The sequence below is a fragment of the Muscardinus avellanarius genome (genome assembly GCF_963383645.1).
Source record: "Muscardinus avellanarius genome assembly, chromosome: 12".
Taxonomy (NCBI): Eukaryota; Metazoa; Chordata; class Mammalia; order Rodentia; family Gliridae; genus Muscardinus; species Muscardinus avellanarius.
Window position 1 is genome coordinate 58,155,059 of NC_137798.1, and position 144,179 is coordinate 58,299,237.

Here is a 144,179-nt window from a genome sequence, read left to right on the forward strand (position 1 = left end):
TAGACCTATTTTATATTTTATTTGGAAACAGGGTCTCACTAAGTTTTTTTCTTTTCTTTTTTTCTTTTTTTTTTGGTGGTACTGGGTTCCTGGAAGCCCTTCTATCTCCGGGCTACACTCCCAGACCTAATTTTTATATTTTTACTTGGAAACAGGGTCTCTTAAGCCAGAGCAGCTGGCTTCGAACCTGCGTGATCCTCCTGTCTCTGCCTCCCAAGTGTGGGGATTACAAGCGTGTGCCACCATGCCCGGCTTCACTAAGTTGCTGAGAGCCTCACTAAGTAGCTGAGGCTGGCTTCGAACCTTTGTGATCCTCTTGTCTCAGACTCCCAAGTGCGGGGATTACAAGCGTGCACCACCATGCCCGGCTAGAATATTTTAGTATTAAATGTTCCATTTATACAGTTAAGGAGTTAGGATATCTCTTAAGTTAGCAAAAGATGAGTTTTTCTTTTATAAGCTCCTGTTTGGGGCCATAATCATTTGTACTAATCATAGAAAAAGTAGTTTTAAAATTTGTTTTGGTTATCTCTAGAGCCCTTCTATTCACAAAGGGAAAAATGCACTTGTATAACACTCAAAATTTATCTCATTAATGCCTCATTAATCATTAATTTGGCCAGGTGGGACTTAGCCATGGGTGGATGTTAGTCTCATAAAAAGTGCCACTGAAGCCAAATGCTCCTGGCGAAGTGTTCTCTTTTCTATTACAGAATGAAACGTGTCTCTTTCCTCGTTCTTTGCAGTGTTGTAAGAGCTGACTTGTGACACAGAGAACGAAATCAGAAGTCACCATGTGCATGTATGCCTCTACCATCTGTGCTCATAATGAGGCATGGTTACAACGCACCAATAAATTAAAAATAAATAAAAGGCAATGGATCTTTATTTTTCAGGACTGGGAATGGAGCCCAGGGGCAGTCTACCGCCAAGCTATACCCCCAGCCCTATTTTTTTTTTTATCCTTTATTTTGAAACAGGGTCTCACTGAGTTGCAAAGGGCCTCACTAAGTAGCTGAGGCTGGCCGTGAACTGCGATCCTCCCTCCCAAATGCTGGGATTACAAGCGTGCGCCACGCTTGGTTTGCAAAGGATCTTAAAAAAAAAAAAAAAAAAAAAAGAACTCACTGTGGCTGCTGAAGCTTTTTTTCTTTAACAAATCATGTGACTACTTTTGAGGAGTTAATGAGAGAGGCTATCTTATGGTATCACAAGGAAGCTGGGGTTTCTACTTTCAATTATCTTTCATTCAGTATCTACTTGACTTTTTTTTTTTACATGTTCAGTGTCAGATATATGATTTTCACATATTTTCATCATTTTGTAGGCTGCCTTTCACTCTGTTGATAGTATCTGTGTGTGTGTGTGTGTGTGTGTGTGTGTGTGTGTGTGTGTGGTACCAGCGATGGGGTCCAGGGGCATTCTACCTTTGAGCTATACCCTCAGCCCTGTTTTTATTCTTTATTTTGAAACAGGGTCTCACTGAGTTGCAGAGAGCCTCACTAAGTAGCTGAGGCTGTCTGCAAACCATGTTCCTCCTGTCTCAACCTCCCAAATGCTGGGATTACAAGCATGGGCCACCTGGCATGATAGTACCTTTTTTTTTTTTATGGCCAAAGACATGCTATATTCTTTACAAGCCTTCTTATGTTTTCTTTTTAACCACAATTTAATATGGTTTGATAAAGATATAAAACAAAATTTAAAAACCAGTGGTGTAATTAAGATGAAAATATAGCAGATACTCAAATTGGTTTAGAACTCACAATTCTCATATTGGGGTAGAAAAATCCCTACCATTGTCTATAGAGAAATTAATAATTTTGTGAGCTTTTACTAAAAACTCTCTGTAAACGAAGAACATGACTAAATGCTATGAGAGATACTAATATAAACACTCTTATCTTCTTATTCTCTCCAGAAAGAAGACATTAACAAACATATCTAACAAAGGACTTGTATCTAGAATGTAGAAAAATTTCCTATAGCCAGGCATAGCGATGCAAGCTTGTAATCTCAGGACACAGGACGCTGAGGCAGAAGGATTGCAGGTTGGAGACCAGCCTCAGCATCTTAGCAAGACACTATTTCAAAATAAAAAGTAAAATCAGAGCCAGCCATGGTGGCACACACCTGTAATCCCAATACTTGGAAGGCTGAGATAGGAAGATCACAGGTTTGAGACCAGCCTCATCAGGAAATGAGACTTTCATCAATCTAGTGATAACACGTTTCAAAATAAAAATAAAATTGGACTGGGGTTGTAACCCGGAAGTAGAATGCTCCTGGGTTCAATCTGCAGTACTGCACATACCAAATCTACAACCCAATAATAAAAACAATCCACTTTCTTAAAAATGGGCCAATGTCTTAAGCAGACATTTCGAGGATATGTAACCAGCAAGCACATGAAAGATGCCTGACACCATTAGTCATCAAAGAGGTGCAGACCAAGACCACAGTGAAGCAGCGACGCCCACGAGAGGGGCTGAAAGTAGACTGACAGCATCAAGTGTTGGTAAGGCTGTAAGCAACTGAACCCGCACACATTGCTAATAAACTATGAAAAACAGCCGGGCGTGGTGGCGCACGCTTGTAATCCCAGCATTCGGGAGGCTGAGACCAGAGGATCACGGTTCGTGGACAGCCTCAGCTACTTAGTGAGGCCCTCTGCAACTCAGTGAGACCCTGTTTCAAAATAAAGAATAATAAAAAAAATAGGGCTGGGGGTGTACTTGGAGGTAGAATGCCCCTGGGCTCCATCCCCAGGCCTGCAAAAAAAAAAAAAAAAAAAAAAAAAAAAAGAAAGGAAGAAAGAAAGAAAGAAAAAGAAAAACAGTACATCTACTTTGAAAAAACATTTGGCAATTTTACATAAAATTCAAACATATACCTGCCTTTCAACTTGAAGTTTTCACTCCTAAGGTAAATGAAAACAAATGTTTACAAAGAAGGCTTGAACACGAATGTTCACAGTGAATTCATCAATATGAGCCCCAGACAGGAAACGTCCCACGTGGGTCTCAGTAGGAGAATGGATAAGTAAACGGTCAAGGAACGAGCTACTGATACTCAGCAACAATTGGTAAATCTCAAAAACGTGCTAAAGCCGGGCGTGGTGGCGCACGCTTGTAATCCCCGCGCTTGGGAGGTGGAGACAGGAGGATCGCGCAGGTTCGAAGCCAGCCGCGCTGGCGTAAGAGACCCTGTTTCAGAAATATAAAATAGGTCTGGGAGTGTAGCCCGGAGGAAGAAGGGCTTCCAGGAACCCCAGTACCACCAAAAAAAAAAAAAAAAAAAAAAAAAAAAACCGTGCTAAAAACAGAATAAAAGGAAAAAAGCATGCTGAGCAGGAAAAAAGAAAAAGAAAAAGCCAGACAAAAGAGCATATACTATGTGGTTCTATTTATATAAATTCCTAAAGAGACAAAACAAGCCAGGTGTGGTGGCGCATTCTTGTAATCTCAATACTTGGGAGGATGAGACAGGAGGACTGTAGGTTCAAGGCCAATCTCAGCAATTTAGCAAGATTCTGTTTTCATTGGTCCCAGAGGCATTCTACCTCTGAGCAACAACCCAGCCCTTTTTTATTTTTATTTTGAAACAGGGTCTCACTAACATGCGATTCTCCTGTCTCGGCCTCTCAAATACTGAAATTACAGCTGTGTGCTACCACGCCCAGCTTTGATCCTGTTTTAAAATTTAAAAATACAGCAGGGCCAAGGATATAGCTCAGAGCTAGACAATGAACTCCTGCTATTCATGAAAATGAAGCATAAAAATAAATAAAAGGAGCTGGGTGCAATGATACAAACTTGCAAGCCCAGTGGTTGGAGCCTGGGATAGGAGGCTCACAGGTTTGAGGTCAGCCTCAGCAACTTACTGAGACTCTGTTTTGAAATAAGTAGTAGAGGAGGCTGGGGGTATAGCTCTGAGGTAGAATCCCTCTGGGTTCAATTCCCGGTACTCAATGAATGAGTGAATGAATAAATAAATTAATGGAAAAAAGCCCAGCATGGCTTCTTTTTATTGTTGATTTGTGTGACAAAGGTGAGATACATGAACAGTAGAAATATCAAAATAAATAGCATGATTTTTTTTCATATTGTGGATTGACCCAAGAAGCATTTTACACTCCCAGTCCTTTTTTGTTTATTTATTTTGAAAAAGGGTCTCACTAAGTTCCTGGGAGTCTGTCTAAATTGCCAAGGCTGGTCTCAAACCTGTGATCCTCCTGTCTTGGCCTCCCAAGTACTGGGATTGTAGGTGTGCACCGCTTGCATTTTCTAGTAGCTAATGACAATAGCATTTTTCATGTATTTATTGTTCAATTGCATTTCTTCTGTTGAGAAGTGTCTATTCAGGTCATTTGTTTTTAAATTTGATTCTTTCTTTCTTCTTTTCTTTTCTTTCTTTTTTCTTTCTTTCTTTTTTTTTTTTTTGGTGGTACTGGGGTTCCTGAAAACCTTCTACTTCCGGGCTACACTCCCAGACCTATTTTTGTACTTTTTAAATTTGGAAACAGGGTCTCTTAAGCCAGCGTAGCTGGCTCTGAACCTGCGCGATCCTCCTGTCTCTGCCTCCCAAGCGCGGGGATTACAAGCGTGCGCCACCACGCCCGGCACTTCCTTCTTTTTTTTTTTTTTAGTTTCTTATATAGTCTGGATATTAATCCTCTGTCCACCTCCTCACTGCCATAATCCAAAGAGTCTGACCATACAACTTAGAGTAAGGAAGATTTTTTGCTTGCAGTGTTTGGAGATTTTCAGGTTCAGTCCATGTGAGGCTGGGGTCTGTGGTGCTAGGGAATGGCGGCAGGAAACACAGAGAGGAGAGGACAAGGCTCTGTTCTCACATCATGGAGGTGCGAAGCAGAGCGGGCAGGGGAGTCAAAGACACAAGCACAGTCCCTACAGCCACAGCCCAGGGCCCCGCCTTCTGCAGCACACCCCCTGCCTAGGTTACCACCCAGTAAATACGTCACAGTGGATGATCTGCTGAAGAGACTACAACCTCACGACCTAATCACACCACCTCTGAACATGAAATGCCTGAGCCCTGCAGGGGACATTCTCCTTCTAACCGTAACACTGTCAAATGCTTTTCCCATTCTGTAGGCGGTCTCTTCACCCTGGTGATTATTTCCTTTGCTTTGCAGAAGGTTTTTATTTTGATAGAATCCTATATGATAGAATCCTTTTACTTTCTCTACTTTGGGGATTCTACCAGAAACCATTGCCTGTGCCAACATCTTGAACTGTTTCCCCTGTGTTTTCTTATAGTATTTTCATAGTCTCAGGTCTTATATTTAGATCTTTGGTCCACTTTAAGTGGTCTTATGCAGGATGAGAGATAGGGGTCTATTTTCAGTTTTTACTTGTGCACATCTGGTTTCCCCAGCAACATTAGGAGGCCGCGCTTTCCTCAGTGTATGTTTCTGGCACCTTTGTTGACAATCTCCTGGCTATAGACGTGTAGGTTAATTTCTAGGATCTCTATTCTGTTTTACTTGTCTGTGTGTCTGTTTTTATACCAACACCATGTTGTTTTGGTTACTCTGGTTCTGTGGTGTGTTTTGAAATCAGAAACTGTGATGTCTCCAGCTTTTTTTTTTTTTGCCGGTCTGGGAATGGAACCCAGGGACATTTGACCTCCGAGCTATACCCCTGCCCTATTTTTATTTTTTTTGAAACCGGGTCTCACTGAGTTGCAGAGGGCCTCACTACGTAGCTGAGGCTGTCCGTGAACCGCGATCCTCTGGTCTCAGCCTCCCGAGTGCTGGGATGACAAGCGTGCACCACCACGCCCGGCTTAGCTTTGTTCTTTTGGCTCAAGGATGCTTTGGCTATTCGAAGACCCTTGTGCTTCCATGTAAATTTTAGGATTGTTTTTCTAGTTCTGTAAAGAATGTCGTCAGTATTTTTTTTTTTTTTTTTTTTTTTTTTTTGTGGTACTGGGGTTCCTGGAAGCCCTTCTCCGGGCTACACTCCCAGACCTATTTTATATTTTTGAAACAGGGTCTCTTATGCCAGCGTGGCTGGCTTCGAACCTGCACGATCCTCCTGTCTCCACCTCCCAAGCGCGGGGATTACAAGCGTGCGCCACCACGCCCGGCTGTGTCGTCAGTATTTTGATGGAAAGTATATGAAATCTGTATACGGCTTTGGGAAGGACGGACATTTTAACAATATTGCTCAAATCCATAAATATGGGAGTTTTTTTTCCATTTTTTTGTGTCTTTGATTTCTTTCATCAGGATTTTGTAATTTTCATTGTAGGGGTCTTTAACTTCCTTGCTTAAGTTTGTTACTAGGAGTTTTATATTTTGTAGCTATTGTGAGTGAGGCTGCTTTTATAAGTGTGTGTGTGTGTGTGTGTGTGTGTGTGTGCACGTGCACGCGCGTGTGTAGGGGTACTGAGAATCAAACCCAGAAGCTTACTCTTTCCATCTCTATCCCCAATTCTACTTTTTTTTTTGTTTCGAAACAGGGTCTTACTAGGTTGCTGAGAGTCTCAGTATTTTGCTGAGGCCATCCTCAAACCTTCAATCCTCCTGTCTCAGCCTCCCAGGTACTGGTATTACAGGCATGTTCCACCACACCCAACCTCTGAACCGCTTTTACAGGTGGCTTTCTTAGCCAGGGGCTTTCTCCTGAATAAGTATCTTGCGTGTTAGTTTTTCTAGCCAGGCACTGTAGTGTGGTCTCTGCACTTCCTGGCTGTGATTATTGACTTTGGCCGCAGTGTATAATGTGGTAGAGTCAGAGGGACCTGCTACCTCTGTGGCTGCGTGGGCCTGAGACCACTCTCGCAGCTCAGGAGCTGCAGCGGGAAGCCCACCCTCTCGGTGGTGGGGTTTCCTCAGGCATTGTGGGTGCTGGCTCTGCTCTTGATAAGGGCTCCCAGCACTGGCAGCTCCCCGCAGTGGTGAAGACTCAGACCAGCCACCGGCGGGGAGGGGGGGGCAGGCACTGCAGCATCCTGACAGTGTTAGGCCAGGTGCAGGGTTGCGGGGGTCCACACAGGTGGGGTGTTAGCAGGACCCTGGTGTTCCTCTCTACTGCACTGGTGGCAATGCCTGCCCAGGAACAAGACCATGGCTGGAGCCAGGCCAAGTTCCTCTCAGGCTCTTCTTTGGTCTGTGTGCCTAGGAGTGGGGTAACAGCCAGGGCTCCCCTCTCTGTCAGCTATAGTGGCTGCCTGGGAGCCAGTGGGGGCAGGAGGCAGGCAGGCACCTGGGCAAGTGGCAGGGGTATTTCCTCTCTGCCTGCGCAGCACAGCTGGGTGGCTGACTCACTGGCTCCAGCCTCGAGTCCAGCACCAGTCTGCGTCTCCTGCTTCTCAGGGGGTTGCTCTCTGTTTCCTTCCGAGTTGCAACCACATCCCTGCAGTTCAGGGTGCCGCGCGGGCCTGGGCCATGGTCCCTCTGCTGGACCAAGTTGGGTCACAAGGCCCCTGCCCCTCAAGTGCCGAGGAATGTCTGCGGAGTCAGAGGTGGGAGTGTGCAGGGGTTCCTGACGCTCAGAGCAGTACAAGCTCAGACAGCTGCTTGCTCCTCGACACGGCTCCTGACCACTCAGGGCGCCTGGGTGTTTGACGGAAATGATGGGCAGTCTTTTGCAAAGTGCTCTTCTGTGCAGATTTAGCTAGGCGGCCCACAGCCTGTGAGGACTGCAGCAGGGAGCTCCCAGGGACTCTCTTTCCCCCTTCACTGTAAAGGGGAGACTCCAGGCAGATGCCTGGGGGTTAGGGTTGGTCTGGCTTCTCTTCCCAGGCCAATACCCAGCGATCTCTGAATCTTACACGGTCCACCAGGTCTCTTGCTGATTTCCAGTGTCCTCCCACAGCCACCTGCCTCTAAATGCAACTCCACACCTGTCACCTGGGCCTCCCTGGAGGAGGAGGTGAGCACCGGGCACCTCCATTCCAACATCAAGGATCTCTCTGAAAGATATTTTTTTCTTTTTTTTGTGTGTGTGTGGGTCTGGGGATGGAACCCAGGGACATTCTACCTTCGAGCGACATTTCCCAGCCCTATTGTATATTCTTTATTTTGAAACAGGGTCTCACTGAGTTGCAAAGGGCCTCACTAAGTAGCTGAGGTTGGCTATGAACCACGATCCTCCTTGTCTCAGCCTCCCAAATGCTGGGATTACAAGCGTGAGCCACTGCGCCTGGCTTCCGAAAAGATATTCTTAATTGGCTTTGGGAAAATCTTTTTGTTCAATCTGAACATGACTGACTGTCTCTGATAATTTGGAGAATCAGCATGATAGGGTCACATGGAGTCTGGGTGAGAAGTGATTGAAAAGGGTTTATGGTGCATTCTTCCACTTGGAGTTTAACTTGGAATAAACAGCTTTACCTCCAGGAGGCTGTCTTCACAGTCCTAACACAAAACACACAAAGGGGTACTGCCCACAATCCTGGACATTCTCCTTTTCTTGTTTGTTTGTTTTGTGAAAGTGAACTTGTTTGTTTTTCTTTTGGGAACACCTGTCTCTGGGGCTGTTTTGCTTGGGACAATATTTAAATTGGCTCCATTTCCTAACTTCAAAACAGCTATTAGTAGGGAGAGAAGGCTAAGATTTTTGGGCCTAAAAATAGCAAGAAAAAAGAAAAACAAAAAATAATCCCCAGCTGGCTAACAAGAAACCAAGTATATAGCCTTATTCAATCTTAGGCTTGCTTGCAATGCACTTTTCTCTGAGTTTCTTTCATAAGCAATGTTCACCATCAGTGCTTCCATGTTGCTAAGGCTAGTTATTTCCTTTTTGGAGGAATTCATTCCATCCTTCATTTAAGGAGTTGGTATTGAGCTGGGCATGGTGACACATGCCTATAATCCCAGTATTTGGAAGTCTGAAACAGGAGGATTGCATGTCAGCCTCAGCAACCTAGCAAGACCCTATTTCAAAATAAAAAAATAAATAAAATAGGGATAAAGGCATAGCTCAGAAGAAGAATGCCTCTGTGTTATATCCCCATTCTCTCTCTCTCTTACACACACACACACACACACACACACACACACACACACACACACACGATTCAATACTGACCCTGAGTAGCTTCTCAGCCAGGCACTGGGCATGTCAAGATGAGAGTGGTACCTCCCAGCTGGGGAGACAGTATCCTGAGGGACAGCGAGGACCTTGCAAGGACATTTTAGAGAGGGTGGTCAAGGAGGCCTGACCAGGACAATGTGCCTGCTGACCCTATTGGATGAGAAGGATTTCGCAGGTCCTATTTATTTAGTTAGTTTCACATAGTGTTAATCATTGATTTTTCTTTAGAGGACCAACATAGAATTTACCAGAAAGAGCTGGCTTTGCAGGTGTATTTGTGGCAGCAGTTTCTCACAGAGTTCCTCGGAGATCCGCTGGGGTCTCGCTCTAGAGGAGGGGTCAGCGCATCTGCTGGGGGCTGAGGTCTCCACACTCCTTGCTGGCTCCCAGCGCTTCTCCGCAGCGGCGCTCTTGCTAGAGGGCTGTGATGGCTCTCCTCACCCTGCCTTCCCCAGGATGGCCGCACGTCCTCGTGTCTGTTTCTGGTCCTTCAATCCTCATTCTAAATGTAGGGAGCATTTTTTTAAAAAATGGAAGTCAGCCTTCCCATGGCTTTTCTCCACAACTTGTTTGTTTTTGGAAGCCTCACTGTGCCATACATTTCTATCTTGTATCTTTTTTTTTTTTTTTTTTGGCACTGGGCACTGAGCCCAGGGCCATTCTCCCTCTGAGCTACACCCCAGCCCTTATGTTTTTGTTTTGTTTTCTTTTCTTTTTTTTTTTGGATTTTTTTTTATTGGTGCACTGTATTCATACATCATAGTGGGATACAAACTTTTGTAGACATACATGCACACATCACCCAGTCAGTCCCCACCCGACCCGATCCCCACCCCATTCTCTCCCCATCCCTCCTTCCCATGATTGGCTTAGTGGTTGACATCTAGTGTTATAGCAATTTATCCAAAATTAAAAATGATAATCTCACATAACAGTTTCATTTGTCTGATACCAAGCTTTTGATGACTTAAAGATAACATTTCAATATTTCTTTTTGCTTTCTTTCTTATCAGAGAATATTTTTTTCTATTTTCTTAGGTGAAACTATCATATATTTACATATTTATTTTTCAGAAAAAAATCTATCCTAATATGGAATATGGATTCTAGATACCCAAAACGATCTTGAAAAAGAACAAAGGTAGAAGATATATATTTTCTGATTTCAAACCATATAAAGCTACAATAATTGAAACTGTGTAGAACTGTTCTAAAGGCAGATATATAAACCATTGGAGTTAAATACAAGCCTAGAGCTAAATTCATCCCTATATTGTCAAGTTATTTTTGACAAGGTTTCCACAAACATTTGGTGTTGGAAATAATAATCTTTTAACTAAATATTGTTGAAAAATAATAATTACATGGAAAAGAATAAAATTGGACCCTTACCTAATCCCATATACAAGTATTAACTCAAAATAGATAAAAGACATAAATATAAATCTTAAGACTATACACTTTTAGGAGAAAATCTGGGTCATAAAACCTCACAACATTGAAATTGGCAGTGATTTCTTGGATATGATTTCAATGGCACAGGCAACAGAAGAGTATACAAACTCCCTAAAAAATAAAAAAAATATTGTATATCCAAAGACAATGTAAACAGAGTTAAAAGTTACTAATAGAATTGGATAAAATGTTTCCAAATGCTATATCTGAAGGTATATTAATATTCCAACTAGAAATCCTAAAAATTAACAACAATAAAGGCAAACAATACAATTTAGAAATAGGTAAAAGACTAACATAAGTAATGAATCTCCACAGATAACCAATCTTAGTTGTATGTTGGATGGAAAATCTTGTTTCTCTGGTTCTGGTGTGTGTTACGTATTTCTTCTTTGTAGTTAATCTCTTTGAGTATTTTCTCTAGCGCTGGTTTTGAAGACATAAATTCCTTCAGTTTCTGTTTGTCATGGAAGCTTCTTATTTCTCCATCTAATTTGATAGAAAGTTTTGCTAGGTAGGAAATTTTTGGCTGGAAGTTGTTTTCTTTCAGAGTTTGGAATATGTTACTCCAAGCCCTTCTGGCTCTCATGACTTGGTTTGGGAAGTCTGGAGTGATTCTAATTGGTTTGCCTCTGAATGTCACTTGGCCCTTTGTTTTTGTTGCCTTTAAGATTCTCTGCTTGGAGACTTCCGGGAAGATGGTGACCGAGAAAAGCGGGGCTTAAGAGCCCCGCTAACAACAAATCTCCATTACCACAAAATCAGCGCCTTTCATAGCCAGAAAACACCATCACCAGTGAAACAAAAAATCACCAGGCTCCAGAGAGAAAGCGGACTGAGAACAGAGCCACAGAGGAGATAACCGGCCTTGCGCCCGAGGACGCGGCAGACGCGGCAGCAGCGCCATACTGCCGACGGCACCGGCGAATTCACGGGACAGCTACAGCAAGCCGAGGTGAACCACTGCGGAACAGCCAGACGGGATTTCTCCGCCCAGAGAGCATCTAAAGCTCCCAGTGGCCGAGCTCAGCACACGCTGCAGGGATTCAGAGTAGAAATCAAAATCAAGAAGAAAAACGCCAGCCCCATAGCCGAGGGCGTAGCAGCGGCGCCATATTGCCACCGGCGGCAGCAGCAGCGAATTCAGCGAGGCCAGTACAGCTACATCTGCATACTCAAGAACAGTGAGTCAAATTGCGGGCCACAGAGCAGAAATCCCAGTACTGTACTCCCTGGGACTTGACCCAGTGGGGGAGGGGCGGTGGCAGAGATATCACACCATAGGAGAACTTGCAACCTGGCACCCCCCACAGTCTAAAGCAGCCTCTATCGACTCTCTGGGTCGGAGACTCTGTGATAAAACCCAGTAAAGGAGTAGTGGGGTCTGAGATACTACTGACTCGAGATCCAGAACACCTTAAGGGAAGTCATAGTGACCCAAGGGAAGAACCCAGAGAAGGCACAAACTTCCGAAATCATGGCAAAGAGGAATAATACTGGAGCAATGAATGCCCACAACCCCACAACATCAGAACCCAATAAAACAGAAAATCAGAGATTTCTAGAAGATCAAATCAGGAAAATAACTGTAGAAATAATAGAGGTGCTTCGAAAAGAACTCAGAGAGAGCCAAAAAGAGATAAAGGATGCAATTAATTAAGTAAAGGCCTCAATTCAAAGCACAAACAACCGATTAGAACACATGGAGAACAGAATCTTGCTCTTAGAAGATGAGCAATCCAAAAATGAACTCATAGTTTCTAATCTAGAAAAAAATATCCGACAACAGGAATCTGATATTGAAGAAATATGGGCCCATTTTAAGAGAGCTAACCTAAGAATAATTGGAATAGAGGAGGGAAAAGAAAGTGAAACCAAAGGGATCAACAATCTCTTCAAAGAAGTAATAGCAGAATATTTTCCAAACATAGAGCAAGAGGTTGATACAAAGGTCCAGGAAACTTATAGAACTCCCTTTAGACAGGATCGGAGAAGAGGATCCCCACGCCACATAATTGTCAAAATGACCAATGTGGAAGCCAAGCAGAGAATCTTAAAGGCAACAAAAACAAAGAGCCAAGTGACATTCAGAGGCAAACCAATTAGAATCACTCCAGACTTCCCAAACCAAGTCATGAGAGCCAGAAGGGCTTGGAGTAATATATTCCAAACTCTGAAAGAAAACAACTTCCAGCCAAAAATTTCCTACCCAGCAAAACTTTCTATCAAATTAGATGGAAAAATAAGAAGCTTCCATGACAAACAGAAACTGAAGGAATTTATGTCTTCAAAACCAGCACTAGAGAAAATACTCAAAGAGATTAACTACAAAGAAGAAATACGTAACACACACCAGAACCAGAGAAACAAGAGTTTCCATCCAACAGACAATTAAGATTGGTTATCTGTGGAGATTCATTATTTATGTTAGTCTTTTACCTATCTCTAAATGGTATTGTTTGCCTTTATTGTTGTTAATTTTTAGGATTTCTAGTTGGAATATTAATATACCTTCAGATATAGCAACTGGAAATATTTTATCCCATTCTATTAGTAACTGTTAACTCTGTCTACATTGTCTTTGGATATACAATTTTTTTTTTTTTAGGGAGTCTGTATACTCCTCTGTTGCCTGTGCCATTGAAATCATAACCAAGAAATCACTGCCAATTTCAATGTTGTGAGGTTTTATGACCCAGATTTTCTCCTAAAAGTGTATAGTCTTAAGATTTATATTTAGGTCTATTATCTATTTTGAGTTAATACTTGTATATGGGATTAGGTAAGGGTCCAATTTTATTCTTTTCCATGTAATTATTATTTTTTAACAATATTTAGTTAAAAGATTATCATTTCTACCACCAAATGTTCGTGGAAACCTTGTCAAAAATAACTTGACAATATAGGGATGAATTTAGCTCTAGGCTTGTATTTAACTCCAATGGTTTATATATCTGCCTTTAGAACAGTTCTACACAGTTTCAATTATTGTAGCTTTATATGGTTTGAAATCAGAAAATATATATCTTCTAGCTTTGTTCTTTTTCAAGATCGTTTTGGGTATCTAGACTCCATATTCCATATTAGGATAGATTTTTTTCTGAAAAATAAATATATAAATATATGATAGTTTCACCTAAAAATAGAAAAAAAATATTCTCTGGTAAGAAAGAAAGCAAAAAGAAATATTGAAATGTTATCTTTAAGTCATCAAAAGCTTGGTATCAGACAAATGAAACTGTTATGTGAGATTATCATTTTTAATTTTAGATAAATTGCCATAATACTAGATGTCAACTACTAAGCCAAGCATGGGAGGGAGGGATAGGGAGAGAATGGGGTGGGGATTGGGTGGGGGTTGACTGGGAAAAGTGTGCATGTATGTCTACAAAAGTATGTATCCTACTATGATGTATGAATACAGTGCCCCAATTAAAAAAAAAAGAAGAAAGAAAATAAATAAATAAAAATAAAGATTAAAAAAAAAAAGATTCTCTGCTTGGCTTCCACATTGGTCATTTTGGCAATTATGTGGTGTGGGGATACTTTTCTCTGATCCTGTCTAATGGGAGTTCTATAAGGTTCCTGGATCTGTGTATCAACCTCTTGCTCTATGTTTGGAATATTTTCTGCTATTACTTCCTTGAAGAGATTGTTGATCCCTTTAGTTTCACTTTCTTTTCCCTCCTCTATTTCAATTATTCTTAGGTTAGCTCTCTTAAAATGGGCCCATATATCTTCAATGTCAGATTCCTGCTGTCGGATATTTTTTTTTGGATTAGAAACTATGCATTCATTTTTTTGAATGATCATCTTCTAAGAGCGAGATTCTGTTCTCCATGTGGTCTAATTGATTGTTCGTGCTTTGAATTGAGGCCTTTACTTCATTAATTGCATCCTTTATCTCTTTTTGGCTCTCTCTGAGTTCTTTTCGAAGCACCTCTATTATTTCTACAGTTGTTTTCCTGATTTGATCTTCTAGAAATCTCTGATTTTCTGTTTTATCGGGTTCTGATGTTGTGGGGTTGTGGGCATTCATTGCTCCAGTATTATTCCTCTTTCCCATGATTTCGGAAGTTTGTGCCTTCTCTGGGTTCTTCCCTTGGGTCACTATGACTTCACTTAAGGTGTTCTGGATCTCGAGTCAGTAGTATCTCAGACCCCACTACTCCTTTACTGGGTTGTATCACAGAGTCTCCGACCCAGGGAGTCGATAGAGGCTGCTTTAGACTGTGGGGGGTGCCAGGTTGCACGTTCTCCTATGGTGTGATATCTCTGCCACCGCCCCTCCCCCACTGGGTCAAGTCCCAGGGAGTACAGTACTGGGATTTCTCCTCTGTGGCCCGCAATTTGACTCACTGTTCTTGAGTATGCAGATGTAGCTGTACTGGATTCGGTGAATTCGCTGCTGCTGCCGCTGGTGGCAATATGGCGCCGCTGCTACGCCCTCGGCTGTGGGCTGGCGTATTTCTTCTTGGTTTTGATTTCCACTCTGAGTTCTTGCAGCGTGTGCTGAGCTCAGCCACTGGGAGCTTTAGATGCTCCCTGCACTGAGAAATCCCGCCTGGCTGTTCCTCAGCGGCTCCCCGAAATCCCGCCTGGCTGTTCCTCAGCGGCTCCCCTCAGCTTGCTGTAGCCTTCTGGTGAATTTGCCGCTGCTGCCGGCAGTATGGCGCTGCTGCCGCGTCCTCGGGCGTGAGGCCGGTGTATCTCCTCTGTGGCTCTGAGCTCTGTTCTCAGTCCGCTTTCTCTCTGGAGCCTGGTGATTTTTTTGTTTCTCTGGTGGTGGTGTTTTCTGGCTATGAAAGGCGCTGATTTTGTGGTAATGGAGATTGGTTGTTAGCGGGGCTCTTAAGCCCCGCTTTTCTCGGTCGCCATCTTCCCGGAAGTCCTTGTTTTCTTTTTAAACAGGCTCTTTCTCTGTTGCTGAGAGTCTCGCTAAATTGCTGAGGCTGGCCTCAAGCCAGCAATCCTCCTGTCTCAGCCTCCCAAGTACTGGGATTACAGGCGTGCACTACTGTGCCTGGTTTATCTTAGACTTTTGTACAACCTATTTTGTTATTTTCTCATCTCAGTTCTTCTGCTGCCTTTTAAAAATGTGAGCACTTGAACTAATTCGGGTCACAGCTGATGCTTCCCAGGCACACATTGTGTTCTGTGTTTCTTCAGGGTGGTTTGTACTGGCTCATGTCCCTCACGGTCTGGTTTTCCCATCTGCAATCGGAAATAGCTGGCTAAATTTAGCTTCATTTGACTATCTGTGACATGTACCATGTTACTCCACACGAGTTCTTGGAGTATTTTAACTAGCCTTCCCGCGCCCCTCCCGAGGTTTTCACAAATACTTGAGGTTCGACCCTTTCCTGTGTCCGAGTTTTGGTTTCCTACTTAGCTGAGCTGTGCCATTCCCTCTGCCCGCCGGCTGCCCTGGGGCTCTGCCTGCTCCTTCCCAGCCCTGCTGCTGCCCGGCCAGCAAGCTCTCTGGCCCCAGGGTCCTCTTCTGCCTGGTGAATACTTATCACCGCCATCTCCCTCCGCATCAGTCATCCACGCCCAGGGACACACAGACACCGTCCCGACTGCTCTCCCAAGAAGGGGCCGCTCTTCTTTGGACCTACACGCTTGTAGAGCTTTCTCCTCCTCCTGAGCACTCACAGATTTATTTATTTATTATTATTATTTTTTAATTTTTTTTGAGGTACTGGGGATGGAACCCAGGGGCATTGTACCTCCAAATTACACCACCAGCCCTATTTTTAAAGTCTTTTTATTTTTTGAAACAAGGTCTGAATTGCAAAGGGCCTTTCTAAGTAGCTTTGAGGCTGTCCACGAACCGTGATCCTCTGGTCTCTGCCTCCCAAATGCTGGGATCACAGGCGTGCACCACCATGCCTGGCCAGGGCGTCTTCACCTTCAGCTTTAGTAACCTACTTGAGTCTTCAAGAAAAGTGTCTTCCCTTTTTTTTTTTTTTTTTTTTAAAAAAAGGGGGTCCAAGCTGGATGTGTTATGCACACATATAATCCTAGGAGTTGGGAGGCTGAGACAGCAGGATTGCAGGTTTGAGGTCAGCGTCAGTAGTTTAACAAGGCTCTTAGAAATTTAGTGAGACCCTATTTCAAAAGTAAAAAAAATAAAAGCCGGGCGTGGTGGCGCACACTTGTAATCCCCGCGCTTGGGAGGCTGAGACAGGAGGATCATGCAGTTTCGAAGCCAGCCTCAGCTGGCCTAAGAGACCCTGTTTCCAAATAAAATATAAAATAGGTCTGGGAGTGTAGCCCGGAGGTAGAAGGCCCCTGGGTTCCATCCCCAGTACCCCCCTCTCAAAAAACGTCTCCTGTGTAGCTTTTCTTGCTGTGTCTGACCAGGAGGCTGAAGGCTCTTGGAACAAAATGAACAAGACTGACCTTCAGGGTCTTGTGACCTCTTTCTCAGAGATAGCACCCAATTAACTAGGTGCCAAGCAATTACTTTTTATCCCCCCCCCCTTTAAAAACATAGTTGCCTGACAACAGACTGCAGAAGGACGTGCCCAGGCTTTGATAGAATACAGCTTAGCTCCATTTCTCAGAGAGAAAGCAAACTAGTGAGCACTTTATAACCACGTCTTTAAGGCTTAGAAATAATTTTTGTTTAGAAATCAATCTAATTTTCCTTAAACAGTTTCTTGGGGCCAGGGGAAACAACCCTTGAATTCACATTGTTGACCTAAAAAAAAAAAAAAAAAAACAACAGAAAAGAAAACTTCTTGAAGTTGTACATTCCACACGTTTGTCTTAACCAGTGAAGATGAAAGAAAACAGCTGCTCAGTCCTCCTGAAGATCTTCAGAGGAGGAATGTGGAGCATGAGAAGGGGGCAGGGCCACCACAGAGCCGCCTCCATCCACAGTCCAGCCAGGGCGGGCGGGCGGGGCGAGCTTGGTTCTGACTCCCAGCTCAGGTAAGTGGAAGGCAGCGTGGCTTCAACGGATCCACACCAGAGCAAGTGTCTTCCCAGGATGCTCTGCTGCTGAGCCCCTCCCCAGTCCTTCCCTCCTCCTCCTCCTGCTCCTCTCCCTTTTCCTCCTCATTCTCTTCCCCTCCTCCTCCTCCCCATCCTCCTCCTCCTCCTGCTCCTCCTCCTGCTCCTCCTCCTGCTCCTCCTCCTGCTCCTCCTCCTCCTGCTCCTGCTCCTCCTCCTCCCCATCCTCCTCCTCCTCCCCATCCTCCTCCTCCTCCTGCTCCTCCTCCTCCTGCTCCTGCTCCTCCTCCTGCTCCTCCTGCTCCTGCTCCTCCTCCTGCTCCTGCTCCTCCTCCTCCCCCTCCTCCTCCTGCTCCTGCTCCTCCTCCTCCCCCTCCTCCTCCTCCTCCCCCTCCTCCTCCTCCTCCTGCTCCTCCTCCTCCTCCTGCTCCTCCTCCTCCTCCTGCTCCTGCTCCTCCTCCTGCTCCTTCTTCTGCTCCTCCTCCTCCTCCTGCTCCTGCTCCTCCTCCTGCTCCTCCTCCTGCTCCTCCTCCTCCTGCTCCTCCTGCTCCTGCTCCTCCTCCTGCTCCTGCTCCTCCTCCTCCCCATCCTCCTCCTCCTCCCCATCCTCCTCCTCCTCCTGCTCCTCCTCCTCCTGCTCCTGCTCCTCCTCCTGCTCCTCCTGCTCCTGCTCCTCCTCCTGCTCCTGCTCCTCCTCCTCCCCATCCTCCTCCTCCTCCTGCTCCTCCTCCTCCTCCTGCTCCTGCTCCTCCTCCTGCTCCTGCTCCTCCTCCTGCTCCTTCTTCTGCTCCTCCTCCTCCTCCTGCTCCTTCTCCTCCCCATCCTCCTTCTCCTGCTCCTCCTCCTCCTGCTCCTCCTCCTGCTTCTCTTCCTCTTCCTCCTCTTCTTCCTTCTGCTCCTCTTCCTTCTCCCTTCCTCCTGTCCCTCCTCCCCTCCTCCTCCTCCTTCTCCTCCTCCTTCTGCTCCTCTTCCTCCTCCCCTCCTCCTGTTCCTCCTCCTGTTCCTCCTCTTCCTCCTCCTCCTGCTCTTGCTCCTCCTGCTCCTCCTCCTCCTCCCCATCCTCCTCCTCCTGCTCCTCCTCCTCCTCCTGCCCCTCCTCCTCTGTTCATACTGGGGATTGAACCCAGGAGCGTTCTCCCTCTGAGCTACACCCCCAGCCTATCTGATTTTGTTGTTTGAAACAGGTTCTCATTAGGTTGCTGAGAGTCTCACTACGTTTCTGAGGCTGGTTTTGAACCTGCCATCTTTTTTTGAGCCTCCCAAGTACTGGGATTATAGATGCACACCACCACACCCAGCTCAAAGCTCTTTTTGTTTATATTTTGAGACATAAGTTGCCCAGGCTGGCCTGGAACTTGCCATCCTCCTGCCTTGCCCTTCCGACTTGCTGGGATTGCAAGCGTGGACCACCATACTGGGCTTATAAAAGGAAGTTTCAAACTGGGCACAGTGGCTCGTGCCTATAGTCCCACTAATTGTTAGGCCGAGACAAGAGGGTCACAGGTTGAAGGCCAGCCTCAGCAACTTAGACTTTTTAGCAACTTGGACCCTATTTCCTCTCCTTCCCTCCTTCTTTTCCTCCCTCTTTTCCCTCCCTCCTTTTTTCCTTGGTACTAGAGTGAACTCAGAGGTGTTCTACCACTGAACTTCTCCCCAGACCTATTTTTGGAGCCCAGATCTTGCTAAATTACCACATGCCGGCCTCAAACCTGTGATCCTCCTTTCTCAGCCTCCCAAGTATTGTGTTTACAGGTGTGCGCCATCATGTCCTGCTCTAGAAATAGTTTTTTTTTTCTATCTTTATCCTTAGCCTGTTTAATCAAAGTCCGTACATTTATAAAGCATTTTCAAATCATGAGAGTGTAAGATAATTTCTTGAGAATGAACATCAGTTTCCGAGACTCCATTTCAGAGTTAGCGTTTATGAAAGGCTGGGTCTCAGGTTCAGGGACCCTGGGTGTCGAGCCCGGCCTTCTCAGCAGCTTCCTCAGGCCAGCGTTCGCGTTTTCACAAATGCTTATGAGTAACAAGGCTGTGATCTGTCTACTGCGCAGAGCTTTGAGCTGGAGCTGATTTTCTAATAGAGCTGATAGATCTGTTCCTCTCTTGGCCAGTTCCTGGTGTGACTGTTGTACAGCAGTACGGCCTGTGAGCATGACGCAGGGCAAAGGTCCCCGGACCACTAGGGGATGGAGCAGGGCCGTGACCCCGGGCTCATTAGCTTCCTTCTCAAGCCAGGCCAGACAACAGCCGGCCAATTAGTGGTCGCTTGGCAGCAGAGGAGACTCGGGTGCTGACAGAGTCCAGGCCCAGAAAAGGGCATCTGAGAGCCGAGCGGCGCTGTCAGTAGCCAGACTCTCCCACCAGGCTGCGGGGACTCGGTGATGCTCTGCTCTGGCACTTAGAATCACCTGCAGCCTATCTTTTAAAAATACAACTTTTGGAGCTGAGCGTGGTGGCACATGCTGCTTGTGATCCCAGCCTTTGGGAGGCTGAGACCAGAGGATCGTGGTTCTTCAGCCTCAGCTACTTAGTGAGGCCCTCTGCAAGTCAGTGAGACCTGGTTTCAAAATAAAGAATAAAAAATAGGGCATGAGGTGTAGCTCGGAGGTCGAATGCCCCTGGGTTCCATCCCCAGTACCAGAAAAAAAAAACAAAAAACAAAAAACAACTTTTTTTTTTTTTTTTGGTGGTACTGGGGTTCCTGGAAACCATCCTACTTCCGGGCTACACTACCAGACCGATTTTTATATATATTTTTAAATTTGGAAACGGGATCTCCTAAGCCTGCGTGATCCTCCTGTCTCCGCCTCCCAAGTGCAGGGATTACAAGCGTGCGCCACCATGCCCGGCTAAAAAAAATACAACTTTTGCTGGGTGTGGTGGCATTGCTTGTAATCCTAGAGCCTGTGAGGTTGAGACAGAAGGATTTCAGGTTCAAGAACAACCTTATCAACCTAGTGATAAGGTTGATAACCCTGTTTCAAAATAAAATAAAAAATAGGGCATGAGGTGTAGCTCGGAGGTCGAATGCTCCTGGGTTCCATCCCCAGTACCAGAAAAAAAAAAAAGAAAAACAAACTTTTTTTTTTTTGGTGGTACTGGGGTTCCTGGAAACCCTCCTACTTCTGGGCTACACTCCCAGACCTATTTATATATATATTTTTAAATTTGGAAACGGGATCTCCTAAGCCTGCATGATCCTCCTGTCTCCGCCTCCCAAGCGCAGGGATTACAAGCGTGTGCCATCATGCCCGGCTAAAAAAATACAACTTTTGCTGGGTGTGGTGGCATTGCTTGTAATCCTAGTGCCTGGGAGGTTGAGACAGAAGGATTGCAGGTTCGAGAACAACCTTATCAATCTAGTTGTTATCACTAGGTTGATAAGGTTGATAACCCTGCTTCAAAATAAAATATAAAATAGGGCTGGGGATGTAGCTTGGAAATAGAATTCCCCGGGTTCATTACTGAAGAAAGAAAAAAAAAGATAAAACTTTTGGCAGGAGCAGCCGTGCACACTTTTAATCCTAGTACTTGGGAGGCTGAGAGAGGAGGATTACAGGTTCATGGCCAGCCTCAGCTACTTAGTGAGGCCCTTCACAATTTAGTGAGACCCTGTTTCAAAATTTAAAAAATAAATTAGGGCTGCATGTGTAGCTCAGAAGTAGAATACTGGGTTTAATACCCAGGGACACACACACACACACACACTCACACACACACACTTTTATTCTACAATGAAACACAGTCCTTTTTAAAGCCTAAAAATCTTGCATATTTTATATTTTTATTTTTGTGGTGCTGGGAATGGAACCCAGAGACATTCTACCTCCAAACTATACTTCCAACCATATTTTATTTGGAAACGAGTTAAGCTGCTGAGGCTGGCATTGAACCTATGATCCTCCTGTCTCAGCCTCCCAAGTACTGGGATTACAGGTATGCACCACATATACCTGGCTGCATTTACTTTTTTATTTCTATTTTTTATGGCACTTGGGATAAACCCAGGAGCGCTCTATCTCTGAACTATATGTTCAGTTCTTTTTATTTTGAGACAGGGTCTCTGGAGTTACCCAGGCTGCTCCTGAACTTTGCATCTACCTGTCTTAACCTCCTGAGTAACTTGGGTCACAGGTGTGTACCACTGCACCCAGTTTATTTTGACTCCATCTTAGGACTGGAATATAACTTATTATTCTGCTGTTACGGACATTTGTTTCAAAGTTCTTACTAGTGTGAATCATGTGCTCCGCATACTCCCGGTGTGCTGAGCAGGACTTCCCCCGATGTGTATGTACGGAGCAGTGGCGTTGCAGGGTTATAGGTGACAGCTGCAATTTTACCAAATGATGACAACATGTTTTTAAGTGCTCTGTTCCAATTTATGCTCCCACCAACAATAAATGTCCCAGTGATTCCACTAGTACTCGATACTGTCAGACTTTCTATATTTTACCAATATAGTAAGTGTGAAACTATATTTAAATTATATTTACAATTTGTAGGGCTGGGGATATAGTTCAGTGGTAGAGTGTGCGTTACATAAATGAGCCCCATGGTTCAATCTCCAGCACCGATCAAAAAAGAAAAAGAAAAAAGAATCCCTTTTTCCATAATACTAATAAAGATGAACTTTTCTTTCATAGGTTCATTGGCTGTTTCAAGTTTCCTCTTTTGTGAAATCTGTAGTGTTTTGGCCAGTTTTGTTTAGATTGATCTGGATATGTTTGTGCTTATATTCTGGGTAACTAAACCTCTGACAGATGTTGCACATATATTCTCACAGTTTTGATTTGCCTTTTACTCTTTATAATATTGTTATAGTTTTCATTTTAATGTAATTGGTTTGTACTTTTTGCATCTTAATAAAAACCTTCCCCAATATTATATAACCGCACTGTCATGTTTTAAAAGTTTTGTGGAGCTGGGCATAATGGAACAGCCTTGTAATTCCAGTACTTAGGAGGCTGAGACAGGAGGATCACAGTTTACAGTCAGCCTCAGTTAGTGAGATCCTGCTTCAAAATAAAGAATAAAAAATAGATTTGGGGTGTAGCTCGGAGCTAGGATGCCCCTGGGTTCCATCCCCAGTACCACAAAAACAAAAAAAGTTATGTAGTTTTGCTGTTCATATTTAAGTTTTTAATTCATTTGGAATTTATTTGAACAGCTACATACCTATATGAGGTAGTGGCCCAAATTCTTTTGTTTCATAAACATAACACACAGCATTATTCATTGGGAAACTTTTTTTTTTTTCAGGTCTGGGGATAGAACCCAGGGCCATTCTACCTTTGAGCTACACCCCCTGCCCTATTTTTTATCCTTTATTTGGAAACAGGGTCTCACTAAGTTTCAAAGGGCCTCACTAAGTAGCTGAGGCTGGCCGCGAACTGTGATCCTCTGGTCTCAGCCTCCCGAATGCTGGGATTACAAGTGTGCACCACCACACCCGGCAAGGGAAGCCCTTTTTTGTGTGCCAATATGCAGCATATGTGTGCATATGTCTCTGCAGTCTCTCTGTGAAGTCTTGGGTTATTTCTGTGCCCATAGTAAGTCCATCCTCCCTTCCTCCCTCTTTTTCTTTGGCACTGGGGATTGAACACCCAGGGGTGTTCTACCTCTGAGCTACATCCCCAGCCCTATTTTATTTTGAAACAGGGTTTTACTAAGTAGCTGAGGCTGGCCATGAACCGTGATCCTCCTGTCTCTGCCTCCAAGCACTGGGATTACAGGTGTGCACCACCACGCCCGGCTTAGCCGTCTGCTTCCCACAAGCTTTCCTATGGCTTGCTGTCTGTCAGGCTGGCCCCTCACCTGGTTCTTCAGGTGTCTCTTGGCTGTTCCTGTCCCTACACTCTTCTGTTTTCCAAACATTCTAAGAGCTTACTGAAGCTGCGCGTGGTGGTGTACTCCCGATACTTGGGAGGCTGAGAGAGGAGGATTGAAGGTTCACAGCTGCAGCCTCAGCAACTTAAGTGAGGCTCTCAGTGACTAGAGACCCTGTCTCCAAATAAAAAATAAAACAGGGCTGGGGGGTGTAGCTCAAAGGTAGAATGGCTGAGGGTTCAGTCCCCTCCGCACACACACAAAAGGGCTATCTAAATTTATAATTAGTCCATTAAGATAGAAACAAGATTTTTAGGTATTTTGGTTAATAAATTTGAAAGTTGATATATTCTTTTGAATCTTATTTGGTTTTAGAGTTCACAAAATTTAGAGATGAGAATTTTATGCTCAAAGCTTTTTTTTTTTTCCTTTTACTTTATGGTACAGTATCTACAAGCCATTTAATACAAACATGATTTCAAACCTGTTTGGTTGGTTGTACTGTTTTAAAGCACAAATGTAATTACCATTGAACTTGGACCCCTTCCCTGAGCACGAATATGGGTAATGCCCGGCTGGCGAAGCCACATGGGACTGTAATTAGATCTCATGAAATAATGGTCTCAAACCATTTTAAGTGCTTATAATTTTTTACGCAGGGCCATGCATAGATAGCAGAAGGAAAATTTGACTGGAGTGTCTATGCTGCAAACTATTTACTAAGGGATCAGAGAATTTTAATGTACACATCCAGCCTGGGAAACTTTGTACTGTTTATTAAATAAAGCAGAGAAAACAAGAGGAATCAGCACAGTGGGAAATAAGGTCACCAGATAAGACCTTCCGCTGCGTGGCCTCCTGTTCTGGGTAGCCTGGTGATCCAGTGAGCACGCCTTTGCCTTCCCCTTCCCAAAGGCAATTTCCCATTTCCTGTCACTTGTCTCTACCTCGGCTCCCTTCTTGAGCTGTCAAACCAAAGCATTCAAACAGATAAAGACGGTTTTGCTGAAGGGCACAGAGCTCTCCAGTAAACAACTTCTTCCTGTTTGCTACTGTGTAGAGAAGCCTGGAACGCTGTCACTGCGCCCTGTGCACACTGTCTACACCTGTCCGGCAGGTCGACTCCTCACAGAGACACAGGGAAGCACAGCCCAGACGGCAGATGTGCGTTCAGGGTCATTGGTGACAGTGTGTCATAAAGGGACGATTTCAGAAGCTCTCTTCTCATGTTTTTCAAATTATCCAAGTGGTGGCAAGCGTGGTGGCGCACGCTTGTAATCCCCCGTGCTTGGGAGGTGGAGACAGGAGGATCATGCAGGTTCGAAGCCAGCCTTGCTGGCTTAAGAGACCCTGTTTCCAAGCCGGGTGTAGTGGCGCACGCTTGTAATCCCCGCGCTTGGGAGGCTGAGACAGGAGGAGCACACAGGTTTGAAGCCAGCCTCAGCTACTTAGTGAGGTTCTCAGCAACTTAGTGAGACCCTGTTTCCAAATAAAATATAAAATAGGTCTGGGAGTGTAGCCCGGAGGTAGAAGGGTTCCATCCCTAGTAACACACACACACACACACACACACACACACACACACACACACACCCCCAAGTGGTGAAGATGTTACCATGTTTTTAATTTAATTTAATTTTTTTTTTTAGTGGCTGGGGATGGAACCCAGAGTATTTCTACCTCCGGACTATACTCCCAGACCTATTTTATATTTATTTGGAAACAGGGTCTCACTAAGTTGCTGAGAGCCTCACTCAATAGCTGAGGCTGGCTTGGAGCCTGTGTGATCCTCCTGTCTCAGACTCCCAAGCGCGGGGATTACAAGCGTGCACCACCACGCCCGGCCTGATGAGACCAATCTAAAAACAGCTGTGTCCCTGGCCAAACTTTTTTTTTTTTGCGGATCTGGGGATGGAACTCAGGGGCATTTGACCTCTGAGCTACACCCCCTGCCTTATTTTTTATTTTTATTTTTTGGTGGTACTGGGGTTCCTGGAAGCCCTTCTACCTCTGGGCTACACTCCCAGACCTATTTTTACATTTTTATTTGGAAACAGGGTCTCCTAAGCCAGCGCGCGCGGCTGGCTTCGAACCTGTGCGATCCTCCTGTCTCTGCCTCCCAAGCGCGGGGATTACAAGCGTGCGCCACCACGCCCGGCCTATTTTTTATTCTTTATTTTGAAACCGGGTCTCACTGAGTTGCAGAGGGCCTCACTAAGTAGCTGAGGCTGTCCATGAACCGTGATCCTCCAGGTCTCAGCCTCCCGAATGCTGGGATTACAAGCATGCGCCACCACGTCCGGCTCCTGGCCAAACTTTTGAAAGACATAGGAGAAAGATGGATTCCAGAGGATAAGAAAAAAGTTCAATTAAAATAACATTTTACTGCAAAACCACTATATTCTATGTAGCTACATACAGTGTTGAAGATTTTAAACATTTTAACCCGTGTGGTAATCTTCCAGAGTAATTAAAGGTCCAGAACCCAGACTGGACTAATCCTACTACATCACTAATTGTAAGTAAAACTTTTAAAATTACATTTAAGAGAGCAAAAACTACAGTATACAGAATGAGAAGAGTAGTCTTTCACAAAGTTCATGTCTCTAGCTCTTTTTTTTCCTCCTCTGTGGTTGTAGGGATTGAACCCAGTGGCATTCTGCCAAGCTCTCTCTTCAGCCCTAGTTTTTAAAGCTTTTATTTGGAAACAGGGTCTTGCTAAGTAGCTCAGGCTGGCCTCAAACCTGCTCTCCTGTCTCAGCCTCCCAAGTACTGGGATTACAGGCATGCACCATGGCACTCAACTCTCCCGACTTTAGAGATTCAAGGTTATGCAGAAAACACTTTGTATTAAGTTGAAGTTACTGATTAACCACACCAGGGGTTTCCAGAAGGTCTCTAACCTGCTGATTTAAGAGACGGGAAGGGAGCTTGGCTGCTGTCCTGTCCCTGTGCCTTCATGTCCGTACGAGCTTGATTCGTGAACAACAGAAATGTAAAGCTAGGTCTCTGGAGGCCCCGGCCAGTGTCCTTCCCAGACCTGCCGTTTCCGCAGAGGCCAGAGCCAATGGGGTTCCTCAGGATTCAGGAAGGTTTGCTCATAACATTCCTGGATAGGGAGGTGGTAGATCTGCCTTGGCAGGTTAGAGGAGGGAGAGAGAATTTTTGGCCCCAAGGAAACTTTAAAGTATTTAAGGAAGAACATTTGGGCTCTAAATTTTTCTAGATGCTAGAGATTTAAACAGAGGGTTTAGAGGGCCGGGCGATAAAGGCATCCTAGGATGGGGAACAGCGACCGGTGGGCAACAACATCTGCACGGTGCTGACGAAGGCGCTGGAGGCCAGGCCTCTGAGCTCCGGCCCCGGGCGGGTAGGGCACGCTGTGTTTCCCGTCCTACTGACAAGGTCACCAGAGGCAAAATGCAGCCACAAAGCCACTGGGAGGGGAGCAGTGGGCCAAACAGGAGGCCAGCGCGGGGCTCTTCTCTCGAGTGGAGGCAGTGGGACTTGGAAGGACTCCTGTGCCACCATGAAGCTTTTATGTTCTGGAGCAAAGGCCTGTTGTGACATGGCTTTAGAGTACAAAGAAGCCAAGGAGAATGTGGCCAGAGCTCGCTCCCAGGGCTATGCAGCCCAGCTGGCACCGCACGACGAACACACCTGGGTGGTGGGGACGGCAGTGGCAGGAGAGAGGCAAGGCCGCACTGCGGGAAGCCCACGGGAGCCGGCCTGCTTCACAGCGAGGGAAGAGCAAGCCTGGGACTGATATGGACTCTAGAGACGCAGCAGTGACGACGGCAGGCAGTGCACTCACCAACACAATGGTTATTTGTAGACCAATAATTATTTTGCTGTTTAAAGCAGATTCTGCCCAAGTCAACTTCTGTTTGTAACTACATTTCTAATGAACATCCATATTTTACATATTCATTTTTCTTAGCATTAGGAAAAACCAGGGTTCTTTGTGTAAGTGAATCTATCTGGCGACTCTGGGAGGAGCCCGTTGCTCTCACAACACGAGCTGAAGGCAGTCTTCCCAAAAGGCAAAGGTCTACTTCTTCAAAGTTAGTGCTGTGTAAACATTAAAGACAAGAAGTACAAAAAGAAACATTAAATAAAAGGTTTTGCTTTTATTTAAAATAAAATGCATTTATACAGTCTTTAAACCATGGATTATTGGACAATACTGGTAATCCACCCCTCCCTGGCACCCTTTTGGGCTATGTGAGCTAGAAATTTTCTGACTAGCACCAATGCAGATTGTAACAGCGCAAAAGACTAGAACACTGCCAGTCTAGGCATCAGAGTTAAGGACATTGTGGCAAATCACAGACATTGATGTCATTCTTAATTTAGCAGATATTAAAATTGCATCTTAATTATATCATTTAAAAGCATTTAATTAATGCATGGACGCTACATTTAAGCCATTTTCTAGTTGTGAATAATTTTTAAAAAACTGTACAATTTTATAAAATTTGTGTTTGTACATTAGTTACACAAAATTCATACTTCATAGACCTTTACTTCATATTGTAATGCAAAAGTTGCATACTTTAGGCAGACAGTGAATATGCTGGTGCATACTAAAAGTGTTGTAATACAATATGGTGTAAAAATAAAAACACAAGACAATGTACATACATGCTTATTCAAGGACAAAAACAAACCAAGCATAACAGACGGACAGCATTTTCCTTCAAGGTCAAACAATGACATTATTAAATATCAGGCATCTTTTGTTGGCTTGATTTTATGGAAGGGGGTAATTAAATGGCTACCAGAAGTATCGGATATCTTAAAACAGGACATCAAATTAAACATACATTAAAACACATGCATTAAACATGATAAATAGACTTCATATAGGGTAAGCCCTGGATAACTTTAGAGTAAATGGCTTGTGTCTTACAGTCTGGCTAGCTTAGCTCAGTGGTGGTCCATTCTTGACTTGCCCACTCTTTCTCTTCATTCATGGCCCTAAGGAATGCGTGCCATACTCAACAGTCCACACACTGTATCATGAGAGCAGATTAATAGTCGTGCTTGTTAGTGCACACATTAACCAGTCTGGTAAGGCAAAAAGGTTTTCATGATAAATTTCAAGCTTACTTTTATTAAGCAGCATATAACGAACAACAGCTTTTAAAGTTAAATATTGTTATGGCCGTGGAGTTTCATTACACAGTATTTCTATTCACACCCAACCACTGGTAAGTTTGTAGAACATCTCTTCATCTAAACTCTCGTTTTGGTCTTTTGCTCGTGTAGAGAGAAATATGTAGCCACCAATGAATTCATGAACCACTTTGCAATCTACTTCAGTACAGATGAAGGACAACCGGACTTCATCTGCAAACTCTACAGTGACCTAGAACAGAGACAAAGGACTGTCAGTTCTCAGCAAAACCAAGACGGCAGAGCGCCAATGAGGCCACTGAGCTATTTACTCTTCCCTATTCACAAAATACTGCCAACCCCCAAATAAGTATACACTTTTAAATACTACGGCACTATGTCTTTAAGTCTGAAAGAATAAGGAAAGTTTACTATTCCTTCTTCCTTTAATTTCCAAGTTCTGAAAAAAAAAAAAAAAAAAAAAAGACTGAATGCAAGGGTTTTAGGTCACTGAGTTCCCAAGTGGTCTCTGGTGATTCAGTTAATGAGAATGTCTCTTCCATGTCCTGGGAGAAAACCTACTTCCTGTGTTTTATTTAATATTTGCTTCAGTATTTAACCTTTAGGTATTATGTTTAAGTATTTCAGAAATATGAGTTTTATTAAGTGATAGGAAGATACAATATGTCCAATGAACCCAAACCAAGTGACTTATTAATAAAAGATGTTGTTTATTTTAAATGACATTCATGCACTCTAATGCCAGGGGCAGTGTGATATGTAGTGTAATGTGGCAGATTTCAGAGCCCCAAAACATTTCAGTTTAAAAACTAACTTTGTTCCTTACTAACCAATGTATAGTCACAAAGCGTGGACACGCTTAGGCCTCTAAATGTTAGTGTCCTAATTTGTGTAGTAAAGGTGTCTACCGTAAGGCTGTGATGATGTTTAGAGACAGGGTACAAAGGTAAACATATAGTGTCCTATCTGGCACAAAGCAAGCATTTAAGATATAATGACTGCTATTATGAGGAGAATGAATTTATTGTAGAAGGACAATTTGAAAAAAGACCAGATAATATATTCAGTAAACTTTTATGTCCTTAGAAAAAAATTTTTTTTTGGTACTAGGGATTGAACCCAGAGGCATTCTACCACCAAGCTACATCCCCAGCCTGATTTTATTTCTAATTTGGAAACGGGGTCTCACTATGTTGCTAACAACCTTGCTAAAATGAAGTCTGGCTTTGAACCTTCAATCCTCCCATCTCATCCTCTCAAGTACTGGGATTACAAGTGTGCACCACCACACCTGGCTTCTTTTTACATTCATTCATTCATTCATTCATTCAATCATTCATTTATTTATTTTTCGGTACTGGGGATGGAACCCAGGGGCATTCTACCTCCGAGCTATACCCCCAGCCCTATTTTTTATTCTTTATTTTGAAACAGGGTCTCACTGAGTTGCAAAGAGCCGCACTAAGTAGCTTTCTTTTCACTTTTTAAACAGGTTTTGCTTTGCTGAGGCTGGCTTCAAGCCTGCGATCCTTTCCTCTCAGCCTCCCAAGAACTGGAATTACAGGCATGCACCACTATGCCCAGCAGTCTTTTGATTTTTAACTTGCTACTTTTTGTCAAAAGGGCCATATTCAGTGGCACTGTGGCCTATTTACCATTTTGATCTCCCAGTTTACATTCCACTGCTTCATGTTGCTGAAGCGCCATGTTTTCATGGCATCTCCTGTGCTGGCGTCCATCCTAATCAATCTGTTGTATGCGATTCCAATAAGTTCTTCTTTTTTGCCCCCTTGGAATCTGTAACATTGAAAAAATACACAAGAAACACATAAGGGGGCATATTGATGTCTTTCTTCTGGATATATTCTCTTTGACCCTAAGCATAAGTCTTATTCTTTTGAGTAAAAGTAGAAATGTAGTCACTTTTGGTTTTTAATATAAAAATGAAAAGTATAGAAAATACATTCCAACATTCTTTAGATTTTACTGTGGAATAGGGTAATATAGCTATGTAGGTAGTTGTTAAATGTTTAACTCCTGATTATATGAAAGAGATGAAGTGAAAATGTAGGCCGAGGCTTATAAAGAGGTGCTTCGCAGTTCCACTGACCTTGCGATGAAGTGTGTGATACCAAACTCAGGGAGTGACTGCCAGGCTTGAACGAATCTCATCTTGGCTTCAATCAGGCTCATCTGAGCCACGTTCTGATGGGCCTCTAAGATTCTTGCTGTTATCTAAATGTGAGTAAACATCATTTTTACCACTGGACAGTGTTTTTTCATAGTAGAATAATATAAAAAAGATAAAAATTCTTAATTATGCACCCTATCACAAGATCTTACATTCTAATTAGACAGTATCTAAAGCTACATTTGGGAATTTTAATAAAGTAATATATATTTTATTTTTTAAAGTAAAATATATTAATTTTAGTTTTCATATATCAAAACCCCAAAAGTACCCTGAATACACAATTGCCAAACTTGAAACACATTCCAAGTGCATACATTAGATATGCTATTTTAAAACAATCTCTTTCTCTCTCTCCCTCTCTCTCTCTCTCCCTCTCTCTCTCTCTCTCTCTCTCTCTATATATATATATATATATATATATATATATATATATGTATATATATATATATATATGAGTTTAAATTTATTTCTTGGGTTTTTTTTTTTTGTAAACATGGAGAACTTACCAAATCTCTTATATAGCCTGGCTGTAGATGGCAATGCGAAGAAAGAAAAGGAAGCGGAAAGAAAAAAAAAGAGGCAATCAGAAAAAATGGCAATGAAGCAAAGAAATAGTTGCGGTAACCTGCAAACCAAAATTCGAGCCAAAAACCATGCAGAAAAATACTTTAGGTGGAGACCAAGCAAAGTAAATGAAATGCAAGAATGAAAATGAAAATGAAGAAACAGCAATTGCTTTCCATCTAAAATACTGAGAAACACTCCACATTTCAGAATGTTAAATGTTATTAAAAATCAAGGGTAGAAGTTTTATAGGAAGAAAAAAGAGCAAATAACTCTTCTCCCCCTCTCAGGTACCAGTTCTCACTGGTTAAGGTAAAGCTAATTATTTTAGTAGCAAAATAAAAGTAATATCAAAAGCCTTTAAAGTCTTCTTTAGTCAAACAGTATTATACATGCACTGCTTTTCTGAAGAGAAGTTGAAGACGTAAGTGCAGTGCCCCTACTATTTCTTTATTTAACACAGGAAAGGCAAACCCCTCCATTACCATCTGTTTTTTGCATCCTTTTTCCTGGAAGGGAAGATAAAGAGATACTGTACACTATACTAGAAATCGTGGTCAGAAATGTATTTCAACCTGGATTAAAATGCATGGGAAACTCAATTTAAAATTACACAATCCAGACTGAATCTTATTCATTTAAAAACATCCACAGCAAGTTTATTTAATATATATATATATAATTTGGGAGAACTAAGGTAGCTTTAAAAAGGTCATATTCATGGACCCCAAATGAAAATCACGTGCTTATACAGCAGCAGTGAATGCTCCCACAGCTTCGAGAATCCAGAATGCCGCTGGACTCAGTTTATCAACTACTGAGCACTGCATCTGATGAGCAGCACACTGACAGACAGTGGCAACTAAACTTTGGCCACTGAGCAGTGACTAGTTGCCAGTGCACTCATCACGGTCCCTACCTTCTGGGAACGATCCGTAGTGTAGTCTAGTTAGAGGGAGAAGGGTTAAAAAACAATGTGCACTTGGTAAGATGCCAACATGTAGGAGAGTTCAAGAAGGTTTCTTAACCATGGGCCACACACATACTGCCCCAATGTTAAGACAGCAGAACACTGTCATTGTCCTCAAGAGAATTTCCCGTTGACAATCTAGTCAAGAGTTCAGGGATAGAAAGCTATCATTTCCTCATACCTGATATCAAAATGATAACATTACTAAGATTTAAAATCATTCATAGCCTTTGAAAGCCTTTCACTCAATATTTTAAAATTTCTTATAGGTACACTTTATTGTATATGATTGAATTCACTTTAGAAACAGCTTCCTTACAAATAATTCTTAAATAAAATAACCAAGAATAAAAAATGAAATTGCTACTTGCTTCACTTTCCCTTTTTAACTTAACAATCTACATTCCACAGCGTTCCCCAGGGCAGCGTTTCCTCCATTCCTCAGTACTCCCACATCCTATGACTACAAGATAAACAATTTCCACGTAGCTTACACAACTTCTGAAACTTAAAAGGCTAATACTTTGTGATTAAACTCCTGAACATTTCTAGCTAAATTATTTTATACTCACGTAACAAACACTGTATTTAAAGTTAAGGAATTAAGTGTTCTGGGTATTTAGTTGGGACTTCTCATGATGTTTTAAAATTATTCCTTAACAAGGATAAAAACACAACTAGATAAAAATGAAATATTTATTTTAAAGGTCTTCTCTGCTCCCCTGCCCAAAGTGAAGCCTTTTCCTTTTATGGCATGATGTTTGGTGCAGAGAACACCAGGGGCTATCCCAAGTGAAATTCCCTTATGAAGGACGACCTTCCATGTTGTACTGAAGAGCCATTTTCCTAAATAGCAAGCCTTTTATGGTATTAACTTCTAGGAAAGGAATTCTAAACAGAGTGGGCAAAAGCAGCGAATTTAAATTAAAAATACTAAACTCTGTAACCTTATGCAAAATTTTGGTTAGGTTCTGACTGTTAAGTCAATGTTGTTGTGTAGACTATTTCTATCCTTATAAAATTAATTCCAAAAATGGAAAAAATCCACTTCAACAGTAAGAATAGGTATTAAAGATTTCATTGGGAAATGATGGCTGTGCTTTGTATCACATTACTTAATTATATAAGGAGGAAAACTAAATAAATTAAGGACCACAATGCATTACAGCCATGTTTAATTCCCTGAGGTATCTGAAAATAAGCAGTGCACAGAATAACTTCCTCAGGCTGCTTAGAATAAATATGTTCTTTAATTCTTCTGCTTCAAAACTATCCTATTAAAATAAAAAATAATTTTTTTTGGTGGTACCAGGGTTCCTGGAAGCCCTTCTACCTCCAGGCTACACTCCCAGACCTAGTTTATATCTTTTATTTATTTGGAAACAAGGTCTCTTAAGCCAGCGAGGCTGACTACGAACCTGCGCGATCCTCCCGTCTCCACCTCCCAAGCACGGGGATTACAAGCGTGCGCCATCACGAAATATATTTTTTAAATGACCAATTTAAACTGACTTAAGTCTACGTACTTCCCAGTTTATATTCTAACCAGTTATGAAATTAAGACTAAAAATTTTTGATGGGGAAACAAAACACAAAGGATATGTACAAAATTCTTTAATAAAAAAACAACAGAAAGCAATAGATTAAGTCAAATAAAATACCTGCTTGTTCTTGTATTTTTTTAGATAGCGAGGGGACACCAAGCATTCGGGATTTATATCAGCCGTGATCTGCTCCGGTATTAGCTGAGGGTCTGGGTTTAAATGCTGCATCTTCAGAAAGGACAGGATGTTCTGAACTTCCAAGTTGTAGGAGCTGTCCGCCATGGTCTTTCCTTTGGAGGCCAACCTGCAGGCTGCCATCCAATGTGCATACTGTTTTTCCTATTGAAAAGAAATACCGAGTGTGGACACGCAGGCTGATGTGGGCGTTGCATGATGACTCGTCTGAGTATAAAATAAGGACGACTGGTCAACCCACTTGGGAAAGGTTTACTTTTAACTGGAAAACTTACGTTGTCACAACGCAGCCAGATTTCATTCATTCCCTCTGCAACTGGAATCAGGAGTTTAATGTTAAATTTTTGGCCTGAAATGTTTACATCTGGGGTAACCTCGCAACCTATGATAAAAAATTAATTATAAAAGGGATTAAATTTACTTTCAAGAAACCTCAAGCCAATATAATAGCCTCATTTTATGGCTCTTAACATGTTGAGTTTTGTTTGACAACATTTAAGAATTCATCTGCTACGCAAAGTCACATACACCCATAGATGGGAAAGCTGACATAAAAACAACTCTGTGGTATTCAGAAAAAAACTTCATAGGCAAGTCTTCAGAAATGCATTCATTTATGGGTTACATGAACTTAGGTAACCAACACTGTTAAACATTAATGAGCCTTTACATAAAAGAATGGTGCACACATGAAGACCCCTAAGGGGTATTTTAATTTGTGCTTAGTGCAGGTCACCCACAATAGTCTATGATCATCCACGAGGCTCGTTGATTTGTTCTGGAGCAATTCCTCTTGGAACAGAGAGCAAAAAGAATACGATAAAAACACCAGTATACCCAGAAAGACCAAGTGTTGAAACCATTATTCTTCCCCTAAACACATAAATATTTAAAGTATTAAAAGGTAAAACATTAAACATTTTAGGGAAAGGGGAGGTTTCTGTTTTCTCCAGAAGCAATTCCTAACATAAACTTGGTAAATCTCTCTTTCTCTCTCTTTTTTTAAATATTTACTACATATAAATAGCTCCTTTTGTAGAAGCAATAGAAATGAAGAGAAAGTTGTGTGTAAATCTGCATAACCAGCAAAGTTAACACAAAGATGTGAGACAGGTGTGGTGACCCATGCTTGTAATCCTAGTACTTGGGAGGCTGATACAGGACTGCAGGTCTGAGGTCAGCCTCAGCTACTTAGTGAGGCCTTCCACAACTTTCTGAGACCCTGTTTCAAAAATAAATAATAATAATAATAATAATAATAATAATAATAAAAATAGGGCTGGATGTGTAGCTCAAAGGTAGAATGCCCCTGGATTCAATCCCCAGTATTTCTTTCTCTTTCTCCATTACCCCTCCCCCACATACACCAAAATACAGCCAAAGTGTGGCTGAGAGTGGTGGCGCTCGCCTGTAATCCTTGTACTTGGGAGGCTGTGACAGGAGGATCGAAGGTTTGAGGTCAGCCTCAGCAACTTAGTGAGACCCTGTTTCCAAATAAAAAACAAAAATAGGGTGAGGGGCATGGCTCAGAGGTAGAATGCCTCTCTGGGTTCAATCCCTACCACCACAAAAACAAAAAGCCAAAGATGTGTGAAGACACTCAATATTTTATACAACTATCGCTGATCGTTCAAGAGGATTTAGAGTACAGAATCCTATGATAATCAGGCCTCTTGAAAAGAAAATTAAAAGGGGAGAGAAGTGGAAACTCAAATCTAGTGCAGGCACAGAGGCAGTCACCGGGCTTCCTCTCAGATGGCTTTGTGCTGTGCCCCCGTGGCTGCCTACTGCACCCAACACGAAGAACATCGTGAGACACGCAACGCTGACAAGCCAGATGGAGCCGTCTCCCATGTGACTCCCTTCACATTCTGCAAGACACTCTACTCTGTGACCCCTCACTTTCTCCCTCCTAGTAACTCCTTTTCACTTCTCTGCCTTCTCCTCAGTCCAGCCTGGATTCTATTCACCAGAAATATCACCTCCAACCCCTACACTATCTTCACATTGTACACATTGAGCAATATCTTAACCCTGGCTCAGTGCAAGCATCTCTCCCCACGAGGAAAGCCGAATTGTCCTTAAATGCTGAGGAGCAGAGAACGTGACACCATAAATTTATATTTATGTAGATTCATACCATTCAAGTCAGGCCTTCTCAAAGAGATCATGACAAAAATACTCATGTGGAAATGAAAACTCACAAGAGGAATGAACTAAATTAAAAAAAAATTTAGCTGGGCATGGGGGCATATGCTTGTAATCCCAGTGCTTGGGAGGCTGAGACAGGACAGGAAGATTGTAGGTTCGAGGCCAGTCTCAGCTATTTAGTGAAGCCCTCTGCAACTTAGACCCTGTTTCAAAATAAAGAATAAAAATAGGGCTGTGGGTGTAGCTCAGAGGTAGAATGCCCCAGGTAAATCCCTAGGTACCACCAAAAAACAAAATAATACGCCCCCCCAAACTGTATCTAAACATTAAAAAAATACCCAAACATATAAAGAAATACATCAGACCAAAACAGAAACGCCAGCGGCCATTCCAGCTCCCCTACCTCGCAGGTTCATCTGCTGCGCAGGTGTGCCACTGGATTCTTCTTTGCTCTTATAGCAAGAAATAGATGTGTCTTTGAAGGTGCACCAGTATTGCTTGTAACCTTTTAAAGTCAGCTTTTTTGGCCTATGTATCAAACAGAATTAAGAGATAAATCATTTTGAAGTAACTATTCAATACTATGTTTTAGTAGTTTCATAATGTTTTAAAAAGCCTGGAGTCGAGTTTTATACATGCTAAAATCAGTTCCTTTTGGTCACTGTCTTATATTCATGTTGCTGGTATTGATGTGGCCTCCTTTCTCAACCTACTCAGAAGAAGATCCTACGAATAGTGAGTGGGTGGAGGGCCCACGTTCTGGTATTTCTCAGCTAATACCATCGCATCACTAGCAGTTCGATGGAAAGTAGGAAAAGAAAGGTTGAGTAAATGCCCATCATTGGAAGACTTCTAGGTCCCCTAACAACCTGCAGGCTCACAGGAGTTGGTAGGGTTGCGTTGGGAACATCTACGAAGCAGCAAGTTTACCCAGCATGACTGGAAGAAAGAAAGGGCTTAATTCGAGTTATGCATGGTGGTGTATGCTTGTAATCCCAGTACTTGGGAGGCTGAGACAGCAGGATCGCAGGTTCACAGCCTGCCTCAGCCACTTAAGTGTGAGGTCTGAAACTTAGTGTGATCCTATTTCAAAGTAAAGAATAGAACACAGGGCTGGGGGTGTAGCTTGGAGGTAAATGCCCCTGAGTCCTACCCCCAGTAACCCCCCCAAACACCAAAAAAGTGCTTAACTCTCTCAGATATACACTCCAATGGTGACATTACTTTGCCATGTAAAACAGAAAATGGCAGAGTCAGGAAGGTCAAGGGCATTTGAAAGAAGTGTGTAAAGGGAGAAAAAGGGTAAGATAGTAACATCTGAAGTCTTGCCCGTATCTCATTACGTATTTAGAGCTAGTCTATGTTCAGTTACAGCAAATGGCTTATTCTATAATTGTTTTATCTTACATAGCACAAAAGTTATTCTCTATCACCTTTCTTTGTCTACCTTAATGCTAGGCTCACTTGATACTGTGAAATATAACTGATTTTATTTTGTGGCACTGAAGATTGATGAACCAGGGGCACTCTTCCGCTGAGCTACACCCCTACCCTACTTTATTTTATTTTATTTTTAAATTTGAAACAGGGTCTTGCCAAGTCGCTGAGACTGGCCTCGAACCTGCAATCCTCCTGTCTCAGCCCCTCCAGTACTGGGATTACAGGCAACTGGCACCACACCAGGCTTCTGTAACTGGATTTTGATTGTTTGAAGATCTGGATATACTGTGGAACCTTATATGAAATGTCCCAGGAACAAGTGAATATAATCCAACAGAACCTGGAGCTCTGAACAAGGAATAACACTGCAGTGTTAGAACCACTCTGTGCTGCTTTCAGCTGAGCCCAGAAGCCCGGGGCTAAGCTACTGCACTAACTGTTTTAGGATCTATATGATACAATCTAGGTTTCACAACTTTTTTAAAAGTAAAATGTTTATTAAATAAAATAGTTATTATTATAATCTTAGTTTGGTAGACATAATTATTATCTCTCATTATAATTTAATGTTCATCCAAATGGTAAATAATTTTACAGATACCTTTGCAAACTTACTGTACATTTAAATAATGTGAACGTGATTATAAAACTAATATTTTAAAACTTACTCCTTTTTGCACTTACTTGAAAACTTTAATATAGTCAGCAAGTTCAGGAATGGAAGTAATGTCACCCTAGGAGGAGAATAAAATCATCTTTAAAATATTTTTTTTGAAAGCTGAAATTTTTTCTAAGGTTTGGTATCTGAAATGAAGAACCAGTGTGTTTAATAAGCAGAATTAAAGAAAATACAACTAATAAGAATTTAAAAAATACAATCATATTACATGGACATCTAGGCCATATAAGTTTTTTGGTTATAAAAGTATTTTCCAATAGTAGAGAAAGCTAACAGAAATTTGAACAAAATGATGACTATATAAACCACAAAATATACTGTTAATTTCTAAATATAGCCCAAACTATTTGTAGCTGCATATAGAAATTTTATAAATCCTAACAGCCCTGAGAAAAGTGTTCTTTCAGCAATAACTAATTCTTCAGTTTTGAAAACAAACAGCATGTAAAAGCTACCATGAGATCTAGTTCTCTCCTCTTTGTAATGTTTTCTTTTTGTGTGTGTGGTACTGGGGTGGAACCCAGGGGCTTTCTACCTCCGGGCTACACTCCCAGACCTATTTTCTATTTTATTTGGAAACAGGGTCTCACTAAGTTGCCGAGAGCCTCACTAAGTAGATGAGGCTGGCTTCAAACCTGTGAGATCCTCCTGTCTCAGCCTCCCAAGCGCTTGGGATTACAAGCGTGCGCCACCACGCCCGGCTCTTTGTCATGTTTTCAAACAAGCAGATCACTAAATGGATTTTACCAGAATTTGGAAACAAATTTTCCTCTGTAGAAATGTTTTCCTACCACTTGTAAGAGAATGTGTAGAATACCAGAAGATAGGTCTAAGAGTGTTGCAAGCATTAGAGACTAAGTACAATACACTTTAAAAAAGTTCCCTGGGTTGAGCATTAGCTCAGTGGTAGGACACCTGCACGAGGCCCTGGGTTTGATCCCAGCAACTCCAAAACAAAGTTTCCTTAACATTCCTGAAAAATCTACATCTGACTTCTCTAAAAGCATTAAGCATTTCTCTTCACCACCCCAAATGCTTTCTTAGAACTGAAATACACAGAAAGGTAAGCACAAATCTAACTCAGACAGTAGGTAAAAAGATCCACCCTACCAAAATTGTTGATGTTTTACCCCCTTCCAAAGTAATCTCCAGGTCTGAAAGGGCAGCGTCAACTTCATCAACGTCTTTGTCACTGTTGTTTAAATGATTCTCTGATGTCATGATTGACAGCTTATTGATATGATACTGAAACAGAAATAGCATTTTATTAAAAGGACTGTTATAAGACCTTAAAATAAAATTACAGCTGGGAATGGTAGCGCATGCTTGTAATCCCAGTACGTGAGAGGCTGAGACAGGAGGATTGCAAATTCGTGGCCAGCCTCAGGTACTTAGCGAGGCCCTCTGTAACTTAGTGAGACCCTGTTTCAAAATAAAAAATAAAAGAGGATTGGGGGTGTAGCTCAGAGGTAGAAATGCCCCTGTGTTCAATCTGTAGTACTGTAAAAAATAAAATAAAATAATTATCTGAATCTATATTGAATGCTCTTCATCACCTACTTTGAAATGACAAAAGTGTTCAGAACTAGAATGGTAGAAAAATAAAGTGCAAAGTGCCTGAAATCAATATTATAAGTCTGCTAATAAATAATTCTTCAAAGTACATAGTGTCTTTTTTTGGTGGTACTAGGGATGGAACCAGGTACCAGGGGCTTCCTATCTCTGGGATACAACCCCAGACCTATTTTATAGTTTATTTGGAAGCAGGGTCTCACTAAGTAGCTGAGGCTGGCTTCGAACCTACTCGATCCTCCTGTCTCAGCCTCCCAAGTGCTGGGATTACAAATTGCAAGCTTGCGCCACCACACCCAGCTAGGGTCTTTCAAAGTAAGCAGGATATATACAAATTATTCAAAGTAGGAAATATACACATGAATTCACAGTCTGGGCGTCAATTTAGAGAGTTAAGAAAGAGATATAGAGAATAAGACCCTCATGAAGAGAGGTTTTTGTCTTTTCACTGCCTTCTTCTAAGTCTAGAACAGGATGTGGTGGAAATGCGTATTTAATGAACACACAGAACATGCATAAAATCTTTTGTAGAGATGGTTTAACACTGGTTATCTTACATTATTACTATTACCCAGATGCAGAAAACTGGTACTGACTGCCTTACGCTGCTCAGAAGGAGAATGTTATCACCATTACAGCTTTAGGAGAAAGCTAACACTTCGCATGCTCTCCATTCTCAATTCAATACTCTATTTTCAGTTACGTAGAGTGAAATAAGATTACGTCTGCACGTGTGTGTGTGTGTATATAGAGACGAGAGTATGTTCGAGCAAAAGCAGTAAGCAGACATCAACACCCCTGTGTGTAGACAGAAAGATTTACAATTTTCTGGTGTACAATTTTCTAGAATGTAAAATCACTGATTTCAAATACATTTAAGTGTCTCAGAACAAATATTAAAAATCTACTAAATGCTGATATTAAGCCTTAGGTTTTTCTATAGAGGTCAATAGATCCTTAACTTAATTATGTTTCTAAGCAGTAAGCTGAGCTCTGAATTTCTAAGGCATTCATTTACTTAATAAAATCTCTATGTGAACATTTAAATGAGTGAACCTGAAACCAATTATCAATGACTCCTGTGTTTTAAAATTTAGTAATAAGCAGTTCCTAAATATACCTTCAGTTATATTGAAATGAGATTCGTAAAGTGACAGAAACTTTCATGGTCATATATAAGGGAGAATGAGGTAGGTTGAGACCCTTAGGCATGGTCTCAAATGTCAAAGTATATTAAGAACCATTTGGAGAGTTGGTTAAGAATACAGATCCTAAGATTCACTTCAGAATAATGATTCAGCACACTGGGGTTGGAGCCAGGTGTGGTGGTGCATGCATGTAATCCCAGTACTTGGGAGGCTGAGACAGGAGGATCACAGGTTCAAAGCCAGCCTCAGCAACTTAGTGAGCTCTCAGAAATCTAGAGAGACCCTGTTTCCAAATAAAAAATAAAATAGGGTTGGAGGTTTAGCTCAGAGGTAGACTATCCCTGAGTTCACTTCACAGCACCACAAAAATAAATAAATAAATAAATAAATAAATAAATACACACATACATACAATGTTACTAACTTAATGTACTTTTTTATCTACAACTTTTGAATTATCCCATTTCCTTTTACTATAGTGAATTTATTTCACACATAAATTCAGATGTCCCAGCAACAGAGTAGTTCAAAGCATAGGCTATGTGTAAAATAAAAAAATACTGGATATCTCTTCACTATACTTTCAAATTTCCTCTTTCTGAGACTGGATGACTTTTATAGCCTTTGGGTCAGTCTCTGAGTAGGCTTCTAACAACTCATGGGATGTGTACTCCAAAATTCTCCTGTTAATATCTAGATTAAAAAAAAAAAGGTCCAGAAGGACTATGTTGTGAGACTACAAAGGTCCATGAATTAGAATCTGAGGTATTTCTTCTGTACTGATATGTAATATCCACTCTATATTAGGTAGGGTTGGGTTGTAGAATATTGTCATTTCTGTGAAAACACAACTGTCTGTATACTTTTTCAACAAATATTTTGTGGGCAATTACTACGTGCTAGGGACTATATGCATCCATTGGCTTAAAAATAATAAAGAGCCAGGCATGATGACACACACTTGTAACCCCAGTACTTGGGAGGCTGAGATAGGAGGATCACAGGTTTGTGGCTGGCATCAGATACGTAGTGAGGCCCTACACAATTTAGTGAGATCCTGTTTCAAAAATAAAGAATAAAAAATTGGGCTGGGGGTAGAATGCACCTGGGTTTAATTCCCAGTTCCACACACATACAAAATAAACAAATATGCATTATTTTTATAATAAAAAGGTAAAAAGCAGCCTAGTACTTAGAAGGCCGAGACAGGAGAATCATAGGTTCAGGGCCAGCCTCAGCAACTCAATGAGGTCCTCTGGAACTTAGTGAGACCTTGTTTAAAAAAAAATAATAGGGCTGGAGGCAGTAGCTCAAAGGTAAAATGTTCCTGGGTTCAAACCCCAGTACCAATAAAACAAAACAAAACACCCCCAAAACTGAATTTGATAACTGTATTACAACCATGCCAGAGAAGGCCATGTTCTGAGGTAATATATATTTAGAGAAGAAAGGTTTTTATGTCTAAAACTTCCTCAGATGGCTCCAAAAGATGCATAGGTTTGTGTTACAGAGAAACCAAATGTCAAAATGGTAATAAGTGACCTAAATAATTATACATACAGTGAACCGAATTATTCTTGAATGAAGAAATTTAAAATTCGAACAAATAAATAACTGGGGGTAAGGTTGGGTGTGGTGGCGCATACTTGTAATCACAGTACCTGGGAGGGTGAGACAGAGGATCACACAGGTTCAAAGCCAGCCTCAGCTACTTAGTGAGACCCTCTTTCCAAATAAAATATAAAATAGGTCTGGAGGTGTAGTGTGGAGGTGGAAGCCGCTGGGTTCCATCCTCAGTATCCTCCCCTGCCCCACACACAAGAATTGAAGGCAAAAAAAAATTTTTTTTTTTGGTGGTACTGGGGTTCCTGGAAGCCCTTCTACCTCCGGGCTACACTCCCAGACCTATTTTTACATTTTTATTTGGAAATAGGGTCTCCTAAGCCAGCACGCGTGGCTGGCTTCGAACCTGCGCGATACTCCTGTCTCTGCCTCCCAAGCACGGGGATTACAAGCGTGCGCCACCACGCCCGGCTAAAAGGCAAAATTTTAAACATTTTCTTAAAACAATTTTTTTTTGAATTATATAAAACCAAAGTCAGTCTTTTTAGTGTTCCTATGAAAAGTTAACTCTAGGTAGAATCAAAGAGTACTTTTTATTTTAAAAAGACTGGGTAGAAAATATGACAGAGTCAGGCATAGTGGCGCATGCTTGTAATCCCAGTACTCGGGAGGCTGAGACAGGAGGATCCTGAATTTGTGGCTGGCCTCAGCTACTTAGTGAGGCCCTCTGCAACTACAGTGAGACCTTATTTTAAAATAAAGAGTTAAAAATAGGGCTGAGGGTGTATCTTGGAGGTAGAATGCCCCTGGCATCCAGCCCCAGTGCCACAAAAAGAAAAAAGAAAAAAACATGGCAGAAAACAGTGGCAATTCATCATATAATGAATTCATTATATAATGAATCCAAGGAATAGATCTTATTTTGTTAGATGCTATATAGATTATAGTAAAATTTGTGTGCTATTCTATTTTGTAAATAACTTAAAAATTTCTAAGCAACATAAAATTCAATAATCAGTTCCTATTGATAATTTACAATATTTGAAACATTCAGTAAACTTGCTATCAGCTTTAACTAAAATTTAGCTGTGAATGGTGGTACACATTTGCAATCCCATAACTTGGAAGTCTGAGATGGGAAGATAGCAGGTTTGAAGCAGGTCTCAGCCACTTAGTGAGGCTTTTAAAAAACCTAGCAAGATTCTCTTTCCAAAAAAATAAAATAAAATAGGTTTCCAATTGTAGTTCGGAAGTAAAATGCCCCTGGGTTAAATCTCAGCACCGTTTATAAAACCTGTCAAGTACCTGCAAGGCTGCGAACATCATCATTTCTTCTTCTGTGCATTCAATTTCTTCTAGGAGGATAGCCCACTTGGCCTGCTCATAAAGCTGATTGATTCTGATCGCATCATACTGTAGAGCAAAAGAAACATTTTTTTTTGGTAAAATATTCATCCTGTATAAATCCACACTTAATTTTCCATTTAAAACTGATATTAGCCAGGCGTGGTGGTGCATGCTTGTAATCCCGGTACTTGGGAAGCTGAGACAGAAGGATCTAAGTGAGGCTCTCTACAACTTTGTGAGATCCTGTTTCAAAATATAGAATAAAATAGAACTAGAGCTGTAGCTTGGAGGTAGAATGGGTTCAATCCTCAATTCTGCAAAAAAAAAAAAAGGTAAATAAATAAATAAATAAACAAACAAACATGGCTTTAAGCCGGGCGTGGTGGCGCACCCTTGTAATCCCTGTGCTTGGGAGGCTGAGACAGGAGGATCGTACAGGTTCGAAGCCAGCCTCAGTTACTTAGTGAGGCCCTGTTTCCAAATAAAATATAAAATAGGTCTGAGAGTATACCCTAGAGGTAGAAAGCCTCTGGGTTCCACCCCCAGTACCACCAAAAAACAAAAAACAAAAAAACAAATTAAAAAAACCCCTTTAAACATGGCTTTAAATATGGTGGGAGAATTAGGTCCCCAACACTAGGGAAAAAAAAAAAAAAAAAAAAGAAGAAAGAAATAGATTCATGTTATTTTTCAGAAAAACAACTACTAAGTATTATATCTTTAACGTAAAATATCTAAGTTGAAGGACTTAAAAGGTAAGGTAGAATTACAGATTGATGTTCAGTATGGTTATTGCAACTTGCCAAAATATAACCAGAGTAAATTAGTTATTCTGGGAAACATCTTGCTCACTGTAGAGAAGCATAACCAAAGTGGTAGGTCCTTGGAAGGAGCAGTTATTTTAAGGACACAAAGTAGACGGTACATACAGATTTGTAGAAAATATATTTACGTAGATGTCAATGAACTGTCCATTTAATTTTATTAATAAAAATCAATAATAACATCTTAGATATGTTACAATGTTAACAAAATATAGCCCCCATGTAACCATTCCTAAATAGTTTGGTTTTAATGAAAGAAGATATCATGTGACCTGAAGCTTAAAATAATCTTTATAGTTATACTCTAAATATCTTACTGATATATAAAGAATTATGTAAGCATATAATAAAAGCAGGTATATAATAAGATCTAGACTATACTCTTGATAGAATGAGAGTCCCTTCCCCCAGGGATGTTCAAGAAGCAAAGAATCCAAAATCCACATCTTCTTGGGAAAGTAAAATCTTACCAAAGTAATATATTATAGTATCATAGAAGATATCAATCAGAAAAAGAGAAAAATGTTTATCTATTAGACAGCAAGAAATGCGACTTAAAAGTATATGACATTAAAAACATATTTTTGAAGCAGGGTCTGAAGAAAGGTATTGAAACAAAATAAAACAAAAACCCTAATGTTACCAATTCCACAGTTCCAAACTAGTTCCTTAAAAAAGTACATTATTTTTTAACAGAAGGGAAAAAGGTTTAATTATGCCTACTAAAAAGATTTTTTAAAAATATAAATGCCTTTGCAAAAAGGTTTGGATTTTTAATATTACTTGAGATTTTCCATTAATAAACTACTCCTTACCCCACCAACTTAAAAAAAAAAAATAATGATCATATCCACATGAACAGGGGGGGGAAATCCCTTTAAACCCTCGGTACCTTTGGATTCAAATCAAAAAAGCTGTAATACTTGAATCGGAGCAGCAAGGCCTCATTTTCCTTTACGTCTTGTTCCATAAGAGATCTTGAGGAATCGAGCCACCTGAGCAAACCAGTAAGAACAGTGAACCAAAGCAAAACAATTAATTTTACATTTCTACCTCAGGTGAATAAAAAAATTTCTTAACTGCATCCTTATCTTAAAACTTACCCTTGGTTAATTTTTGCTTTATCAAGAAGAGCTTGAGGCTTAAACATTTTTGCCAAGATTTCTGGTGATGTGATTGGCTGACTGACAGCAAGTATGCCAGGGTTGCCTTCTGACAGAGCGCTGTCGCCAAACCACGCAGAGGTTGGTGACAAGGGGCTTCCATCATGAGCGTCGTAAGTAGGGGTCATTGTTTTACTATAAAGTCCTGGGCTTGAATAAATACTTCCTAATAAGTAACATGAAAAAGAGATAGTAAGTATGGAGTACAGAACTTTAAGTTTCCAAGAACAACATATACTATGCATACAGAACATTATGAAATACAAGCTTCAATCTGTAAGGAAAGCTTTAGTACATTATGTCACCTGTCTTGAAAACATGTGAAACTAACTCTACTTGTATAACATTAGAGCACGTAATAACAAAGCAGTAAGAATATAAGTTGGCAGAAATGGTAGGGAAAAAAGTAAGTTCAAAAGAATTAGAAAATAAGGATATAGTTGAAGCAGACAGACCAGGGCTTTCTGCACTTGACGTGGCAAGGCTCACCTTTCAGAGGGCCAATGTAAAGAACATCAGTGCCTAAAGGAAAGGAGAGAAAGGAATTGAGAAGGTAAAGGAAAGGCAGCAGTGGAGGACAGACACAAAAGAATGAAAAGAAAACAGGAAAAAGGAAAACAGATTTTCCCTAACTTGTACATTTAAGTGCACAATTCAAGTGGATTTAAAAGTAAAGAATCATAGAAACTAAAACCTCAGGAAAGCAAGTTTTTTGTCCAATTCAAAAGAATGAAGTTGTGCCCTAGCCAAGTATACAGTGACATCACTTGCAATCCATGCCCTGTCAAGACAGCGCAATGCAGCACAGTCTCATAAATCAGAGCAATTTGTGTGGGGGACACCGGGGCTGGAACTCAGGGGCCTTCCACCTGAGCTATACCCTCAGTCCTATTTTTTTTATTTTAAATATGAGTATCACTAAGTTGCTGAGGCTGGCCTTGAACCCGAGATCTTCCTGTCTCAACCCCTCAAGCCCTGGGATTACGAGTGTGCGCTACAGCGCCTGGCTAGGAAAACAGCCTTGCTAATGTTTTCTCAGTTAACAACTAAACTACCTTCAACAGATTTACAACTGAATTATTAACACAAAAGGGCGAATAAAATTTTACTGTAGAAAGGATAACCGTGATACATTTTTACAAATGAATCCCTAAAGGCACAGACGTTATCTTTCAATTCACTGATGTTACAGGGCCAGGCATGTAGTACAAGCTACACAAATAGCCTGTTCTATCAGTCAGCTGCTACACATGCTCCTTCACTTAAACCACAAAATTAAGGAGATTCGATTTATTTGAAACATTAAAAAAATGTCAGAATGACAGTAAGTAAAAGCATCTATCTCCCCAAGTCCTAAACCTGTTAAAATTGTATTTTGTCCTTCAGTCATAATTTTAAAAAGAAAATTTACAATGGTCATGACATTGTTAACAGATGACTGACAGAAACTGCTTTTCCTCCCCATTACCTAACTGAGGAATATGCTGAGGAAGCCTCTCCTTTCCTAACTTCTTCCCGCCATGCATGTGAAAAAATGGTGGCATTGCTAGAGATTTTTGTAGTTGAAACGACTTAGTCTCAGAAGAGAAAGCAAAATAAAAACAATGGTTTTACCAAAAAAATGTAATCTCTTGTTTGTCATAAGATTATAAGATTATCGGATGTCCCTCATATTCGCTCTTCAACCTGAGTCCTACAACAATTTGAAAAATAAGAACTCTGCCAAACACAAAGGAAAGCTGTGAACTCTCCTTTATCAGTGTTTAAAATAGATCACGGGCCAGGTGTGGTGGCACACACCTGCAATCTCAGTACTTGGGAGGCTGAGAAAGGAGGACTGCAGATTAAAGGCCAGCCTCAGCAACTTATTAAGACTCTCAGCTTCTCAGTGGGACACTATTTCAAGACAAACAAGGGCTGGGGGTGTCGATCAGAGGTAGAATGCACAGATCGCTAATATAGTTATTTCTGGGCTTTTTGTTCAAAACCTGGAACCTTTAGACAAGTTTTTTTTTTTTTTTTTTTTCAGGTCTAGGGATGGAACCCAGGGGCGTTTGACCTCCGAGCTACACACCCTGCCCTACTTTTTATTCTTTATTTTGAAACAGGGTCTCACTGAGTCACAGATGGCCTAAGTAGCTGAGGCTGTCCGCGAACTGCGATCCTCCGGTCTCAGCCTCCCAAATGCTGGGATTACAAGCGTGCGCCACCATGCCCAGCTAGACAACTATTTTTTAAGCTTAAAATTGTGTGACAACTTTGGGAAAGGGTTAATATGGTCCACTATACTTTCTTAAAAAGGTTAAAAACATGACTTTAGCTCAGCTGTGAAGAGAATAACTTTTCAAAAGAGTTCATACAAATAAGTAAGTTATAAAAAGTACTAACATTTAGTTACCTTTTTTAAAAGGTAACAGAAAGTTACCTTTTTTAATCTTTTTCTAGGAATGTCAGAACACTAAAAAATTGTTCTAGTATGAACTATAATTACCAATCAGAAGTGAGTCAAATTAGAATTGACAGTTTTGTGAAGTTTCTAATACAGAAAATATTCCCTTAAATTACATTATTTAATAGAGCCAGTCACCACCCAAGTTTTTTCCCTTTCAACTTTCTAGTTTATTTATTTTAGACTTCAAAATGTATCACTTCATTGCTCCTACTTGTTTTACAGGCACTATATGGTAATAACTCATTAAGTTTTCCTGACTCCTTCCTTCCTTCCTTCCTTCCTTCCTTCCTTCCTTCCTTCCTTCCTTCCACTACTGGGGATTGAACCCAGGGGCATTCTACCTCTAAGCTATACTTCCAGCCTTATTTTATTTATTTATTTATTTATTTATTTATTTATTTATTTATTTATTGGTGGTACTGGGGGTGGAACCCAGAGGCTTTCTACCTCCGGGCTATACTCCCAGACCATTTTTATATTTATTTGGAAACAGGGTCTCACTAAGTTGCTGAGAGCCTCACTAAGTAGCTGAGGCTGGCTTCGAACCTGTGCGATCCTCCTGTCTCAGCCTCCCAAGAGCGGGAATTATAAGGGTGCGCCACCACGCCCGGCTATTTTTTATTTTTAAACAGGGTCTCACTAAGTTGCAGAAGGCCTTTTTAAATTGTTGAGGCTGGCTGCAAACCTGCGATCCCCCTGTCTCAGCCTCCCAAGTGTGTGCCATCGTGCCTGGCATCTATTCTCATTCTAGAGGAGGAAACAGGCACAGAGAGGCTAAAGAACTTGTTCAAGGTCAAGAGCTAGTAAGCTGCAGAGCCAGGCTATGTCAGTTTTGGTTGCAGCTGTACATACTAACTTCATGTACTATTTAACTTATTTATGCCACTCCCATTTAATGTATATCTATGTGTTTAGAGTCTTGATACTAATGTAACTACTGCAAGCAATGCTTCAGTTAGCACTTTTTTGTATATTCCCCAATTCTAGCTGAAAAGTTGGGTTAGAGTGTGTGTGTACTTTATATTCCTTTAAGTCATTTCAGAGAAAAATCCTAATTATCTTCCTATTTGCTTAAAGAATATTTGAAGCAGAAAAAGAAAAACAGGGTGGAATAAATAACACTTTAGTAAGCAACAACATGTAAGTTTATTGAATAATACAACTTAAGAACTAAATCAGAAACAATTCAAATGAAAAAAAAAAAACCAAAACACAAAAGTATTCAAATGTACTACAATCTGAGGTCACTTGCTATAGATATTTAAAAAATCTCACTTGGATATCTCTTGCAAATACTGCTATATTTTAACAGAGTAAAATTTGCCTCTAAACCAGGTGTGGTGGCGCACCCTTGTAATCCCCGCACTTGGGAGGCTGAGCCAGGAGGATGGCACAGGTTCAAAGCCAGCCTCAACTACTTAGTGAGGCTCTCAGCAACTTAGTGAGACCCTGTTTCCAAACAAAATATAAAATAGGTCTGGGAGTATAGTGGGAGGTAGAAAGCCTCTGGGTTCCACCCCCAGTACCACCACCACCAAAAAAAAAGACTCATAACTCAATTACTGTAAGTTGTATTTACATATATATATATATGGTAATATATGGAGAGTAACAAATATATTTAAAGAGATTGTGTATTTATTGTATTTTACAATGCTTTCCATCAAAATATCTACCTCATATTATAATTAAAATGCACATTACAGGGCTGGGGATATATACCTCAGTGGTATAGTACTTGACTGGCATGCATGAGGCCCTGGGTTTGTTCCCCAGCACTCCAACACAAAAACATATAAAACAAAGTCTACTATATAAAAATTAATAGAAGGGGCTAGTAATATGTGAAATATTATTCAACAACACTAGTATTTATTAGGAAAAATAATATAATTCTAGTCAGGTGTGGAAGCACATGCCTGTAATCCCAGTACTTTGGAAGCTGAGATAGGTTCAAGGCCAGCTTTGGCAACTTCAGCTCTGTTTCAAACGATAACAACGACTAATCAAACTGGGCGTGTAGCTCAGGGGTAGAATGTACTTAATAGAATGCCTACTAACAAAAAGATAAGTAAATAAAAAGAAAGGTAATTCTGATATGCAATTTATGTCAAATCTGGCAAAAAATTATGAAGATTTACAGCATTCAATATTGAGCAGAATGCAGGAAAAGGGGCATCTTCAAATACTGTTGACAGGAATTAACCACAGAAACATTCTGTAGTAGATTTGGTTAAAAAAAGAAAACCCAAAATAGATATCACCTAGGTAGAAAAACAAGATGAACATATAGTTTTAATTTATTTTTTTTTGGTATGGAAAACACTGAGGTCAATTATAAAGTCTTGGAAGACTTCTGTGCTCTGATACTGATCACCAAAACATTGTCCAATGACAAAAATAAAATGCAGAACAACCAAACTGGGTGTGGTGGCACATGCACACGCTTGTCATCCCAGCATTCGGGAGGCTGACACCGGAGGATCGCGGTTCGAGGACAGCCTCAGCTACTTAGCGAGGCCCTTTGCAACTCAGTGAGACCCTGTTTCAAAATAAAGAATAAAAAATAGAGCAGAGGGTGTCGCTCGGAGATAGAATGCCTCTGGGTTCCATTCCCAGTACCACGAAAAAAAAGCAAACCCACCAATAATATACATTAAAATCTCATTTATGTTATTTAAAAAACAGTAGAAACCTAAATATATACTCACACTTATGTGTATGTGTGTAAACACATAAAAAGGGTACTGTCATGTTGTACTCCAAACTGTCGCAACATAGTTATTAAGAAATGGCTAACTCTTGAGAGGGTATTAAGTCTTTTTGTTGTGATAGAACCCAGACATATTCTACTTCTGAGCTACACCTGCAGCCCTACTTTATTTTTTACTTTGCACAGGGCCTCACTAAGTTGCAGAGGGCTCATTAAGTCTCTGAGGCTGGCAGTGAACCTACAATTCTCCAGTCTTGGACTCCCAAGTGCTAGGATTATAGATGTGTGCCACCACACCTGGTTGAAGTAAGTATAAGAGAAACTTTCATGTTTGATTTAGTATATTTTTTGCATTGAGTTTATGATACTGTGTCCAATGTATGACTTCTGTAATATAAAAAAAGGAGGTCCAGAGCCGAGCGTGGTGGCACACGCTTGTAATCCCCGCACTTAGGAGGCGGAGACAGGAGATGGCATAGGTAGGTTTGAACCCAGCTGCGCTGGTTTAAGAGACCCTGTTTCCAAATAAAAAAGTATAAGAACCCCAGTACCATACACACACACACACAAAAAAAAAACCAAAAACCAAAAACCAAAAAAAACCCCCACCAAACAACAACAAACAAACAAACAAAAAACAACGAGGTCCATTAGGTCCATTAGTATGTTTTACTTAGTGAAGCAAAAATCAATGTGGCAGCCAGGCTCAGTTGTACATGTTTATAATTCTAGTACTTGGTAGGTTCAGACAGGAGAATCAAAAATTCAAGGCTTGCCTCAGCAATTTGGGAAGAATCTGTTTTAAAATAAGAAAAAGGCCTTGGGATGTAGCTCAGTGGTGAAGTGCTCCAAGTAGTGTCTGTCTGTCTGTCTGTCACACACACACACACACACACACACACACACACACACACACACACACACTTCACAATGTCTGCATTATACAATTCCACTTTAGCTGGGGAGAAAACTGAAAATATATATATATATATATATATATACATAATCCTGTAATATTTCCTCTAAATATGCATTACTCTTTTAGAGAATACACCCACATTAAGTACTGAGGACTGAAATCAGGGGCATTCTAACCTCTGAGCTACACCTTCAGCCCGATTTTATTTTTTATTTTAAAACAGGATCTCGCTACATTACTGAATCTGGCCTTGAATCTGTAATCCACCTGTCTGAGCCTTCCAATTTCTGGGATTGTAGGTTGTACAACCATGCTTGGCTTAAATAATATTTTCATAAATTTGTTTTGATTGGGTCAAATGGTAAGTTAAAATAGTTAAATTCTGATTAGGAAGAATAGCATCCTATATAAGTGATCTTTGTTCTAGCAATGCTACGCAAGCAAAATACTAATTACTTTTTGTATTAATTTAGAAACCAGATTTTTCCTTTTTTAGATGCCTTTAAGATTTCTTAGAAGTTTATAATGAGATAATTTTCTCTTTTTTGTGTGTGGTACTGGGGATCTAACCCAGGGATATCCTACCACTGAGCTACAATTATAGCCCTTTTTATTTTGAAACCAGTCCTCACTAACTTACTGTGTGCTAGCCTCTGATCTTCAATCTTCCTGTCTCAGCCTTCCAAGTACTGGGGTTGTAGGTTTTGTGCCACCATGCTTGGCTAGATAATTTTCTATTTACATAATAAATCTTTTTTTTTTTTTTTTGGTGGTACTGGGGGTGGAACCCAGAGGCTTTCTACCTCTGGGCTATACTCCCAGACCTTTTTTTTTACATTTAAATTTGGAAACAGGGTCTCACTAAGTTGCTGAAAGTCTCACTAAGTAGCTGAGGCTGGCTTCGAACCCGTGCGATCCTCTTGTCTCAGCCTCCCAAGCACAGGGATTACAAGCGTGCGCCAACATGCCCGGCTCTTACATAATATATCTTGATACTAAACTTCTTTGAAAATTCAGTTATAGCTGGGTGTGGTGGTACATGGTTTTTAATTCTGGTAATTGGGAGGCTTAGACAGGAGGATCACAAGTTCACGGCCAGCTACTTAGTGAGACTCTGCAACTTAGTGAAACCCTGTTTCAAACATAAATAATAAAAAACAGAGCTAGGGGTATAACTCGGAGGTAGAATGCCACTGGGTTCAACCACCAGTATCAAAAAAATCAGTTATTTCATCATAATTCTATATAAGAATTTAACTTCTAAACCTGATAATTATTCTCACACAATCCTTCATCTCTTGAAAATTTAAAAACTAAGCTTTGCTGATATGTAATTTGTACACTAGTATTTTAGCAAAGATTCCTATTAGATTTCACAAAGTATTTAAATATTATAATTGCAGAGACAATGTTACCTATTAGTTACAGAATCATAAACAGGGGAGCCAGACAGACCTGGAGGGGCAAATTAACCACTAAAGATTCTTTCCTAGCCGGGTGAGATGGTGCACACTGTAACCCCAGTACTTGGGAGGCTGAGACAGGAGGATTGCAGGCTGGAGGCCAGCACCCAGTAACTTAGTCATAGTCTTCCTCTAGACATTTCTGGATAACCTAAAAATTTCAAGAGTTCCTGTTGGACCACTACACTTTCCAAATTTCTATGCATGCTGGCTTCTGGACAACAAAAACACCCCCAGCTTCCCAAATTCTAACTCTAAAACTTACAAAAACCTTCAATGTTATAGGTTCTAATTTTGGTGATACGAAACTGTTCTGACTGCTACTACACATGTGGAGTACATTGTAAGGATTTCTTAAGAGAAATAAAATTCTTTTCTTCTTTAAAGTAAATAGGCTTTAAAAATTAAGCAAAAGGTATATGGCCTCTCAGCACTGGCGCATTTGCTAAAATCAAGGGTATGTGTGCATTGATTGAGACCACAGGGGAAAGGAGGAGGGCTGCAGCAGACTGCATGAAGGGCAGGGCTCTTGCAGCAGGACAGACCTGACCCAAACCCCAGCATTTCCCTTTACTAGGTGTCTGCTCCCAGGCAAATGTCACTCTGGATTTCTCTTTTTTTTTTTCTTCTCAGAATTGTGAAGGTTAAATGAAATGCCAGAAGTTGCTCGATAAATGTGGCCATTAATAATAGCAACCTTTTAATACAAACATTGGTTTTTCTCTCTGAAAAAGATTCCTTGCATAGGAATATTCCAGAAGTGTCCCTTAGGGCACTCAAAGCTGTTCAGAGGTCAAGTCTTTGAGAGGAAGAACTGAGGAATGTCACACCAACCAGAAAAAACAGAATCTACAGTCTAGGTGAAAAGGGAACTGGTGGTGGTAAAAACAAGGGAGCCCAAGACTGGGGAAGGAAAGAATTGAGGAGGATGTTTCTGGGTACAAACCAACCAGAAATTGAGCAGTTTAGGAATAGCCCAAAGATGGAACCATAAAGGTTCAAGTTAGTATCTAAAGTAGAGGTTGGTCAGCGTCTAAGACAATACGTAAAGTAAAACAGAATAAAATTAAAATTATCTTTGTATTCTTTCTCTTTCTTGGTACTGGGGACTGAACCCAGGGGCTTTCTACCTCAGAGTGACCTGTTTTATTTTCTGTTTCGAACAAGGGTTTCACTAAGTTGCTAAGGGCCTTGCTATGTTGCTGAGCCTGGCCTTGAATCTGTGAACATCCTGTCTTGGCCTCCCAAGTACTGAGATTACAGGCATGTGCCAACACACCTGGCTTTCAGTATTTCTAAACATTCATGGTGTATACTGCTATCTTTGAGAAGATACAAAGTATAGCTGTGAGCAGATGAAGTACAGTAAGAGGCCTTTTAATCACTTATCTGACTCACTTGTTTATCTATTTGCCTCAATATTCCTCCCATAAAAATCACCATAACATCTTGAAATTTGCATCTGGTAAATGACTCATTATAAACCCATCAAGCTGTTTATGCCAGTTTTATTTGTAACAGTAATTAAAATAAAGCTAATTACATGAATGTAATGAGATTAATGAATGAATGTGAAAACGAAGAAGCACAGAGACTCTAATAACTAAAGTTAACTGTCCTGGGGACTTGATAGAATAACACAGTTTAAACGACTTGCTGAATTAGGTGAGGACCAGCAATTTTAAAAGAATGGGAGGGAGCCGGGCGTGGTGGCGCACGCTTGTAATCCCCGCGCTTGGGAGGCTGAGACAGGAGGATAGCACAGGTTTGAAGCCAGCTTCAGCTACTGAGTGAGGCTCTCAGCAACTTGGTGAGACCCTGTTTCCAAATAAAATATAAAATAGGTCTGGGAGTATAGCCCGGAGGTAGAAAGCCCCTGGTTTCCACCCCAGTACCACAAAAAAAGAAAAAATAAAAATAAAAGAATGGGAGGGAAGAAATGGCAAAAATCTAGATTTTGTAAACACTGTACTCAGATTGTTTGGCCAAGACTTTACATTTTCACTCAGCTTTAGATGTCTAAACTAGAAATCAAAAACATGTACCATAGACATAGTACATGGTTTTTATAAAAAGGATCTAGAATTGCAACTAACAGTTCCCTATTAGAAGACCTTTAGAGCCAGGCATGATGGCACAAGCTTGTAATCTCAGCATTTGGGAGGCTGAAACAGGAAGATGGCGGTTCGAGGACAGCCTTGGCTACTTAGTGAGGCCCTTTACAACTTGGTGAGACCCTGTTTCAAAATAAAGTATAAGCTGGCTGTGGTGGCGCACGCTTGTAATCCCCGCACTTGGGAGGTGGAGACAGGAGGATCCTGCAGGTTCGAAGCTAGCCGTGCTGGCTATCCTATTTTCCAGTAAAAAAGTATAAAATAGGTCTGGGAGTGTAACCCGGAGGTAGAAGGGCTTTCAGGAACCCCAGTACCACCAATAAATAAAATAAATAAATAAATAAATAAATAAATAAATAAATCAGGTTGGGAGTGTAGTTCGGGTGTAGAAAACCCCTGGGTTCCACCCCCAGTACCGCAAAACAAAACAAACCCCCAAATCCTGCCCCACCCCCCCCGCCAGAGGACCAGTTTCAAGTCTGTTCTAACCTGTGCTTCTCATCAACTGGCTATAGATCAGATGTTCCCAAGACCTTCTCCTAGGGTTTCATAACTTACTAGCATGGCTCACAGAACTCAATGATACAGTTTACTTCTTAGATTACCAGTTTACTATGGAAGGCTACAACTCAGGAAGAAAGGGAAGAGATGCATGGGGCAAGTTATGTGGGAAGCACCCAGAGCTTCATGCGCTCTTCAGGGACACCACCCTCATTGTGCCTCACAGTCCGCCAAGCTGGGAGCTCTCTGAATCTCCTTCTTTTGGGTTATGTGGAGGTTTATATACAGGCACAACTGCTTAAATAAGTGATTGCTGAGATGGCTTACGGTTTGAATGTAGCTTGTTTCCCTCCCCAACAGCCCTCCTCACCATGAGGGTCCAAGTGCTGGAAGCTTGGCCCTCAGTGTGGTGATGCTAAGAGGAAGTGGAAAAGGCAGGGCTGCTGAAGGCAGTGACCCAAACCTGTAATCCCAGCACTTGAGAGGGTAAGACAGGTTTGAGGCCAGCTTCAGCAACTTGGTGAGTCTTGTTTCAAAATAAAAAATAAAATGGCTAGGAGTGTAGCTCAGAGATGGAATGTCCCTAGGTTCAGTCTCCAGTCCAAAACCCAAAAAATAACAACAAAAAAAGTTGGGGCCTAGTGGGAGGTGTTTAGGTCACTGGGATACTGCCCTCAGAAGGAAGTAAGATAGTTCTCATGCGACTCTGAGGTAATTCTCCTAAGTGAGTTTTTAAAAGAGAAAGCCCCTCCCCCCTTTTTCGCTTTAAAATTAAAAAAAGCAAGCTGGAGGTGTGGCTTGGAGGTAGAATTGAAGGCCCCCGGCCATCAATTCCCAGTACCCTTCCCCCAAAAAAGAGCAAGCCTGACCAGTTAATGGATCGCTGATGTCTTGTCATGTGACCTCTCCCTCTTGCGCCTGTTCCTGCCATTATCATGCCATTTGTCAGGAGGTCCCCAACAGAAACAACTTGATGTCAGTACTATGGTTTTGAACCTCCAGACTGTGAGCTAAATACATATCCTTTTGTGAGTTACCCAGCCTCGGGTGTTTCATTATAGCAACAGAGAATGGACTAATACAGTAATGAACTCAACCTCTAACCCCTTCTCCTCCTCCACAGGTCTGGGTGAAGTTCTAATCCTTTCGTCACCTGGTTCCTTTCTCTGGAAACCAGCACACACTGTTAGGAACTTCCCAGAACTTATTTCATCAACAAACCAAGTATTTTAGGAGCTCTGCCAGGGACACAGAAGACTAAAATATGTATTTCTTACTATCACAATATATTCTTTTTATAACATTAGTCTATGGACTTCTACCAGTATTCAAAACTCTTTCTCCCCATTCATTCCTCCAAAATTACTGACTGAAACTAAATACCTTCTAAAATAATAACTTCATGTAGCAACATAATCAGAAATGAAAGGCTCTGCAATGCACTCTATCTATTAACCTGCCATTACTCTCCAAAGTAATCTGGAAGTACTTTGGAGGTCTCTCCTCACTGAGTTGGCTTAGATTTTTCATGTTTTGTGCTTTTACTTACTTATTAACACACTAACTGTATAAACCAATGGCTTCACTGTGACACTTTCATTCTTGCATAAACTGCACACATCGATCATGCTCAAGTGCTTTTCTTTTGCCCGGATGTTCTTTGTTGGTATCACTCTTTCTGCTTCAATTACTTTTTTTTTCCATCAAAATTCTACTAACTGGAACCTAAAAGCTGAATTAACAAACTTTTGGGTATTCATAATTTTTTTTCTGAATTTCTAAAACATTTATTTTTATAACATTTATTTACCATTCATGTATCATCTCCTAAATATAAAAATGTATTTTTCAGCCAACCTATTAACTGTTTATGAGTAAGCATTGTCTTATTTTTGGTATCTTTCAAAATAGAATCAGCACACAACAGTAACTGATCAAGTCTAAGACCTTAGACTTTCCTATGCCATAATTTCTTCACCCTTAAAATATGGGTAATAACAGAATATATTTCAAAGGGTTAATTAAAATGTTTCCAGTCTTTTGGGTACATAGGGCAGGTTCATTCCTATTCTTTTGAGGACCCATTCTTCAGAGGCTGCAGAGTTTTCCCACTTCTCCACATCCTCAGGAGCATTTCTATTGTGTTTTTACTATCATTGTAATTGGGGTTAAATAAAATCTCAGGGTAGTTTTGATTTGCATCTCTCTGATTGCTAATGATGTTGAACATTTTTTCATATATTTACTGGCCATTTGTATTTCTTCATTTGTGAAGTGTCTAGTTCACTTGCCCATTTTTTGCTTGGGCTATTTGTTTTTTTGGTGTTAACTTCCTTGAGTTCTTTGTGCATTCTAAATATTAATCCTCTATTGAAGGAGTAGCTGGCAAAGATCTCCCATTCTGTTGGTTCTCTCTCTTTTTTTTTTTTTTTGCAGGTCTGGGGATGGAACCCAGGGGCGTTTGACCTCCGAGCTACAGCCCCTGCCCTATTTTTTATTCTTTATTTTGAAACTGGGTCTCACTGAGTTGCAGAGGGCCTCACTAAGTAGCTGAGGCTATCAGCGAACCACAATCCTCTGCTCTCAGACTCCCGAATGCTGGGATTACAAGCGTGCACCACCACACCCGGCCTTCATGTTCTTGATAGTGTTCTCTGTTGCACAGAAACTCTTTAGTTTAATGCAATCCCATGTATTAATCTTCATTTTAATTTCTTGTGCCTTTGGGGTCTTATTGAAAAAGTGTTTACTCATGCTTATATGTTGGAGTGTTGGTTCAAGGCCCTCTTCAAGTAACTGCAAAGTCTCTGGTCTAATTCCCAAGTCTTTGATCCATGTTTATAGGAACACAATTCATAACTGCCAAATTATGGAACCAGCCTAGGTGTCCATCAAAAGAAGAATGAATTACAAGATTATGGGATATGCAAAGAATGGAATTCTACTCAGTCATAAAGAAAAAAATGCTATTTGCAGGGAAATGGATAGAACTGGAGAATATTATGCTAAGTGAAATTAGTCACAAAAAGTGAAAGGTCAGATGATTTCCTTCCTAAGTGGATGTAAGGTAGAAATTAGGACATAAGAGGGATTCTAGACAAAGGAGGAGAGACCTTAGTGGAGTGGGGGGACCTAACTAAGGGATGCAGAAGGGGAAAGAAAGACTTGTAGAGGGAAACACTTCAATGGACATGATGTACATACACCAATTTATCAATCCCACTCACAGTGTCATGCACAGGAAGGTGAAGAGGGAGTGGGGTGGGAAGTGGAGGAGGGCATACATGCCTCTATCATCCTGAACTTCATCACAATCTATGATTATAATGCAGGAATAAAAAAGTTTCCATAGCATATATAGTTGTGGGCATTGCACAGTAGGCACTCCGTAAATATCTACTTTCTTCATCATCATAATTCCAGAATTTAAAAAGCCAGGAGTGAAGTAAATTGGCAAAATTTTAGACATTTGCTAAAGGGATCCATCCTAAGCAATGTATTCATAAATGTGTTGCCAATGGAAATGTGGGAAACTCTAATGTTCAGAACACACACACACACACACACACACACTCTCCCCAAATGATATAACTAGTCACCTAGCTACCCAGTAGACATACCTACATACCTGATGTATACCATCTACTGAGTTAAGTTAGGTCCTGGTAATTAAAAAGTGAGAGTCCTTTCATGTAGGAAACTCATAATTATTAGGGGACAGATACAGTATAATAGAAAATACAGAAAAGTGATGACTTATGATAGAAAAATACCTAATTCAGGTTGGAGAAGAAAAAAATTATTATTTGAGAAAGCTTCACAAAGGAGTGAATCTTCGGACAAAAATGTAGGGAGGAAAAAGAACCTGTATATACAAAGCACAGAGAAAATCTTTAAGAATTTAAGGAAGGTTTTACATAATAATGCATTAACTAAACAGTGGTGATTTTCGGAGTCTACATACTAAGACACTTACAACTTCTACAAACCAAGGAACCAAGTCCAGCTATGGAACTATCCCTTTTGACTCTGAGCAAGAGAACTGGGCTCATGTTCTATTGATTTAACTATTTAGATCTGACATGATGATCTGAACATGACAGAAACTAATTGACACTAAGATGACTCCGTGACTGGGGTAAAATGCTGAAGGAAATTTTTAAAAAAAATTAATTTGGCCACTCTCTTGAATGACACAATTCATTTGCCCTTTTACCAAAAGACACATAGTCCAGGTGTCTCACTTATACCCTTTGCATAGCCAAAGTCTCACCTGATCCAGGAGTAATAAGAGGCCCCTCTAATTCAAGTGCCTCATCTTCAGATTGGTCATCTAGCTTTTTCTTTTTTTTCTTTGTTGGATCTCTAGGTTTTTTTAAGAGAGAAAGTTCTTCCGGGTGTCTGATGTCTGTTAAAATAAGAATATAGGTTATTTTACTAAAACAAAGGAAAATTTAAACACTTCACATTTAGTAAATCTATTTATTTCAAAATATGAATCTGTACTTTCCTTATCTGTGTGTTTGAATTCCAAATGAAAGGCTGATGTATGACATTTGTTTAAAAAAAACCAACCTAGCTGGGCGTGGTGGGGCACTCTTGTAATCCCTGCGCTTGGGCAGTGGAGACAGGAGATTGCGCAGGTTCAAAGCCAGCCGCACTGGTTTAAGAGACCCTGATTCCAAATAAAAAGTATAAAATAGGTCTGGGAGTGTAGCCCGGAGGTAGAAGGGTTTCCAGGAACCCCAGTACCACACACATACACAACCCCCCCCTCCCCCCAAAAAAACCCTACACTGGTAGTGCATTTGCCTAGCATGCATGCTTGAAGCCTTCGGTTCGATCCCAGCACTACCACTGCCCCCTAATCTACCAAAAGCACTCCTAATTCATTACTATCTAATAAATGTAATGCCCTCAAAGTGGAGAGACAATATACTAGGGTACAAAAAGAAAATATGAGAACTCTAATTTATGCATTTATTCTTATCTAAACTTAGGAAGCAATTAAGCTTTATGGTGGCCCTCATTCATTCTGTATGCCATAGGTCCACATGATACAAAAAGTAAACATAATAACTTTCACATCATTATCAAATCTCAATTATTTTATTTTTTGCAGTACTGGTGATGAAACCCAGGGGCATTCTACCTCTGAGCTACACCCCCTGTCCTATTTTTTATTCTTTATTTTAAAACAGGGCCTCACTAAGTAGCTGAAGTTGTCCATGAACCGCAATCCTCCGGTCTCAGCCTCCCAAATGCTGGGATTACAAGTGTGCGCCACCACACCCGGCTCTCAAATCTCAAATTTTAATTGATTCAAACTTTTCTGCCTCATATTGAATGGCAAGTATTTTTTTTCTCCTTTTGTCTCCAATATCTATTTTCATTTGAGGACACAGATAAGAGACAAGCTGGTAAGTGAAACTGATAAAAGAAAGATGACTCTAATAATTTCTTACATGTTACATTCCATATATTAAATACCATGTTCATTAATTGTATGGCTCGGTATTGTTAAGAAGTCAGTTCTCCCCCAAACTGAGCTAAAGATTCAATGGGATCCCAAACTTCCAACTTTTGGGGTAAAAATTGGCAAGCAGACTGTAAATTTACATGGAAATGAAAACAATCCTACAGAGTTCAAAGCAATCTTTAAAAGAACAAAGTTGGAAGACTTACACTGATTTTAAGACATCATAAAAAAAAAAAAAGCTGGTGCTTTTTCATCACTAGCTAAATAAGACAAAAAGGTGCCAAGGCATTCAAGGGGCAAAGAACAGCTGAACAATAGGAAGTCCATATAGTTTTAGCCCTTACCTAATGCAGTATGCAAACTAATTCTAAACGGATCATAGAACTAAATTAATAGCCCAAATAATAAAACTAAAAGAAAACAGATTTCCTAGAAAGAATACGCAAAAAAAAGGAAACAAAAAAACTGTCCATCATTACCAAAAGCAAACTAACCTGCCCTTTGAAATGTGCTGTTGAAAAAATACTCCCTGGCCCCCATCTCCTTTTCTAACAGCCAGACATTTTTTTTTCCCAGACTAATTTATAAGGGAAGAAGATCTCACATGTTAAGAGACCCAGTGATCCATGAGTTACACTTTCAATTCCTAGTGCTCCCCACCACCACTTTAAATGCTTATCCTTGCCACGCTGGGCAAGAAAGGCTTTAGAAAATCCCAAGCTCCTGGGAATCAGTTGTGTACGGTGCTTCAGTATTAGGTGAGGGCGGAACGGTGGTGGTAATCTCTCTTTCCACCCACTGTTCCCCCAAGTAAATCATGTACTAGCACATGATGAAACATCTGAAAGTACTGAAGGGTATACAGTGAATCACGCACCAGAGATAGGACGTGCTTCTACCACAACTCAATTACTGCCCAGTGGGAGAGAAAGCATGCCTGCGTAACCTGAAATCTTCTCAAATGCTTCTGGCATGTTCCCTGGGGCTTGAGAATCACTGGGCTACATGATTCATACATTGAGATTTTTGTTTCCTGACTACCTCACAACCAGCTATTAACATAACTCTAAGAATGAACACTATGGACTGCTTTTTGGTTAGTCAGTAGACAAAGCAGTTAACTAGTTGGGCCCATGATAATTGCCTGTGACATCAATAATATAAAAAATAGATGCCTGGGAAACACCCCCTGATAGTCTCAGTGGCCAAGGACTCCCAGCAGCTTATTTCATCAAAGTTCTGTAGAAATTCTAACTCCAACTTCTTAAGGCATAACTAGTAGCTTAGTGGAGAGTGAAGAACAACTTATTTTCTAATGGCAGGTAGTCCCATGTTGCAGTGGGGTAGCCAACTGACTGCACATGAATTCAATTCATTACAATAATAACAACAAAAAAGTAAACCTAACTATTTACAATAGATATTAATCATTGACAGAGGATTTTAGGACTTAATGATTTACTATATGCTTTGTATCAAGGAGTTAAACTAATAAATTTGGGAATCTGAATGACATGTATAAGACTGGAATTGGAGAATGACACAGTACTAAAATAAACATACTCAGAGGACTATGAGACATAAAAACCTTAAATGTATATACCAAAATATAATACTGAATGGTTTATGCTAAATTTCAAAGCTCAATAATAAAGATAACTAGTACCTATGAGGCACCACACAGTAATACTGTAGAACTTTTTTCTAATAGAAGGTATACTACATAATAATGAAAATATTCATTATAATCAATATGATACTATGAAGACAAATCTAGTCTAGAAAAACTACACAAAATTATATATGCCAAAAACTATAAAGCTGGGTGTGGTGGGGCATGCCTATAATCCCAGTAGTTGGGAGGCCAAGACAAGAGGATTGTAGATTTGAGGCTAGCCTCAGCAATTTAGCAATATTCTCAGCAACTCAGTGAGACCTGTTTCAAAATAAAAAATAAAAAGGAGGTATAGCTTGGAGGTAGAATGTCCCTGGGTTCAATCTCTAGTACCAAACAAACAAACCAAAAACAAAATACCCACCCCAGCCAGCTAACCAACCAACCAAACAACCAACTTCCCCCACACACACGGGTAAAGAACTAAAACACTTAGCCGGGCGTGGTGGCGCACGTTTGTAATCCCCGCGCTTGGGAGGCTGAGACAGGAGGATCGCATGGGTTCGAAGCCAGCCTCAGCTACTTAGTGAGACCCTGTTTCCAAATAAAATATAGAAAAGGTCTGGGAGTATAGCCCAGAGGTAGAAAGCCTTTGGGTTCCATCCCCAGTACCACCAAAAAAAAAAAAAAAAAAAAAAAACCTAAAACACTAAAGTTCAAAGAATTCTTGAGGAAAATAATTGTTTTAACTTAAAAAAATATTTGAGAGATTCTGGTTAAGCAAGTATATTGAACCTGAACATTCATTTTTCATTATTTTCCAAAATCACACACAAAAATAAACAGACCTATAAGGATTACTTTTTTTTTTAAAGGGAGAAAACATCAGATAAATGTCAGAATTATTCTGGGAGACAGACAATAGATGAAAGAGTAATGACCAGCTTAGTAATGTGGAAACACAGAAGTAGGAGCCACTAATGGGCAACACTCTGATTTACGTGCCAAACATCCAGCATGGTGAGGCACTGAAAACAGACTACGGTAGGTGAAAACACATGCAGTTTGTGCCAGTGTCCCTCTCCTGGCTCTGTTACTGGATTAAATTTAGCTAACCTTCCTTTAGAATCCTTTAAGGAAGGACCTGAATAGCTTCAGGGACAAGATATTTTAGATACTGACATTTGAAAAAGCTTGCTCAATTGTCTACATACCTAGCAGAAGGAGGGGATGATAGCTAAACTCTACCCAACACAGAGCTTCCTATTAGGAGTGCCCCTTTTACTACACATGTGAACAAGTAATGTTCCCTACTCCTGTTTATACAAACTATAATCTAGGTACTGCAGGGAAGAAACTTTGCAAATAGAATTAAGTTACTAATCAACTAATTTTAGGGCGATAATCCTGGATTATTTGGGAGGCCCACATAATCACATTCCTTAAAAACAAAAGGTAAAAGAAGCAGAGGAGAGATGAGAAGTCAGATAAAGAGGAGCTTGTTTGCTGCAGCTGGCTTTGAAGATGGAAGATGGGGGCCACAAGGAATGCAGGAGGACTCTAGAAGGTGCAAAGGACCCCTGGGGAAACCTTAGTACAACAACTCCAAGGAACCAAACTCTATGAATTCTCTGAGAATTCATTCTCAGAGACTCAAAGAGGGAACAGGCCTGCTAAGAGCTCAAGTTCAGTCTTGTAAAACACTGGGGAGAGGACCCCAGTGAGCCATGCTGTTGAGCCCAGGCTTCTAGCCAATAGAAACGGAGATAAGTTTGTGCTATCTTAGGTGGCAAATTTACAGTAATTTGTTATGGCAGTAATTGAATGTTAAAGCAGTAATTGAATGTTAAAAGAGCTTCTAACATGAAAAACAGAGTCCAAACAAGAAGAAAAATGCTGGGAATATACTTTAGTGGTAGAGCTTATGCTTTGCATGCACCAAAGACAAAACAAACACACAAATGACAAACATACAATTTAGGAGAAACAGATATAACACAGAGAACAAAATAGCCTTAATTAAAATACTAAGAAGGATAAGACAATGGCAATTAAGGGGGTGTAGCATGGAGGTAGAATGCCCCTGGATTCAATTCCCAATACCACCTACCCATACGCACAAAAAAAGGGCCACTGTCAGACCTACTGATGGGCCAACTCAGCAGCCATTTCTTTCCTTTCTTTCTTTTTTTGGTACTGAGATTGAGCCCATAGGCATTCTATCTCCACACTACACCCCCAGCCCTTTTTATTCTTTATTTGGAAACAGAGTCTTGCTAAGTTGCTGAGGCTGGCTGTGAATCTGAATCCTCTAGTCTTAGACTCCCAAGTACTAGGATTACAGGTATGACACCACACCTAGTTTGCCAGACACGCTTAACTCTCTTTTCTGTTACATTAAATACTTTAAGTTTTCTCAATCTCCTTTGTAGCTAAAGATAGCCATACGATCCAAGGTAGAACAATGAGCTAGGAGAGGAGCCTGGTGTGGTGGCACATACTTGTAATCCAAGTACTTGGGAGGCTGAGACAGGGGCATAATAGGTTTGAAGTCAGTCTCAGGAACTTAGTAAGGCTCTCAGCAACTTAGTGAGACCCTGTTTCCAAATGAAAAATAAAATATGGCTGAGGGTATATCTCAGAGGTAGAATGCCCTTGGGCTCAATCCCCAAAATCATAAAGAAAAAGAAAAAGAAATATATATGTAGGGAACTTTTGAGAAGTTTCTGTCTTACCAAGACAGATTTGAAAGGAGAGTTTAGTGGATCCCCTGCCTTCTAAATGGACTATAGCTCTAGGTAGTATCTTTTCAACATATGAGGCCAACCCAACATCCTGAAGGGTGGAAGAGCCTGTCCTTGTAGACACAAGTGAATAATACAGGTCTAGCAACTACTTCTAGTTTTCTTATATAACTTCTTATATGAAAGAGCAGGCCTAGTTAAGTTTGAGTTTCTGTTATGTATTTATTAAATTATTAGGTACTTACTAAATTTTTATTTAAGGCCAACTAAATATCATATTTATTTCTATCTCCAAATCTTTTTCTGTGTAGAATTGGGGATTGAACTCAGGGCCTTGTGCGTGGTTGGTAAGCGCTCTACCACTAAGCTACATCCCTAAGCCCTAACCAAATCTTAACTAGTTGGCTATTTAATGAAATCTTTATGTCCGAGTTTCTTCCAAATGGGGACCCTGTCTTAACAGTCTTGCTTTATGATATCCATCCATCCCCATCCTACCCTAAATTCTTCAGGATGGTAGGCAGATTGCAACACATGGGCTGCTGCTCTCAAGTACCTCACTGAGTTGTGCTGCATGCATACAAAAAAATCTGTCCCCATATCTCAAATATTTACTTAAGATTCCCACCAAAATCTGTGGTCATCTACATTTATGTGGCGTCCAGATTTCTAAAATCTGTGTCCTTGGTCTCCTTCACATAAAAACCATGTCTATGAAGCCCGATCTATTTTGTTTTGGACAATTTCATAATCAAGTACCTTAGTTCCTGGTGTATTTTTTAATATATCTACAAGCCGGGTATGATGGCACACACTTGTAATCCCAGCATTTGGGAGGCTGAGACGGGAGGATCACGGTTCACGGACAGCCTCAGCTACTTAGTGAGGCCCTTTGCAACTCAGTGAGACCCGGTTTCAAAATAAAGAAGCCGGGCGTGGTAGCACACGCTTGTAATCCCCGCGCTTGTGAGGCTGAGACAGGAGGGTCGCGCAGGTTCGAAGCCAGCCTCAGCTACTTAGTGTGGCTCTCAGCAACTTAGTTTTCTAAAAAATATAAAATGGGTCTGGGAGTGTAGCCCTAAGGTAGAAAGCCTCTGGGATCCACCCCAGTACCACCAAAATAAATAAATAAATAAATAATAAAAAATAGGGTGTGAGGGGGTATAGCTCGGAGGTCGAATGTCTCTGGGTTCCACTCCTAGACCCGCAAAAAACAAAAACAAAAACAAAATAACAACAACAAAAAATATATATATATCTACAAATAAACTTATAATCCAAATATAATGTATTTATACTCACTGATACTAAAAATACAGGCCCTTAGCAACAATTAAAACTCTTCAGAGGAAATTATAATTTAACCATCTAATAAAGCAGAAATCACCTAAATATCCCATAATAAATCACTACTTTTCATACAACCCCAATGACAGAATTTATTTTCATTCATTCAATACTTTCTTTAATAAATTTTTCTCTTATTCACTCAATTAATGATCTCTAAAACCAGGCCCTTTACACAGATAAGTTTCTCACAGTAACTGTGTTACCACTCTGTCCTCAGAAGATGGATATGGCTGCCACTGTCCACTCATTGGCTGCATGTTTTCCTGGCTGACTGAAGACAGCAACAGCTTACTCAAAGTTCTAGGAGAATTTTCTCATGTGCATGTGACCTAGGCCTGGGCCAAATGCTTGCACCCTGCTGTGGGTGGTCCTGGGAAACAAGTATCTGGACTTTTTGGTTTCTGTGTATAGGTTCACAAAGTAGGCATTACTGCCCCCGCGGGCACTGGAATAAAATAAAGATACATAAAAGAAAGTAAATTTGTCACTGCATTGTTCTGTTTATTCACTTAAAGACAGGAGATTGGGGGGTGATTTTTTTTCTTTTCTGAAAAGGTGGCAGTAAGCCAAGTAATTTTGGGAACCTCTGTGGAGGTGGGCTTTGTCTCATCCTAGGACTTAAAAAGTTAAGTTTTTGTCATGCTCTGCATGAACATAGTTTAATTCACTTGTTATAAATTTCAATTCAATTGTTAAATTTTCAATTCATCAGGATAAATACCAAAGTAAAGTCAAAACTATTTTCACACAAAAGCCTGCACAAGGATATTTATAGTGGCTTCATTAAAAATTTAGATGCAACTAAAACATCCTTTGGTAACTGAGTGGATAAAGACACTGTGGTACATCAAGACAATGGAATATTATTCAATACTGAAAAGAAAGGAGCTATCAACCCATAGAAACAGGGAGAAACTTAAATGCATATTAATAAATGAAAAAAAGTCTGAAAAGGCTACAGTTCTATGAGATTCCAACAATACAACATTCTGGAAAGGGCACAATTATGAATACAATTCAGAAGACTAAATTAGAGGAAGGAATAAATAGCACACAGAAAGGATTTTTAGGACAGTTAAATTATTCTGTACAATACCATGTACATGACTATGGCCAGTATACATTTTTGCAAACCCATACCATATATGATATCAAAAGTGAACCTCAAGCAAGGTGCAGGGAGGCATGCTTGTAATCCCAGTACTTGGAAGGCTGAGACAGAAGGATTGCAGGTTCAAAGTCAGCTTCAACAACTTAGGAAGACCCTGTTTCAAAATAAATAAAATAAAATAAACAGGGCTAGGGGTATAGATTAGAGGTAGAATGCCCCTGGGTTCAAACTCTAGTATTAAAAAAAAAAAAAAGAACCTTAATGTAAACTATGGGCTTTGGGCGAAGATAAGCCATAACTTAAATTCATTACTTATAACAAATATACCACTATAGTACAGGATTTCAATAGTAGAAAGGGTTATTTGGGGGAAGGGAGGAGACAAGGGTATATGGGAACTCTCTGTACTTTTGCACACTCAATGTAGCTGTGAATCTAAAACTGCTCTAGGGTTGAGACTAAGTGGTAGAGTGTATGCTTGGCATGTGCAAAGCCCTGTGTTCAATTCCCGCCTAAAAAATATGTAAAAAGACAATTCAAAAATGAAACTTAAGATGACAAATAAAGATATAAAAACATTTCACTTTATAAACTAAAGTGAAATACTATATATTTTTTTCATCAAGAAAAGCAAATAAAAACAGACTATTCAAATGGTTAGTAAGGAACTGAGGCAATGGGTTTTCATACATTCTGGGTAGACCTGGTATAATCTGTGCTTGCTTTGGCAGAACATATACTAAAATCAGAACAGTAGAGAGACAATTAGTTGGTCTCTAGACAAGGATAACATGCAAATTTTCAAAGCATTCCATATTTTTGCTATAATGTCTGAATAAAATATGTGAAACATAAAAAAAAAAAAATTGGTCGAATCTTTGTGTGTATATGTGGTACTAGGGATTAAACCCAGGGGCAGTTTACTTCCAAGCATAATCCCTAGTCTTATTTTACTTTTTGTTTGGAGACGAGGTCTTGCTAAGTTGCTGCAGTTGGCTTGAATCAGCTGTGCTCCTGTCTCACAGCCTCTCAAGTACTGGGATTTAAGGCGTGGACTATCAAACTCAGCTCTATATAATCACTTTGAAAATCAACTTGATGATACTATTAAAGAATTATGTATGTGAATGTATATATTGACATATATATGTAAATGTATATTTATATGAACAAAGAAATTCTACATTCTTCTAGGTAAATGCTCAAGAGATCCTTGGGCAAAACTAAAAAAAAAAAAGCTATGACAATAACATTATATATATATACTCACAGATAGATGTGCATGTGTGCATGTGTGTAAGTATTCTTTATATTACTGGAGATAAGACACAATCAATTATGTCAGTAGTTGCTTTGTGAAAGGAAGTTAGGAGAATGAGACTCAAAAACTTTACCTATATTATTGTGACTTAATGAAAAATATCAACAGCTATTAATCTACATAATAGAAACTAGGTAATTGTTATATAACTAAGATATATTTTGATATTTTTATTAGTAAAAATTATAATTTACAGATTAATCATTCTAAGGGCATTAGATAAAAATGATAACATGACCTATCTGTATCTCCCCTTCCACACTCCAAATCCTTTGAAATAACAGCAAAAGGTATTTTTAAAAAATCAAGGGTGGGGGAAGATGAGCATTCATAACATTGCTTAAAAACAACAAAAATATAATAAGAGGGTAAAAATGAGTGAATCTTTAAAGACAAATAGAAATAGATACTGTGTTGATGAAAGAAACCACACACAAGGAATGAAAGAGCATCCAGAACCATTCATAAGGAATGAAAGAGAATTCAGAGTCTTTCATGCTCCAAGCCTATAAATTTAAGAGCAAGGGTGCTCAGGACTAAAGGGAAGGTGATCCCAGAACAGTTTCCCTCAGCTACTGCTGAGACGGTGCACAGCAGCAGCATCTGCCCATTGACATCGGGAAGGCTGCATAACTTACAGCAACCCCAGCTAAACATTCTGAAATGCTGTCAACAATATGACATTTAAAAAATGCTCATTGCAACACGTACTCCAATAGTGAATCATCCTATGTGGCCTCTAATAAGGAAATCTGTATGTAAGTAATAGCAAATCTATATCCTGAATTACTGTCAAAATTTAAAACAATAAATTCTATATAAAACAAATTGAAAAATCTCAGACATCACAAAAATACAAATTAAATGGTCCTACTTATATAAAACAAAATTAATATATATGAGCAAATTAATATATATGAAAATCACCAAACTACAGACAATGGTTACTTAAGGGAATAAGGAATTTACTACATATGTCTGTATTTCTTGATTCTTTTACAAAAGAATATATTAATTACTACTGTAATTTAAAAAATATAATGCACAAAAAGTTATAATTCTTCAATTAAATTATGAAATTAAATTATGGAATTAAATTATGAAAAATCATGAAATGCATCTTGAACTAAGATATTTTTATTTTTGGTACTGGCCATTGAACCCAGGAGCATTTTACTTCTGAGCTAAGCTCCTAGTCCTTTTTATTTTTTGAAAGGGTCTACCTAAATTGCTGAGGCTGGCCTCAAATCTGAGATTACTCCTGTAATCTCAGCCTCCAGAAGCCTCCCTGGGATTACAGGAGTATGTCATCACACACAGCAAACTAAGAATTTTTTAAGAACAAATATAATAGAGTTATGTACTAGTGGTAATAATGGTTCACATTTTTGGTCAAAATCAAAGAAATCTTGTCATACAACCTAACTGGGTCAGCCAAAAGTTATCCATATCTTATTTCAGAAAGCATAAATAGAATCACCCCAAGAGTATACAAATTGGAGACTAGTTAAGGAAGACAACACTCATGGTCATTTCCTTAGGACTGTATCAGGCCTTCAATAAAGGAAGTAACAAAGTCTGTCTGAACTAGTAAAATCAAATAGTGACTTATGTGAAGGAAATACTGCAAAACCCATTTTCCTTTTAAACCACTGCCTGCTCCCTTCCCTTCTACATAGAAATGAAGTCATCAGAAAAATGTATGACATATTAACAAGCATCTAATATAATCCTAGTAAGGAAAAACATCTCTACCAGTTTTCTCTAATTTTACCTTAACCCAACATCTATTTGTCTTAAATTAACACAAAAACTTTAAATAAACCAGGAATGTTGCTGAGTACCTGTAATCCCAGATACTTAGGAGGCGGAGGCAGAATGATCATAAAGTCAAGTCTAGCCTGCACAACCTGTGAGGATCTGTCTCAAAATAAAAAATCTCAAAGGCTGGGAAGGTAGCTCAGTGGAAGAATGCCCAGATTTACTCCCTAGTACTAAAAAAAAAAAAAAAACCTTTATACAATAAAGTAGAAATTTCAAATACATACACATATATACACATAGCCCCAATCCCTTCCCCTTGGAATAAGCTAAATTCCAGATGTCAGTGGTATGTACACCAAACAACTCCCACTTTAACAAAGAATTTAATACTTACTGAAAGTCTTGCAGATGTCAGAAACAGCTTTGAAGACTCGATCAGAGAAATTCACCTTCACTTTCACATACTTCATGTTGGGAAGCTGCAGGCGGAGCAGTTTGTGCTGGGGGGTGAACTGAAGCTTGGCATCTGCCTGAATACCATACTTATCCAAGGTCCAGTGTGTCTTAAGGAGCCAAGTTCTCTTTTTTTCCCACCAGAGAGCATGGTCAGACCAATCTTTCTTCACATCTGTAGAAAATAAACAATAAAACACCCAAACACTTAAAAATCACCAAAATTACCAGGAGAGAAATTAAGCATAGAAAACAAAATTTGGTATTTAATACAAACAACAGACACTAAACACTTGTTATGTAATAAGTATAAAACATACACACATCCCTGAGAAAACACATTCTCTGCCCTTAAAAGCCTGTATACAAGGGAGCTCAGGCAGAACACAAAGGATAAAGAATACTGTTTAAATCAAATACAAATTGAGACACATGGATGACAGAGGTTAAGTACTTTGTTAACAGAGAACAAATAGAACTCTGGGGGTTAGAATAACAAGAATTAAAAAATAAGTGGAGTTTTTGGGTGTTCAGCTCCGCTTTGAAGAATGGACAATAACATCCTGATAAACCAGGTGAAACGGCTACAGTCTGTGAGAGTGCAGATCTGTGTTAAGGTGGGTAAAACTGCATAAGAGCAAGATGGGGAACAAAGTAAACAAAATCCAAAACTCTAAACAAAGGAGAGTACTGAAAAGAAAACACCCATGAGTAATCCTTACTGAGTATGGAGAAAAACAATGAACAACCACATCCCCGGACATCCCACGAAAAGCAACTGACAGCACATCACTGTCCACCTTTCTTTCCTGAACATACGTTGGTACATGTGTAACAAAACATTAGTATTAGTTAAACCACTAAAGAGCTTGATGCAGCTAAATTACATAAAATAAAATATTGAACAAAATGTAATTTATACAAGATTTGGCCACACTTCAGGCAAATCCTAAGAACAAACTGCAGCAATACAATTAACTCTGACTAGTTTTTAAAGAAGACCAAAAATAGACTTTTTGGATCAATTATATGTTAAACTTATTAACTGTCAAAAAAGGGAAGGTGTTATCTGATTCAAATCTTTCAAAGGAAGAAAAAAAATTAAAACTATCACCATGCTTCTGATACCTCTAAAAAGCTTATCAACTTGTAGAAGTATTTATCTGGAAGGTTAAGGACACACCCACCCACCAGATCTGCCTCTAAGTTAGAAAATAAAATTTCTACAATTGATTATGCACCTAGATACACCTTCTAAAATGGCAAAATTTACATGATCCAGCGCCAGGCATGGTGGCGCACGCTTGTAATCCCGGCACTTGGGAGGCAGAGACAGGAGGATCGCACAGGTTCAAAGCTAGCCGCGCTGGCTTAAGAGACCCTGTTTCAATATATAAAATAGGTCTGGGAGTGTAGCCTGGAGGTAGAAGGGCTTCCAGGAACCCCAGTACCACTAAATAAATAAATAAATAATTTACATGATCCAATGAGCTTCTCATAATAAAACAAACACATCAGAAGTATAAAAATACTTCCAATTTCTTTGCCATTAAAACAAAGTTTAATCAGCATGTATTTTAGTGGGAAAATTACAGCTACTTGTGACTATGTATATGTGTGTGTGTGTGTACACACACACACACACATCGTTTTGTGGTACTGGGGATAGAACCCAGGGGCTTTTCTACCTCCGGGATATACTCCCAGACCTATTTTATATTTTATTTGGAAACAGGGCCTCATTAAGTTGCTGAGAGCCTCACTAAGTAGCTGAGGCTGGCTTTGAACCTGTGCAATCCTCCTGTCTCAAGTCTCTCAAGCGCTGGGATTACAAGAGTGCGCACCACGCCTGGCCATTACTTGTGACTGTACTCTGAAATTTCAGTGTTTGTTTCGAGAAAGTCCAGCCAATTATGTTATCAGAAGTTAAACTGCAAAAATACATGAAGCTGCTACTTTACAATCACTCATGTACCTGTGATACTTAATGTAACACCCTGCATCTTAAATTATTTTCCAGCATAGAATTTGCTGTTATTAAGCCTGGTGTGGTGGATCGTGGTTCATGGCCAACCTCAGCTACTTAGTGAGGCCCTCTACAACTCAGTGAGACTCTTTCAAAATAAAGAATAAAAATTAGGGCAGGGGGTGTAGCTCGGAAGTCTTATGCCCCTGGGTTCCATCCCCAGACCTGCCAAAAAAAAAAAAAAAAAAAAAAGAATTTTCTGTTATTAATTTTTACAAATAACAAATTTTCAACTAGCTTAAAGAATACAGCCAAGGTTGGAACTTTTTCATATACAATTTCTCTTCAGGAATAGAGAACCAAGTGCAAAAAAAGATAGCTTACAAAGAATGCTGGTAACCAAGCAGAGCAAGGCAGAGCTAAACTGAACAGACCCCACACTTCTAATTCAGTCACTTCTGAATATCACCAGTAAGAAAACTACATGATCTATTTGCAGTGGAAGAAAGGAGGGAAAGAGCTCTAACAGTAATAATCACCAGCCTGAGTTCAAAAGCACTGACATATCATTTGGGTTCCCCACAACAGCAACTCTGAGGTGAGATCTTGAATGCCCGTAGCTTACTTGTGGGAAGAAGAGTGCCAGGAAACACGCTGCACATGAGAGGACATTATAATAAAAGTGAGACAACAGAGAGAAAAGACATTTAGGGTCACTGACTGCATGGACAGCTGGAGTTCAGTCCTAAGAAATCATGCAGAACAAACTTAGAACTGACCCGCTGAGCTAAAAGAAAGCTGGGCAACTTACTGTCCTCTTCTTTTGTTAAGGGCTCCTCCTGGGCCAGTAAATTCCGGGCACTTCCTGGCTGCCACACACGTGGCTAGTGGCCCTGAACTCAGGCTCAGAAAGCTCAGAAATCCTTGTGCTTGAGGAAAAGAAGCTGACTGTATGTTAGGGATCTGTCCACCACAACTGCAACTGAACTGGGTGTGGACGGAGACCTAGACAGTACCTGTTACAAACTTGAATGGAGTGCTTGTTCAACCACTACCCCAGGCTACTTTACAGTAGTAGCAGAGCAGAAGCAATGCTATAAAGACATAACAAAGGACAGAATCAAGCAAAGAAAAAAGAGGCAATAACAACACATAGACGCACGCACGCGCGCGCACACACACACACCCTAACCTGAGGAGGAGATCTTTAAAGTGAAAGTAACAGGTAGGTTTTGTTAGAGGCAATATGCTACCAAGTACAAAAGTTGGTGACCGGCTGCAACTGTTTCTGTGTTAAAACAGCAGAGTAGTCCTGGCAGAGAACATACAGCCTCCAATGCCACAAATATGCCTACTCTCTGGACTTTTAGAAAACAAAAACTAAAACACACCTTTCCCTGTTGTAAATAATGCCATATTGGACTTAATCAGGTAATGATTCAATAAAATCTTAATCTTCCATCAATTTGGCTTCAAACTGATTTCAGAAACACAAACCTTCCTTGACTCCTCATCCCTCCCCTCACATCAGCTGGGCAATGTGCCCATGCAGTAAGGTCTGAGGGAGGGAGGTATATCCCACACAAGGTGTGAAAACCCAATCATCATGGCTAAGAACCACAAAAGGATCACTTGCTTTTCCCTTTAAAGCCTGACCCTTCCCATCAATTCTACTTCAGTTTTTCTTTTCTTTCTTTCTTTTTCTTTTTTTTTTTTTTTTTTTGATCCTGGGGATTGAACTCAAAGGCATTCTACCTCAGAACTACACCTTCAGCCCTATTTTTTATTTTTATTTTGAAACAGTATCTTGCTAAGTTGATGAGCATCTTATTATTTATTGAAGCTGTCCTTGAACCTGCAATCTTCCTGTCTCAGCCTCCCAAGTACTGGGATTACAAGCACGTGCCACCACACCTGGCTGTGCTTTGGTTTTTCACTCAAGGAGCAGCTCGTCTGCCCTCGCAAGAATGAACATAAATAAGGGCATCTGATCCAAAGATTATATGCTAAGAACCCTATCAGTGGTTTATCAACTGACAGAAAGAAGCTCTTCTACTGGCTGGCAACAATAGTTAGCTAAGTCTCTTTTTACCTATAAAAAATATCATACAAGTAACAATGTACAGAAGAAAAATTGTTGGGGTGCCAAAGATGTTGGGGTGAGTTTTTGGCTCAGGAACTCGGGGTCTGCAGGGTCCTTGGCTAAGGTGATGGAAAAGAATTTCAGCACATGCCAGTTAGAGACATAGAGGTTTATTGGGGAAAGGGGAGGAAATACACATTCAAGAGAGAATGCGGGCCCCTCAAGATGAGGAAGGCATTTTGGGGAGTTCAGGGTTCTCTTCTTATCGGGGACTTTTGTGAGGGGTGGGCTAGAGAAGGTATGTGAGCTCAGTCCCAAGGCAGTTTATGGTGGGCAGGTGGTCTGGCAGCCTTAGGGTGGATGATCTCAGTCCAGTAGTCCCAAGGCGCTTCCTGATGATCTGTGGTCTGGTCAGCCTTAGGGTGGATGATCTTGAGTTGATGGGGTCCTCATTAGTTGATTGACGGATAAGCTAGGATATCCTAAATTATAGGTTTTCTCGGAAATATTGTTAACTCTAGGATCTACAGGTTTCCCAAGAATTTATGATACAGTCAGGCCTGGGAAAGAGAACTGGTTTGTGGACTAGAGGCTGAAGCACTTCAGCTCCAGGTTCTTTTATCAAAGTTATATTTTTACTTTTCCTTCCTGTTGGTCTCCTTTCTACCTACTTATTCCTTCTATCCTACATCAAAATTACACAAAATAAAAGCAGAAAGAGGACCCCCCCCCAAAAAAAAAGAAGGATCAATAGTGTTAATACCAAGAGACAAAAACAGAAAAGCAAGTATCATGCCACCGAAGTAGAAGACAGTGTTGGAAGATGGACAGAGGGTGGATTGTAGGAGCCTGTGACATATATCCAAAGGTAATCGTTTTGGTAGTGTTCTTGAAGACTCAACACACCACCAACCTAGTCAGTATTAATTATAAAGTAATGACTACTATAGAATGTGAAATAGCATCTATAAACATATTAACAAGTATCTGAGGAACTCTGTGAGGAGGCACTGTTTGAGTGCTACTGGACCTTTGAAGGAAGCCTACGCACCCAGAATGGAGAAGGTGAGGAGATCAGGAGGAAAGTGCAGTGGAGAGCTAAGCCGGAGCCCTGCTGGTCATAGTTAGCTGTTTAGATTTTACTATGAGTATGTGATAAGCCACTAAAGCAGCCCGACTGGCATGAGAAATATCTAAACAACTTTTTAAAAAAATATTGATGCCTGGATTCATTCCAAATCAGGACTATTTTGGTTTGTGAACAGCTGTGTGTGGGGGGAAAGGGGGGCGGGGACCAGGAATAAGACTGCTGGTATCTACTTGCCTATCACCTTAGTAATTCCTCTTAAACCAAGCATGTCAGAATCTCTGCGTGTGGGTCTGGAAATTGACTTTAAACAAAGGTAATTTATGTCTAAAAATAATCACTGACAATTTTGAAGAACCGCAGTAAGGAAGGTGTCCAAGAGAGAGACTGTGTAAGAAGTTAATGTGAGCTGGGCGTGGTGGTGCACGCTTGTAATCTCCGCGCTTGGAAGGCAGAGACAGGAGGATCACACAGGTTCGAAGCCAGCCTCAGCTACTGAGTGAGGCTCTCAGCTAAAATTTAGTGAGACCCTGTTTCCAAATAAAATATAAAATAGTTCTGGGAGTATAGCCCGGAGGTAGAAAACCCCTTGGTTCCACCCCTAGTACCAGCAAAAAAGGAAAAAAAAAAAAAAGGAAAAAAAAAGAAAAATGAATGTCTATAAACAATAAGTAAATAAAGGCAAACAAAAGAAAATGTTCTTAGACTATTGGATCAATAAGAAAATGGTCTTTCTTTCTTTCTTTTTCTTTCTTTTTTGTGGTACCAGGGATTAAACCCAGAGGTATTCTGCCACTGAACCACACTCCCTGCCATATTTATTTTGAAACAGGGTCATGCTAGGTTACCAAGCACTGGCCTCCAACCTGGGGCCTGCACCACTGTGCCCAACTGGTTTCTTTTTCTTGTGCGGTATTAGGCCTCATACAGAAATAGCTATTTGAGCTGGGTGTGGTGGCGCACACTTGTAATCCCAGCGCTTGGGAGGCTGAGAAAGGAGGATCGCACAGGTTTGAAGCCAGCCTCAGCTACTTAGTGAGGCTCTCAGCAACTTAGTGAGACCCTGTTTCCAAATAAAGTATAAAATAGGTCTGGGAGTATAGCCCGGAGGTAGAAAAGCCTCTGGGTTCCATTCCCAGTATCCCCCCCCCAAAAAAAAAGAAAGGAAAAAAAAGGAAAAGAAATATATAGTTGAAATTCTTTGCAAATTGCCTAATGTAAAGCTTTGGGATAATGAAACTCCCTATAGTATCCTAATCTTGGTTCTGTACCATATTCTAAATAAACATTTCTGCTTTTCTGAATGACTGGTTTGGTGTTTCAAACATAACATTAGATAACTGAAACACACACACACACACATACACACACACCACACACACACACACACACACACACACCACACACACACACCACACACACACACCCCACACACCACACACACACACACACCACACACACACACACCACACACACACCACACACACACACACCACACCACACACACACAACACACACACCACACACACACACACACACACACACACACACACACACACACACCGGCACTTGCCAAGGCAGAAGTTACATAAGACCACCAGAGTAGACTCAATTAACAGAGGAGGAAGAAGTGTTTATTGGCTCATGGTTTTAGAGGCTTTAGCCATGGCCAGCCAGCTTGTGGGGTACAATGGCTTGGCAGCAGGGCTTCGGGGCATGGCAGAGAAGGAAAAATCACCCTCAGCTAATGACAGAGGGAAACGGAGGGGATGAAGGGGCCAAGGACAGACAGATACAGTGTATTGTGTATGTGAATATTTATATATTTATTTATTTATTTTGGCACTAAATTGGTAGAGAGGTATTCTACCCTTAAAAGAGGGTCTTACTAGGTTGTTGAGGGTCTTGCTATACCGCTGAACCTGGGCTTGAACCTTGTCTTAGCTTCCCCAATACTGGGATTATAGCCATGTGCCACCATGCCCAGTGCTGTACTTTTATATTTTGTATTTTAGATTTTCATAAGCAACCTACAAATACAAGCTTTCTCAGAAAGACTAAAAAAGACAAAAAGTTATATTACTATAGGGTCATTTATTTTTCGTTCTGGGGGGAGAAAATAAGGGATTTCACGATTTATTTATAAATTCAGCCTGTCTAATAATACTTAGAAGTTAAGGATTACTTGCAGGTTTTTTTTTTTGGGGGGGGTACTTGGGATTGAACCTAGGGGGATTCTACCACCAAGCTATACCCCCAGCCCAATTTTATTTTTATTTTGAAACAAGGTCTCCCTAGGTTGATGACAGTCTCACTACTGAGGCTGTCCTCAAACCTGTGATCCTCCTGTCTCAGCCTCCTAAGGGGATATAGTCCCCCCATGTGCCCCCATGTCCAGCTGACTATATAGTTAGCAAAGACCTTCTTTTATAAAACATTTTTAGTAACCTATAATTCTTTAAGACTCTGCCAAGATTCTAAAGGAACTTTCCCCTGTGTCCCTCTCTTATTTAACAGATCCAATTACATTGCACTCTTTTGCATAACAATATCTCAAAGGCACTCAAACTATAACAATAACAAATTGCTAAAACATTATCTGAATCAATAAAAAATCTCCTGACAGCAACAGAATGCTTCTCAAATTCAGGAAGTAGATATTTATTTTACGCAGATACCATCTGTGCATTCCAACGAACAGAAGGCTTGAGGCTTCATCATTGGGGGCTAAGTATACGAACACTACTTACTTACTCCACCAAATAGCGTTTGGTATGACCGCATCCATCCACTCCACGAATCCCCAAAGAAAAGCAAAGAAGTAAAATATTGCAAAAATTTTTGCTATAGAGAAAACATGCCCTTCTTTGTGAAATTAAAACTGGTTTACATGCTAGAAAATATAAGCACAGAGGAAAAAATATAAGCACAGAGAAAGATACATTATTGAAAACATCCTATTTAATTTTTTCCTAATAATATTCCTAATTCCCATTTGACTGTTTTGACATGACCTTCTAAAATGCAATTATTTGCTTTCATTGTTAAACTGTTTTACTTAAAATGTAAAACAAACAAACAAACACTAGACATAGGGGCATGTGGCATTACTTTCAGCTACTCTAGAGGCTGACTCGAGAAGACTGCTTGAGCCTAGGAGTTTCAGGCCAGTCTGGGCAATTCAGTGAAACCCTCTCTCTTTTAAGAAAAGGAGAAAAAAGGAAAAAGAAAAAGAAAAAAAGTCCACTAAATAAGAAATTAACCAAACCATTTAATTTTTCTTATGCCAAATAACTATACTTAAAAATAAGCAATTCTGTCAGGCTATGGTGGCGCATGCCTGTAATCCCAGTACTATGGAGGCTGAGACTGGAGAATCCCAGGTTTGCAGCCAGCTCCAGCAACTTCTGAGGCCCTCTACAACTTAGTGAGACCCTGTTTCAAAATAAAGAATAAAATAGGGCTGGGGTGTAGCTTGGAGGTAGAATGCCCCTGGGTTCCATCCCCAGTACCATACACACCAAAAAGAAAAAATAGTAATTCCTCGCCCACCCCATACTGGGGATGAAATCCAGGGGCATTCCACCTCTGAGCGACACTCCCAGCCCTATTTTTTATTTTTATTTTGAAACAGGGTCTCACTGAATTGCAAAGGGCCTCACTAAGTAGCTGAAGCTGTCTGCGAACCGCGATCCTCCTGTCTCAGCCTCCCAAATGCTGGGATTACAAGTGTGCACCACCATGCCCAGTGTAATTCCTTTTTAGTAAGAGTCTGAAATGAGATGTTTTATGCTTTCAGGTGGCATAAACTTCTTGTTGCATATTTTAAGAGTATTCATTTACAAAAGAACTGTAAAATTTGTTTAGCATATATTCTTACATTTCCATAAACCAGATGCAAAGTTTCTCCTATATTAATCTTGGCAAGGCAACATTTCATTCTTGTAAGTACAGAGAAACTTTCTGAGCACATCACTCATTTTTGATAAATACACATCTTTGTATACTGTTAATACTCTCACATTTATGTTTTGGGATCCTTTGGAACCTTAAATGAAACAATATAACAATCACCATACTAAAGAGTTTAGCTCATCCTTCCCTCTTTCTTTACCAATGGAGAAAAAAAGCATTATAAACAATGTACTAGCAACAAAGCTACTAAGCAACTGGTTCTAACACCATTGTAAACAAGCCATACAGGTGGCCAGACGGGAAAACATCACAAGCCAATGTCCTCTCTTCCAAAATAAGAGATTCAAGCCGGGCGTGGTGGCGCACGCTTGTAATCCCAGCATTCGGAGGCTGAGACTGGAGGATCACGGTTCGCAGACAACCTCAGCTACTTAGTGAGGCCCTCTACAACTTGGTGAGAACCTGTTTCAAAATAAAGAATAAAAAATACAGCAGGGGATGTAGCTCGGAGGTCAAATGCCTCTGGGTTCCATCCTCAGACCCGCAAAAAAAAAAAAAAAAAAAAAAAAATTCAGACTATTATAACACAGTATTTATCTCTACCACCTAGTACTCATCTATCAAACTTAGAGGACTTTCCCTCTTTTATTTCACAACCAGGCATATTTTTAAAATATTACTAATAAGTCGGGCAAGGTGGTATATACTTGTAATCCCAGTACTTGGGAGGCTGAGAAAGGAGGCTGCAGGATTGAGACCAGTCTCAGCAACTTAGTGAGACTCTTAGCAACCTAGCAAGACCCTGTTTCTAAAACAAAAAAAGGAGGGGAGAGGGTAGGGATGTAGCTTGGAGGTAAAATGCCCCTAGGTCCAATCCCTAGTACCACGCACATACAAAACAAATTACTAGTAGCTTATGGTCAATAGGGTTCAAGATACCACATACCCAATCCTACTGTGTTTCTCCAGTTCAACACTATAAATCAAACCTTTCAATGGTCTCAAACTTTTGAGAATCCTTCTCCTTCTCAGTAAACAATAATGGATTCTACTACAGAAAATGCAGAAGCCATCAGGTTAGGACTATTTCATCTTCAGGCCAACCAACCCTGCAAACCTTAACTTTGTACCCAGCTGGGCCTGTCTTTGGGTTCTCTCTCTTCCTATCACTATAAAAAGGCCATCTCACGTCCTGTGCTCTGCTGTCCTTTTCTTCCTCTAGGAACCTCATGCTTCACCCTACACCAGCTCTCTAGGTATCCTATGTATAGCCCTACCTTTAAACAACCCTGCAGACTTACTTTTCTAATTATATCTCCAGCCAACCTGCTGCTAGATGCTAGCTTCTATATCTAATATCTATTTCACATCTTTACTGGGATGTCTCACAGATGCTGCATTTTTTTTTAATGCTACACTCCCAACCATTTATCTCAAACTTAATATAGCTAAAACTTAACCCAATTTCCTCCAATCCCTATTGTTACTAAATGGCATGAGCCAGTTGCTCAAATCAGAAATCTAAGGTCATGGAAAGAGCCCTCATTTCCCACATTTATCAACAAGTGCTGTCAATTCCACTTTCCAAATCTCCACTTTGGCCTCCCCTGGCACCACTCTTACCTAAGATCACTAGCATCTCTTAACTGCCAAGAACAAGAGCCTCCTGAAGGGTCTCCTTGATTCCACTCAGCATTTTACACACACACAACAGCCAATGATCTATTCAGCACTTTCATGTCATTCCCCTGCTGAAAATCCTTTTTGACAGTTTCTAATTACATTTAAATAAAATCCAAATGCCTCGTTATGGTTTACAAAATTCCACACAATACAGCCTGTTTACTTCTCCAAATTTATCTTGTGCTACTCCTTCCTGTGTTCCAGCCACGTTGGATTTTTTTTAGTTCTATGAATCTTCTAGTAAGTAAGCAAGCTCTTTTCTACCCCAGTGCCACTGCACATGCTATACTACTCTTTTTTTTAGATTTATTTTTATTTTTTATTGGTGCACTGTATTCATACATCATAATGGGATAAAAAAATTTGTGTAGACATACGTGTACACATCACCCAGTTAGCCCTTACCCCACACCATTCCCTCTCCCTCCCTCCTTCCCATGCTTGGCTTAGTGGTTGACATCTAATATTATAGCAATTTATCCAAAATTAACAATAATCTCACATAACAGATTCATTTGTCTGATATCAAACTTTTGGTCACTTAGAGATAATATTTCAATATTTCTTTTTGCTTTCTTTCTTACCAGAGGATATTTTTTTCTTTTATTTTTTAAGGTGAAACTATCATACTTTTTTTTTCCAGAAAAAAATTTATCCTAACATGAAATATGAACTCTAAATACCCAAAACAATCTCAAAAAAAGAACAAAGCTAGAAAATGTACATTTTCTGGTTTCAAACCTTATAAACCTACATTAATTGAAACAGTGTAGTACTGCTATAAAGGCAGATATATAAACCAGTGGAGTAAAATAAAAAGCCTAGAAATAAATTCTTCCATATATGGTCAAGTTATTTTTGACAAGGTTTCCAAGAACATTTGGTGAAGGAAATAATGATCCTTTCACTAAATATTGTTGAAAAATAATAATTACATGAAAAAGAATAAAATTCAACCCTTACCTAACATCATATACAAATATTAACTCAAGAGATAAAAGACTTAAATGTAAATCTTAAGACTATAAACTTTTAGAAGAAAACCTGGGTCATAACACTTTACAACATTGAAATTGGCAGTGATTTCTTGGATATGATTTCAAAGGCACAGGCAACAACAGAATAAACAAACAAACTTCCTAAAAAATAAAAAAAATATTGTACATCCAAAGACAATGTAAATAGAGTTAAAAGTTACTGACAGAATGGGGTAAAATGTTTCCAAATGCTATATCTGGCGGTATATTAATATTCCAAATAGAAATCCTAAAAATTAGCAACAGTAAAAGCAAACAATACAATTTAGAAATAGGTAAAAGACTAAAATAAATAATGAATCTACAAAGATTTCAACCAATAAACACATCAATATATTCTTTGTTTAGTTGTCTGCTGGATGGGAAATCTTGTTTCTCTGGTTCTGGTGTGTATTACCTATTTCTTCTTTGCAGTTAATCTCCTTGAGTATTTTCTCTAGCGCTGGTTTTGAAGACATAAATTCCTTGAGTTTCTGTTTGTCATGGAAGCTTCTTATTTCCCCATCTAATTTGATAAAAAGTTTTGCTGAGTAGGAAATTTTGGGCTGGAAGTTGTTTTCTTTCAGAGTTTGGAATATGTTACTCCAAGCCCTTCTGGCTTTCATGACTTGGTTTGGGAAGTCTGGAGTGATTCTAATTGGTTTGCCTCTGAATGTCACTTGGCCTTTTGTTTTTGTTGCCTTTAAGATTCTCTACTTGGCTTCCACATTGGTCATTTTGGCAATTATGTGGTGTGGGGATCCTTTTCTCTGATCCTGTCTAAAGGGAGTTCTAAGTTTCCTGGACCTGTGTATCGATCTCTTGCTCTATATTTGGAAAATTTTCTGCTATTATTTCTTTGAAGATATTATTGATCCCTTTGGTTTCACCTTCTTTTCCCTCCTCTATTCCGATTATTCTTAGGTTAGCTCTCTTAAAATGGGCCCATATTTCTTCAATGTCAGATTCCTGCTGTTTGATTTTTTTTTTCTAAGTTATAAATTATGTGTTCGTTTTTGGAGTGATCCTCTTCTAGGAGCGAGATTCTATTCTCCATGTGGTCTAATCGATTGTTTATACTTTGAATTGAGCCTTTACCTCAATGATTGCATCCTTTATGTCTTTCAGACTCTCTATAAATTATTTTCGAAGGTCCTGTATTATTTCGACAGTTATATTCCTGATGTGATCTTCTGGAGATCTCGGAATTTCTGTGTTATCAGGTTCTGATAATATGGGGTTGTGGGCATTCATTGCTCTATTGTTGTTCCTTTTTCCCATGATTTCAGAAGTTTGTGCCTTCCCTGGATCACTACGACTTCACTTACGGTGTTCTGTATCTTGAGTCTGTGGTAATCTCTGCCACTGCTACTCCTTTACTGGGTTGGACTGCAAAATCTCAGACCCAGGGAGATTATCAAAGTCCCTGAGCATGCAGTACAGAGATTTCTCCTTTAGGGGCCGCAATTTCACTCACGGTTATTGTGCGTGTTGATCAGAAGCTGTCGAGGGCGGGGTGAACTCGCTGTAGCTGCTGGCAATATGGCACCGCTGCCACGCCCTCGGCCGTGAGGCTGGAGGTGCTGGCTATATGGCTGGTGTATTTCTTTTCTGGTTTTGAGCTCTGTTCTGAGTCCCTGGAAGGTATGATGAGCTTGACCACTGGGAGTTTTAGACGTTCCTTGCGCTGAAAGAACTGCTGAATTACACCCGAATGATCCGCAGCTGTTCACCTCAGTTCCTTGTTTACCTTTCCTCTCTGGATCCTGGTGCGGTGAGGAAAGATCGTGCTGGCGCGGCCCCGCTGCTGCATTGCGGACTTGATTTCTGGTCTCTGGTTGTTCTTCTAGTCTTTTTTTTCTCTGTCCCTTGTGTTTACATTATTTATTTCTCTGCTGATGGCGTTTTCTGGCTACAAAAAGCGCTGATTTTGTGACAATAGAGATCCAGTTTTAGCTGGGTTCGTAAACGCTGCTTTTCTCGGTCACCATCTTCCCAGAAGCCTCTATACTACTCTTAAGAGTGTCTAATTCCCGCCCAAATTCCAGATTTTACTTTAAATTCCATATTCTTAGAGAAGCCTTTCTTAACTACCTTAATGCATTAGCTTTGCATTACTATGACAAAATATCTGAATCTATCAACTTATAAAGAGAAAAATGTTTCTTTTGGCTCACAGTTTCAGAGATTTCAGTCTGTGGCTGCTTAGCCCCATTGCCTCTGAGCCTGTGGCAGGGGAGTACATAGCAGAGGAAGCTGCTCACCTCATAGTGGCCACAAAGCAGAGAGTAAGAGAAGGGCTATGAGTTCCAATATCTCCTTCTAGGGCACACCCCCAATGACCTAACTTCCTACCATAGGCCCCACCCTCCTAAAGGTTTCACCACCTCCCAGTAGCACCATGGGCTCTGGACCAAGGTTTCAATACATGGGCCTTTGGGGGACATTTGTTTACACCATAGCATCTACCTAAGATGAGCCAAGATGAGCATACATGGAGTATATATCACCCCATTAATCTCTGTTTTAGCACAATTTGATGCTGCCTGTGTGTGTGGGAAGCAAGTACTGGGGATGGAACCCAGGGGCTTTCTACCTCTGGGCTATACTCCCAGACATATTTTATATTTTATTTGGAAACAGGGTCTCACTAAGCTGCTGAGAGCCTCACTAAGTAGTTGAGGCTGGCTTCAAATCTGCACAATCCTCCTTTCTCAGCCTCCCAGGTGCTGGGATTACAAGCGTGCACCACCACGCCTGGCTTGATATTATCTATTAAAATGCATATCCATTGTTTATTGTTCATAGAAGAGGCAGTCTTTCTTCCCCATTTGATTATAAACTCTGGGAAGAAGAAATCATGTTGATTTTGGTCACCATTATATTTTTAGCACCTGGCCAAGTTCTTAACATATAACATACATTTAATAACGGAATAAATTTTCATTTTGAAAAATTTAAAGATTCTACATTATTCCAAGAAAACAATCATCCTAATAAGAAACTCATTTTTAAACTATAAAAAATAGTGCATAAGATTAATTTATCTGTATGTTTAAAAAACCTATTTTTCAACTTTAGAATTAAAATATTCCTCTATACTAACTAGAAGAGTGACAGAGATTTTTGCAGACATGAGAAATAAAATGGAACCAGTAACTTCTCTCTTGCCTCCTCTACAAATAATTAATTCCTTTCTCAAGACAATACTATTGTTGGAAATAATCATGTTCCAAAAGTTAATTGGCAATTCTTAGAATCCAGATTTGCCTCAAAGAAACATTATAAATAGTAGTTTGTTTCCAAGTCAGACTATACTTTACTTAAAAATGAATCCAAAGTTTATTACTAGCAACGTTACATTAGACTGATCATATTATATGAAGCTTTTTGTGGAATATATGGCCAATGTTTAAACTTGAGATATAAATAAAGCTGCTTACTGGTGCTTGCAGGGGATGAGTTGGAAGGAAAGAAAGAGAATGTTCCCAATAAGCTCTAAGGGAGGCAGGGGTTCCTACTAAATATGGAATTGCGAGGCACTCAGTTACTCCCTAACCATCCTACAAACTTCAGGAATTAACTAGGGTACCTCCTCTTTCCCAGCTACAATTTGTTGCCGGCCAGGTTCCTTTCCTCTGATATCTGTTAAGCTAATGATAACAGAAGAGTTTTAGCTTGCTTTCCCAATGCCTGAAACAAATTTTCAAGTCCACTCTTTTTAGTGAGACTTATTGCCAATGTCTAAAGACAGAGTCTACAAGTAAAATTAATGCTTAAACATGCTTTATAAATGCCCTCGACAATATTATCCCTAATACTTATTAAAATGTAGGACATTAGATTTTAATTCCAGTAAATTATCATATAACTTTCTATTCTTAAATCAATCACATAATCTTTTGTTAAAAGCTTCCTTTTTTATTCCTTACTCCTCACTTTTTTCCCTTAAGACCTCCTTAAGTGTCTCTTCTGTTAAACTCTCCTCTTTTAATTTTGGAGTTGAGGATCAGGAAGCTTCCCACTTCCCCTTCAGAAAGGGAAGCGAGAGCTGAGTTTGGTGGCTCACGTTGTAATCCCAGTACTTGGGAAGCTGAGATAAGGGGATTACAGGTTGGTGGCCAGCCTCAGCAACTTAGTGAGACCCTGTTTCAAAATAAAAGAATAAGATAGGGCTGGAGGTGTAGCTTGGAGGTAGAACGCCCATGGGTTACATCTCTAATATCACAAAAAAAAAAGGGGGAGAAAAAGAGGCAAACAGATTAAGAACATTGCTCTTCAGGTACACAACCAATAAATAGGTTATGAAATTAAATACAGTAAAAATTTTCTAGCCTAGAAGTATATGCAGCACAAGCAAAAGACAGACAAGTAAAATAAGATGAAAGATAAAAACAAAATGTAATAGAAGCTCTTCCCTCCCTCCCTCTGAGCTATACCTCAGATTCATTCATTCATTCATTCATTTACTTACTTATTTATTGTGGTACTGGGGGTAGAACCCAGGGGCTTTTCTATCCCCAGGCTATACTCCCAGACCTATTTTATACTTTATTTGGAAAAAGGGTCTCACTAAGTTGCTGAGAACCTCACTAAATAGTTGAGGATGGCTTCAAACCTGTGTGATATTCCTGTCTCAGCCTCCCAAGCTCTGGGATTACAAGCATGCACCACCACGCCCGGCAGCCTGTTTTATTTTGAAACAGGGTCTTGTTAAGTTACTTAGAGTCTAACTACATTGCTGAGACTGGCCTCAAACTTGCCATCCTACTGTCTCAGCCTCCCAAGTACTGGGAATATAGGTGTCCCCCGCCATGTCCAACCACCAACTTTAAATATGAAAGATTAAATAGGTTCTGAAAAAGAGGTGGCATTTTACCTCTTAAAAGATGGAGAGGTTTAAACATGTGCTAAGAGAAACTATTCTATACACAATGGAGGCTGTCAGAGGTTGCTTTATAAACACAGTTATGATGGAATTATGGAAAGGGAGTCTGGCAACAGAAAATTTACTGCAATATTATGGGAAGTGGGCCTGACCTAAAGCAGAAGCTGAAGAAGCCAAACATGAAGATCATGTTTAAATTAGAATTATAGGTCTCAATGACATTTATTGAGACCTATATTGAGACCTATAATGATTTATTAGATAGCTGGATGGTGAACAGAACTAAAAAAACAGATAATTAAATGGGTGATAATAATGGCATTAAATTTGTTTACTAAACATTTAGTATGTACCAAGAATTTCACATATTCTCACAAGAATGCTAGTATGTAAATACTATTGTAATCCTGAAGAAAAAAGACACAGGTTATAAAACAGGAGTTATGACTTCAATCTAGATCAGTGCCAACTACAGAGGAGGAGCTCTTACCACGCCCAGCAACTAACATGAGTGCTTCAGAAGAGAAGCAAGTTTGAATGTCGAGTTTGAAGACAAAAGATGAATATTAATATTAATTTACATTTTATTTCTCTATTTTGATATTACTCATACAATGGAATATCAATTTATTAAAATATAATGAAGTGGGGCAAGGAAGCTCAAGCCTGCAATTTCAGTACTTGGGAGGCTGAGACAGGAGGATTACAGGTTTTAGAAAAACCTCAGCAATTAGTAAGACTCATCAACCTAGTGAGACCTTGTTTCAAAATAAAATAAAATAGGCCTGGGAGTGTAGCTTGGAGAAAGAATGCCTGTGGAGGGAGAATGCCTCTGGGTTCAACCCCCAGTACCACAAAATAATAGATAAAACAAAAAATAGGCCTGGAAGGTATGGCTCAGAATCAGATTCCCCTTGAGTTCAATGAGTTCAATCCCCAGTCCCATGGGGAAAAAAATACATGTATGTATGTATTGGTCCCGTGCCCTCCATACACTTAGTAGTCCATCACCAAGAAGGTAATCAAAAGCTGAAATCACAGGCTCTCCACCAGCCTCAGCATCTTAGCGAAACCCTTCACAACTTCGTAAGATTGTAAAATAAGGCAGTGTTCAATTCCCAGTAACACACACACACACACACACACACACACACACACACACACACACGGTAATCAAATTGGGTATGATGGCACATGCCTGTAATCCCAGTACTTGGGAGGCTGAGAGAAGGATTACGGTTCCAGACCAGCCCTTAGCAATTTAGGAAGAAACCTAGCAACCCAGCCAGATCCTGTTTCAAAATAAAAAATAAAAATAGCTGGGGGTGTAGCTTGGAGGTAGAAAAACTACAGGTTCAATCCCTAGTAACACACACACACACACACACACACACACACACACACACACACACACATCAATTTGAAATATATTCTAAGGTATCCCAGCTACTTAGAAAGATTGAGAGTTTGAGGCCAGGATGGGCAATTCTCTCTCAAAAATAAAAAAGGGCTGTGGCTATAGCTCAGTGGTAGAGGCACTAGCCTAGCATGTAAAAAGCTCAGAGTTCAATCTCCAGGGAAAGGAAGGGAGGGAGGGAGGAATGAAAAGGATAGAATAAGGCAGGGTAAGTTAACACACCTAAAAATTAAGGACCCGCCCATGAAAATTGTAATACAAGTGAAAAGGGGCTGATCTTAGAAGGCCCTGCTTAGCTGGGCGTGGTGGCGAACGCTTGTAATCCCAGCATTCCGGAGGCTGAGACCGAAGGATTGAGGTTTGCGGACAGCCTCAGCTACTTAGTGAGGCCCTCTGCAACTCAGTGAGACCCGGTTTCAAAATAAAGAATTAAAAATAGGGCAGGAGGTGTAGCTCAGAGGTCGAATGCCCCTGGGTTCCACCCCCAGACCCGCCAAAAAAAAAAAGGCCCTGCTTAGAATCAGACAACTCTACATGTTTCTCATCTGTTTACTCCCCAAACACAAAATGTGAAGGCATATTTTTATTATGTATGTCTTGAACTGACTTAATAATAACAATTACAGACCATAAAACTCAAAAAGGTTATTTTTGGTAGCTATTTGAAGAATGCAAGTACTAATATGCAAAATTAAAGAGACTTCAAAACAACTGAAGAATACAATGATCAGTACATAAAAGCACTTCAGAAGAAAATGAATGTAAGCACTGTTTTTTGTTTCTTTTTTGAGGCAGTTGCAATGCTGTCCAGGCTGGTCTTAAATCCCTAGGCTCAAGTGATCCTCATGCCTCAGCCTCCCACAAAGATGGGACTACAGGTACATGGCCACCACACCTGGCCTAATGTAACCACTTTTGTTTTTATATTAGAAATTAAATTTATATTAATATAAAATGAATATGTACTCTATTATCTAAAAATGACTTTAATACCTGCCAAACACATGCCTATAATCTCAGTACTAGGTAGGTTCAGATAGGAAGGTGGTAGATTTGAAGTCAGCCTTGGCAACTTCACAAGGCTCTCAGCAACTTAGCAAGACCCTGTTTCAAATAAAAAACAAAAGGGTGGGGTATATCTCGGAGACAGAAAGCCCTTGGGTTCCTTCCCATCTCCAGTACCACCAAAAAAACCCACAAAAAATATGCTAAAACAATGTTCTCTCTTTCAAAGACTGGTCATTTGTAATCAGATTATTCTAGAAAAAAAGACAAGAAGTAAATTTCTAAGTCAATCTTATTCTAGAGGCACAACCCTTCCTTCCGAACTATTCCTTATTCTAGAGAAATAGAATTCTTAATAGTTCAATCTCTAGGAGTTAACTCGTTTTTATACTATGGTTTTATTATTTAAAAGAAGCATACATCTGATTTTCTACAGCTATAAAAAAAGAGGAAAAGAATGCTTTAAAAATATCTAATTTACTGACATGTATTTTTGAATTCTGCTGAATCTTGTTCTCCCAGATGGAATTATTATTAACCAATAAAATTTTAAAAAGAAACACTGACAACAAAGCATAAAAATATTTTATAATGTTACCTTCCACTCCACCTTATCCCAGCCAGCAAATTAAAGGAAAATTATACCAACACCATAAAAACTATACCAATGATATAAAATAGTAATTATGTTAACCTAATTTTATTTCTTTGAAATTGGATATATCTAAGTTATATTTTATGTTTTAGTCTCTGTTTTTCTTTTCATTCAAGTACTATAGCATCCCTCTCTCTCCTTTTACACTACATTAGTTAGGGTCCTAAACAACTCTTGCCAGGGCTACTAGAATCCTATTTTTTTACAATACTGTCTTAAGTAAATAAATAAGCTGGGTGTGGTGGTGCACACCTGTAATGTCAGTACTTGGGAGGCTGAGACAGCAGGATTGCAGGTTCGCAGCCAGCCTCAGCAACTTAGTGAGGCCATCCCCAACTTAGACCTTGCTTTAAAATAAAAAATAAAACAGGGCGTGGGGTGTAACTCATAGATAGAATGTCCCTGGGTTCAATGCCCAGTATCACAAAATAAACAAACACACATATATGTTTGGGGGGGGGTGTGTGTGCTGGAGATTAAACCCAAAAACATTCTCTGAGCTACACACTCAACCATTTTTATTTTTTGTCTTGAAACAAGGTCTTGCTAGGTTTCTGAGAGTCTTTTTATGTTGTGTAGGCTGCCCTTGAACCTGTGATCTTCCTGTCTCAGCCTCCCAAGTCCTGGGATTACAGTGTGTACTCCCATTCCCTGCTTGGCTACTTTTAAAATGAAAATTTGAACATTTTACTTCACCACTTAAAATTTTCCAAATCTCTATTGCTGAAGTGCCTATAATTCCTTAATAAATCACACAGCTCTTAACCATTGTGTTCCACAAAGCACTGGTTTAGGGGTCATCCCCAGGCACAGCGCATGCCCTGGCTAAGTTTGTGGAACAAACTGGTGGTTTTGGTCTCCTTAAATACCTTTCCTTTCCCTCTTTATCAAACAGACAAAATATCATTACCTGAGTCTTCACTGACATTCTTGTCACAGAAGCTAAGTGAACCTTAGTATTTGGAATAATATATCACACTTTATTATAATTTATTTTATGTAACTAACTTCCCAATAAAATTAAGAGTCTTTGACCTTATACATCCTATATTTCAAAGGCAGAGCACAGGGCCTAGCACAGAGAATTAAATCAATAAATATTTATAATTTACAGGCAACGTGTTATTTGAGGAGGGGGTAGTAATGGGAATGGGGATTAAACTCAAGACTTTGTACATGTAGACAAGTGCTCTACCATTGAGCTATATCTCCAGCTCTCTTTATTTCATTTTTGAGACAGAGTCTTGCTAGGTTCTCCAGGCTGGCCTTGAACTTGCAATCCTTCTGACTCAGCCTCCCAAGTAGCTAGGATTACAGGCATATGCCACTGTGTCTGGCTGTAAAGTAATCTTAATAACCAACTGAAAAAATTATAATTACTCCATGACAAGTTTTTGTTAAATATTTAAAAATTCTCTGTAGATTGTAAATATTTCTATGGAAAGAAAAAACTAGTAAAACTAGTGGTTAGTGTATTAACGGTAATTGACAACATTAAAAACATCAAAAAGTGTGACATGTCTATGTAAAAACCTTTCAAGAGTAGCTTAGCGCTTGCTTTCTCTTTACATAATAACTTATGATGCAAAACAAGCATCTTTTATGCCGTGGCAAATTATCACTCATTTCTAAGTTCAGATCAAGTTCCAAAGCAGAGTTTTTGTTTCTGGTACTGGAGTTTGAACACAATGGCATTCTACCTCTGAGCTACACCCCAGCCCTATTTTATTTTTTATTTTGAAACAAGGTCTTGCTAGGTTGACGACATTCTCACTACTTGCTGAGGTTTGTCCTTGAAGCTGTGATCCTCCTGTCTCAGCCACTAAGTACTGGGATTACAAGCATGTACCACCAAGCCTGGTTCCTCGTCATACCATCTTCCTTTTTGTCATACCACCTGTGTCATTTATGTCAGTAAATTTGCCTTCCCCAAATTCCTTTGGCTGTCTACCTAGAGTCTCTGGAAATGGCAAAGGCATCCAGGTTCCCAGGATGAGCTATTTCTTCTGTTAACTTCACTTAAGTTGGATTTAAATTTCACTTTCAGCATTTCACATCACTTTTTGTTTATTGCACTGTTATCACTGTTGGTCACTTCTCTTTTTCAATTATCCATTTCTGTAAAATATCACGAGTTTATTACTGGAAGACAAAAAAGCAACACAAGTACATACTTTGCTGTCTCTACATGAACTGTGTAACAGAACTGTAGATGCCAATCACGGACAGACTTTAAAACAAGTGCCATGACTGGTTGCTGACTGTGATGAGTATGTTATTCATACAGTGATTCGAGGACTCAGGAGCTAGCAGCAAAATTTGTACTTTATAAGATTACTCACAGTTAAGATGAGTAATTAAAACATGAGCCCTGTTGTTGGATAACTGGTGTTATTAGTTAAAATTTGTCATAACTGAAGCCCGCAAATCACTGTTTATAAAAACCTATGCTTTCAGCTGGGTGTGGTGGCGCGGCTCACTCCAGAGGTACTCAGTACTCAAGAGGCTGAGATAGGAGGATTGCAGGTTCAAACACATCCTCAGCAAGTAAGAGAGCATCTCATCAACCTAGCAAGACACTATTTCAAAACAAAAACAAAATATAGGTAGAATATCTGAGTTCAATCCCCAGTGCCAAAAATAAACTAACAATGTTTTAAACCTATTAACAAAAGCAAATCACTGTTCCTAAAAATCTTTTAAAAATCTATTAACAAAAGCATAAACTTCTTCAAAGTTTACAAAGCATTCAAACAGCCAACACATTTCTATAAAGGGACCCATTATCATTTAAGAAAATTATTATTTTACATTAAGGCTTCAATAGCTGACAGTATATCCAAATATTTTGCATTTAGAAATGGCAATGGACTGGATGTTTGTATCCTCACATATTCATGTATCGAAAACCTAGTGATGAGCTGGTGTGGTGGCACATGCTTGTAATACCAGTACTTGGGAGGCTGAGACAGGAGGATCACCTAGGTTCAAAGCCAGCCTCAGCCACTCAGTGAGGCTCTCAGCAACTTACACCCTGTTCCCAAATAAAGTATAAAGTAGGTCTGGGAGTATAGCCCGGAGGTAGAAAGCCCCTGGATCTCATCCCCAGTACTACAAAAAACAAAAACAAAAAGAAAACCTAGTGATCAGGTTATAAACATCTGATGAGATTAGTACCCTCAGAGAAGACAAAAGATATCTGGTGCCTCGTTCCATTCAAGGAAATCAGGAAACGGCCCTCAGTAGAAACCATCCAGACTGGTACCTTCCTGCCTCAGCCTCCTAAGTACTGGGATTACAGGCAAGTGCCACCACGTCCAGCATGTTGTGGTAATTGAAATGGTTAAGGGAGCATGTGCTGGGGATCTAGTATACACAAAATGATTTCTGAAAGAAAACGACTTTTACGCTCAAATCTGAAGGTATCAGAATTTGTTAGTATTTTCTGAGAGACACTTAATATGTCAAAGCCAATATAATAGTCTTACTAAATTGCTGCTTTTTTGAACTAAAGACTATCTAATGGTTTTAATTTCCATTAAGAGACAAATTCATGTAGTACTTATATGAGTTGAATACTAACTAAATTTAACCCTCACGTTTTCTCTTCAAATTTGTCAGACATTTACATTACAGACTCTAAGCTTCTTCTAGACCAGATTGAAGCAAATTAGCAGTAAACTTCATGATTTGATAGAAAGTAAAGCTAGCTACCCTCTTGAAATGAATAAATGGCGTACCATGTATTTGTGTCCACTCTGCAATGGTATGCATGGTATGAGAAAGCAGCTCAATTGCTTTGAGTTAGTATGCGTTGACGTATCCAATAATTAATGGAAATAAATAGACATTGTTTTATTTGTAATTTCAGAAAATTTGCAAAATAGATGATCTCTTTCTTTTGTTTGGAAGAATGAATTCCTAAATTCCTAATTACTATTACTACTATTAATTATGTGGAAGAAATGACGTGTCACTTTTTGTAAGTTTAGTTTCTGTTGTGGTTGCCACATTAAATTTCATAACCTGAGTTATCACAGGTCTGGAGCCCTTATTTTTCATTATAAAATAGGATCCTGCTAAGTTGCTTAGGTCCTCACTAAGTTGCTGAGGCTGGCCTTGAACCTGTAGTTTTTCTGTCTTAGCCTCTCAAATACTAAGATTACTTAGTGTGTGCCACCATGCTCAGCAGTAATCACTAAAGACTATCTTCCAGCTGGGCATGGTGGTGCACACATGTAATCCCTTTTTTGGGAGGCTCAAACAGGACTGCAAGTTCAAAACCAGCCTCTGCGACTTACAAGTCTCAGCAACTTAGTGAGACTCTATTTTCAAATAAAAAATTAAAAAGTCAATCTGGGGTATAGCTTGAACCCAGTAAAATGCTTTGGGTTCAATCCCAGCACCTCAAAAAATTATATATATTTAGTCAATTCATTACTCCTTACAATTGTTAATAATTATTAATTGAACAGTCAATATATTTAATCTAAAATAGGTAAATAAATAAAAGTTAAATGAGATTAAATAATCAGGAGATTAAAATAATTGTCTAAAGCCATATACAAGTGGCCCTGTGTTAGAATTCACCCTTTACCATTCACAAAATTCATCTTTTAAAGAAGGTATTTCTCTAACTAGAATACTATTTTTTTTTTAATTTTTTTTTGGTGGTACTGGGGATGGAACCCTTCTACCTCCAGGCTATACTCTCAGACCTATTTTATATTTTTATTTGGAAACAGGGTCTCTTAAGCCAGCGAGGGGCTTTGAACCTGCGTGATCCTCCTGTCTCCACCTCCCAAGTGCGGGGATTACAAGCATGTGCCACCACACCCGGCTAGAATACTAAATTTATGGAACTATTCTCTTTGCTAGCAGAACTTAACTAAAATTTTGTATATTGAAGCATAAAGTGCACCTCTTCTAAAACATTTTCATACTTAATTCTTTATAATATTACTAAGAGTGATACGAAGTAGCATAATAAAATTAACATACATTCCCAATGCCAGAAATGGCAGCACACGTTTATGATTCCAGTACTTGGGAGGCTGAGATAGGACTGCAGATTCAAGATCAGCCTCAGCAAGTAGTGAGACTCTCAGCAATCTAGCAAGACCCTGTTTCAAAATAAAAATAATAATAATAATAATAATAATAATAATAAAGGGATGGGGATGTAGCTCAGAGGTAGAATGTCCCTGGGTTAAATCCCCAGTATAAAACACACACACACACACACACACACACACACACACACACACACACACACACACACACCATACATTCCCAATATGACAGAGCTTGGTATAACTTTATAAAAGACACATTCTTCTAGGCATGGTGGTGCACGCTTGTAATCTCAGTACTTGGAAGTCTGAGACAGGAGGATCACATAGGTTCAAAACCAGCCTCAGCTACTTAGTGAGGCTTTCAGCAGCTTAGTGAGACCCTGTTTCCAAATAAAATATAAAAGAAGTTTGAGAATGTAGCCCGGAGGTAGAAAGCCCCTGGGTTCCATCCCTGGTACCACAAAATAAATAAATCAATCAAAAAAGACACATTCAGGTATCCTGGAACCTACAATTCTACTATCTCAGGCTCTCACTAAGACTATGGGCGTGCACCACCACACCCAGCTACAATGATATTTAAATTACCAAAAAATGTTTTAAGTTACAGCATGACATAAAAATAAGAGTTTGATAGCTGAAAAAAGATTTATTACATATTCTAAAGTAGATGTCACCTCTTCTGGACTAGGGGTTATTGTTAACCTTGAAGAGTGTATATAGGTCATCCAACAAAACACTGATGCTGGCAGGTCTTTACGTATCTAGATAAACCAGTCTGAAACCTGAACCATGAAAGGAAGTCAAATGGAAACCTCCTTATTTTTGTTTGTGTGCTTGGAACTGGGGATTAAACTCAGAGGAAATTCTACCTCCACCCTATATCTTCAGCCCTTTTCTTAATTTTTTGTTTTAAAACAGGATCTTACTAGATTGCTGATGCTTTCCCTATGTTGCTAAGGCTGTTCCCAAACCCGCAATCCTTCTATCTCAGGCTTCCAAGTACTGGGATTACAGGTGCCCACCATGCCCAGCTTCAAAACCTCATATTTTAATTATTTACTGCTTTTTATCCTTTTCTCTTTCATATAGGCTAATTCATAAAGAAAAAGACTTACTAAACTTGAGAAAAACTACCAGATTATCATTTTTAATTAACTTTTTTTTTGGTATGGTGCTGGGGATTGAACCCAGGGGCATTCTACCTCTGAGCTATACCCCCAGCTCAATTTTTAATTTCTTTTGAAACAGGGTCTAAGTTGTATATAGCCTCACTAAGTAGCTGAGGCTGGCCATGAACCTGAATCCTCCTGTCTCAACCTCCCAAGTACTGGGATTACAAGGATGCAGCCACCAGACCTAGCTTTTTAACTTTTAAAACTTTTATATACTATGTAACTCTAGAAGAGCCACTACAATTCAGTATAATATTCTTAAGAAAAGAAAAGTAGACTAGGATTTGAATACTAACTCTTTCATCCACAATAGCACTGTTAAAGCTATCTCTAAAGACAGATATTTTTACATACTGCTTTTTATATCTTCTAGATACAGTGGTGACACATGCCTGTAATCCCAGTATTTGGGAAGCTGAAACAGGAGGTTCACAGGTTTGAGGTCAGCTTTAGCAATTTAATGACTCTCAGCACAGCAACGCATCAAGACCCTGTTTTCAAAAGAAAACAGGGCTAGGATATAGCTCAAAGGTTAAATGTCCCCATTCAATTTCCAGTACCAAAAAAATGAAAAAATAAAGTATTTGTTTACACTAGGCATATGTATATCTTAAAATGTCCCATGGTATTGGCATTTTTATTTCTGCAAAATAATACATTAGCTTTTTTCTCAAACTACTTTCATTCCTTCCAAATAAGACCAAATGTTTATTTGTGCCAAGAAAGAATTTTATATCATTCCTTTGTTATAAATGAATAACAAGTGCTACTCTTATAAAACATATTAAGTACGGAATTAATTTGCTACTGAAACTTTCATGGTCATCCTCTTTTTTTTTTTTGGTGGCATTGGGGTTCCTGAAAACCCTTTTATCTCCGGGTTACACTCCCAGACCTATTTTTATTTGGAAACAGGGTCTCTTAAGTCAAGCAGCTGGCTTCGAACCTGTGTGATCCTCCTGTCTCCGCCTCCCAAGCACGGGGATTACAAGCGTGCGCCACCACGCCCAGCTCATGGTCATCCATTTTTTCAAATCACTAAAATATCATTCCCCACTTATTAGTCCACTGCATTTCAGAAATCTCATGAAAACAGCAGTTAAAAAGATCTTCATTACATCACAGAATCAGTTGTGTGTGTCAGTGAGAGAAAAAGTGGAAAGACAGTTACTGTTCTCCTTATTTAGGGAGTGGGAACAAGCTCATTCAGAGGAATGGTAATTCCCCACAAGTAAAACTGGAACTTATTAACTAGTCAAGATTACATTTTAACCCTCTATACTTTTCCCCACAGTTCAATATACTCAGACACTTTTAATGCTACTGAGAAAGTAGTCACTAATTTGTATGGTATTAAGTTTCTATAAAGAACTTTAATACATATTACCTTAATTCTCACCAAAACCTATGAGAATTCACCCCCATTTTATAGATGTCAAAACATACTCAGAAGCCAGGCATGGTGGTGCATACCTATAATTCCAATACTTAGGAGGCTGAGACGAGAGGATCACAGGTTTAAGGCTAACCTCAATAACTTAGCAAAACCATGTTTCATAATAAAGAATAAAAAAGGCTGGGGAGAGGTAGAATGCCCCTGGGTTCAACAAGCAAAAAAAAACAAAAAAACACCTCACTCAGAAAGAAGGCTAACTGGAGCCAGGTATAGTGGCGCATTCATATAATCCCAGTACTTGGGAAGCTGAGACAGGAGGATTGAGGTTAACAGACAGCCTCAGCTACTTAGTGAAGTCAGGTCCTCTGCAACTTAAACCTTGGAGGTAGAATGCCCCTGGGTTAAATCCCCAATACTACAAAAAAAAAAAAAGAAAAAAAAAAAAGGAAGGCTAATTGGCAGGGCCAGAAATTAAATTCTTTCAGCCAACTAGACAACACATTTTTTCTTACTGCTTTGTATCCATTAGCACCTAAAAGTCTGAGGAAGGCTAGCATTGTGGGAAATCTATAGCCAGTGATGTCTAAAAATTACTAATAACCATGTTTGGTGAGATATGCTTATAGTCCTAGCTTCTGGAGATACTGAGACAGAAGAATCACTTGAGCTCAAAACTTGGAGACCAATCTGGGTAACATAGCAAGAACCCACCTAAACAAGTAAATATATTACCAATAGCTTATCTAATAGTAAACTAAGAAGTAAAGTAAAATTTAAAGATGGCTTCAGAGACCCTGTTTCCAAATAAAAATAGGTCTGGGAGTATAGCCCGGAAGTAGAAGGGTTTCCAGGAACCCCAGTACCATAAAAAAAAAAATTTAAAGATAAAAATATATGAAAAAGAACCTATAAAAAATATTCTTAGGCGAAGGGAAAGAGTACTCACCTAACAGGCATGAGGACCTGGGTTCAATCCCCAGTACCACAAACAATACATACATATATAATCTTAAGTGAAATTGGCACTGAAAAAGATCCTTATTGTAGCCAGGTATGGTGGTACATGCCTGTAATCAATACCAGTACTTGGGAGGCTAAGATCTAGTGATACTCTGTTTCAAAATAAAAATAAAGTAGGGCAGGGGTATAGCTTGGAGGTAGAATGCCCCAGGATTAAATCATCAGTACTTTCCCCCACTAAAAAAGAACCTTATTTTGAAAACATAAAACAATGTCTTAAAAGACAAAGGCTCAGGAACTCTACATGGTGTCTATGAAGTCTGGAAATAGATACTATCATTTTACATGTATCTTAGTGTAATATTAACATGTCATTTATACTCTTTGATTCCAGACTTGGTAGATATTTTGTATAATAAAGGATATTAAGTAAAGAAGCCAATATTGTGAAACTAAATGTGAAATGAAATTACTAGATGGAAAAAAAAAAAGGTCATTACTGGGACAATTGGCACAATTTGACTATAGATGCACATTAGATGACAATATTGAACCAATGTTAAATTTGCTGAATTTTGATAACTATGTAAGAGAAGGACCTTAGGTAATACATATTTAAAGTAATACATATTTAAATATTTAGGGATGAAAGGTTTTCATGTCTATAACTTCCTCAAATGGCTCCAAAAGATGCATAGATTTGTATTACAGAGAAACCAAATGTCAAAATGCTAATGTGATCTAAATAATTATAGTGTTCACTGAATTATTCTTGAATTTAGAAGTTTGAAATTTAAACAAATAGAGAATTGAAAGAAAGGTATAACTAAACATTTTCTTTAAAAAAAACTCAGTTTCTTCAAAAGCTATCAAGACATTCCCAATAAGATCTTTTATAAGTAATTATATAAAACTAGTTACAGTTTTTTTTGTGTGTTCCTAAAAAATTGATTCTGGTTAGAATCATACAGTGAATGTATGTGTGAGGGGGGTTACTAGGGATGGCACTCCCTGATCTACTTTATATTTTATTTGGAAACAGGGTCTCACTAAGTTGCTGAGAGCCTCATTAAGTAGTTGAGGCTGTCTTCGAACCTGTGTGATCCTCCTGTCTTAGCCTCCCCAGTGCTGGGATTACAAGTGTGCGCTACCATGTCCAGCTGAATCATACAGTTTTTACTTAAAAAAACAACAACAAAAAAAAAAAAACAGGATATAAAACATGACACACACACAAAAAAAAGATGGCAAATACCATGTAATGAATCCAAGCCATAACTCATACTTCATTAGATGCTATAAGGGTTATAGTAAAATATGCATACTGTCCTCTATGTTTAAAGAGCTTAAACGGTCTTTAAGAAACCCTTTAAGAAACATAAAATTCAATATTCAGTTACAGCGGATAATTTACATTATTTAAAATATTCAGTAAAACCAATCAGTTTTAGCTAAGACTCAATTAACTTTAATTCACTTTGCTATTGTTTTTTCTACTTCACCCCTAAATTTTTTTTTTTTTGGGTGGTACTGGGGTTCCTGAAAACCCTTCTGCCTCCGGGCTACACTCCCAGACCTATTTTTTATTTGGAAACAGGGTCTCTTAAGCCAGCGCGGCTGGCTTCGAACCTGCGCGATCCTCCTGTCTCCGCCTCCCAAGCACGGGGATTACATGCGTGAGCCACCACGTCCAGCCACCCCTACATTATAATCTTAATATATTTCACCATGAATGCAGTGAGGCTGCGTTATGTAGACATTTAACTTCTATGAATTTAACAATAAGCCCTCAAAGAGGAAAGCAGAGGATTTCAGCAGTAAACACTACCCCTCTAAATTAGCATATGTGGTCCCCAGGGAGTACTAAGCATCAGAGAGGATCTGTCCAGTTACACACGCCTCTCTCCCTGAATGCATTCATCCTGCCAAGCTCTGCTCCTAGTGTTTAAAATATTTTTTTCTGTGGAACAAAGCCCCTGATGCAAGCCAGCTTCTTCATCTAGCGGTCAACTAAAGAAATTTATTTTTGGAGTTCCTAAAGGAAAAACTAGCTATTTTGCACTTCTGTGACATGCAAAGAACATACCCCATGCTTAACAATCACTTTAAGGGACTTTTAATAACTTTACTACAAATGATTTTTTTAGGTCACATGATAAATACACAACCTAACTTCATCCTAACATGTAACTCCAATGTAAGTGCACTTTATTTCATTGTTATAAGCCAAGAACATGAATACTTTGTAATGATTTTTTTTAAAAACTGGAGATTGAACCCAGATGCATCCTACCACTGAGTTATATCCCAGCCCTTTTTGAGACAGGATCTCACTAAGTTGCCCAAGCTGGCTTCAAACGTGGTTCTCCTGTCTCGTTTCCCAACTACTGGGATTATATACATGCACCACCTAGCTAGGGATGACTTCTTTCTAAAGGCTATATTAGGAAACATAATTCTCACATTTCATATGTCAACTGTATACATTTATTTATGGTTGATCTAACCCAACTTCAATATCACATACACTATTTTCTTTTAAAACATTAGTGCATAATGAGAAATGTTCTAGACTTAAGAGACTTCTCATATCTTTGAAATAAAGATGTAAACCTAAGAATTGTTTTAAAATTACTCGAAATGCAAAAGTTCTTTTTAAAATTCTAACTAAATACAGATATACTGATGCATATTATTGAGGTATTATTTGTGTTCTTGTTTTAATTAAAGTGCCCTAAGCTAGTCTGGTATCAACAATGTAGTTTCACAATAAAACTGACCCTCAAGGGCTAAGCTTGTACAGTTGTGCCATCACCTTTTCTTTTTTTCAGTACTGGAACCCAGTACTTTTTTTCAGCCCTGGAACCCAGTAGCATTCTCCGAGCTATACTCCCAGCCCTATTTTATTCCTTATTTTGAAATGGCCTCACTAAGTTGTGAAGGGCCTCACAAGTTGCTGAGGGTGGTGGAGAACCTGAGATCCTTCTGTCTCAGCCTCCCAAGTATCGGGATTACAAGTGTGCACCACTAAGGCCAACCTCATCACTTTTTTTGATTGCAGGCATCTTGTGAGAATCTAATAAAAGTAAAGGAGCCTGTTTCCAAAAATGTCCACATGTGCTCACAAGATTTTAGCATAATGTTGAAGGGAGGCATCATCCTGAGATTTATCAACTCCAGGAAATTTACTGCTGCCACTGAACTTTTGGTATTCACCCTCCAATGAGATTGAGGAGGGTATCAGGCAGGCAGTTTGAAGCTTGAAGATCCAAGTGAATGTTGCCTACCATACTGTACCTTTTGTCATGAACTGCACCTAATTCTGGCTGTCTATCACTGTTCTGTAATCCCAAGATTCCAGGCCTTGTGCCATCTCATCCTTACCACGATCTCCATGTATTACCTATACCCTAATCGTTGACGTTATCTTCCCTTTCATACTTGCAAGTGACACACAACTTGGGGCTTTCAGAAGGCATGCCATTCCAGTTTCAGGCAAACCTGAAAAACTACAAAATTCTTTTCTAATTTGACTAGCCTGGTTTGGGGATGTTTTCAATAATGCCCTAACTGAACTTCTTTATCTACTTGCCAACAGGTAACAAAATAGCTTACCATTCAAAGTAGCTAATCCTAAAAATCAGGAGCAAAAATGTTTAGCTCAATATTGCCAAACAGAAAAGCCAGATTTATGCTTAAAAGCAAGCATTTTTTATTTGAAACTTAAAACACAAGAGGGAGCTAGGCGTGGTGGTGCACACCTGTAATCCCAATACTTGCAGGCTAAGACAGGAGGATCAAAGATTAGAGGCCAACCTTAGCAATTTAACAAGACTGTTTAAAATTAAAAAAAAAAAAAAAAAAGGGTAGGTGGGGGAGTAGATCAGAGGTAGAATGCCCCTGGGTTCAATTCCCAGTACCAAAATAAATAAACACAAGAGGGATCAGTTCTAATTCAAAATCCAGTATTTCCTCATGTATAGCATTTCCTATCTCATTAGGCTTCTTTTCTCTGTATAAATTTTTTTAATGCATCAACATTAAAAGATTAAAATTACAGTCATTTAAAATTGACACCAATTCTGTCTGCAGATAGTTCATTCTTTATATTGCTATTTATGACTGTGACTCCATAACAGTTATAATCAATGTAATATAAATATAGTACAAATCATTATTTATTCATTATTTAAAGCCTAGCTTTCGAGAACTAGAAGTTGTCTCAGTCACCTTCAACAGTTTAAGTTTTGCAATAAAAAATCCTACTGAAATCTGTTACAAACCGTTTTCTTTGTAAACAAAAGAAATATATGCAAATAAATTTGATATATTTTCTTCCCTAAATAATCTCACACCATTGCTGGACAAAATATGTTTATATTTTGCAAACAAAGATTGATCTGTTCAGATAAAAATTAACAGTTAATTGGTTAAGCCAGAAAACCTAATGTTCAAAGGGGATCTCTTTTTCCTGGGCTAAGTCTCAGAAAGCCAAACAAAGCAAGTCCTAAGAAGGAGTAGTCAACCCTGAAAAGAGCTTCTCTTTGGTCCTTCAATAATTATACTTCCTACATGGTACAAAACAGGGCCAACTATATGAATTCTGCCTTATTTTACAAACTGTATTAGATTATTTCAGTGAGTTTATATGATAAATGTAGTATACTCCTTGGGTAAGAAATATATTTCTGATCACAACTACATTACATACCGAAGGCACTTTAATGCTCAGGAAGGCAATCCTCTGAGCATTTCTCTCATGATAAAAATCATCTATTTTTTCTATTTAGTTGATTCTTCCAGCCAAAAACGGTTTCATTCATCACAAAACGTGTAGTGTAAAACTTTCTTACATTTCATATTGCAAGATACCGCATTCTTTAAAACGAAATATAAATCAACCCGGTTCATATTTGTACTCAAGCAAATTTTGCGGCTCGAATAAACTCGAACTGGTTGAATGAAGTCTGCTTTTTAACACAAAGTTCTTTCACTAGCCTATTAATATAAAACAGAATGCTCGAAATAGCTTACTTGGAGCAGGGACTATGGATACCCAGTCTGTCAAGCACCGCCCCACCCCTTGGAAGAGTGGATGACTGGAACATTGTAATGCACTCACTCCATCGCGTGGTGGGACAACTACAGAAACTTCACACTGGTGTCGGCGGCGGCACGTTTTCCAGTAGCATTTAAATAGATTGCGCTTCATCCTCACCACCGAACATTTAAGGTACCAGCACTGAAGGCGCGCGGAAGAAAGGGATCGAGCCTCGGCCCCTGGAAGCTCGCCCGGCCGGCGACACGCACTCGCATACCTTTCGCATTACTTGCCACGTGAAGTCGGCAAATGTAAAGAATCAAGGAGTTCCCCGCTTCCCGTTGCTACGCAATTAAGTCTCTGGCGGGGAAGCGCCGACGGCCACCCGCTGAAAGCCTCGGAGGAGCGGGCCAGCTGCCGGGGGCGCTCCCGCCGCGGCCCCTCCCCCCGCGCGCCCCCGGCCGCGCCGCTCACCCAGCTTCTCCACCAGCTTCAGCATCACCCCTCCGATGTGCACCTCCCCGGTCACCCTCAGGGTGACATCGCGGTTCAGGTCCGTCACATGGACGCTCAGTTCCCACGTCCCGTCGGCGTAGCAGCCGTCCGGCATCCTTATCCCGTCCAGGGCCATGGCTCCTTCCTGCGGGCGCGGAGGAAATGGCTCTGGTCAGCGTCACCGCCCGCGGGCCGGCGAGCCCCGCTCGAGGCGGGCTGGCCCGGCGGCTGGGGTCCCGCCCGCCCCGGCCCCCGCCCGGCCCCCGCCCGGCCCGCGGCTCCACCTGCCGCGCCCCCCGCGCCTCCCCGCGTCCTCACCGCGCTCGGGCTGTGGCGGCGGCGGCGGCGGCGGCGGCGGCGGCGGCGGCGGCGGCGGCGGCGGCGGCGGCGGCGGCGGCGGCGGCGGCGGCGGCGGCGGCGGCGGCGGCGGCGGCGGCGGCGGCGGCGGCGCGTCCTCCGGCCCGGCCGCTAATGGAGTCCTCGGCGGCGGCCCCGCGCCCGCGCCCGCGCTCCTCCCTCTCTCCCCGCCCCGCCGCGCGCGCCCGGCCCGTCAGCCCCGGCCGGCCTCGGGGGCGCGCGCGGGGACGCGCAGGCCCGGCCGGGCGGGGGGCGCGCGCGGCAATCTCGGCGGCGGAGCGCTGCCCTTTTATGGAAATGAAGGACCCGGCGCGCGGATGGAATCCAACATCCGGGCTCCCGGCGGCGGCGGCGGCGGGCGGGCGCAGGGGTCTTGCGGGAGGAGCCGCCCGGGAGGCTCCCGGGCCCCGGCCTCCCGCGCCCTCCTCGGCCGCGCCCCAGAGGAGTCGGGGATGTTAAAAAGTTTTCACAAAGCAAATGCCCAAGCAGGCCAGCTGCGTGGACATCCCACGAAAGAATGCGCAACCCAGCAGGGAGGTGAGCCGCCCACAACTGCTTCGCCAGCCACGTCCGGCGCCCCGCGCTCCGGCCGGCCGGCCCCCTCGGCCGGGAGTCGCAGCCGCCGGGCTGGGCGCCGAGCCTCCCCTGGCTGCCCGTGCGGCGATTTGCATTTTTACCCGCAGTTTAGAGCTAACAGTCCGAAGGCTGGTAAAGGTACCTGCATCCTCTGACCTCACCCTCGGCCACACCTTGGAGGAATTTTAATAGCTCTGGAACGGTGCCCGCAGGTACCGGGGAAAAGCTAAAGAACTTTACCTGTTGGAGGCTGGTTAGTGATGGAGAGCGGTCCTACTTCCCACTTTACTTCCACTTCCCCTATTTACTGTCCTGCTGTCCGTGGAGGGCTCTGCTCAGAAAGAGCAAGTGGGGGGGGGGACATTCCCTAGCAAATGCAGGGCTCAAGAAAGCTAAGGTCAAGCTGGGCGTGGTGGCGCACGCTTGTAATCCCAGCGTTTGGGAGGCTGAGACCGGAGGATCGCGCAGGTTCGAAGCCAGCCTCAGCGACTTAGGCTTTCAGCAATTTAGACCCTGTTTCCAAATAAATTATAATATAGCGCTGGGGTGTAGCCCGGAGGTAGAAAGCCCCGGGATTCCAACCACCAGTACCCCCCCACACACACACACACAGCTATGGTTAGGAAGACACTTAACCTAAGATCCACCACCCCACTTTTAAAGTTTTATGGTCTTCTCAGCAAACACCTGGAAAAGCACCCACCAGGCAAATAGCCTTTTTTGTTCATCAACACAACTGGGAAGAGGGGAAAGCCTCAAGAAAGGGGCGGAGTGAGTCCCATAAAGGAGTGAAAGCGGCAAAATTTAGTCAGATGCCAGAGGTTTGGCACCAAAAAAAAAAAAAAAAAACCCAGAAAACCACTATAGTAATTTTAGCTAGTCATCATGGAGAAATTGATGCCTTCTCTCTAGTCATGCATGTTCTTAATAGTTCACTTGGAAGCAAGATGAGTGCCCAGGAAGGAAGGCGTATTTATATAAATTATCAATTTCAAAATATATAGGAAAACGTTCTTAATTTAAAAAAAAAAGAATTACTTGGTAGGGTAAAAATAAAAAAATCAAAAATATCTATTTTTAAATATGCAGAGAGAAAGGACTGGAAAGAAATACAATACACTAATATACTAAGAAACTATCAAGGTGTTGAGATCATGAGAGATTTTCTTCCTGTTTATTTTCTACAAACTCAAACACTGTATCACAGCACAGTAGACCATACCTTGTGATTCCAGTACTTGGGAGGCTGAGACTGGAGGATCACAGGTTTGAGACCAGACTCGGTAACCTAGCAAGACCCTGCTCCAAAAAAAGGAGGGAGATGAGAGGAGGAGGCTTGAGGAGGATGTGGCTCAGAGGTAGAATGTCCCTGGGTTCAATCCCCAGTACCACAAAGAAAAAAAAAGTTTGTATTTAGTACTTTTGTGTGTGTGAGTGTATAGTACTGAGGATTAAATCAGGTGTATTCTACCTCCAAAGAAGTATTCTACCTCAGAGCTACAACCTGAGCCCTATTTTATTCTTTATTTTGAAACAGGCTCTTACTAAGTTGCTGAGGCTGGCCAAGAACCTGTGATCCTCCTGTCTCAGCCTCCCATGTACTGGGATTACAAGTGAGTGCCACCACGCCTGGTTCTGCACCTAGTATTTTTCTATCACCACTTAGAATTGCCCTTAGCAGCACAATGTCTCTATGCAATCCATTCCGTAATGATAGAACTGATGGATACAGTAGCTACTGGACTCCTGGGCAGGATTTCCAGAGGTTTCCTTTGTGGTTTTTAGTATCCCTAAATAAAACTCGAGTTATTTGAGAGCAGAGACTTCAGATCCTTTGCATTGTCCACAAATACAAATAGCACAAAGAAAATGGAAAATGTGCTGGTACCAAGTCAACACAAATGTCAAACAATAGTAAGAGTGAGTCTGTCTGATAGAGAAATTTTAATAGTGGGGAGATCCTCACTTTTAAATTGCACCTATTTATTTTCCGACTTTATTCTCAAAAGATTTGTGGCATTGTATAAAAACGAGATAGCATATATTTGAAGTGGCACAAACAAGAAAAATGAAGATATGGGGTTGAGGCTTAGGAAGTTGGGATAGAGATAAAATAGAGCTTGGTGAGCCTAGAACTGTACTTTAATTACATATGTTCAAAGACCTCTAGAGCCTGACTTGGTGGTGCACGCTTGTAATCCCAGCCATTTGCGAGGCTGAGACAGGAGGATCGCACTTCATGGACAGCCTCAGCTACTTAGTGAGGCCCTTTGCAACTCAGTGAGACTCTGTTTCAAAATAAAGAAGAAAAAATTGTGATGTCTTGCTTCAAAATAAAAATAGGGCTGGGCACGGAGTGGGGGCGGGGAATGCTCAGAGGTAGAATGCCTCTGGGTTCAATCCCTAGCACCGCAAAACAAAAAAAGGGCTGAGAGTGTAGCTTGGAGATAGAATGTCTCTGGGAAGAACGGAAGGGAGGGAGGGAGGAAGAGAACTTTATAAGATTCTTTGTTACATTTAGAAAGTCAGCAGGATGTGGGAGCAAGATGATGTGCAGGAGGGAGGGACCCTCAGTTAAGTACAACTGGAGGAATGATCAGATTGGTATGATTGCATGCATCTGGTCTTTTCTTTTTTCTTTCTTTCTTTCTTTCTTTCTTTTTTTTTTTTTTTTTTTTTGGCAAGTCTGCAGATGGAACCCAGGGGCATTCGACCTCTGAGCTACACCCCCTGCCCTATTTTTTATTCTTTATTTTGAAACAGGGTCTTGCTGAGTTGCAGAGGGCCTCACTAAATAGCTGAGGCTATCCGCGAACCGAGATCCTCCGGTCTCAGCTTCCAGAATGCTGGGATTACAAGCGTGCGCCACCACACCTGGCACAACTGGTCATTTCTTTGGGCCTCCTTTTGAGTATTCAGGCTATTGCTTGCGTTGAAGATTAAAGAGGCGCTAGACTCAAGCCTCTCAAACTGGAATTTTTTTTTTCTGGTTTATTAAGTAAGGTCTTTAAGTGCATTTCTTAAATGTTTATCTCCACCTAACATTTTCCACTGTATTTAAATGTAGATTCTTATCTGGAATCCCCCCCACTAGAACCTCTAAGACATGCAATACTTGTGGTACTTACATCATACTGAAAAGTAGCCGAGAACTCCAGTGTTTGGAAGACCGGCTGGAGCACTGAGAGCAGCAATAGCCAAATAAGGTACCAAGTACTGGACTCAGATTCAGACCCTACGATACCTCGCAGAGCTGCTGTAAAATGCAGCCCGGCGCTCAGGAATCCTCAGGTTGATTTCAGCTTTTTCTCTGAGTCTACTTATGCTGAGCTTTTAAAGGTTATTTCTAAAAGGTTCAAATAAAATGTAATCACTGGATTTGAAGGAAGGAGAGAGAGGCTGAGGGTAGGAGAAAATAAGAGAGGTTCTGTAAGAGTATGAATGTCAGGGAGGGTTAAATTTGATAGGAAGCCAGCAAGATGAAATGTAATGCATTATTCCCGTTAAATACCAGGTGAGCAGAATTCTCTCTTTGTCTTGGGGATTGCCAAAAATGGAATGAACTGACAAAACTACCAAAGAGTCAGAAATCAAGGGGATTGGGGTGTGAAGAAAGAATAGGGAGGGAGGTTTTAGAGCCATTTTTTTTTAAATAAAAGTGGTTGGTCCCTGTAAAATTTTAGCAAAAAAACAAGAAAGATTTGCTAAGCTTATCTCTGCTTTTACATATGCCAAAATAAGGCTTGAGGTGGCAAATATTCATTTCAAGGAGAAAGAAAGATACTGCGTTAGGTACAGCAATGTTTTTGTTAAAAAAAAAAATCAGGTAGGGTGGTTCCTTTTTGTTCTCCTGCATTCAAGTTCAAACACCAGGATATCGTGTGAAATGTTCTGAACCTTGGCAAAAATATGAGATGGTAACACATACTTCATGACAACATGGTAGCTAATTGTGTGCTTAGTACTGTGTTGGGCACTGAGATAGACATTTAGATCTGTAACATGTCACAAGCTCTGAAGAAATGTCTATTAAATGCAGGAGGCTTATATTTAAAAACATCAGAAAGGATATCCACATGAGAAAAGTGAAATTAAAGCTTGATGCTGTGGTGAACACCTGTAATCTCAGTACTTGGGAAGCTAAGACAGGAGGCTCACGGGTTCAAGGCTAGTCTCTGCACCTTAGAGAAACCCTCTTTTAAATTTCAAAAAATTTTAATAGGGGCTAGGGTGTAGCGCAGAGAATGAGGAAGGAAGAAGAATGCTCCTGGATTCACTCCCTAGTACTAAAAAAACAAGAAGAGAAAAATAAAAAATGAAAAACCCCTACTTCATAATTTATCAAAAAATTAACTAAAAATAAGTCATATACTAAAAATGTAAGATCCAACACTATAAAATTCTTATACTAGAACATAGGGCTGAACCTTTGTAACTTTGGGTTAGGGGATGGTTTCTTAAAACTTCAAAGCATAAGCAACAAAAGAAAAGCTACTTAAGTTGGATTTTATCAAAATGTAAAACTTATTTTTCCAAGGACAGCATTGAAAATGTGGGGGGGGGCATGAAATGGTACAAAAACTTTTGACAATCCTTTATCTTTTAAGCATATATAGTCTTATTACAACTTTTTTTTTTTTCAGGTCTGGGGATGGAACCCAGAGGTATTTGACCTTCGAGCTACACCCCCTGCCCTATTTTTAATTCTTTATTTTGAAACAGGGTCTCACTGAGTTGCAGAGGGCCTCACTAAATAGCTGAGGCTGTCCGCAAACCTCAATCCTCCGGTCTCAGCCTCCCGAATGCTGGGATTACAAGTGTGCACCACCACGCCTGGCACAACTTTATAATAAATATCCCAAGACAAATAACTTGAAAATGTTCAAATGAAGCTAGGGAAGTGGTGCACACCTGTAATCCCAGTACTTCAGAGTCTGAGACAGAAGGATCATAGGTTTGATGCCAGCCTCAGCCACTTAGACCCTCCAGTAAGTTATTGAAACCCTAGTTTGAAATTCAAAAAAACTTTAAAGGGACTAGGGATATAACTCAGAGGTAAAATACCTCTGGGTTTAACCCACAGTACCAGAAAGGAAAAAAAGTCAAATGATATGACTAGACAGTTCTTCAAAGAAGATGTATAAATGGCCCATAAGTTCATAAAAAGATGCTCATCATTAGTCATCAGGGAAATGCAAATAGAAGCCTCAATGAAAGAACACTTCCTACCACTAGACTCTAATTCAAAATAAAGAGATGACAAGCCAGGCCTGGTGGCGCACGCTTGTAATCCCAGCATTCGGGAGGCTGAGACCAGAGGATCACAGTTCACAAACAGCCTCAGCTACTTAGTGAGGCCCTCTGCAACTTAATGAGACCCTGTTTCAAAATAGAGAATAAAAATAGGGCAGGGGGTATAGCTTGGAGATTGAATGCCCCTGGGTTCCATCCCCAGACACACAAATAAATAAAATAAAAAAATAAGTAAAAGATATGACATGATCAAATGATGGAGAGGACCTAGAGAAACTGTAGCTCTTATTCATTGCTAATCCAAATGTAAAATGTTAATTACTTTGAAAAACAACTTGGCATTTCCTCAGAAAGTTAAACATAGGGTTACTGTATGCTTATGGTTTGAATGTTTGTATCCCTGCCAAATTCATATATTGAAATCCTAACCTTCAAGGTGATGGTATTAAGAGGTATGGTCTTTTGATAGATTTTTGAGAATTTCCTTTGACTAGACCAATAATCCTAAGGGACTAAAATTCTTATAAAAGAGGCCCAGGAGACAGAGCTAGAAGGCATAATCTATGAAACAGAAAGGGTGCCCTTATCATACAAAAATCTGTTGGTGTCTTGATCTTGGACTTCTGAACAGTCAGAACTGTGAGAAACAAATACTTGTGTTTATAAACTATCCAGTTTGTGGCATTTTGTTATAGCAACCATATAACAAAATACTAAAAAAAAATCCTTTAACTCAGCAATTCTACCCCTAGGTATATACCCAAGAGAATTGTAAACACTGGTCCACATCACAACTTGTATATGAGCATTCATCATGTCTAAAATGAAAATAACTGAATGCCTTTCAATTACTTAATGGATAAACAGAGTGTGATATATCCATGCAATGGGTTTGATCTCTAGCACTTCAGAAAAAAAAGTACCAGTATCTACTACAATACAGAAAAACTTTGAAATCATGCTAAGTGAATTAAACCATACATAAAATGTCAAGTATTACATGATTTCATTTTGTGAAATATTTAGAATAGTAAAAACTATAGAGACAGGAAGTATTTTAGTGGTTGGCAGGAGCTGGTATTATGGTTTGTATCTGGAATGTCCCCCAAAACCGCATGTGTTAGGCAATGTGGCAATATTCAAAAATAATTGAGTCACGAGAGCTCTAACCTCATCAATGGATTAATCTATTGACAGATAAATAACTTGAGTGGATTTACTGGGGGAGTAACTGTAGGCAGGTAGGGTGTGACTGGAGGAAGTAGGTCCCAGGGGGAGTGTCCCTAGGGACTATATCTGATATCTGTCCCTGATTCCTTCTTCCTTTTCTTGGCTTCCAGGTTGCCAGGAGCTGAGCAGCTTTCTTCCTCCATGCCCTGCCTCCATGATGTTTCTGTCTTGGAGCCAGCTGTCCCTGGAGCAAACCTGGAAAACCATGAGGCAAAATAAACCTCTCCTAATTTAAGTTGTTATTGGGTATTTTGGTCACTGCAATAAAAGGCTGACTACCACAGAAATTGCTACTGAGAAGTTGAGTTGTTCCTGTGATTATACCTGATCATGTGGTTCAGAAGCCTTCAGAACCAGTTTGAGCGAGGAGTTGTGAAAAGTTTGGAGATACAGGCTGGAGAAGCCTTAGAATGCTGTAAGCAAAACATAATGAATGGCTCTGGTGGGAGCGCAGAAGACCAGAATGCTGATAGGAATGTGGACAGCAAATACCGAGCTTTTGAAGTGTCAGATGGGAATGAGGAGTCTATCAGGAATTGGACCAGAGGCTATTCATGTTCATTCGGGCAAAGAACTTGTCTATGTTTTGTGCATGACCTGAGGTTTTCTCTGAAGCTGAATTTAAAGGTTATGGTCTAATTAATCTGGCAGAGGAAATTTCAAGGCAGCATAACATTCAAACAGTGTCATGGATATTGTTGGTATCTTTTAGCCAGGCTTACTCTGATAATCAGGAGCAGAAACCAGAGAAGAAAGAGTTTAAAAACTTGTAGTTGGTCAGAAAAGGGAGTATAAAATTGGGGCCATAAAAAGGTGTGATTACTGAAGAAATTATAACCACTAAGGAGAAACCAAGTACTTTGCACAGAGACAATAGTAAAGGTGGTTTGAGGGCCTCCCAGAAGTCAGCAAGACCCCATTATCACAGGGGTAGGGTGTAAAAGCGGACAACTTATTTGAAAGAGGTCACTTTGAGAAGAGATCTTGGGGCACCCTGCTCACACAGGGCTTACAAAAGATGTTTCCCCAGGATTTGTTTCACTGTGCTAAGCTATCCAGGCACTCAGAAGCCACTGTAGCTGTGAAGCTAGGGGGCCCAGCTACTGCTCAGGCTGGCAGTAGCCCTTGACACTGCCCATGTGGTGCTGGTTCTACAGGAAGGCAGGGCAGTGGAATTAAAGGATCATGGAGGCTTCCACTAAAATTTCAAAGGAAGGCATCAGAGGCCAGACAACATGTAGCAGGATTAGACTCTCCATGGGCAGCCGCTGAGAAGGGAAAGGTAAAGTGAGAGTGAAGCCTTAGTTGCAGAGGAGACCCCAGGAATTAAGAGATGCCAGGAATATGGAATGTTTGCAGAGAAAAACTGCAGGCTGTGGACAGAGGCCAGGCTAAGAGAGAGGCCATATGGGCTGCAAGTGGCAAGGGCATGGGAGTGGGTTGACCAAGCCCTTTGAGGCCCACATCTTACCACCACATGACCAAGATGCCAGAAGTGGACTACAGGACTTAGCATTTTCCCAGATGGTTTTCAGTCTTGCCTCGGTCCCATCCCTTCTTCACATGACCCTAATCCTTACTTTTGGAATGAAAATGATTATGCCATTATGTATTGGAAACATGTGAATATTTTTTTTTATATTTACAGGTACTCATAGCTAAAAGTTTGCCTTGAGTCTTGAAGGAGACTTTGGAATTAGATTTTTGAGCAATGCTGGAACTGTTAAGCCTGTGGGGACAATTGGAGATAAACTGGACATGTTTTACACTGTGAGATGGTTATGAACTTTTGAAGACCAGAGGTGGAATGTTATGATTTCTTTCTAGAATTCCCCCCAAACCTCATGTTTTAGGCAGTATAGCAATATTTAGAGGTGAAATAATTGAGTTATGGGGGTTCTGCCATCATTAGTGGATTAATCTGCTCGTGTATTAATATTTTGAAGTCAGGAGGGGGAAAAAGTACAAGGCTATATTGTGAAGTGCATATCCATGTTTAGGACTGACATAGTCTAGATTCTGAAAGAAGGTAATTAATGAAGTCATGGAAGCCAAGCAGACGTGAAGGAGGCGACGGAGGTAGACCTATGGAGAAGAGTAGCGTGGGAACCCCTGAGGCAGAAGTGGTGTGGCATGCTCACCTGCCAGGAGGAGAAAAGAAACACCAAGGGAGCGCTGGGAGGAGGGTACGCAGAGGGTAAGGCACACTGGAAAGACGGAAGGCGAGACTGAGCTGGAGGCCCCAGAGCCATTGAAGGTTGGGGCTTGGCAGCAAAGCCATGAAAACATTGTTCATAGAAGATTACTCTTGTAAAAATACACTTGATGGATTGAAAGAGGTAGAGACTAGAATACAGAAAGACTAGAATCCAGGGGCTATTTTGGAATGTATTCGTATAATTTAGATGTGAGGGTGGAAAACAAAAAACTTTGGTAGTTAAACAGTAGGGGTTGGGGTGCAGGAGATTTCAACAGAATTATTGAAACGCTTTGGGGCATTTCTAATATTCTGTGTGAGGCATTTTAAATGCATCTCAAAATAATCCTGAGGGTTTTTTTTTTTTTTTTTTTTGGTGGTACCGGGGTTCCTGGAAACCCTTCTACCTCCCAGCTACACTCCCAGACACCTATTTTTTATATTTTTATTTGGAAACAGGGTCTCTTAGGCCAGCGAGGCTGGCTTCGAACTAGCGATCCTCCTGTCTCTGCCTCCCAAGCACGGGGATTATAAGCGTGTACCACCATGCCCGGCTAATCCTGAGATTTTTTTGTGTGTGTGGCACTGGGGTTCCTGGAAACCCTTCTACCTCCGGGCTACACTCCCAGACCTATTTTTATATTTTTATTTGGAAACAGGGTCTCCTAAGCCAGCGCGATCCTCCTGTCTCTGCCTCTCAAGCACAGGGATTACAAGCGTGCACCACCACACCTGGCTAATCCTGAGTTTTTAATAACTATCTTTACTTAATGGAAGTTAACTGATGGTTATCCGGTTATGTAACCTGTTCTAAGCCAAACAGCTGACATGTGGAAGAACTGAGATTTGGTGGTACTGGGGGTGGAACCCAGAGGCTTTCTACCTCCAGGCTATACTCCCAGACCTATTTTTAAAATATTTTATTTGGAAACAGGGTCTCAGTAAGTTGCCGGCAGCCTCACTAAGCAGCTGAGGCTGGCTTCAAACCTGTGCGATCCTCCTGTCTCAGCTTCCCAAGTGTGGGGATTACAAATGTGCTCCACCATGCAAACTGAGGTTTGAATTTAGGTATAAACAAAGTGGTCCAAGCTGCCTCAACGTTCTTACACTTAGGTGACTGGAAGAACAGTAGAGCCACGGAAGCAGGAAATGGTCATTGAGAGGGGCTGATTTGGGGGGATGAAGAAAAGCTGTGAAAAAAATGTTGAACTTGAGGTGAAAGCATTATATCCAGAGGGAACATTTAGAGGACAATTAGATAAGTAAGCCTGCCAGTATTGGGAGAAGATCAGATCACACAGGGAAATCATTAAGATAGAGGGGAGCCTTAATGGATGGCTCAATACTCCCCCAAGGGAGATTGGTTCTTGGGTAACTACTCCCCAAAGGCAGAAGCAGGAACAAAAGTCGTTTAAGGTAACAGAGAAGATAGGATTAAAGTTGAAGAAAAATCAGGTTAGTCCAGTGTTAGGCAAGCCAAAAAGGAAAATTAAATAAATAAAAAAGGACAAGTAGAAGAAAGAAGTCATTTCAAGAAAGAAAAAGGGATCAGCAGTATCAAATGAAGAAAAGTTCAGGAGACCTGAGCATAAATAAAGACTCAAGAAACTATACGGGGAAAACAGCTGCTTAAAATAAAAACTAAGATCTCTCCCTGGAATAATTCCAAAGATTCCAAAGGGGGAAATAGGAGTGGCCTTTGCCAAGCCAGAAAAAGTACACACCAATCTGCAAGGATAGGATAGGGTTTTGGAAGGCTCTCGCCATCTTATAACAGTGGAGCGGCTGTGCTGGATGGAGTAAATTGGTGCATAAACATATTTAAACGATGCTGTCAGTTTTAGTCAACGAGAGGGTGGGGCTGGTTGGGTTATTGTGCTGCTCAGATGGACGCCCTCCAAGGAGGTCAGCTCTGGGCCGGGATGTAAGAAAGGAAGGATGTGATTGAGAGATTATCTTGGTACAACCAGGACAGGGATTCAGAGGCCCACAAGGGAAAACCAGTGGTGACCGCACAGATGCAAATCTGTCCCTCCAAGGGGTGCTGCTGGGGCTGGGAGTGTCAGCTGACCTGGGGACCACCACTTCTTTTGTGGCACTGAGGATTGAGTCCAGGGGTACTCTACCTTTGAGCTATAGCTCCAGCCCTATTTTATTATTTATTTATTTGGTACTGAAGATTGACCACAGGGGCATTCTACCTTTGAGAACCAGTCATATTTTGTTATTATCATTATTTTTATTTTATTTTGAGGCAGATCTCATTAAGTTGTCCTCGAACCTATGGTCCTCCTGTTTCAGCCTCCCAAATGCTGAGATTAGAGGTGTGTGCCACCATGTCCAGTTTATTTTTTATTTTGAAACAGAGTCTAACTAAGTTGTTGAGGACCTTGCTAAATGGATGCAGCTGGCCTTAAACTTGTGATCTTCCTGTCTCAGCCTTCCAAGAACTGAGAGTACAGACGTGCCTCCATGCCCAGCATGGCCACCACTTATTTTTTATGTGCACTACTGGGAATTGAAGCCTGGGGCATTCTACCTCTAAACTATATCTCCAGCTCTGTTTATTTATTTTGTGTAACTGGGGATTGAACCCAGGGGCATTCTACTTCTGATCTGCACCCCCACCCCTATTTTTTATTCTTTATTTTGAAACAGGGTCTCACTAAGTTGTAGAGGGCCTCACTAAGCAGCTGAGACTGGCTGCAAATCTGTGATCCTCCTATCTCAGCCTCCGAAGTACTGGGATTACAGGCATGCACCACCCAGCCTGGCTCTTTTTTAATTTTAGTTTTGACATGGGGTCTCAGCTAAGCTGCTGAGAGTCTTCCTAAGTTACCAAGGCTGTCCTCAAATGTCCTGTCTCAGCCTCCCAAATACTGGGATTATAGGAGGGCACCGCCACACTCAGCTTCATGGCCACCACTTTTGAGCCACCAGAAAGCCATCGACCAAGAGGCCAGTCAATAAAAAACTGTACCTTTGTCCATTTTGCTTAATGAACATATTTGGCTTCTCCCTGATTTCCCCCTCAATGTTATCACTGCCTAGTTCATTCATTCTAGCTGTCAGTGGCAGATAAACTGCTGCTTCCCAACCCCCATTCTGAGAAGTGATCTCTACCCTTTGTCCTTTGGATCAAAATGTCCTCTTCAAAAGCTTAAACCCTCTGTTCTGCCCTAGTCAGCAGTGGCAGTTCCACTAAAAGAGCCAAACCAGAAAGTCACCTATAATTCTAATTGCCCTGGGGCCAACTCAGTCCAAACAGGAAGGACAAAAGTGCTTTTATCTACTAGGACTTAGAAGGTGCTCTGAGATGACAGCTGACCAGCAGCTGAACATCGCCATCTGGTGCCTGGGAGGTGTCACTGTAAACTTTCTCCCTTGAACTAATTTAAACAAATAATTTGTCAAGAACTGAGTAGCCTGACCCAGTGGCTCACGCCTGTAATCCCAGTACTTGGGAAGCTGAGACAGGAAGATCACAGGTTTCAGGGAATATGGGGATAAACATAGCTGGACAGAGCAGAATAGGCTTTATTGGGATAAAGCCTGGGAGGGGACACTGACTAGGAAAGAGAGTCCATGAGAGTCAGGAGCTTGTTTCCTTAACAGACTTGGGGGTTTTATGGGGCATTAGGGGGGAGGAAAAGCAAAGTCGTTGAGTATTTCTCTGATTGGTGGACTTCACACTGAGCCAGAGCAGGTAAATTTATGAGTTTGAAAACAGAAGGATGGTTAGAGGTGTTTCTCTTTACTTTTTCTTTACCATTTTTTTTTTCTTTTTCTTTTTGGCAGGTCTGGGGATGGAACGCAGGGGCACTTAACCTCCGAGCTACACCCCCTGCCCTATTTTTTATTCTTTATTTTGAAACCGGGTCTCACTGAGTTGCAGAGGGCCTCACTAAGTAGCTGAGGCTGTCTGCGAACTGCGATCCTCCGGTCTCAGCCTCCCAAATGCTGGGATTACAAGTGTGCTCCACCACGCTCGGCTTTTCTTTACTTTTTTTCTGTTATTTCCTGAGGTCATTTGTTCTCTTTCTCCTCCAGCTAAGCCTCACAGTCAGGCCTCATAGTGCCCACAACAGGTTTGAGGCCAGCCTCAACAACTGATAACTTGTAAACTTGGGCCAGGAAGGTTGGCACTTGTCTGTAATCCCTAGTATTTGGGATACTGAGATGGAAAGATGACAGGTTTGAAGGTAGCTGCAGCAACTTAGATTCTCAAAACTTAGTGACGCATGTGTCAAACTAAAAAAGTAAGGCTGGAAGTGTAGCTTGGAGGTAAAATGCTTTTGGATTCAATCTCCAGTACCATATGCATACACACACACACACACACACACACACACACACACACACACACACCATAAACTGTTGGTGGAAATTCAACAACATCCAACAATGTAAATAATCCTTGAAGCCTTTATATGAAATGAAACAAAGCATTCACCTCCCAAAAATTTCTGTATTATTTCACTTATTTGGGGCACTTAGAATGGTAAAACTCTAGCGATAGAAGCCAGATGTGATGGAGCACACTTGTAATCCCAGTACTTGAGAGTTTGAGACAGTAGGATCACAGGTTCGAGACCAACTATCAGCAACTTAACAGAGGCCCTCTGCACACTTAGTGAAACCCTGCTTCACAATAAAAAGTAAAATAGGGTTAGGGGGTGTAGCTAAGAGGTAGAATGTCACTAAGTTCAGTTTTTAGTATCACATACACATGCTCACACAAGATGAAAAGTAGAATGGTGATTTTTTAGGGCATGGGGGGAGGGGTAGTGGGAGGTTATTGTTTAATGAGTATAGAGTTTTAGTTTTGTAAGATTAAGAGTTATGAAGATGCATAGAGATGACTGTTGTGCCATATTATGACTATATTTTAACACTGCTGAATCCTATACTTAAAAATAGTTAAGGTGACAGATTCTATGTTATGTATATTTTACCCCAGTAAAAATAAATTGAAAAAAATGTTAACTTTTTACTCTTGGATCTCATTTAGGACTGCCCTCTTGGAGGTGCCCTATTCCCACATGAACTTTTCCTACTTTATCTAATTCTCCCCTTGCTTCCAGATCAGTCTCCTCACCATGTAAACAGATGCTACACTTTCTCATTTAAAGACAGGAAGAAAAAAGTCTGTCTTAATTATGTCTCTCCCTCAAGTATCCATTTATTACTAACAGTCTCCTTAAACACACCACTCAAATGATTTGCTCATATGTAATGTCTCTACTCCCTAAATTCTAAATTGGGTGTGTGTTATTCATCATAATCAAGTATTTAAAAGCAAACCCTTGGGATATAATAGACTTAACTTTGAAACTGGGTCTTGCTTAGTTGCAGAGGTCTCACTAAATGCATCCCTAAATTAGTCTCTGAAGAAAACAAAATACATCACCCTCAAATATGCATCTTTGACTTAAAATTCACTTTTGAGCTGAAGGTAATGAAGCAGCAGCAAACAAAATAAAAGCTCTACTTAATTCCCTTCTGGAATTACTTTCTTGGAGACAGTTCTAGAATCTCATTAGGTCAGATACAGCACCATACAGCATCAACAGAATCTATAAGATTTACTCTATTATCTAAAATTAAGGTTTTACTCTCATATATTTACCTTTCCACAGTTTTCTGGCCTTGGAAACCTAAACTGCTTTGGCAGTTCTCTAATATTTATTTATTGCATTGGTGGGGATTGAACTCAGGGCCTTGCACATGCTAGGCAAGCACTCTACCACTCTACCATTGAGCTACCCCTCCTCCTCCCCACTCTTTGTTGAAGATGCCATAATAAATAAAAAATAATTCCAAGCCACTGCTCTGAATTGTTTTTCATTAAGGCATGGAGGTGCATGCCAAGAATCGTAGTACTTTGGAGGCTGAGACAGGAGGATGATGGTTTAAAAAAAATTTTTGTGTGTGTGTGTGGTATTGGGGATTGAACCTATGGGGCATTCTATCTCTGAACTACAACCCCAACCCATTTTTTTTATTCTTTATTATGAAACAGGGTCTCACTAATCTCCTGAGGGCCTCACTAAGTAGCTGAGGCTGACTGAACCTGCGATCTTTCTGCCTCAGCCTCCAAAGTACTGGGATTACAAGCGTGCACTACCACGCCCGGCTTCTGAGACCCTGTTTACAACAAAACAGAAATAAAAATGGTTGTGGGTGTAGCTTGGAGAATGCCTCTGGGTTCAATCCCCAGTACTGAAAAATAAATAAAAATTTATAAAGGACAGGGTGTGTAGTTCAAAGGTAGAATACCACTCTTTTAATATCATCAGTAATCTTTTTGTTGCAAAACAAGTGGTGCCTTTTATCAATCCCCTTCTCAGACCTTCATAGATGCTTGTCTTTTCTCTCTTTCTAAGTGCACATTCCAGCCAGGTGTAGTGGCACATGCCTATAATCCCAGTACGTGGAAAGCTGAAATAGGAGGATTGCAGGTTTGAGGATAGGCTCAGTAAATATTGAGACTGTCATCAACCTAGTGAGACCCTGTTTCCAAGTAAGAAATAAAATCTGGCTGCAGATATAGCCCAGAGATATAATGTCACTGGGTTCTACCTCTAATACCTCCACCACCCACAATAAATAAATGCACATTCTGCTCAGCGTCTGGACATTGCCCTCTCCTTGGGGTCCCTCCCCCAGTCTTCTTTGTTGGCAACTTCTCTCCTGTAGCTGATCTCTAAATTTTGCTTGGTATGCATTTCTGTCCACACCTCGTTTATTCTCTATATACATTCTCCCTCCAGTTGATCTCTTCCTACATTCAAGCTTAAAATACTCTATGTTGATGATCCCCAGATTTCTATCCCAGACCCATCCTTGAGGCTCCAGAACTGCTGATCCAGGCGTCACAGTCTTTTCAAACTAACTCTGGCAATGGGACTCTGCAGTTCCCCTCCCATATCTAGTCCTGCTCCAGTATTTTTCATCCCATCACATATCACCACACACCTATTTGCTCAACCTAAACACTGAGTCAACCTGATGTTCACTTTCCTTTACTGCCCTTCTCCAATGACCCTGTCCTGACAGTCTCTGAAATAGATCCCAAATTGGTCCCCTTCTTGCCATCTCCACCGTCCGACCCAAGTCTTAGCTACTGTCTCCTTTTTGGGGTTATTTATTCATAGCCTCTAAAGTGATTTCTCTGATATTTCTCTCTCCAGTTTCCTTCCTTCCTTCCTTCCTTCCTTCCTTCCTTCCTTCCTTCTTTCTTTCTTTCTTTCTTTCTTTCTTTCTTTCTTTTTCTTTCTTTCTTTTTTTTTTTTTTTTTGTGCTTCTGCGGATGGAACCCAGGGGCATTCTACCTCCAAGCTACACCCCAGCCCTATTCTTTTATTCTTTATTTTGAAACAGGGTCTCAGTGAGTTGCAAAGGGCCTCACTAAATAGCTGAGGCTGTCCATGAACTGCGATTCTCCTGTCTTAGCCTCTCAAATGCTGGGATTACAAGCATGCACCATCAAGTTCAGCTTTTCATCATAATTTTTTTTTTTTTTTTTGCGGGTCTGGGGATGGAACCTAGGGACATTTGACCTCCAAGCTACACCCCCTGCCCAATTTTTTATTCTTTATTTTGAGACAGGGTCTCACTGAGTTGCAGAGGGCCTCACTAAGTAGCTGAGGCTGTCCGCGAACTGTGATCCTCTGGTCTCAGCCTCCCAAATGCTGGAATTACAAGTGTGCGCCACCACTCCCGGCTCATCATAATTTAAAAAATATATATTTTTGGTCCTGAAGATTGAACTCAGGGGTGTTCTACCTCCAAGCTATACCCACAACCCTTTTTATTTTAATTATTATTATTATTATTTTTTTTTTTGGTTGTTTTGCGTCACTGGGGATGGAACCCAGGGGCATTCTATCTCTGAGCTACACCTCTAGCCCTATTTTTTACTCTTTATTTTGAAACAGGGTCTCACTGAGTTGCAAAGGGCCTTACTAAGTAGCTGAGGTGGTCCATGAACCGCAATCCTCCTGTCCCAGCCTCCCAAATGCTGGGATTACAAGCATATACAACCATGCCCAGCTGTCCTTTTTAGTTTGAAACAGGGTCTCTGCATATTACTAAGGATACTCTTGAAACTGTGAGGCTCCTGTCTCAGCCTCCCAAGTACTGGGATTAGAGGTGTGTGTCACCATGCCCAGGTCTACTCCATCCTTCCCCCTCCTCTTCCTTCTCCTCCTCGTGTGTGTGTGTGTGTGTGTGTGTGTGTGTATGGTGTGTATGCATGCATGTGTGTGTTTGTGTAGTACTGGGGATTGAATCCAGAGGCAGTCTATTTCCTAGCCACACCCCTAGCCCTGTGTGTGTGTGTGTGTGTGTGTGTGTGTGTGTGTGTGTTTAGAAACAGGGTATCACTAGGTTGCTGCCAGAATCACTAAATTTCTGAGGCTGGTTTTGAACCTGGGATCCTCCTGTTTTAGCCTCCCAAGTACTGGGATCATAGGCATGTGCCAACATGTCTGACTTCATTTCTTCTTCTTTTTTTTTTTTTTTTTTTTTTGAGGGGGGCAGTACTGGGGATGGAACCCAGAGGCATTCTACTTCTGAGCTACACTCCCAGTCCTATTTTTTATTTTTTATTTTGAAATGGGATCTCACGGAGTTGTAGAGGACCTCACTAAGTATCTGAGGCTGTCCATGAACTGCGATCCTCCTGTCTCAGACTCCCAAATGCTGGGATTACAAGCGTGTGCCACCACTCCCAGCCATTTCTTCCTATTCTTGATTCATAAATTCCTTATTATTTTTCCTCAGACTCTCTCCTTAAACCAGAGACTTCTTATAAAAAAAATCAGCTAGGCATATGCCTATAATCCCAGTACTGGAAGGCTGAGATAGGAGGATTACTGATTAGATGACAGCCTCAGCAATTTTGCAAGATTATCTGCAATGTAGTGAAACCCTGTTTCAAAACAAAATAAAATAAATGAATAAATAAGTAAGTAAGTAAGTAAATAAATAAATAAATAAATAAATATGGCTGGGGTTATAGCTCAGAGGTAGAATGACCCTGGGTTTAATCCCCAGTACCCAAAAAGTAAAATAAAATAAACTCCTTCCCATCATTTGAAATGTTGGGTGGAGAGGAGGTCAGGAAGCTGTCTCTAGGCTTCACCGTCATCTTGGTCGCTGTCCTCCTTGGAGCCGAGCTGCTTAGGAGCCTTGACGCTTGTCTGTGCTCACAGCCCCAGTTTCCTTGCCACTGTCCTCCAAGTGAGTCCATTCCATTCTTTTTTCAGCTTCCTCGCTCCATTGTAGTGGCTCCCGTCAGAGCCGCAAATCGCCTGGGAGTCACTACATTCAAAGGGCATTTGTTTTAAACAGGAAAAAGTCAGGTAATTTTTTAAATAGTTACCCAAACTGGGGTTCACAGAAAATAGGTTCCTTACAACAAAAGAAGACTCGTGCTCATTTACCCCCTGAAGACGTAAGGGAAAGGGCTTGGGTTGTTAAAATTTATGAGAGGACATTGTTGAGACTGACCAAACCAGAGTGGAATTGCAAGCGCTGGGTACTATGCCATCAAACAACTTTGAAACAAGTCAGTGTTCTGAAAAACAAGAAGTTCGCAGTGACAATCAGACCAAGTCCCACTGGCATGAGGAAGTGTTAAGCCTGAAAAATAACTGAGCCGGGCGTGGTGGCGCATGCTTGTAATCCCAGTACTTGGGAGGCAGAGACAGGAGGATCGCGAAGGTTCGAAGCAAGTCTTGCTGTCTTAAGAGACCCTATTTAAACACACACACACACACACACACACACACACACACACACACACACACACACATTAGGTCTGGGAGTGTAGCCCAGAGGTAGAAGTGTTTCCAGGAACACCAGTACCACAACAACAACAAAAAAATTAGCTGGGCATAGTGACGCATGCTTGTAATCCCAGTACTTGGGAGGATCATGCAAGTTCGAAGCCAGCCTCAGCTACTTAGCAACTTAGCTATATAAAATATATATATGTATGTATGTCTAGGAGTGTAGTCCAGAAGTCCAGAGGTAGAAGGTCCACCTAGGTTTTACCTGCCCCCCACCCAGTACCACAATAAAATAAAATAACTGGAATGATTGTAGAAAAAGTAATTTGATCTTTAAACTATTTTTGTTTGTAATTTTGTTTTTGTAACAGGCTTTCATTAAATGGGAAACATGGAAATAAGTGGGTGAAATTCTGGAAGATCAGGAATATGTCACACATGCCCCTCTTGGTCTGGGATGTGACTCGGGTGAATAGAGTGGCACCTGTGTTCTGGGCACCAGGGTGTCTTCCTCAGAGGGCGATCCACGCCTTGCTCTTAGGCAGATATAGCAGTGATAGAAGCTTCTTGCCTGAGTCTTAGTTGCCACTGGCTCATGAGATGTCAGTGCAGCATCTTCGGCTAGCATATTCTGGTCCTTCAGAGCAAGCTCAGGCTATAGAAATAATAAAACTTAAACAAAGAGCTAACAGTTTTACTAATAGTTTGATGAATGTTGTAGCAATTTCTTGCCAAGGGCAGCATCATTCAAAGTTGCTTTTTTTTTTTTTTTTTTTTTTTTTTTTGGTCAGTGGGTGTCTGAGGGCATTTTTTTAACCTTATCTGACTTCTTGGCAGCTATTGACAATGCTAACTACTTCTTCCTTGAGACATTCCCCTTGCCTCCTGTGGCGTCATTCCCCTGGCCCTTCCCAGCTGCTTCTCAGGCCCTCCCTCACCATCACCACGTATTGTTTAATGTTCATTTGGCATGTTGATAACATAAAAAAAGGGCAAAGGCAAGACTGGAGACGCCATAAGGACTTGCAGTCCTTGAGGCTCTCTCCATCCTTTTCTTCCCATTCAAGAGTCTTTTTCTAGGGAGTCTCATTTAGTGGCTTCAAATACCAGCTGCATATTAATATAGCTCTCAAATTAATTAGTTAATTCATTTATTTTGTGGTATTGGCAGTTGCACTCAGAGGTGCTCTACCACTGAGCTAATCCCCAGCCCTTTTTACTTTTTATTTTGGCAAAGAGTCTCACTAACCAGTAATGGTGGTACACACCTGTAATCACAGTACTTGGGAGGCTGAATTAGGAGGCTCACAGGTTCCAGGCCAGCCTCAGCAACTTAGTAAGACTCTATTTCAAAATTAAAAATAAAATAGGGATGGTGGTATAGCTCAGAGGTATAATGTCCCTGGGTTCAAACTCCAGTCACACACACACACACCCCTTACTAAATTGCCCAGGCTGGCCTTAAACTTGCAATCCTCCTGTCTCCGCCTCTTGAGTTGCTGGGGTTACAAATGTATGCTACCACACCTGGCCAGAGCTCCCGAACTTAAACCACCAGGCCAGAGCTCTTACTTAACTCCATATTTCAGGTCTATACTTGAATGTCCCACGAGTATCAAACTCAACATGAGTACAACTAAACCCTGTCTGGGTCTTTTCTCACAAGTGCGGCTCATCGACCAGACACTTAGGCATTATCCTTGATACATTTTGCATCTGTTTCCTCCTTTTATTCCATTACCAGACCCTGTAGAATCTCCTCCCATGCATTTACTACATCTGTCTGCTTCTCTTCATTTCCATTGTGATGACATTAGTTCAAGCCATGGTGGTCTCCCATTTGAATTTGTAACAGAAGCCTCATGGGGTCTCCACACCTCCACCCTTTTTCATGTTCTAATCATGCTGAACAGACATTTAAATCTTATCAGGTCTTATTCAGTTTAAAGCCATTCAATGGCCCAGCATGGTGGCACCTGCCTGTAATCCCAGTATTTGGGAGACGGAGACAAGAGGATTGCAGGTTTGAAGCCAGCCTCAGCAATTTATGGAAACTCTGTTTCCAAATAAAAATAAATAAATAAAAAGGGCTGGGAGTGTATATCAGAAGTCAAATGCCTCTGCCTTCGATTGTTAGTATAAAAAAATCAAGCAAAACAAAATGACAACAGAGCCGGGTGTGGTGGCACACACGTGTAATCCCAGTATTTGGGAGGCTGAGACAGGAGGATCACAGGTTCAAAGCCAGCCTCAGCCACTTAGGCTCTCAGCAGCTTAGCGAGAACCTGTTTCAAAATAAAATTTAAAAATAGGTCTGGGGGTATAGCCTAGAGGTAGAAAGCCCCTGGGTTTCATTCCTAATACCATAAAAATAAAATAATAAAGAATAAAATAACAACAAAAAAAACATTTAATGCCTTCCTGTCAGGAAAATTACCAAAACCTCATTGTGCCCCAAAGTCCCAACAGATCTGATTCCTGCACACTTTGCCAGCCCCATCTTTTTCTGTGTTCCCTCCCTTTCAGCATATTCTTCTGGTTCCTCAGAAGACACCTAGTCGTACCCCGGGGTCTTAGTAATATGCCTTTTCTTTTAGACAGCTCTGGTTTCCTTCTTTCTTCCACTTTTTTCCTTCATTTCTTTTTCCTTCCCTCCCTCCTTTCCTTCCTACCTCTCTCTCTACTTCCTTCCTTCTTTGCAGTACTGCAGATTGAACCCAGGAGAACTCGACCTCTAAGCTATACCTCTGACTATTTATTTATTTATTTAGTGGTACTGGAGATTGAGCCCCAGGGAATTCTACCTCTGAGCTATACCCTCAGCCCTATTTTTACTCTTTATTTTGAAACAGAGTCCCACTAAGTTTTGGAGAACTTCACTAAGTAACTGAGGCTGGCTGGGGCCTCACTAAGTTGCTAAGGCTGGCTTTGAACCTGTGATCCTCCTTTCTCAGCCTCCCAAGTACTGGGATTACAAGCATGCGCCACCACGCCCGGCTTTATTTTTTATTTTGAAACAGGGTCTTACTAAGTTACCATATGCTAGCCTTAAACCTGCCACCCTCCTGTCTCAGCTTCTTAAGTATTGGAATTACAGGTATGTGCCACTGCACCTGCCTGGTCTTTCTCCATTTAATGACCATCATTTAGATGTTAGGATGTGGCAAATACACTGCCTATGGCTGGTTTCAGAGCTGTGGTTCTCAGTGTAGTCCTTGGGCCAGCAACACCAACATCACCTGGAAACTTATTAGACATGGAAATTCTCCAAACCTATCCCAGACCTACTGAACCAAGTGTTTGGGGGCTGGATGGGGAATATAGCTCAGTGGTAGAGCACTTACCCATTGTGCAAGAACCCCTGAGTTTGACCCCCGCCCCAGCACTTTAAGAGCAAAACAAAATAAAACAAACAATGGAAAGAGACATTGTGTGTGTGTGTGTGTGTGTGTGTGTGTGTGTGTGTGTGTGTGTTTTACTGGGAATTGAAACTAGAGGCATTCTACCTCCAAACTATACCTCTGGTCCTAGGCACCACCACACCTGAGTCCAGGCTTCTGTTTTTCTTCTCACTTAAGAAGATACACATGAAAACATGCTAAATATTTGTGCATTTCTAAAAATTAGTCAGAAGGATGTTTGGCAGTGCAGGACCAGGACCTTTTTGGGACTCTATTCAGTGCACTAAAACAGAACCAAAACTTTACCTCCAACCACTAATTACTTGTTCCTGTAGGAACTCTCAGTAGCAATTTCAGTACTTATGCCATGTGGGTTCTGTTTCTTGGCAAAAGATCTTTAAAATAAATAATAGAAAAGTCCCGATATGTCTTCCAATCTGTCTCCCCCAAACCAGAACAGTATCATTTCCTACATTAGGCCCGTCTAATGTTTTATCTGATTTAATTTTTAATATTTTGGATGATGACTTTCATAATTTCCCTGAGGAGGCCATTTCATAATTCAATGCTTATCTCCTAGATACAGAGTGTTTCCAGTAATCAACCCAAATTTAAAATTTTTATCTTGTTCTCTTGCCAATGAAGTACTTCCTCTCTGTGAAGTTAAAAATTTCCAAATATGTCATTAGTTTACAACAGTTTTCAGTAATCGATCTATCTCTTTAGTCTGTTCAAAGAAATTAATACCTGAAACCATTGGTTTTATTGCTTTTCAGAAAACCTACAATTTTCTTCTATCCTTTGATTTATTATCTATATAGATTTATTATTTATTTATTTATTTATTTATTTATTTATTTATTTTGTGGTACTGGGGTTCCTGGAAGCCCTTCTACCTCCGGGCTACACTCCCAGACCTATTTTATATTTTTATTTGGAAACAGGGTCTCTTAAGCCAGTGTAGCTGACTTCGAACCTGCCCTACCACGCCCGGCTAGATTTATTTTTTACTTATTAAAAATAACTATTTAGCCATGCATGGTGGCACATGCCTGTAATCCCAGTACTTGGGAGACTGGGACAAGAGGATGGCAGCTCTGAGGCCAGCTTCAGCAACTTAGTGAGAAAGACCCTCAACAACCTAGCAAGACCATGCTCTTTTTTCCCCTCTTTTTAAATTTTTTTTTTTGTGGAATATTAGGGATTCAACCCAGGAGCAGTCAGTCTACTTCTGAGCTACAACCCTAACCCTATTTTATTTATTTATTTATTTATTTATTTATTTATTTATTTATTGTTGTGGTACGGGGGATAGAACCTAGGGGTATTCTACCTCCGAGCTACACTCCCAGCCCTATTTTTATTCTTTATTTTGAAACAGGGTCTCACTAAGTTGCGAAGGGCCTCACTAAGTAGCTGAGACTGCGAACTGCAATCCTCCAGTATCAGCCTCCCGAATGCTGAGATTACAAGTGTGTACCACCATGCCCAGCATCTAACCCTGTTTTATTATTCTATTTGAAACAGGGTCTTGACCAGATTTCTGAGAGTCTCACTATACTGCTGAAGCTAACCTCAAACTTGTGATCCTTCTGTCTCAATCTCCCAAGTATTGGGATTATAGGTATGTTCCACCACACCCAGCTAAGACCCTGTTTTAAAATATCAAAGGATTGGGGCCATAGGTCGGAGATAGAGTGTCCCTGTGTTGTATTCCCAGTACCCAAAACAAACAAACAACAACAAAAACATTAATTCTTTGTTCCGGTGGCGGGGGACATGTAGATACGAGAACCTGACAGAGGGCTGGGAAGCTGGATGGATAGAGTGAGGGGCTACAGATACAATGAGGCCGATGTAGATGGCAGGGCCACATTCATCCCAGAGCAGCAGAGAGGCCGTTGGAGAACTTGGCATTTTGAATGACCTCTTTGGCTGCTCTGTGAAAAAGGAGGACCAAAATGCACATGAGTAGACAAGTCCAAGTCTAGAAGATTTATGATGTCTGGTTGGGTTGAAGTGATGAAAGGTGAGAGCAGATTTCAGGGCCATTCAGAAGGCAAACTTGTCCACTCAGTGATGGAGGACGTGGGCAATAAGAAAGATGCTGGTGGTAACAAGAGCTCCTGGGGTTTTAGCTTAGGTAACCGAGTGACATCCCTCACCGATATCAAGAGCAGGGCCAGGTTTTGAAAGAGAAGGAACATAAGTTTGGTTTTGATACATTGAGTCTGTGGTGGTGACTTTGACACATGTAAGGGCAGATGTTAAGAAGGCATTGGAAGCCAGGCAGGGTGGTACACGCCTGTGATCCCAGTGTTTAGGAAGCTAAGACAGGAAGATCATTGGCTTGAGGCCAGCATCTGTAATTTAGCATGATCCTGTTTGAAAATAAAAAAAATAATATTGAGCTGGGAGTGTGGCCCCTGGGTGGCTCAATCCCCAGTAACACACACACACACACACACACACACACACACACACACACACACACACGAGGAACAGGTCCATTCCAGATATCAGAGCTGCAGGCACCTTGGTTCGGACTTGTCAGCCTCCAAACCCTAAGTTGCCCGGTATAAGGTATTTTATTAAACATGGGTGGATGCATAAAGTAAAGAAAACTTTGAGAACTTGGATAAAAAGAGACAAAATCAATTATCTCGTGTGTGGATGGGAAGAGAGAAAGGAAATGGTTTGTGAGTATTTTGTGTTGCTTTAAGAGTTTGAATTTTTGTGAGGTGATGCCACCCACAATGCTCTAGTAATTACAGCCCTGAAGCACCTGCTCCCTTAGAATATCCTGGTCTTAGATCAGCAGGGGTCACCATCTGGGGTGACCCACTGGTTGTCACGGTGACAGAAGCCTGGAGGGAGATGAGAGGGAGGAGAACACACACTCACTTTTTCCATATGTCCCAGTGACACCTGCTCAGAACAGGAGTACGCATGGGTACAACCCTACGTGGTCACTTGGACTCATTTTTGGCCCAAGCTTTTATGGGGATGGTAAGCGTGCCAGCATCCATACTCTTGTCTACATTTATTTGTAGCTATTAAAGCAAGAATTATAATTAACCAAGTAGTACATTCAGTCCTAAGTGTCCTGAGAACTGGGACTTTGCTTTGTTCAGTGCTGATGCCATGATGCCTAGTGCAGTGCGAGCACTGAAGATTCCTTCTGGAAATGAATAAAAGATCATCCTCAACAATTAGCATCTAACCAGGAGTGGGCACATGCTGCCCACTGGAGCAGGCCACGAACATCGTATCTCCTGCCTGGATGAAAATGTGAAATAAAATGAAGAGCTTGCTGGAGCCTGTCAGACCCTTTTTGCCTTCTGTTTGCCTGGGCCATGCACGTAATGCATCAGAGCTGGATTAACCCTCGGTGGCCGTCACGTGTAGTGACCAGAAGGCAAGACTTAAATCACAAGGAGCCCAGATCAGCTGGGGCTTTGTACTCAGCAGACACTCTGGGAGGGTTTGTGGCTCAATGATGACTTTGAGTGCTATCGGCGTGTGTGAATCTGCAGCGCCCATGTTTTGCCTTCTGGGATAGCCATGAATTAGTTAAGGCAACTGTCCTGCTGCCTGGCTTGCGGCAGCTTCTGAGGACAAATGCATTCCTGAAGACTGGATAAAGGCCAGATTCATGTCGTTCTGAGTGGAGGATGAAAGGGACGACCTTGAAAATTACTAAGCTTGCAGCAGTACCTTGAAAAGTAGTTCAATAAATCAGCCCAATATCAGCATGGAGATGCTGAGAGTGAATAAAGCATCAGGCATGATTTCCTAACAGATGATCCTTTTCTGGCTCATCTGATTTCCTTCTGAGCAGATGTGTATGCCCGGGTAAAGGAAAGGGAGCAATAAATCAAACATTTAAAAAAAACTATCAAAAATTCTCATTTTGTCTTGTATTACAAATTAAAATGAGAAAAACATATTCTAGGCTGAGAAAAGAGTAGGATTAAGTTCCAAGAAAAAATCATTGCCAAGCACATAATAAGTGTATTTCAAAGAGATTTCAAAAGGACCGTGTTCTACTGGTTCTCCCTTCAATTATGCATAGTTATTGAAAATGGACTGTTTTCCAGGCACAGGGGTAAGTTCTGGGATACAACACTAAACAAAACAGACCACGATTCTCAGTCTTTTCAGACTATAGTGCTCCCATAGAGCTTACATTTTAGAGTAGAAATATAAAATATACATAAGGTGCATTGGCTAATGTTAAGTGTTACAAAAGAGAAAGAAGTAGGATGGGGAGATAGAAAATGTGAGGTGAGGGTTATGACTCTAGATGGAACAGCTATAGCAAGGCCTTCTGAGAGGTGAGATTTGTGCGTAGACTCAGATAAAGTGAGAAAGGGAGTCACGCAGACATCTGGGGAAGAGCATTTCAGACATGAAAGTAGCATGTGCAAAGGCCCTGAGGTGTGAATGTGACTGGTATTTTGCACTGTGTCTGGAGCTGAATGGGTAGAAGTTGAAGCCAGAGAGATGATAAGAACCTGATTGTGCCAATGTACTGTTTGGGACAATGACTCCTGCTTATTTAGTCCTGGGGCAGCTCAGGAATATGTCCTAATGTCAGTGTTAGCAGAAGGTAGAATATCCACAGTCTCCTTTTAATGGGAGGGCGCTCTCTCTCTCTCTCTCTCTCTCTCTCTCTCTCTCTCTCTCTCTCTCTCTCTGTGTATATATATATATATATATATATATATATATATATGTATATATATATATTTTTTCCGGTTACTTGAAAAATTTGTTGTTTCCACCTAGCAATTGGAAGCATAAGGGGGAAATGTGAATGCCCCAGCACAGGCAGGTGGTGTGGAGTGTCTGCTGTTTAGTGTGGGCAGCAGCCACAAAGCCCTGTCCAGAGTGTCTTTGTGGTGGCTCTGGGGAGGTGTCTTCCTGTCCAGCCTTCTTAGATTCTGTCCATATGCTGGGTTTTCCAAACTTCCTGTCTTCTGTGAGCTACTTGATAAACCAATAGAAAATGCCTTTTCTGCTCAAGTTAGCCAGAATGACTTCCTGTGGTTTTGAGCTGAAAACACTGACTGATACCCACGGAACTGAGGGCTATAATCCAAAACATCCTTTACCAGCTAATACACTGATTAGTAGAAAGAAGACAGACACATATGAGGAAATAACCAGTACTAGATTTGTTTTTACTGCTCAGAACTAGGATTTATAGTGGATTATCAGCTAATATAAGACAGGTTTATACAGTATGGTATCTCATGTTTGCAAAGAGATGGCTGCAATAATATGTCCCTTCCTCTATGCTCCTCGGCACTGTGACTCACTCCTGCAACAAGAAGGGGAGCATTTTCCCCCAACGTAGCAAGACCCTCACCAACTTAGTGAAACCCTGTTTCAAAATAGAAAATGAAAAGGGCTGGGGCTGTAGCTTAGAGGTAGAATGATGCTGGGTTCAATACCCAGTATCACACACACACACACACACCAAAACATGAAAATGAGATATGAATAGGTATTACTGCCTTTAGATTACATAAAGAATAAAGACAAGTTACACGTGTGTCTGTGTTGTGAGAAGGTCCAGGAGATGTCTGGAAAGTTGAATGGGAAAAGAAGGAAAGGGAGGGGAGCCCTTTTCAACAGCTCAGTCAACAGAAGGGCTCCGTTTTTCCCAGACCATACGCCAAGCACAGTGCTTTGGACCAGACAAGTACTGGGAGTAGGTTTACTAAACTAACCCATGTTCAACACTGATTATGTAAAATCACCCGTCTGCCACTACATCCTTCATGTGAACATTGGTGGGGCATGAGCTGGTGGAGTACGCACACTGGTCCACCCCAGTGGCCGTGATGGGCCTCCTCCTAAGCACTCACTGAATGAGGTAATACATCTCAAACAGTGATGCCATTAAAATTTTGACCTATCAAGCATCAGAAGTGTAATAGAATCATCTTAAATTTAGAGTTTCCAAACTGGTGAATGGTAGGATGGGCACAGGTAGAGTGAGTCAATGGGAAAGAGTCCAGAAATCCATCAAATCGATACAATGCCATCACCAGAAACCCAAAGGGGTTAGAAAGACTAAAGTCAAAATGAGGCCAGCCGGGCGGGGTGGCACATGCTGGTGATCCCAGTACTTGGGAGGCTGAGGTAGAAGAATTGCAGTTTTGAGGACAGTCTCAGCAACTTAGTGAGGCTCTCTGCAACTTAGTTGCAGAGAGACCCTGTTCCAAATAAAAAATAATAATATAAGGCTTGGGGTTATAGCTCAGAGTTAGAATGACCCTGGGCTTAATCCCCAGTACAAAAAAAAATTAAAGAAAAAATAAAAGAGAGATAGACCAAGGAGATAGGGAGTTTGAGGGAGGATGGGGTAGAGCAGCATGGCCTTGTCGAGCGTCCTCAGTTGGATCTGCCTGGTCCAGCCTTCCTACCTGGAGATGAGTCTGTGCCTTACGGATCTGGTGTTGAGCCTGGGCATTGCTCAGGCTCAGCAGCTTCTTACTAGCCCTGCTATCCCCCTTTGAGGGGTGCTCTTGCAAGACTTTATTAAGTTCCAGTCACACTGACTGGCCCCTTACAGTCCATCACTGCCCTCCACCAGATGCCTTAGGACTCTCCTCCTAGAACCCTGCCAACCACGAGAGTGGGATAGAATTTCACCCTGGACCAAATGGACTGCCAGCCTTCACAGCAGCAGATAGGTGTGAGATAAACATACAGAGCTCTTCTGCCCTGAAGAGCAGCCAAGAGCTGGCTGCAGTCTCTCAGCCTCTGCACTGGGTATGGTCCTGAAGCATGCCTCCTGCCTCCTCCACAGTCCAAGGGCAGAGAGACAGGCGAGCCCTTTCCCTTTTGGTGAATTTCTGCTGCATGAGCATTCCCAATAAAGTGAAAAACAATACTGATCATCAAAAGTGCCAGAATTATTGAGTTTTTTCCCGAGGGGAACCCCAAAATGCCTCATCCAAACGGCCTTGGCAGCAACTGCAGCATTTACACACAGGCTGCCTGCTCCGTTGAAATGAACTCATACTCTGCTGTATCATCCAACATTCTATGGAGCAGTGCCCAGAAATGAACTCATAAAGTTGAATAACTTTTTTAGGGCATCGATCTATGGTCTAACCTTAATTTGTCCTTTAGCAAATGTCACACATTAGTTGTCCCAGACATTGAAAATTGAAACAAAGTATAAAGTCCAAAAGTTAGAAGATTTATATGTTGAATCACATAGCATCAGATCAAGATTAAATTTGCATCCTTTAAGCATTTAAAAAATATTAGAAGCAACCCAAATGTTTATCAATAACAGTTTGGTTGAATAAATTATGATATATCTACCTGTTGGAATAAATGCAGCTATACAAAAAATAAGAAAGCTTCATGTAAGAAAATAAACAAGTAAACTGGACGTGGTGGTGCATGCTTATAATCCCAGTACTTGGGGAGGCTGAGACAGGAGGGTTCTGGTTTGCAGTCAGCCTAAGCTACTTAGTGAGGCTTTTGGCAACTTAGTGAGAACCTGTTTCAAAATAAAGAACTAAAAATCAGCGTAAGGGTGTAGCTCAGAGGTAGAATCCCCCTGGGTTCAATTCCCAGCACCACAAAAATAAATAAATAAATAAAGCAAGAAAACATATTAACTAAAGAAAAAAAAAGCAAAGTTCAGATAAGCATGTCATGCTTTGGTAAAGAAGGGAGAAATCATAGTGGTGCATGCATACAATCTCAGTACTTGGGAGACTAAGAAGGAAAGATTGCAAGTTTGAGCTTAGCCTCAGAAATTTAGCAAGACCCTGTTTAAAAACAAACAAACAAACAAACAAACAAACACAATACAAAGGTCTAGGGGTAGAGCTCAGACATAGAATGCCCCTGGATTAAATCTCCAGTGCCACAAAACAAAACAAAAACTAAATAAAACACAGATGATATGTGTTTAACACAAAGCTTCAGTAATTCAGGCCCCACTCATTGGAAGTTCATGGAGCTGAATGCATTGAGGGCTGGGGGGTTCTCTCTTCATTTTATGGGGATAGGGAGGTGCAGAGGCTCTTCCCCTGAGACCCTAGCTCTTGTTGAGAAGTAAATGGGAGAGAAGAAGAACCTGCCTCTCCTTACTCCAGCCTTATCCTTGTCCCTGTGAGAATTTCAGGGCATATGCAAGCTTTTACTAAAAGCCTAGAACCACTGGACACTTGTGTGCAACAAACACTAACTGAATACTTACTATGGAGTATTGATATTAATAATAGTCCACTGCAAGCTGGACATGGCTGCAAATGCCTGTAATTATACTTGGGAAGCTGAGACAAGAGGATCACAGCCTGAGACAGGTTTGAAGTCAGCCTCAGCAGCCTAAGCGAGAATCTCAGAAGCTTAGCGAGATCTTTTTTCAAATTAAAAAAATAAAAAGGGGTTGGGGGTATAGTTGAATATCCCTGGGTTCAGTCTCCAGTACCAAAATAATAATAATTGTAGCCAATGGCAGTTCTTCGGAGAACTGCCGTCCAGGAGTTAGGGGCAGGAGGTACAATGTCACCTGTGAGTAGAGGGCCTGCTCTAGCCTGGGAGGCAGCAGGTGCAGGGTGCAGGTGACGAAGGAGTCCCCCAGCAGGACAGAGGAGGTTGGGGTTTTGCAAATCCACCAAGAGTTGAGTGAACAGGACACAGGAGGAGATTCCAGAGGGGGGAGGCAGAGAGTGCCGATCCTCCTGGCTTGTGGGGTGAGGGAGGACAAGGAAATGGTGGTGGCAATGCTGGGGGAGGACAGAGGGGAAAGAACTCTGGATGCAGGGCCAAGGAACTCCAATTCTCACCTGAAGGCTGAGGGCACTTATATGTCAAGGTTTGTGTCCTCAAGAGAGGAGAACTTGGAGATTCCAAGAAATTCAAGGAACCCCTAAAGAAGCAGGTGTAATACTTTTTCTGTGAATTATGCCTTGTGATTGTTATCGATTGCCCTAAAATGTGCAACTGTTAGGTTGTGTGGATACACACACACACACACACACACACACACACACACACACAATATTTGCTCTTACTGGTTTTTGTTTTGTTTTTTTGTGGTACTGGGGATGGAACCCAGGGGCATTCTACCTTGGAGTTTCCCTCTCCCCTCCCCCTATTTTATTCTTTAGTTTGAAACAGGGTTTCACTAAGTTGGGGAGGGCCTCATTAAGGCTGTGTGTGTCCTCCTGTCTCAGCCTCCCAAATACTGGAATTACAAGTGTGCACCACCACGCCCGGCTTGCTTTTACTGTTTTTAGTTGTCTATTTGTTTGTTTGTGGTCCTGGGAATTGAACCCAGGGACATTTTACCTCTAAGCCACATGCCTAGCTTTTTTTATTTTGAAGGGAGTCTTGATAAGTTGCTGAGATCGGCCTTGAAACTGCTGTCTTCCTGTCTCAGCCTCCCAAGTACTAGGATTGCAAGCATTCATCACCGCACCATGACGGGGGACATGGACGAAGCCTGAGGAATGAAAGATTTCAAAGGAGTTAAAAGGGGGGCTGGCGAAAGGTCAGACTCCCCCAAGACTCCAGGCATAACTCTAGTCCCTCAGGAATTCACACCCCAAGGCCCCCCCCCCCAGTAAAGAGGGAGTTTATCTTAATCCTTTACTGAGCCTCTCTGTCCTCCCCTGTGTTTAGTTTGTCAGTTTATTAGTTTTCTTTGATGATTGTATTTTAGTGGTTTATGGCACCTTCCCTATCTCTAACATTCCTCATGGTATTGTGATGTCTGTTTTTTCCCATGAAAATGTGATACTTAACTTAGTTGGAAAAAGGATATAAAAATCCTAGTTTTAGAGAATAAAATTGTCAGTTGCACAAGAGGCAATTGTCCTGGTCCTTCATTTCAGGTCTCTCCCTCCCAAGTGCCGGAGAGGAATCTCCACAGCACCAGGCTTCGCCTAAACTCTTTATGGAACCACACTGCTCTGAATGGCAGCTCCTGACAGCGAACATTGCCAAGTGTAATGCAGTTCCTGGATCAAATCACTAACGATCCAAATTAGCTGAGAACGCACAATTTTGATTTCAGAATTTATAGCTCTTTGATTTAACTTTCCATATAGCGAAACCACTTTCTGTTCCCATTTTAATTCTTTTATTCGATGACTTATATCTTCTATAAGGTACATGAATGAGCCCAGTCCAGTTTCTGAAAGTGGTTAGGGGCACGTTAGAAATAGATATTGCTGATAGCCAACGATGAGAAAGCAAGAGGAAAAAACAGCCTGTTTGGTAGGCCTGAACTATAGTGATAGGATTGCAGCACAGTCCATCAGGATCCATTAAAAACCAACCATCTCAGCTACACGTGGTGGCTCACACCTGTAATCCCAGTACTTGGGAGGCTGAGACAGGAGGATCACAGGTTCAAGGCCATAGTTCCACCATTGAGTTTCATGGTGGAAACTTATGACGCCCTGTTTTAAAATAAAATAGGGCTGAGAGTATAGCTCAGAGGCAGAATGCCCCTAAATTTAATCCTCAGTAACACACACACACACACACACACACACACACACACACACACACACATACACATGCCACACTTAACCACTTCTACAGCTCTTAATCTGTTAGCATCTATTCTCTTGAAGCCCCAGACACAGCAGCCCATTCTTTTCAGGTCTTCCCCTGTCTTGAGAGAAGGTTCCGGGCACCATGACTTTTATTCCTTGTTCTAACACAATACTAGGCACATACAGGCAGGATGTTTGAATGAAAGAAAGAACAAATAAACAATTGTGAGTGTAGCTTTATCTCCAAAGTTACTTATTGACAGATAAAATAATAATTCTATTTAAACTTAACATTCACACCTAAGCTTGTCTCCACTTTCTATTTGGGAAAAAACAACAACAATAATAATGACAAAATGGACTGCATCCTTTTTTATTTCTTTCCTTTTCTAAACAGAGAATTTGACTGTAATAATAATTCTAGCACGACTTATTTTCACTTAGTCATATTAAAGGAGGGCCAGCCAAACACACTCTTACAGTCCAAACAAAGTTATAACAAAGGAATTCAACAGACAGCTTTCAGGCAGTAGCAACATAACAAAACCCCCAGTTCTCACCACTGCTTGTCAAACTGTTGCTAGTTCTTCACACTGTTCTTTATATGAACTGGAAGGATTGCTTTGATTTTGATTATGTAATTGTTGGTTAAAAGATACGTTTATGTAACTTTGTCATCATGGTTTATAGAAGCAAGAGGAATGTCATTTTTCTTAACTGTGTGTTTAATAAAAGAAAGGCACAAGGTAAAAACTCAAATAGCACGAAAGGCTAGCTATATTTACAAACGTTTTCCTCGTCTTTGTTCCCTGATGCTAGTCCCTTTCATAAGTGGCATCAGATAATACTGTTTCTTGTATATCCTGAATTTAGAGAGAAATTAGGCTGATATAAAGTTATTTTTTTAAAAGCTACATGTGGTTAGTGGAAGTAATGCAAAGCAGGGCTGTAATCTCAGTACTTGGGAGGCTGAGACAGGAGGACTACAGGTTTGAGGATACGGGAACTTAGTAACAGTAACTTAGTGAGACCCCATTTCAAAATAAAAAATAAAATAGGGCTGAGGGTGTAGAATGCCCCCCTGGATTCCACACATACAGTGAAACAAAAACAAAAAGCACACCTACATTTGTAGTTAGCAATAAGATGTTAAAGGTTTTTTCTATGGCATGTAGAATCACAAAAAAGCCCGACTCATAATTTTTTATATAAGTTATGGAAATATTTCTTCTTGATCACTTAGAATAGGAGGCCTAAGGTGCAGGGGCTCAGAGAAATATAGAAATCCTATTTTAGTTTGTAAACCCTGTATTAGTAGGGATGTTGTAACAAACAGGGTGACTTAAAACAACAGAAATTTATTCTCTTCCGGCTCTGGAGGCCTGAAGTCTAAAATCAAGGCTCAGGCAGGGCCACAGTGTTGGTAGCCTTGAGCGAGGACCCTCCCTTGCCTCTGGTGTGGCCTCGGGCCTTCCCTGGCTCCCGGCAGCCTAACTGCCAGTTCTCTGCACCATGTGGCTTTTTCTCTCTATGTAGCTGTGTGTTTCAAACCTCCTTCTCCTCTTATGCCAGTTGTTGGATTTAGAGCTCACTCTAACTCCAGAAGTACTTCATCTGGGTACAAATGGGTCCTATCTTTGTACTTTCCAGGGAACCTGTGAAATCTGCCTTGCCCAGCAATCCAGGCTCGGGGAAATGCCAGATTCCGTGCCTCAGCCTCTCTCCCACCCTCTTCGGGCTCACTGACATCTGTCCTCATGCTGGGCCTGAAGTATAGAAACTTTCCTCTTCAGTAGGGGAAGAATAGTAAGGACCGCTCAGACTTTTTGGAAGAACCATCATGTAACAAATTTAGCACACACAGCGCAAGGAGTAACTGAGGGTTTAAAAACTCAGTGTAAGATTTTTTTTCCCCCTGCTCTCCACCTTGCAATAGGTTTTGAAAATTCAGATGTCTTTACTTCACCCTCCTCCTCATTTATTTATTCAGAATGCCACTCTGGCTTCTGTTCGTATGCCGAGGGCACCCTTGGGAGATTTGGAAGCAACCATTGGTGGTTTATACCTGGCACTCGTTTGTTTATCCTGATGTGGCAGGCACCACGTTGGGATGGTGGACAAGGAGAATTTAATCTCTGCCCTTGTGCACCCAGTGCTGGATTAAAGATGGCCTGGGAGGTAGTGAGTTTAAGAAGGGGTAGATGTGATGTGGGATACCCCTGCCTCTGGAGCAAAATAAACAGTACGAAACTGCACTTTCCCTGGGCAAGGCTGGTGCTCTGTTTTTGGAGGTGTGTGTGTGTGTGTGTGTGTGTGTGTGTGTGTGTGTGTGGTGCTGGGGGTAGAACCAAGACCTCAGTAGGCAAGTACTGAGCTATATCAGTTCTTTTATTATATTTTTAGACAGGGTCTCAATAGGTTGCCCAGACTGGTCTCTAACTTGTGATTTCCTGCCTCAGACTCCTCAGTAGCTGGGATTATAGGCATGTATCACTATGCCCAGGTAATCATCCATCTATCATCCATCTATCTATCTATCTATCTATCTATCTTTATACTATTTGTGTGTGTATGGAATTGAATCCAAGGGTATTCTACCTCTGAGTTATTATTATTATTATTTTTATTATATACTAGGAATGGAATGCTTGTACTGGCAAAGAATATTTATTAAATAATAGGCTCAAAATGAATAATAATGTTTCTTCCACGATGGAGAAATAGGTGGCTAATGTGGGATACTATATGTGAGATGCACACTTACTTCTGTGTGTGTGTGTGTGTGTGTGTGTGTGTGTGTGTGTGTGTGTGTTGCTGGATATGGAACCCCGAGGCATTCCACCTCCAATCCATACCCCCAGCCCTAGGGTTTCTTTCTTTTTTTTTTTTTTGCGGGTCTGAGGATGGATCCCTGGGACATTCGACCTCCGAGCTACACCCCCTGCCCTATTTTTTTTTTATTATTTATTTTGAAACTGGGTCTCTTGAGCCGGGCGTGGTGGTGCATGCTTGTAATCCCCGCGCTTGGGAGGCTGAGACAGGAGGATCGCGCAGGTTCAAAGCCAGCCTCAGCTACTTAGTGAGGCTTTCAGCAACTTAGTGAGACCCTGTTTCAAAATAAAATATAAAATAGGGCTGGGAGTATAGCCCAGAGGTAGAAAGCCTCTGGGTTCCACCCCCAGTACCACACACACACACACACACACACACACACACACACACAATGAAACTGGGTCTCACTAAGTTGCAAAGGGCCTCACTAAGTAGCTGAGGCTGTCTGCGAACCGCGATCCTCCGGTCTCAGCCTACCAAATGCTGGGATTACAAGCGTGTGCCACCATGCCTGGCTCTCAGCCCTAGTTTTTATTCTTTATTTTGAAACAGAGCTTCACTAAGTTTACTCAGTAGCCGAGGCTGGCCGTGAACCTGTGGTCCTCCTGTCTCATCCTCCCAAGTACTGGGATTACAGGTGTGTGCCACCATGCCCAGAACTTACTTCTTATTTTACAGGTTTTTAAATACTCTTGGTGAAGCCTGGAGTTGTGGCACATGCCCATAATCTGAAAATTTGGGAGACTGAGACAGGAGGATCACAGTTTTGAGGCCAGCTGTGGCAACATAGTGATACTCTCAGCAACTTAGTGAGACCCTGTTTCAAAATTAAAGATAAAGTAGGTCTGAGAGATGTAGAGTTCTGCTCAGATGTAGAATGCCCCTAGCTTTAATCCCCAGTACTACCAAACAAAATTTTTTGGTGAATATTATGAATGCTTCCTCTATTTATAATTGCTAAGAGAAAAAGTAAAGAGAGGTCATGTTTTGACATCCAAATTCTCTCTCCGGGACTTTAAAGGGGCATGCACTCTCAGGCAGAAAGACCAGTGAATGCCAACAAAGCCAGAAAATGCCCTTTCTATTGGCTAGAAGGAGAGAATGCCCATTTATTTTATTTTTTTAATTTTTTTGGTGGTACTAGAGGTGGAACTCCCAGACCTATTTTATACTTTATTTGGAAACAGGGTCTCACTAAGTTGCTGAGAGCCTCACTAAGTAGCTGAGGCTGGCTTCGAACCTGTGTGATCCTCCTGTCTCAGCCTCCCAAGCTCAGGGATTACAAGCGTGCACCACCACACCTGGCTGCCCATTGATTTTAAAAGTACATCTTAAAATAGTGTGTTACAAAGCTCTCTGGGCTGGGCCCTTAATGCCTGTTGTTCAGAAGACAGTTAAGGATCATTTTCCAAAAGGCAACTTGCAATCCTCTATAAAATAAAAGGCTGTTTTTCCTGTGAAGGTTTTTAGGACTTACAGAACGAGGCTGGCTGGTAGAGCTGACAGCCTCACATGAAGCAGGGGGGAGCCTGGAGCAGTGGTCCTGACATAGCTGTTTTCTCAACTCTCTCTTTCCTGTTCTAGCCAGTGCTCCACTCCTCTTTCCTGGGTGCAGCCTCTGGCAGGAGCTCCAGAGCCCCGCAGCTGCAGCGCAGCCTGTCAACCCCGGCCTGTTCCTTCTCTCTCCAGGCCGGGAACTCCACTCCCCCAAACCCGCACTTCTGCCACTGTGACTCACTGTATTTCCTCTGTGGCCCAAAGCACTAGACAAGTTGAAAGAGAGGAGAAAAAAGAGCCCCACAGCTGCCAAATGATGCAGAGATGAGGGGGAAACTGTTAGGAAAGCTGAAAAGGCTTTGCGCAGGAAGAACCTCAGCCAGCCAGCAGCTCCAGTTCCCTTGCCTGGGCCTGTTGGTGACGTGAGCAAGGCCTCTGAGGCTGGACCCGCAGGGACTGTCCAGGCCCCAGTGAAGTTCTATTCAAAGACCCCAAAGCACCACACCCATCTAGAAACTCTCTTCAGCGTCTGTGAAAGACTGGGTGGAAGCCACACTGGAAAGATGAAATGTATGTCTCATCTCTATTTAAATGGGTTCTGTGTTCTTCAAAAGTACTTTCCAAAAAGTAAAAGAATCGGATGCTCTCACTAATATGCGGAAGCTAGGGAGAAAATGGCTCACAGGAGGAACTCTAGATGGAGGAGGAGAATCTACAGATGAGCAAATAAGGCGACCTAACTGAGGGGGAAGAGAGGGGGAAGAAGGAAATTCCTTAATTACATGATGTACATTCACAAACATATCAGCCAATCAGCAAGCCAAATGTGAG

The 144,179-nt window shown here is 40.9% G+C and overlaps 1 protein-coding gene across 7 annotated transcripts; it reads right to left on the reverse strand.

Moving 5' to 3' along the window:
• Positions 1-28,512: 28,512 nt before the first annotated feature.
• Positions 28,513-105,800, reverse strand: FERMT2 (FERM domain containing kindlin 2; the record flags this gene model as incomplete). Of its 7 annotated transcripts, XM_080707785.1 has the most annotated exons (16): positions 28,513-28,686; positions 30,110-30,251; positions 30,565-30,689; positions 31,155-31,175; positions 33,844-34,065; positions 34,197-34,303; positions 36,476-36,600; positions 38,197-38,246; positions 39,302-39,436; positions 43,780-43,887; positions 45,538-45,640; positions 45,749-45,974; positions 46,298-46,330; positions 60,244-60,378; positions 71,749-71,982; positions 105,644-105,800. In XM_080707785.1, the coding sequence occupies 16 exons, from the start codon at positions 105,798-105,800 to the stop codon at positions 28,513-28,515; spliced, it is 2,097 nt and encodes a 698-aa protein (XP_080563911.1). The 7 variants fall into 7 exon arrangements, with proteins under 7 accessions (XP_080563911.1, XP_080563909.1, XP_080563908.1 ...); XM_080707783.1 differs by lacking the exon at positions 46,298-46,330; XM_080707782.1 differs by lacking the exons at positions 31,155-31,175; positions 46,298-46,330 and adding an exon at positions 31,698-31,721.
• Positions 105,801-144,179: the final 38,379 nt, after the last annotated feature.